Source organism: Pelophylax lessonae, assembly GCF_965119305.1.
Source record: "Pelophylax lessonae genome assembly, chromosome: 1".
Lineage (NCBI taxonomy): Eukaryota > Metazoa > Chordata > Amphibia > Anura > Ranidae > Pelophylax > Pelophylax lessonae.
This window is the reverse complement of record NC_138768.1, coordinates 462,809,723-462,953,901: the sequence shown is the minus strand read 5'-3', so window position 1 is coordinate 462,953,901 and position 144,179 is coordinate 462,809,723. Positions and strand designations below refer to the sequence as shown.

At 44.0% G+C, this 144,179-nt stretch overlaps 2 protein-coding genes across 2 annotated transcripts in view; one reads left to right on the top strand and one right to left on the bottom strand.

The window, feature by feature from the left end:
• CELF5 (CUGBP Elav-like family member 5) overlaps positions 1 to 43,563 on the top strand; it is a 214,126-nt gene extending 170,563 nt beyond the window's left edge. Inside the window, exons 3-13 of the mRNA XM_082244152.1 lie at positions 4,067 to 4,115; positions 6,632 to 6,760; positions 7,176 to 7,255; positions 12,097 to 12,243; positions 20,270 to 20,414; positions 20,960 to 21,106; positions 21,219 to 21,284; positions 36,712 to 36,789; positions 40,937 to 41,080; positions 41,301 to 41,464; positions 41,610 to 43,563. Of these exons, the coding sequence (XP_082100278.1) occupies positions 4,067 to 4,115; positions 6,632 to 6,760; positions 7,176 to 7,255; positions 12,097 to 12,243; positions 20,270 to 20,414; positions 20,960 to 21,106; positions 21,219 to 21,284; positions 36,712 to 36,789; positions 40,937 to 41,080; positions 41,301 to 41,428 (1,113 nt within the window). The 3' untranslated portion in view covers positions 41,429 to 41,464; positions 41,610 to 43,563. The remainder of the gene's footprint in view (positions 1 to 4,066; positions 4,116 to 6,631; positions 6,761 to 7,175; positions 7,256 to 12,096; positions 12,244 to 20,269; positions 20,415 to 20,959; positions 21,107 to 21,218; positions 21,285 to 36,711; positions 36,790 to 40,936; positions 41,081 to 41,300; positions 41,465 to 41,609) is intronic.
• Positions 43,564 to 87,430: 43,867 nt separating this feature from the next.
• HSD11B1L (hydroxysteroid 11-beta dehydrogenase 1 like) lies at positions 87,431 to 141,947 on the bottom strand. Its single transcript, XM_082243915.1, has 7 exons — positions 141,766 to 141,947; positions 133,930 to 134,060; positions 113,048 to 113,159; positions 100,975 to 101,066; positions 100,654 to 100,747; positions 96,687 to 96,852; positions 87,431 to 87,683 (listed from the first exon to the last, which is right to left on the bottom strand). The coding sequence occupies exons 1-7, from the start codon at positions 141,845 to 141,847 to the stop codon at positions 87,479 to 87,481; spliced, it is 882 nt and encodes a 293-aa protein (XP_082100041.1). The 5' UTR covers positions 141,848 to 141,947; the 3' UTR covers positions 87,431 to 87,478.
• Positions 141,948 to 144,179: the final 2,232 nt, after the last annotated feature.

Genomic DNA, 144,179 nt, shown 5'->3' with positions numbered 1-144,179 from the left:
GAGGCAGGGACATTTTAGTTCATGAATTAAACTGAGATGTTCTAGTAAATCACAAAAAGTATCACTACACTTGTACTGTTTCTGTATTTATTCAGATTATAGCCTAAAACATTTTGGATCGAGTAGGCAATGGTTGGTGAAAACCAAGTCAGGTGCTTTTTTTTCCATATTTTCCCCAATGGAGAACCCTTACTTCCTATTCTGTGAACACAACTTGAAAGTTAAAATAAATCTTTCCAGAACATGCAAAACAAAAGCAGTTATCGCAACCAGTGTCCCCATTGGAAGATTTGTATATTCTTGTTCTGGTGGCAGCTCAAATTCTTGATTTCTCCTTCACTTTAAGTCCCAGTGACAGTGGTCTTTAGGACAAATAGAAAGAATTAATCTCCTAAAATGGGGGAAAAGACAACAATAAAAGGATAAAGTTTCTAACCAATTACCGCTCTATCCAAATAAAATAAAATAACAATATTGGCTTTAGATACAATTCAATAAAAAAGTGCATTTATTTTTCAATAGCATTTGTTATTGCTTAACTTTATCATGCGTAGAAACCATGTGTTCACTGAACTTTCTTTCTTTAGCTCTCTAATGAGATCCAAATTGCACATGGTATAGGCTTACACATATTCAAGCTCACTGATCTGAAGCCAATATTGTGATTAGCCCTAGAGATGATGCAGACTAAACACACTAACCAGTCCCAATGGATACTTGGGGCTATTTAATCTATTAAAGGTAACACATTCAATTCAGAGCTTTACCATTACAGAAATCTATGTTTAACTTGCAATTGTGTATATTCCTGTTGCCCGTATTAGGTATGTTATCCATATTTCCTTCAATCCCAAAAATAGCAGCAATCCGCAGCACTGGCATGACATTTCTTAGCTGTAAACCACGTAGAATAGCAATAAACATTCCATCATGAACAAGAAGAATAACATCTAAAGTCATGAACTTAATAAACTTCAATAATTGCTTATTTTCTTAAACACGTAATATGGATGTAATACAATCATTAAGTGATAGCATTTATGAAGTATGATATTTAGAGCTTTCAGTTCGCTTTAAGGTTTCAAACTGGAATGTGTCAAAGGTCACTTTAGGCAGGTGAATTTCTAAGCTGCCATGTAGGTTGTCTGTTTTGCGCAGTCAGCTCATACATATTCCGTATTTGAGAGACAAGCTAGCCTATTTATTGGTGATGTGTTCTGGGTCAGCACCACGGGGCAGCACAGCAATATGATGAATATTACTTATTCTGCATTTCACTCTTTTTTTCCTTAGCTGTTGATTAGCGTTTTGTCAATCAGTCTATTCTAAACAGGGAATATATTCAATGGGCAGGTCACCAAATGCATTAAATATATATCCTGCATATACATATCTCCAGTAACATACTGTAGGACTTGGTAATGCGTGAACTGCCTTATTTATTTATGTAAACCGCTAGTGTACAAAGTACACTGATCCACATCAAGCAATCCGAATTTGCCTTTGTTTTCACTGACCTGTAGGCAGTAAAGTACAGTGTGCATTCCTAAAGCAGAAGGTGTTTAGATGTCTTCATTTCCAACATAATTCCAAGGATTTCTCTCTTGTTTTAGGATAATGGATGGGATCATGCAAAATATTGTATGCCTCTGGCTAATTGCACCCAGAACTGCTCTCTTAAGCCTCGTACACACGATCAGATTATCAAACAATAGGGTAAATTGTGGAGGGGGAGGTTTAGGCCTATAGAGAAAAGGATAATATAGTGGCACCTTCCCCCATGTAGATTACATGTGCAAAAAAGAGGGGGGGTTACAGATCGACCACAAAGATGGTGGAGCTGTACCAAGGGGGATTTGAGTGTGCCTCACAGTATATCTGTATATGCGTGTATTTTACAAGTCACAAAAAATAGATCTATATAAAAATTAACAAATTTTTATTTAAATATCACATTGTACAAATTATGTAAAATCTACATTGTTTGATCAAGACAGATCATAGCACTGAACAACTCATACAATGTTAACAGTGAAGCGTAACCGTTGCTGTAACTACGCGTTTTGCAATAGATGCTTCCTCAGGGTCCAGCAAAAGTGTTTATACATCGATATTGAGTCAGTTACAAAGTTCTAAGGATACATAATATATTGATTAGAATTATAAACGACAATACATCAATATAGAACAGCTGTAAATGTGTAGAGAAAACAAAGTAATATAGATTAAATGAATGAATCTCTGTATTAAAATTATCTTCCATCGACTATGATATATTGATGTATTGTCGTTTATAATTCTAATCAATATATTATGTATCCTTAGATCTTTGTAACTGACTCAATATCAATGTATAAACACTTTTGCTGGACCCTGAGGAAGCATCTATTGCGAAACGCGTAGTTCCAGCAACGGTTACGCTTCACTGTTAACATTGTATGAGTTGTTCAATGCTATGATCTGTCTTGATCAAACAATGTAGATTTTACATAATTTGTACAATGTGATATTTAAATAAAATTTTGTTAATTTTTATATATATATATATTTTTTGTGACTTGTAAAATACACGCATATACAGATATTCTGTGAGGCACACTCAAATCCCCCTTGGTACAGCTCCACCATCTTTGTGGTCGATCTGTAACCCCCCCTCTTTTTTGCACATTATCAAACAATCTGTCGTCCGTTTTTTGTTGCATGCTAGTCTCATATGGAAAGTGAAGAGTATACTTTCATACGAAAATTCCCGTACGGCAGAATTCAACTTCAGAAGTGATGTCATGTGTTGAATTGTTTTGTATGTGTTCTTTCGTCTCTGAGCATGCCTAGTCTTGCGATTACGATTTTTTTCGGACGAAAACTGTACTAATTAAACGAAAATCGGACGTTGTGTTGACGTACGATAAAAATTGTATAGCCTGCACATCCAGATTTTGTCGTCCGAAAATTCGTAATCGGCTGTCGAAAGCACCATACTAACAATCCAAAGATCGGCAGATCGTTCGTCGGACGAAATTTTCCTTCCGATTTTCGTATCGTGTATACAGGCCTTTACAGCACAGATCCAGTCTAAATTTACAGAATCATTAATTTTAGTTTGAACACAACTGTTTTAGACTGTTTGGCCCTTATCAGTGCAAAATACGGAAAACATGACTCAAAGTGGGATTTGCAGATACCCTTCTGGGGCTAGTTATCTTAGGATAAAGTGCCACAAAAAAGCAATTCCTCGATAGTACTAAGCATTAGGGATTACTGCACATTATGTATCACCCCAGAAATCTACAATGCCTTAAAGCGGAACTAAACTTTCTCAATCAACACTGACTGTATTTATTCTTTATGCTGCTGGCATTAGTAAATAGATAGGAAGATTTATTATAATTACTATTCTTTTTTTTTTTTTGCATTTTTTCACTTGCTTCCTGGTTTCTGGCCTAGGCCAAAATGATGTCCTACATCCCAGGAGGGGAGGGTTTCTTTTTTCAGTTAAGTACACCCTCCTGCCTGCATGCCTGAGCTCAGGGCAGATGGATTACAGGAAGTAAATGATACATGAATCATCTCAAGTTGACCACAGCTTTCAATGATGGGGGGGGGGGGGGGGGGATTCAAAGTTATTTCTCAACAAACTAAAGCATGGTGACATGGATGGATGAGTGAGTTTGCTTTGAATATTAAAAATGAAATAAATAGCATTTTCAGTTTGTGGTGCTCAGATGCAGTTTAGTTCCGCTTTAAAGAAACCCAATGCTGTATTTATTTTGGTATATGTATGTTGGACGATGCAATTACTTCTAATCTTTATGACAAACCAAAATCTGAATTTTTTGCCCACGTTTTGCAAATGTTTTAAAATCACTTAAAATGACCAAAATATTGTATATATGTGACATCTTTAGCACTGAATAAATGATTATACCTGTTTGATGTTTTCAGGACAATTATGACCCTTCTTTTTGAGCTAGTGCAATGTGGCACAAGCATAAAAAAAAAAATCTATACGTTTTTCAGTATTAACTAAAGGTCTGGGTCATTTATCCCGCGTGTTCTCTGGTTCCAGATGGCACGGCCCATTCAGGTGAAGCCCGCAGACAGCGAAAGTCGGGGAGGTATGTATCCAATCAGAACTGGGAAAATACTTAGCAGTGTCTTCCAAAGCAATCCTGAATCCCTACGTTCAGAGAACCATCATCATGCGGGCCTGTGTGTTCATGTAAAACATTGATTATTATGCACCCTAGATCACAGAGTGTTCAACATCAATGTGCATTTACACCGTATCATTATACAGCACAGCATGTTCATTACTGCAGAATCATACTGAGAGCCATGGTCATTGTCACTGTGTGGAGACTCATCATCATTTGATAGCTGAAAGCATTGAACATGGTTCATAGACAGATTGGTGGCTCTCAATCAAGACATTTGTAATATCATCCATGAATAAATCCGGCCTCTCCAATGTTTTCTCTTATTTCAGATGGCTGTTTTTTTATAGATTTGGACCTATTAGAGCTAAGACTTGGTTTTGAACCACTATTATCTAAAAATCTGTCTTTATTGTGCACCATCATAATGTACGATGATTTAATTCTATGTATATGTCATTATGTGTATCATTGTAATACAGGGCAGTGCTTTCATTATTATTGTGTTGGTAGTTAGTGCCTGTTGCAATGTGCTTGTTATATATGTTCATCAACATCACTGTGCATACTGAGTAGTCAGTTAAGCTTAAGAATTTTTTTAAACACTGATTTATTCAAGTGAGTTGAGGAGTGATCATGAGTATACATGTGTATGCGAATGTCTGGATTCTCTATATATCATTTTGCAACAGAGAGATGCATTTGCTACTAGACTGCACAGGGTAAATGCTTATTATTATTGCAAGGATACTTATCATCATTATATAGTCATGCGTCCCAACATTCCCCTGCTAAGCCCAACCTCCATGACCTGGTTTTGCTGCCACTGTCTGCAGCAGCTGAGCACTCCTTAAACCCTTGCAATATACATCACCGCCATCCTGGCACTCCGCGTGCCGGCACAGCCTATTGCCATGGCAACCAGATGATGCTTTCAGCTTCAGACACACATCTTCATGGTTGCTGGACGACATGTGAAATTGCCAGTCAGGGGGTGGAGAAAGAAAAAGAGAGGCTCTTGGGGATGAGAAGGGGGGGCCTGGTGTGTGTCTGTGTGGAGGGGGTTTGTGGAGAGAGAGAGAGTGTGCAATAGAGCATGCAAGATGGGAGGTAGAGGGAGTAGGATGCTCTGTGCAGCATGTGTGTGGGGGGAGAAAGAGGGGGTCTGTATCAGCTGTGTGTAGTATGTCAATACAATATTGTGGAATGTTTAGTGGGTCGCTGACATTTGTCTGCCACTCTGCATGAATTTCACATGAGTGCGTGCTATTGTGTTAAGTCCACAGGCATGTGGTAGATGTAATAATGGCATTCTAATTGCATGAAAATGTATACATATGAATCACCCTGAGGAATATGTACACGCTGTTATATGTATAAGAGATTAACATATTGTTCAGTCAATACATTTGTCATTTTTCCGTTTTATGAAAGTCCTTCATCACAGTATTACAATCTGCAGTGGTTGTGCAGCTGCTGTGTGTGCATGTGTAAACCCTGCATGTGTAGTATGTAGTATATTGTGTCATTTACCATTCAGTGTACTGCATATACGTCAATAGCGTCATAAATGGGATTTTACATTGGCAAAAAAAAATAAAAAATTGATTGTCATGATGTGAATTAAGGCGTTTGAATTGGGCTAATATTATGTATCAACGTGTTCTCACTAAAAACTGGGATTACTGTTCTTCATCTACCAAATAGCAGCAGATTTGCCTTAAAAGTTTGGATCTGATTGATGGCTATTGGGGAATAACACCATTTCTAGGTCAGAACATTGGCGATACATAAAACCCACTGTAAATGGGCCTCCAGGCAACAAATTTCACATATACAGGTTGTTTACCACCTTACATTGTGCCATTGTAATCTAACCTGCAAATAATTTCCCATGCTGAGGTTTGAAAAGACAAGCTTGGGCAACTGAGATAAATCTGTGACGTGACCAGCCAAAATTTAAAAGTCCAGTTGTGCAATGACTGCATTTTCCAATGAATGTCTTTGTACCCTTGTTCCTAATGTCTCATCAGTGATCCTGGAATTCATCTTCAGTGGTGAACATCTGGATCGTACTGGAGATTGACAGATGGGTGGTCATCATCACACATCTGGATCTACCATCCCAGTGCAGAACACATCCATTGGTTGAAGGAGTCATTTTTCCAACAATTATCTCATGGTTGTGGGAATCCTATGTGTAAAGCAGGTTAATCTATCAAGGTAATCAACCTGTATATGTGCACCAATACTGTTTGCTAGATAATAAAATCAATGTGAGGTAAGAAAAGTACTGTTAGGTGGATTGAAATGTGCTGCCTGTCTTGAAAATCCCACATGCTAGGCCCCTTGTAGTATATAACACCAATATATTTTTATATCGCCTTCACCAATGGCATTTTCATTCTTGTCCGATACATCTGTAAACCCCAGTATAGAATGTGGCAGCTGGCACTAACTTTAATATTGGGCCGTAGGTGACCGCAAACTGTTTGTGGGGATGCTGAGCAAACAACAATCAGAAGAAGAGGTGACCAGCATGTTTCAAGCATTTGGATCTATTGAGGAATGTTCTGTTCTACGGGGGCCTGATGGAAGCAGCAAAGGTAAGTTCAGAAAGTGGGATTGGATTACACCACCTTTTAAAGACCCATGGCTTATAGGCCTTTGTGACCATAGAATGTCCATTCCTCTGTGCCATGCAAGGTATTTCTGATGCAGTGGCTTCCTTGATACCCCCACCACTATAGGAGAGCACTGCTTTCTCTCTAAATGACTGATTCTGTACACATTAAACAGTCACTGCACCCTTTATAGCAGGTGGGAAATTGAGGAGGCAGCTTTAGGCCAAGGTTTGAGGGAAGGATGTAGGGACACATACAGGGCGTAGCTCCAATTACAGTGTTATGCCAGTATGTCTGTCTGTGGAAAGTAGTTAGTCATATTTTATTCATTAAACTATGGTATTATTAACTTTTGACAGTGGATTCTTAGCAGCATCTGTACTGTTTTGTTTTTTAGGCTGTGCTTTTGTAAAGTTTTCGTCTCACACTGAAGCTCAGGCAGCGATACATGCCCTGCATGGAAGTCAGACAATGCCAGTAAGTTATGCATATCCTGACCACACTAAGCAACAACCTGGTAACGTTTTTTAGAATTTTTTAGGGAAGCTTAACTGGATCATGGTTAATAATTAGCCCACCTGTTTCCTCCATAATGCCACCGTGAAATTTGATAAGACGTGGGATCCATGGATCAGATAAGACGTGGGATCCATGGATCAGATAAGACGTGGGATCCATGGATCAGATATATATCTATTGACTATCAAGTCCTTCTCACCTTTCTCCCGACACCAATAACACTTTCACTCCCCCTTTCTCTTTTTTTTTTTTTTTTTTGTGCGCTATGCTCTCCTTTATCCTGCATGGACGTACAAGCTTCCCCTTTTTTACTTTTATTTCCGCAATGGATACTTATTTACCCAGAAAATTGTATAGAAATATGGACTTTAATGGCACATACGAAAAAGACTCATATAAAATCAGTATACATTTATTTAGAAAAAATATTATTTAAAATTGAGAGACTACACATTGGTGTGAGAAATAGATGTACATGTGCTTTAAGGCCCGTACACACTTACCGATTGTCGGCCGTAAATATTCGTCCAACGTCCGATCGGCTGATTGTCGGCTTGTTAGTATGATGCTTCCGACAAGCGACTGCGACTTTTCGGCCGAACAAAATCTGGTGTGCAGGCTATAAAATTTTTGTTGGCCAACAAAGAACGGCTGATTGTTCCTCAGTCAGTACAGATTTCGGCCGACGAAAGCCAGATGTGCAAGACTGGGCATGCTCAGAGAAGAAAAAACACACGGAAAGTAGACCAGAACATGACATCACTTCTGCAGTTGGTTGTTGTTGGCCGACAAAATTTGTGTGCAGTCTAGAGCACATTTCAACCAACACAACAACACTGGACAAAAGACGGCCGATCGGTTGGCCAACAATCGGTGCGTGTGTACATGGCTTTACATACAGAGAATATAGACCCATGTTTAAGCAATATTCACAGAGCTACAGAATGATACCAGCTACCATTGTTACACCATACAGAGGTAAACAAATCATATCTTCCCTTCGTAGAGCTGTACAGAGTTGCTGTTTCAGTATGAAGAGATATTGTTTAGAGTAATAGGTGTTATTGGCAGTGGACCATATCCGTGGTTGAGCGTCTGTTAATTCGCTATAAGCTCCAGGCTCGGCAAGTTTCGTGCCTACGCGCTTCTTCAGGGGCCTAATAAGGAGCACAACATCCGGATTTGCATTGAGAGTGGGGACACATTCAAGGACACATAATATCCTCTATACAGGTAACCTGAAATTGTAAAGATTCTCCATGCTGCCAGCGTCTTAAGGCTGTGCTTGTACTGGCTCTTTGCATACCCGTTGAGTCGGGGGGGGAAGAAACGACCATATACCTCCCTGTACATCCTCCCTGTACATCGCGAAACTTGTCGAGCCTGGAGCTTATAGCGAATTAACAGATGCTCAACCACGGATATGGTCCACTGCCAATAACACTATTACTTCTCTAAACAATATCTCTTCATACTGAAACAGCAACTCTGTACAGCTCTACGAAGGGAAGATATGATTTGTTTACCTCTGTATGGTGTAACAATGGAAGCTGGTATCATTCTGTAGCTCTGTGAATATTGCTTAAACATGGGTCTATATTCTCCGTATGTGTAGTCTCTCAATTTTAAATAATATTTTTCTAAATAAATTTATACTGATTATATATGAGTCTTTTTCGTATGTGCCATTAAAGTCCATTTTCTACATATCTATAGGACGAGGCACGGTTTATTTCTTGGATGTCCCTGGTTTTCCGCCCCAGTAAAACATCAATTATTTTTTGTCTTTACTTACTTACCCATTTGAAACTACAATAGGAGGCCTAACCTCCACTATTTTCACCAGTATGATGGTTATTGCCTCTTGTGCTTTTCACTTCACCTACAATCTCTACAATAGGGAGATGCATAGCTGGTTCTTTGGTGTCATAACTCTGTTGATTTAACTTGACTATCATTATTTTTGAAATATGTTTTCAACTACATGTTTGAAAACCATCCGTATTGACCTTTGTAACTGAGAGATGGAGAGATTTTGTTTCTGCTTAAATAGTTGACTGCAGAACTACTAATTATTTAAAAAAAAAAAAATATTAAAATCTAAAATACTAGTAAGAGATTAAAGAAAGAAAGATATCTTAGATAACTGTAACCTACCTACATATAGCAGCTTATAAAAATTACAAGGTTAAGAAAGATATATTACCAAATTTACCAACATTTTATTCAAACTCTTGGTTTCTTCTCTAACAAGCACTAGCCAATTGGAAATTAGTTTGCTGTTTCTTGTGGGCAACACAGAAACTCCTCCTCAGTCAGCTGAAAAAACCCACACTGAAAAAAATATGTAGGTTATCACTGCTGACCTTCTTCTGAAAATGATAGCTAACTGGCTGCATCTAACATAGCTTATGAGTGACTGAATCTGCATACTTGTTTCAGGTTGGTGACCTAAAATATGGAATCCATTTGATCAGCATGACAGCATAGTAACTAGAATTGTTGGAAGGAGAAGTCAGCAGTGGCTGCCTTCACTTTGTTTCCATGCAGGTTTCCCTTAAAGCTGAACTCCAGGATTTACAGTGGGGAAAATAATTATTTGATCCCCTGCAGATTTTGTAAGTTTGTCCACTTACAAAGAAATGAAAGGTCTATAATTTTTTTTATCACAGCTGTATTTTAGAAGATAGAGACAGAATGTCAACCAAAAATCTAGGAAAAAAAAAAAAACACACGTGATTCCAATGCTATAAATTGAGCTGCAAATCAGTGAGTAAAATAAGTATTTGATCCCAACCAAAACATGATCTTTAAAGATCTTCTCTAATTCTTTAAGGTTTTTTTGGCTGTTGCTTGGCAGCTCGAAGTTTCAGCTCTCTCCATAAATTTTCTATAGGATTAAGTTCTGGAGACTGGCTAGGCCACTCCATGACCTTAATGTGCTTCTTCTTGAGCCACTCCTTTGTTGCCTTGGGGGTATGTTTTGGGTCATTGTCATGCTGGAAGACCCATCCTCAACATCTTCTGTGTTCTGGCAAGAAGGTTCTAGTCCAAGATTTTACAATACATGGCCCCATCCATTGGTCCCTCAGTCTAGCAAAAGGGGCTATATGTTTAGCAGAGAAACAACCCCAAACATAATGTTTCCACCTCTGTGCTTGACTCTAGGGATGGGGTTCTTAGGGTCATAGGCGAGTTTATGCCAAAGAGATCAATTTTGGCCTCATCTAACCACAGCACTTTTTCCCAGTCCTTCTCTGAATCCTTTAGATGTTCACTGACAAACTTCAGATGGGGCATGTACATGTGCCTTCTTGAGAAGGGGGAACTTGCGGGCGCTACAGAATTTCAATCCATAGTGGAGTATTGTGTTACTAACGGTTGTTTGGTGACTGTGGTCCCAACTGCCTTGAGCTCATTCACAAGCTCCTCCCGTGTAGTTCTGGGCTGATCCCTCACTTTTCTCATGACCATCCTTACCCCATGAGGCAAAATCTTGCATGGAGCTCCAGGCCAAGGGCTATTAATGGTTATTTTTTATTTCTTCCATTTGTGATTAATTGCTCCAACAGTTGTCTCCTACTCGCCAAACCTCTTGCTGATGGTCTTGTAGCCCATTCCAGCCTTGTGCAGGTCTACAATCTTGTCCCTGACATCCTTTGACAGCCTTTTGGTTTTGCCCATGAAGGACAGGTTTGAATGGAAAAAAGAGATTCTGTGGAAAGATGTCTTTTAAACACATAACGAATGGTCATTAGGAGCACCTTCTTAAGTTGACAGGACTAATCTGTGTACCACATGAGCACATACTGTAGCCAGTCTGTGGGAGACAAAATTATTGTTGGTTGGAAAGGAATCCAATACTTATTTTACTCACGGAACTGAAACTCAATTTATAACATTTGTATCATTTGTTTGTTCTGGAATTTTGGTTGATATTCTGTCTCTGTTATTTAAAATACACCTATGATAAAAATGATAGACTCTTAATTTCTTTGTAAGTTGACAAACTTGCAAAATCTTCAGGGGATCAAATAAATATTTTCCCCACTGTATCTGTATTGCCAACTTATATTGGTCCAGATAATATAATTATCCATATCCTATGCCTGGAGGGCCACTTGGGATGCTGAAAACCATTGTAATAGCCCGTACTAAATACAGTGATAGCCACAATATTTTGGATCCTGCTCAAGCAGCTTCCCCTCTGTATACTAAACACAGGGGGGGGCACTCCTATGGCACCACTGCCATTAAAAGAATGTGTTGCATTTTTTCAGCGAACCCATGCAATTGGATGAAGTAGAAAGGATTTTGATCTCGTAATATTCACCTCAATCAATCAGAGAACACATTGAATTAATTGAAGAAAGAACAAGGTATTCTATGAATGGCAGCAGTGCCAAGCAAGTGACCCCTTATGTTAGTGTGCAGAGGGGGAAGCCACTTGAGCAGGACCCAGAAAATCGCAGCTACATACTCTACATACATAAATACAGTACTGTAGTATGTAGTGCAGGTTACTACAATGGTTTTTAGCATTTCAAGAATCCCTCCAGATATGAATTAAAGCTAGTTACAGCATTCCAAGTGTGACCAAAGAAGGTTGGCAAAAAAGACAATTCCTGGAGTTCCAATCTAAAGTAAAATGATTATTGATGCTTGTTTTATATTATCTATTTATGCTGCATGAAACATGTTGTTCATTACCAGTTCATAACTACATGTTTGTAATGTGTCTATTCCTTACTCTAATAACAGTCATACTATTTACACTGTTTTTCACCCTATACTACCAGGGTGCCTCATCCAGCCTTGTGGTTAAATTTGCGGATACAGATAAAGAGAGAACATTACGCCGGATGCAACAAATGGTTGGTCAGCTGGGAATCTTTACTCCATCATTAGCACTCCCCATAAGTCCATACAGTGCATATGCACAAGCGGTAAGTGTTCCTGCTTGTTATGTCAGAATGCACAGGTAGTATGGGTAGTAAACTAGACTGAACAAGTGATTTCTGCTACTGTTAACCCGTGCAATGGGTTTTAAACAAAAATTCCCTTGATGGATCACAAGCATGCAACATTTTATGTGAACAGTTATGTAACTGCATTAGGCAGGTGTTTCTAGTGTGACTCATTTTCAGTATTCTCAGTCTGATGTGTAAGCACGTTTGCATGTAGATCTGAATTAAATCTGTGTAGGCTGCATTTTTACAGCATATATGAACATTAAACAATTCTGTGTCCTCAGGGCAAATATAAGCGTGGCAACAAGCAAACAAAAATTTTAGATTGCAAAATGAATAAAAGTCATTGGATAAAACATGAACATGCAGTGTAGTAATTAAACCAACTGGAAGCTTACCATCCTTATATATATGTTTGACATATGTTAAGGACAGCATGGATGTCCCATAGATAGAGTGCCAAGTGGCATTGATGTCCCATAGATAGAGTGCCAAGTGGTCCTCTGTAGATTAGTAAAAGAAACCTGGGGGTGAATAAATACTGAATATGCTAAACAAAGTGAGAGTGTAGTGAATTGTAGAGGTGTGCAAATCACTAATGGTCCATTTTATGCAAAGGAGAGGTGGTTACAATACATATTAGAATACCTTGAGCTGCACTTTAGGGTTATACTCCTGACAATCAATGAGTGATAGAAGAGGAAGTAGGTTGTAGATGAAGACACGTGGCTGATTTATTTAATAAGGGAGTGCATTGATCATGTGCAGAGTGCAGTATTCTGAAACAACAAATACAAAAGTGAAAATCATGTTGGTTAGTAAGTTTAAGGACCTGGTACTTGTTAAACAAGCCTGTTGGTTTTAATGCAGTGGCACACTTCCCCCCCCCCCAATTTCTGCTTGTTTATCTTTACAAATGTTGAATACGTATGGATCAATTATTAGTAATGGCACACCAGGCAAAATCTGGATTGCTGGACATTTGTTAAACTCATTGGAAAGCCCCCAAACACTGAACATGGCGCCCTATTAAAGTCTACGGGAGCTGAATTATGCTTTCTCTGGCCTCTTGTATGGCTAATTTGTGGGCTTTTGTTAAAAAAAGAGCATGAGTACTGGGCACTGCCATGGGGGACAGAAAAAAATTCTGTTCTGTGGAGACAGGGTCTTTTAATGGTGGCATAAAGGCCACCATTAAAAATACACAGATCCTTTAAATAACATGCGTTCGGAATAACTAAACCAGGGGTAGGCAACGTTTGAGAGGTGGAGATCCACCCAAACAACAAGAAAAAGATCAAAGATCACCAGGGCACAGCACCCTTTTTTTTGTAACTTAACTAGCAAGGCCTACCTAAGTAGTAAGGAAAACTTAGAAAAATATCATTTAAAAAATGTCACTGTAAAAATATAAACTTACCTGACCTTAAAATTTTACAGTGTCAGTCATTAGGACAATGGATGGTGTCAGTAGGGCAGTGAAAGGGCAGTGGACAGTGTTCGTAGGTCAGAGGTTGATAGGGCAGTGAATGGTGTCAGTAGTTTTTTTTAATTTATGTTATTTTTATTTTTTAAGTGTTTTTAATAATTTTTTACAATGTAATTGTTTTAAGCCCTTTTGGGGGGCTTTAGTGAAATATTAGGGGCCTAACAGACCTCTGATGTCTCAATTTTGAGACAGAGAAAGGAGTTTGAGGACACACTCAATCTCCATTTCTGCAGTCTCAGCTGCCCAGAATGAATGAACAGGAAGAGCTCTGCACTGTCTCCCTGTTCACTCACAAACGGAAGCATTATGAACACTGTTTACTATGCTTCCGCTATGAATAAACACAGTGAGTGATTGGTACCAATCACTTTCTGTGCTCATTCATAAAAGTATGGGGGTGGTAAATTACATATTTACTGGCCCCTTTCCCGCTCTTCATCCTAAAGATCCCCTGCAGCAGCTGACAGGAGAGGTGGGGAAGCCGCCAGTGTTGTGAGGAGGGGGGGTCAGCAGCAGAATGAAGGGGAACCAGGGCAGCGCGGCGGCATATACAGGAACTGGTCCCCCTTATTCTCCTCTGGTGGCAGCTGAATGGCAGCGGTATGGAGAAAAAAAAACCCCAGCTTTCAGCTGCCACAGGAGGAAAATACAGGGGATCTATTCCAGTAAATGACGCCCCTGCGTGTCCCTCTCCAGGTGTTGGGGGTCAGCAAGGAAGGGACACGTTCTACCCGTCACCTGCCCGCAGTCAACGGGTAGATCACAATCGATGGGTTGCCAACTCCTGACTTAAACCTTCATGTGAAATAGTGGATCAGTATGATGTACTCCTTTAAAAACTTTTTTCCGATGTAGAGGGAATAAGGGCCTCATCCCAACATCCTGTCTCCCAAAAAGGGTGTGGTTGTTTGAAGGGGGTGGACTTACAATATAGAGGCCCCCTTTATAATAAGGATGGCCCCAGATATTCTTCCCTAGGTGAGTAAGTACAGGGTAGATTTTAGTCCTTCCACCAACACCATTAAAAAGACCTTGAAAAAAAAAAATCATGATGACCTACCCAATGAGGTTGACCCACCAACAAGACGAACCACTGCCCAATGATCAGGGCTTTTTTTCTGCTGGAATGTGCCTGGGCCCCGTTCTGGCCTCTGCCAGAACACTACCCATGTCCTTCACTGTTTAGCCTGCTGTCTGTAACAAAGCAGGGTGACCGCGGAGGGATCAAACAGCTGCAGCCTGTGAGAGCGCAAGGCGGAGTGATCTGCACTCCACTCCGCCTCTTAATGCAGACCAACCAGAAGCTCATTGTGTGGAGTGAGGTGTGGTGTTGCCATGCTGCCCTGAGCTGTCTCTTTGTTGCACTGGGCTGTCTTTTTGATGGAATGGGCTCTCTTTGCTGGACTGGGTAAATGGCCACTGCCCCCACATATAACTGGCCTTGGCAGTGGCATGTAAAACAAAATCAAAGAAAATTCCCCAGCCAGCCTGCTACCAACCGAATTAACCTGTCTAACAGTTTGTGGAAAAAACAAGGGTTTAGTTAGCACACATTTGCAAATACATGCACAAGCTGCAGAGGCCACGACAAGCCCCCTATTATTATCTGCAGTTCTAACTCCATACATTTTTGATAGCCTCCATAGTAGAAGCTTATGCATTATAATGGATAGGCAGAGGGCAGGTGAGCCTGGAAGGAGCCCACCCCTCCTAAAGGCACAGAGGCACACAGGACACCCAGCATATAGCTCAATGGCAGCATATAGCTCAATGGTGCCCAGTGCATCCCCTCACCAATATTCCAACAGTACAAACAAATGGCCACTGCCCCTACCTATAACTGACCTTCGCAGCAAGGAGCACATGGAGGGGCACATGGAGTATGCTGTCTCTTTGTTGGACTGGGCTGTCTCTGTTATGCACTGGGCTGTCTCTTTGCTGGACTGGCTGTCTCTTTTGTTGCACTGGGCTATCTCTTTGCTGGACTAGGCTGTCCTTGCTGGACTAGGCTGTCTTTGCTGGTCTGGGCTGTCTTTGCTGGACTGGGCTATCTCTTTGATGCACTGAGCTGTCTCTTTGCTGGACTGAGCTGTCTCTTCAATGCACCGGGCTGTCTCTTTTCTTGACTGGGCTGTCTCTTTACTGGACTGAACTGACTTTTTGCTGGACTGGGCTGTTTCTTTGATGCACTGGGCTGTCTCTTTTCTGGACAGGGCTGTCTTTGCTGGAAGGGGCTGTTTTTCCTGGATTGAGCTGTCTCTTTGCTGGACTGGCCTGTCTCTTTGCTGGGCTGAACTATCTCTTTGCTGGACTGAGTTGTCTGTTTGTTGGATGGGGATGTCTCTTTGCTGAAAATGGGTCTGTCTCTTTGCTGGATATGGGTCTGTCTCTTTGCTAGATATGGGCTTGTCTCTTTACTGGCTATGAGGGATGTCTCTTCCTGGCTATGAGGGATGTCTCTTTGCTGGATATGGAGATGTCTCTTTGCTGGGTATGGGGATGTCCCTTTGCTGGATACGAGGGATGACTCTTGCTAGCTATGAGGGATGACTCTTGCTAGCTATGAGGGATGTCTCTTGCAGGCTATGAGGGAGGTCTCTTTGCTGGATATGGGGATGTCTCTTGCTGGATATGGGGATGTCTTCTGCTAGATATGGGCCTATCTCTTTGATGGGTGGGAATGTCTCTTTGCTGGATATGGGCCTGTCTCTTTGCTGGATATGGGCCTGTCTCTTTGCTGGATATGGGTCTGTCTCTTTGCTAGATATGGGCTTGTCTCTTTACTGGCTATGAGGGATGTCTCTTCCTGGCTATGAGGGATGTCTCTTTGCTGGATATGGAGATGTCTCTTTGCTGGGTATGGGGATGTCTCTTTGCTGGATACGAGGGATGACTCTTGCTAGCTATGAGGGATGACTCTTGCTAGCTATGAGGGATGTCTCTTGCAGGCTATGAGGGAGGTCTCTTTGCTGGATATGGGGATGTCTCTTGCTGGATATGGGGATGTCTTCTGCTAGATATGGGCCTATCTCTTTGATGGGTGGGAATGTCTCTTTGCTGGATATGGGCCTGTCTCTTTGCTGGATATGGGCCTGTCTCTTTGCTGGATATGGGCTTGTCTCTTTACTGGCTATGAGGGATGTCTCTTCCTGGCTATGAAAGATGTCTCTTTGTTGGATATGGAGATGTCTCTTTGCTGGGTATGGGGATGTCTCTTTGCTGGATACGAGGGATGACTCTTGCTAGCTATGAGGGATGTCTCTTACATGCTATGAGGGATGTCTCTTTGCTGGATATGGGCCTGTCTCTTTGCTGGATATGGGCCTATCTCTTTGCTGGATATGAGGGATGTATTTTGCTGGATATGGGCCTATTTCTTTGCTGGATATGGGGATGTATCTTGCTGCATATGGGCCTATCTCTTTTCTGGATATGGGCATGTCTCTTGCTTTATATGGGGATATCTCATCCTGGATATGGGGATGTCTCTTGCTGGATATGTGCCTGTCTTTACTAGATATGGGCCTGTCTCTTTGCTGGATGGCAATGTGTCTTTGCTGGATATGAGAGATGGGTATGTCTCTTTGCTGGAAATGAGGGCTTTCTCTTGCTGGATATGGGGATGTCTCTTGCTGGATATGGGCTTGTCTCTTTGCTGGATATGGGCTTGTCTCTTTGCTGGATATGAGCCTGTCTCTTTGCTGGATATGGGCATGTCTCTTTGCTGGATATGGGCCTGTCTCTTTGCTGGATATGAGCCCTCCTCTTGCTGGAGATGGGGATGACTCTTTTCTGAATATGGGGATGTCTCTTTGCTGGGTTTGGGATTGTTTCTCTGTGGGATATGGGCCTGTTGAAATCGTCTGGACGTGCCTCTGAGCTTACATTGGTAAGTGCTGGATATTTCTAATGTTTTGTGCATTTTACTACATTACTTTTTATTAACCATATGCATACAAATGACTTGTATAGCCCCCTAAATGATACTTGGTTACCTGTTCTCTAAAGGGGCCGGTGCTAGGATGTGTGTGTCGGTGGGGACAGGCGTGGCCTAGGGGAGGGGGGATGAGTTCCTGCACCTTTTCTCTGAGAAGAAAAGCCCTATCGATGATGTTCATCTACCACTACTCCTGTTGCAAATAACAGATCCCCAGAATAACTGCTGTATGTAAACAAAGCAACTAAAGAAGCTAGGTGTCATCACTGACAAAATATGGCCATGACATCGCCAAACATCCCTGGCCAGTCTGTTTACAAACTCAGTGGTAATACCAGTGCCACAGTACGACAGACTTCTGGCTGATGACTGTTTACATACAGCAGATAGCGGTCCAGGTTGGTGAAATGGCCAGATATGGCAAGTTTGTTTACCAAACTGTGAACATGGTGGATTCGGGTCAAACTTATGTTCAACTCAAACCTGAAGCTCATCTCTAATTTTTAGATATTCACTTGCATGCATAGTATAGACAAGTTTATTGCTAGGTCTGTAGATAAACGTAGGTTTTACAGCATAGGAATTTAGCATTTAGATATTTGATTTTATGTAGCACAAAATCCTGGGGGTTAGAAGAGCTATACATAACTGGCAACCGAACATGAGCTATGAGATTGAGTCATAATTTGTATTCCTAAGTGCAAGTGAAAAAGAAGGACTTACAGATGGAAGATGTACAGCTTTGACCTGGAGATAGGGAGCTGGAAATTAGAAGTGATAAATCTTGCACTGTTGAACGATGGGGCTTGTGATAACGTGAAATGGAATATGGATTGGTGATTGATGGAGCACAACTGGAAAAAATGAAGCAGAGAATGCAGATATATATACAGCTTGGGGAGGTAAAGATAGACAGCTAGGAAAGGGAAGAGACTGAGCTGGGATTGGAAGGAAATGCAGCTGAGAGCTGGAGAGACACATAGTACGTCACAGCTAGAAGAGAGAAATTCTCAGTACTGCTTCCCTGGGGCAGATAACGAACAACTAATAGTGAATGAGTTCATTTTGGCTGAGAATTGTTGGGAAAGATTGCCCCCTTGCGTTTGGACAAGTGTATAACAGATCAGCCTTTTCTGCCATTGATACTTTTGTCCCACCATTTTCCTTATTATGTGCATTTAAGAACAAAACTAACAAACAGCGGCCATCAAAAAATGCACTATCTGGATATGTATAAAAACACGTATATGAGTCCAGGCTCTTACGTGAATTCAATTCCCCCTGATGATGGTATAATTGAGTTTGATTGTATTTTACTGATCTGAAATAGTCTTGCATTGATTAACATTTGCAGACACACAGGTTACTTCCAGCAGCATTCATTTGTATCATCAATTTTTGCTCTGCTTTGCCTAATTGTTTGCTGTTAAAGAATTTTCCAGCGAAGGTCAGTAGGGCTAACAGGTAGTAGCAGCATAGCAAAGGAGTAGATGGACTTGTGTCTTTTTTCAACCAGACTATGTAACTTGAACTATGTAAAAGAGAAGGTCACCGGAGGATTATCATTACACTGGATCTAAAGCCCCGTACACACGATAAGAAATTCGGAAGGGAAATTTCATCCGACGACCGATCTGCCGATTTTCGGATTGTTAGTATGGTGCTTTCGACAGCCGACTCCGACTTTTCGGCTGACAAAATCCGATGTGCAGGCTATAAAATTTTTGTTGTCCGTAATACAACGTCCGATTTTCGTCTCATTAGTACAGATTTCGACGGAAAAAAATCTTAAGTGCAAGACTAGGCATGCTCAAAAACGAAAGAACACATACAAAGCAATCCAACACATGACATCACTTCTGAAGTAGAATTCTGTCGTACGGGAAAATTCATATGAAAAAAACCTCTTCACTTTCCACATCAGACTAGCATGCCACAAAAAAGGGACGACAGATCGTTCGATAATCTGATCATGTGTACGGGGCTTTAGCATTGCCACTAAACACGTGGGCTTTGGTTGATGTTAGGTTACAAATACAATCACAAGTCTTAAAAGAAGCCTTGGTAATCATAAGATTTGAGTGATTTCCTAAAGCTCTCAAAGTGTCCTTCAGCTTCATTCTAACAGTGTTTAATACAGGTCTTCATGGCAGTGCTCACTGTTGCTTAAACAAGCTTTAGGGGATTTCAGGAATCATGCTTACATTTTTTTCTCTACGACTAAAGCCACGCTGCCTTAAAGATCCGTATTGAGCCCTCGCACACTGGAGCAGAAAGTGGATTTAGGGCTTGATGTTTGCTGGTATGGCTACTTTTTAGGCTAGTGTTTATAAGCTAAGATTACATAAAGCCTATTTGTTAAGGGTCGTATCCTCCACAGAGGCAGTCTTTACCATTCTCTACACTAAATTAAGTTTAGTGGAGATTTTAGCAGATTACTAATTAATTATAGCTTGTACTGCTTATAAACATAGAGAAATATAAAGGATAGTTTTGAAAAAATTGCAATTATGAGTTGATCATGCTTGTTCAGTTTGCATAACGTCCAATCGATTCTCATTGCTTGTCTATTATAGCTGATGCAGCAGCAAACAACGGTTCTGTCAACATCACATGGTAGTTATCTGAGCCCTGGCGTGGCGTTTCCCCCATGCCATATTCAACAAATAGGAGCTGTCAACCTGAATGGGCTCCCAGCCACACCCATCACACAAGCATCAGGTAAGGAAAAGGTAAAAAGCACTGCAGTGCTATACACTACGAATATACCATGATGGCATCAATTACTGATATTAATTGTACCAAGAGATAAAATGATAATCTTTACTGTGACTGTTTATTGTTTTAGAATAGCAACATATGTATAAAATGCTTCCTGTTTGATATATGTCTCCAGATTTGTTGCAACTATATAAAAATGTAGATGGTTAATAGAATTTTTTTTCGTAATAATCCAAGTAGCGTCTTGACACTGAAAGCAATTGAGTTGCATAGCAACACTGGGAGGGCGAGATGTTTTGCAATAGTGTACAGAGTTCCTTTGTATAAAGAAGGGTTTCAGTTGCTTAGCAACACTGGAAGCAGCCTTATAATATCAGGAGTTGTGTTGCCTAGTAACATTGAGAAGAGTTAAGTTGCTTAGTGACATTGGGAGGAATACATTGGTTAATGACACTGACGTGTTGCTTAGCAACTGTGTACAGCTGTTATTAAAGCTGTGCTATTATTTTTATATATTTTTTTGACCATTTATATTTTCTCCACAGGACTACATTCTCCGCCAGTCATTGGTACTGCTGCAGTACCTGGCCTGGTTGCACCACTAACCAATGGATTTCCAGGGCTTGTACCATTTCCCAGCAGTCACCCAGCTTTGGACACAATTTACACCAATAGCATTGTGCCATATCCAGGTTAGTTGCACCTTAAAACTTTAAGTACTTTAAGTAAAATAGCAGTAACCCCTTACCACTGTATCACCAACGTATCATGTTTCACTGTTGCTTTTTTGCCTTTCCCTTATAGCCCAAAGTCCAGCACTGACCGTGGAGAGCCTGCACCCTTCCTTCCCTGGGGTACAGCAGTATTCAGGTATCTTACTGTAGGCCAGCCTGAATTTATAGATTTCCTCCCCTAGGCCAAATTATGTGACAATTTCATTTTAAACCACTTCGTACCCTATGGAGTTGATTTACGAAAACTGGAGAGTGCAAAATCTAGAGTTAGAAGCTGATTGGCTACCATAGCTGCACCACATTTTACACTCTCCAGTTTTAGGAAATGAACCTCCGTAAGCCCTCGTTCACATTGGAGCGACTTGCCATACGATTTGACAGGTCGCACCCTATTGTCGGCAATGGCCCTCGTTAAAATTGGTGCTGCGCTGACTATGCGATGCCGCATGGATTTGAAAAAGTAGTTCCTGCACTACTTTTTTGTTGATTACAGGTGCGACTTGCATGTACAGCTGTGGATTAAGTCATACCGATGTCTCCAAAGTCGCACCTGAAGTCGCACTAACATGAGGCTTTGAAATTGTGCGATTTCAGATGAAGTTGCATGATTTCAAAGCCGCATTCAATGTGAAAGAGGGCTTAGCCATCTTGAGAATTAAACAAAAAGGTAAAAACTCTGCTCTGAATATTGTATATGTGTTTTAATGTTGACATATGGCAGCAGAAGAATTCTGCTTTTCAATACTAAGGTCCACACGTTGGTTCTGGCAAAAGTATTTACAACTGGGGCTTAACTTTCTCACAGTAGGAGTGTGTGTGATTCCTGTGACAATCCTGGATTCTTATCTAAAGTACATGTATCTATAGATGATCAGGTATAAAGTGTCTGTGCCAGTCAATGGCCAGTCATGGGATATCTGAAAGTGTATGTAAGGGCACAATAAAAAAAAAAAAAATGTATATAGTACATTTCTGCAATACATGCACATTTTCCATGTTTTATTACTTTAATGACCCTGCAAGTACATAAATACCTGCTGATTTGCCAGAATTGTACTCAGAGCTTAAGTCCTGTCATGTACTCACAACATATAACATATTTGTGGACCAAATGGTGTCAGCGCTGCCCAGTTCTATTTTGCTAAACTACAAAACATTGCCTCTATGCTATTCTCCACAATATTAAAGCTTAAAAAAATTTGAGTCATAATCATGATAACACAGGAAGTGTAAACAAGACACTAGACACCATAGGGGTGTGCAGCACATTGCATTAGGGTGTACACCCCAAAGCTCAAACACATGTGTGTCTATGTGTATGTATATATACAGTATATATATATATATATATATTTGTATATACTGTATGTATACTGTGAGGGATTAGCTCAGTAGCGGTGTGTGCAGGACCCCCCTGGAAGGGTCACAGCACGATGAAATAGGCACAACCAGACAGCAGGATCTTTGTGAAAACAAAACTGTGGTTTATTTACAAGTCTGGGATTACAAAGTGCAGATATCAAAACTGCAAAATAAAACAGAAAAGAAAATAAACCCTTGCCACCTTGGGCATCTAACTACAAAACGCCGGAATCTATCTACTTGCTCCAAAGCCCAAAGAAGCCTACCGCTGCCCAGACACCTTACTGTCACACAGAATGAACAGAGTCCCAAGCAGCCTGGGAGTTTCATAGAGCCCAGAGTACTGAACCTGTTACACCTGAGCTCCTTAACCCCTCATTGAGCCAAAACAGGCTCACTATACAGCACATAGTTTTTCCTGGCTTCCTGTTACATACCCCCCCAGGGTTGGGACACAGGTTGCCAGGCATGTGTGCACTCGGAACAAAGCATCTGCATTCCCGATTCTAACATCGGGGTAGTGTTTCACTGCAAAACTGAATTCTTGAAGGGCTAGGAACCACTTATTCACTCTCCTATTGGTCTCTTTGTTCTGCGCCATTCACTTTAAAGGAGCATGATCTGTTACCAGTTCAAATTGTCTACCCAATAGAAAATACTGGAGAGAATCTAAAGCCCAACATTCGCTAAACATTCTTTCTCAATGGTGGCTTAATTTTCTTCATCATGGGGCTTCAATCCACAGCGGAGGTAAATGACGGGTGTTCTTCCCCCTTGAAAACCTGAGACAAGACAGCTCCTAAACCAACATCTGATACATTAGTCTGGACCACGAAGTCCCTTGAAAAGTCAGACGAGTACACACTGGCTGACTACATAAGACCTGTTTTAGGGCCTCAAAAGCTGCTTCTGCTTCAGGGGTCTATTTGATAGAGACAGACTCCTTCTCTTTAGTCAAATTGGTTAGGGGACCAGCCTGTGAGCCAAAATGGGGGATAAAGCAGCAATAATAGCCAGCGATTCCTAAAAATGCTCAAACCTGCTTCTTGTTGGTGGGGCATAGCCAAATCTAAATAGCCTCAACTTTATTTACTTGGGGCTTTATTAGACCTCTCCCAATCGTATATCCCAGATACTTGGCCTTCTCTAGCCCAATGGTACATTTTTTTGAATTGGCTGTAAACCCAGCTTTCTAGATGGAATATAAAACATACTGAACCTTTGGTAAGTGTGAGTCCCAATCCTCACTATGGATGACGATGTCATCTAGGTATGCAGTAGCCGTTGAAATGTGGCCAAAGCATTCTGCAACCCAAAAGACATCCTTTGATACTGGAAAGATCCCTCTGGAGTTATAAATGCCATTCTTTCCTTGGCTAATTCTGAGAAAGGAATTTGCCACATTTGGTCAGGTCCAACGTCGTCATATACCAGGCTGTCCTTAGGCGATCAATCAGTTTGTCTATGTGTGGCATGTCATGCTGAATCCCAGACACCCAACCTGGCAATTCTGAAAATGTCTCTTTATTGTGGAGCACAAACTCTCTAGCTTCCTGTTGCTGAGTTTTGGACAGAGTCTACGCTATCCTGACTTCAGGGATTACCAGGTTAGGCGGAGGAAAGTTCGGTAGTCTTAGGGACCAAGGATTTCCTATCCTTTCATGGTTTTAGTAAATTCACATAATGTACCTGCTCAGGTTTCCATCTTCCTGGTTGGCTAATTTTACAATTCGCAGGGAGAAATATCAACAACCTGAGATATGCAGATGATACCATACTAATGGCAGAAAGTGAAGAAGAACTAAAGAGTCTTCTAATGAAGGTGAAAGAGGAGAGTGCAAAGACTGGCCTGAAATTGAACATTGAGAAAACCAAGACCATGGCAACTGGCCCCATCACTCCTTGGCAAATAGAAGAAGAAATGAAAACAGTGACAGATTTTATCTTCCTAGGCTCCAAGATCACGGCAGACGGTGACTGTAGCCATGAAATTAAGAGTCGCTTAATTCTTGGGAGGAAAGCAATGGCAAACCTAGAGACATCACCCTACCAACAAAGTGCCGTATAGTCACAGCTATGGTATATCCAGTAGTAACCTATGGCTGTGAAAGTTGGACTATAAGGAAGGCTGAACGCCGAAGAATTGTGGCTTTTCAAGTATGGTGTTACAGAAGACTCTTGAAGATCCCTTGGACAGTAAGAAAGTCAAACCAGTCAATCCTGAAGGAAATTAACCCTGAATATTCACTGGAAGGACAGATCATGAAGCTGAAACTTGAATACTTTGGTCACCTAATGTGAAGAGAGGACTCATTGGAAAAGACCATGATGCTGGGAAACATGGAAGGGGAAGAGGAAATACAGAAAACAAGATGGATAGATAGCATCATTGAAACATTGAAAATGAAGTTAAGCAAGCTCCGTTAGGCAGTGGAGGACAGAAAAGCCTGGCGCGCTATGGTTCATGAGGTCACTAAGAGTTGGACACAACTAAATGACTGAACAACAAACAGATTTTAAAATGTATTAAAACATGGACGGTGTCAATAGGGCAATGGACAGTGTCAGTAGATCAGTGGATGGTGTAAGTAGACAAGTGGACGTGTCAGGGCATAGGTTGGTGTCAGTAGGACAGTGGATAGTGTCAGTCAATAGAGCAGCGAACCATGTCAGTAGGGCAGTGGACTTTGTCAGTAGGGCAGTTGACGGTGTCAGTAGAGTAGTGGACAGTATCAGTAGGGCAGAGATTGATGTTGCTAGGGCAGTGGATGGTGTCAGCAGTTTTTTATTTTAATTATTTTTACAGTTTTATTTTTTTGTTATTTTCTTTACAATATTTTTTTTAAATAATATTTTGGGGGGCTTTGGGGACATCAGGGATCTAAACAGTAAGTAAGCAAGAATACTCATAATAGCGATGGGCCAAAAGGAATGCGCAGGAGTTAGCAGAAGCTAGCTTTCAACACTACTAGAAAATGGTGGGGATTTGGGATACCCAGGATGCTGGAAGTGTCATCTGAAGATAACCGCCAACATAGCAGTGTGCATTCTAATGTCGCAACCTATTTTGTTTTACTGTAAGCAAAACTTTGTTAGTTTTGTATAGAGTAGAAAAGGTTTTGAACTTCTGTCAGGTTTTTATTATTATCTGCAGCCTCATTAGGGAGATTTTTATCACACATCCCTTTGTGTTATTGGGAAGGAAGCAGTAAGAATCTTGCCAGTTGGAACACAGAGTTAAAGCACTTTTACTAGTGAACTGGAGAAGTTAGAACCTCTGTCAGGTATTTTATGCTGTCTCTAAACCTATTTTTGAGATTTCTGTTCTTCCTTTTTTGTCACTGGTACAGGAAGTGAAAATCTCCCAAATTGTGTCATAATAATAAAAGCCTCAGAGAAGTTTTAATCCTTCCCTGCTCTATCCAAAAAAAAAAAAAACAGAAAAATTGTGGTTCGGTTTCTAAACACATGTCCTGTCTCCTTTTCTTTGTCCACTTTGTTGTGGCCTTTGCATCACAATCCTTTCCATAGTTGCCAACATTTTGCCTCTGGCCTCCGCTTTAACTAATGCCTCGTACACACGCAACGATTATCGGCCGACTGATCGTCCGTCTTTTGTCCAGAGTTGTGTTTTGTTGGTTGGATTGTGCCTAGACTGCACATGAATTTTCTTGCCCAACAAAAATCTACTTCAAAAGTGATGTCATGTGTTGGTTAGCTTTCTTTGTGTTCTTTCTTCACTGAGCATGCCCAGACTTGCTCATTAGATTTTTCCCTGTCGAAATCTGTACTGACTGCACGAAAATCGGCCGTGTTTTGACGGCAGACAAAAATTTTATAGTCTGCACACCAGATTTTTTTCGGCCGAAAAGTCGGAGTCGGTTGTCGGAAGCATCATACTAACAAGCCGAAAATCGGCAGATCGGTCGTTGGACGAAAATTCCCTGCCAATTTTCGACGCGTGTGTACGAGGCTTTAGGCCTCTGGCCACCCTGCTCACTCGGGTCCCTCCCTCTCCTCCTCCGGTTGGGTTCTCAGTGTCCGTCCCTGCTCTTCTTGCTCCTGGTCGAGTCCCTGCAGCAGCTGCTAACACTGACAGTCTGAGCTGCTCAAGGGGGGGCTGGGGTGATCACCCTCAGCTATCCATGCCCCCTCTCAGCACTGACCGATCTGGACATTTGGACAGGCAGCACCTGACTTCCTGGAAGCAGGGAAAAGGTCGGGAGGGGGCCGTGTTTACAACATTGCCGAATAATCCATGACAGAGGTCAATTTTTGAGATTCTGCCCGAGACATTCGCAGAGCAGGACATGGGTCGAATTTTTGGGACTGTCCTGGGCGAATCGGGACTGTTGGCAATGGCAACTATGTTTTTCTAGTTTTCTGAAAATGGCTGCAATCATTCCTCTAATATAATAGTAGCTGTAAGCCATGCATCATGGATGAAGTGCATTCAGGAAAGTCTTCTTTATTTCAAAGATGACATAAGTGCTGAAATATACAATACTGTGAAAAAGTATTTGTCCCCTTCCTGATTTCTTTTTTTGCATATTTATGATTCTGCTCATCAAACAAATTTTAATATAAGGGTGCTTTTACACGGAGCGGACCATTTTTTGATCCGCTCCGGCCCTTTTTTTTTTCACGGACACGGATGACACTTGTGCCGTCCGGTCCGTATTTCCGTTCATCATCCCATCCGTTTGCGGATGATAAACTGAGATAATGTAAGTCAATGGGATTGCGGATGTCACCAGATGACACCGCTGACATCCGTTTTTGCGCCCGTTCCGTATTTTTAAACGGAAGAAAAATAGGGTTCTCTTCCGTTCGAAAAAACAGAACTGATTGGAAAGAACGCAAATCGGATGTCAGCGGATGGTCATCGGGGGACGGGGCGGCTAAATTTTTTTTTTTCCTATTTATTTTATTTTTTTTTTTAACTTTATTACAGGTTTTTAAAAAAAATAAAAATCTGATCACTTTTATTGCTGTCACAAGCAATGTAAACATCCCTTGTGACACCAATATGCAGTGACAGGTACTCTTTATGCAGGGATCGAGGGTCTAAAAGACCCTAGACCCCTCCACTACACTTTCATGTATGCAAAATGCCGAAAATGGCATTTTTGCATTCAGCGGTTTTTAAATCTGCCGCCTTTTGCAGCAGAGTAACCCAGAAGTGACGTCATGGGCGCCGCCTCCGGGTTACCTCTTAGGAGACCCGATCAAAGCCATTTCCGGCTTTGATCGGGACTCCATCCAGCCGGGGGATGCGCTGGCTGGGTGCTCGGGTCTCCTGGTGGGGAGGCCCGTTCAAAGTCACGGAAGGCGGCGGGAGGGGGGGGGGACGTCCCCTCCCGCTCACCCGGGTAACGGTCAAGCTGCTCCCGAGCCGCATCGGTCGTTACTGACGGAAAGCCGACCGTCGGCTGTAAACCGCTAGTGGATGTTAGAGACCTTGCACTCCTCCACCTTCTGTTTGAAGATGCCCCACAGATGCTAAATAGGGTTTAGGTCTGCAGATATGCTTGGCCAGTCCATCACCTTTACTCTTAGCTTCTTTAGCAAGGCATTGGTTGTCTTGGAGGTGTGTTTGGGTCGTAATCATGTTGAAATACTGCCCTGCTGACCAGTCTCCAAAGGGAGGGGATCATGCTCTGCTTCAGAATGTCACAGTACATGTTGACATTTATGGTTTCCTCAATGAAATGTAGCTCCCCAGTGCCTGCAGCACTCATGCAGCCCCAGACCATGATACTCCCACCACCATGCTTGACACACTTGTCTTTGTACTCCTCACCTGATTGCTGCCACACACGCTTGACACCATCTGAACCAAATAAGTTTATCTTGGTCTCATCAGACCACAGGACATGGTTTCAGTAATCCATGTCCTTAGTCTGCTTGTCTTCAGCAACTGTTAGCGGGCTGTCTTGTGCATCATTCTTAGAAGAGGCTTCCTTCTGAGACGACAGCCATGCAGACCAGTTTGATGCAATGTGCAGCGTATGGTCTGAGCACTGACAGACTGACCCCCCACCCCTTAAACCTCTGCAGCAATGCTGGCAGCACTTGTATGTCTATTTCCCAAAGACAACCTCTGGTTATGATGCTGAGCACATGCACTCAATACCTTTTGCTCGAGTGGAACCTGTTGTGTTAAACCGCTGTATGGTCTTGGCCACTGTGGTGGCAGCTCCATTTCAGGATCTTGGAATTTTTCTTCTTACAGCCTAAGCCATTTTTATGTAGAGCAACAATTCTTTTTTTCAGATCCTCAGAGAGTTATTTGTCATGAGGTGCCGTGTTGAACTTCCAGTGACCAGTCTGAGAGAGTGAGAGCAATAACACCAAATTTAACACACCTGCTCCCCATTCACACCTGAGACCTTGTAACACTAACAAGTCACATGACAGGGGGGAGGGAAAGTTAGACATTATTGGCTGTGTGTTGTGTTATTTTGAGGGGACAGCAAATTTACACTGTTATACAAGCTGAACATGCACTACTTTACATTGTAGCAAAGTGTAATTTCTTCAGTGTTGTCACATGAAAAGATATAATAAAATATTTACAAAAATGTGAGGGTTGTACTCACTTTTGGGAGATACTGTATATATATATATATATATATATATATATATATATATATATATATATACAGTATCTCCCAAAAGTGAGTACACTCCTCACATTTTTGTAAATATTTTATTAAAACTTTTCATGTAATAATACTGAAGAAATGACACTTTGCTACAATGTAAAGTAGTGCACTGTACAGCTTGCATAACCATGCAAATTTTCTGTCCCCTCAAAATACCTTAACATACAGCCATTATTGTCTAAATCGCTGGCAACAAAAGTGAGTACACTCCTAAGAGAAAATGTCCAAATTGGGCCCAATTAGCCATTTTCCCTCCAGGGTGTCATGTGACTCATTAGTGTTACAAGGTCTCAGGTGTGAATTGGGTGCAGGTGTGTTAAATTTGGTGTTATTGCTCTCACTCTCTCATACTGGTCACTGGAAGTTCAACATGGCACCTCATGACTGGGAACTCTCTGAGGATCTGAAAAGAAGAATTGTTGCTCTACATAAAGATGGCCTAGGCTATAAGAAGATTGCAAAGACCCTGAAACTAAGCTGCAGCACGGTGGCCAAGACCATACGACGGGTTAACAGGACAGGTTCCACTCAGAACAGGCCTTGCCATGGTCGACCAATAGAGTTGAGTGCACATGCTTGTTTTGCTTACGTCTATCTAGTAAGGTTACTTTGCGGTATAATCAAGGAAGCTCAGATCTCTGCAGTATATAAATGTGATTTTACTATACAAAACATGCTGTACATACAAAACTATTACAATATTAGGAACATAATACAAGACTGGCCAATATAACAATGCCTAACAAATGAACAGCCTATGGTCTGTAAACAGCAGAAATACGCTTAAAGTTACTTAACTTATTAGGAACAGTGTGTTCATGATCTCCGATGACAACAAGGACTCAAGTTCTTAAGAAGTCGCTGGAGAATCAGGTGAAAGCATCTTGGTTGCAGGGTCCTGGTGTTCACTGCATCATGGAGTCCTCTCCTCCCATTTGCCTGACAACCTTTTATATATAAGGTTTGTTTACCTTAACTAACAAACAACAGAAAAAAACAGCTTACCTTAATGACAAGCTATTTCCTATTAGAGAGGTGTTCTCAAATTTTACCTCAAGGTGGCACCCTGGTCTTTTTGACTAGGTTACTTGTTTACTGTATCTATAGAGACGAAAGACTGTTTAAACTGTCAACTGGATACAACAATGGTATCTAAGTTCCCATTTTATCCAACAGCATTTGTTTGACAAGTATTAAACACAACCTGATTTTGTGTGTCTGCGAACATGTAATGTTATGTCTGATTAATATAAAAAAATCATATTGTTTATCAAACGCAACACATTCCGCCCTTGATTTTTTTTCTCAGACTCAACACAGAAAATCACTTCATTACTAACAAAACTCATAATTTGCCTTAAATACAACCCCCTCTTATAATTCTGTAACTGAGAAGGTGTTTCAGTCTTTGGCTAAAAGTTCATTAGAAAAGTCCAATCTATCATTCTTTAGAAACAAGACCAGGCTTGTAATACATCAAAGGCCTTGCTCTCCACAGCTCTTGCGGTCTTCCATCATTCTGTCCATCATGTAACCACTTTGTCTGGTCTTCCTATGGATCAAATCAGAGACAGCCTGTGGAGTGGAAAACAAAGCGGATTATCTGTTCCTTCTAATAATACATATACAGTAGACCCCGGCCCTTCAGCTACAATCTCTCCTCTAACTGACTTCCTGCCTGCATCTCTGACCAACACTTTCCACCTGCCTGTATCCACTTCTGACCCTCCCAAAGAACATCAATAGGGAGGAGAGGAAATATACTGATATTTCCTAGAAGATCACTGCTGTTTATTTTGGAAGGTTTGATATTATAGAGCCTCACCTTCCACTTTGCTGAGAAGTATCCACTAACCAATCAGAGTCCCAGCCACTGTCCTGAAGCGCATCTGCCAATGCAAATATAACTTAAAACCTTCCTGCCAGATTCCCTCTCTCATTCCTAGATAGGCTTTAGCTTCAGATACGTCACTCTTGATTTCTATGTCAAGGGAAGCAGTAACTTGTTACCTGTTAAACTCTGTTCTTTCAGGAACCTTGTGTAAATACTGAACTCTGCACTCTAGCTGTGGAATCTGTACCCCAGCCCCAACCATCCTTTCATATGGTGTGCTTTTGGCTAGTGGCCTAGAATTTAACAACATGACTGCCTGTGTGAGGACCCAATCCCACCCCCATAGTGTATGTGTGGGTGTAAGTTTGTGTATCTGGTCCTTCAATAGCCCATTGTATAATTCAATCAAACCAGCTGCCCGTGGATGCATGGGATGTGGCACAACCAGTACACTCCAGAATCTTTGGCCCATTGCTGTACTGTTGGTCCGGTGAAGTGTGAGCCATTATAACTTTGGACGTGTTTGGGACAGCCATAAGCAACAACAATTTTCTGTAGCAGTTGAAGCGTAGTGGCTTGATCTGCATGTTTGCAAGGATGAACAAACAAAAGTCCTGAATAGGTGTCAGCTGCAGTGCAACAATACCTCAGTCCATTTTTTCCCCAGGGCAGGGGACCGATGAAGTCAATCTGCCAAATCTCTACAGGCCTCTCGCCCCTCCTAATCGACCCGGTGGAGTACTTTTGCAATGGTCATTGTCGCAATTCTCCACACACTGTACAGTTCCCTATTACAGTCCTTATCATGTCCATTGATATGGGCAATCCTGTGTGCTGTGCCCATTCATATGTTGCTTTCTGCCCCAAATGTCAAGATTGCTTGTGGGCCCAGTTGGCCAAGTTCATCAAGACAGGATCAATTGGCACAACTGCATTCACTTTGGCAATTTCATCTGCCACTCTGTTATAGTTCTCAAAGTCTGGGACCAGGGGCACATGTGCATCAACATGCCCAAGTTTTATGGTGCGGGAGTGAGCTTCCTTCCAGATGTAGTCCCATACTTCCTTGCCTCCCCACACCACCTTTTTATGAATCAACCATTCATTGGACTTCCACGTGGACATCCAAGTTGTCAGTCCTTTAAAGACCGCCCAGCTGTCAGTGTAGATAGTGACCTGGGAAGAAAGATCCTCCTGAAGAGTCATCACTACAGATTTTAACTCTGCATACTGACTGGACCCTCCAATTCAGGTCTCCTGCAGGACTGTGTCTGTACTTGGGTTGTAGGCTGCTGCTGTTCATTTACGCCCAGACGAGGTGACTATGGCTGAACCATCAGTAAACCATGCTGACTCCTTCGTATTATCTGACAGAGACTCAAAGGGTGGAGCCTCTTGAATGGGGGATGACTGCAGCACAGGAATTTCTTCTTCTGTATGGGTGCTGGTAAAAGTAACAAGCCCAGCCAACTGTTTTGAAATGTTTCTGACATCTCCAGCAGCAATACCCCCTCTTTCTTGAAGGTACCACTTCCATTTCATCAGTGTTTGGTTCTGGGCTACAGCTGCCCTACTGGTCAGTCTATTATCTCTCACCCATCCTGCTATTGGCAATGCAGTATGGATGGTGACTGTGTCCTTTCCTGTAATGGTCTCTACGTGTTGAAGTGCTGTGTAGGCCCCAAACAGGTACTTCTCTAGGGGCGTGTATCTCTTCTGTGCCCCTGTCAGTTGTTTGGACCAAAATCCAATGGGTATTGCTCTCAGTCCCTTCTTTTCATTTGGCTGCCACAGACTCCAAGATATTGTACCATCCTGCTCAACTACATCCAGCTGAAATGGTACTCCTTGTCTCACGGGTCCCAATCCTTGATGCTGCAAAATGGCTTCTTTAGCAGCCAGTAATGCGGTCCGCTGCTCTGAACCCCATGTGAACTCAGTCTTTCTCCTTGTGACATTGTATATAGGCCTCAGAATCAGCCCAAGATGTGGGGTGAACGATCTTCAGAATCCCACAACTCCAATGAACATCTGCTCCTCCTTTTTGGTAGTAGGTGGCAACAATGCCTGGATAGTCTGCACAACTGTCTCTAGAATTTTCCTCTGTGGCCCAGTCCACATGATTCCCAGGAATTTCACCTCTGTGGCAGGTCCTTGGACTTTGCCTCTGTTGATAGCCCTCCCTCTGTTCTCTAAGTGCTGTAACAGCAGGTGCAGTGCTTCAGTTACATCTTCCTTTGTTCCAGAGATCATGATGTCATCAATGTAGTGAAACACAGCGACTTTCAGATTCAGGGTGCTTAAATCTCGGGCAATCAGTCCATGACAAATCGTTGGAGAATTAAGGTAGCCTTGAGGAAGGACAGTGAAAGTGTACTGGCGGCCATCCCACACAAAGGAAAACTAGTCCTGACACTCTGGGTCTATCAAAATCGAGAAGAAAGCATTAGCCAGGTCTATCATAGCATGATATTCTCCTGCCTCTTTAGCAATTTTCTCAATAACTGAGATCATATCAGGTACAGCTAACTTTAATGGAGGTGCCACTTTGTTTAGACCTCTGTAATACACAGTGATTCTATATGTCCCATAAGTTTCTTTACTGGGAACACCGGAGATGAGAATGGACTTACAGCAGGTCTAAGGATCCCTACTCTTAACAGTTCTTGAATAGTCTGGTTAGGCAGTGAAGGCTGTGGTCAGAGGGAACCATGAATGCCAACATGTACTGTGACATACTGAAGCAGAGCATGATCCTCTCTCTTCGGAGACTGGGCCGCAGAGCAGTATTCTAACATGATAAAGACCCCAAACACACCTCCAAGATGACCACTGCCTTGCTAAAGAAGCTGAGGGTAAAGGTGATGGGCTGGCCAAGCATGTCTCCAGACCTAAACCCTATTGAGCATCCTCAAACGGAAGGTGGAGGAGTGCAAGGTCTCCAACATCCACCAGCTCCGTGATGTCGTCATGGAGGAGTGGAAGAGGACTCCAGTGGTGACCTGTGAAGCTCTGGTGAACTTCATGCCCAAAAGGGTTAAGGCAATGCTGGAAAATAATGGTGGCCACACAAAATATTGACACTTTGGGCTCAATTTGGACATTTTCACTTAGGGGTGCACTCAATTTTGTTGCCAGCAGTTTAGACATTAATGGGTGTGCTGAGTTATTTTGAGGGGACAGCAAATTTACACTGTTATACAAGCTGTACACTCACTGCTTTACATTGTAGCAAAGTGTCATATATACAGTATATATACATATGACATATGTAGGTTTGTTTGACATATGTAGAGATTTTATATCTGTGGTTTTAAAAAGGTTTTAGGAATCTTCAAAACATATTCTTACGAATAATCTTAAATATTATTACAAAAGTCAGCTATTTTAAAGAGCACCTGTACTATGCAAAGTGGTCCCCAAAAAGACAGGCAGAGAGCAAATGAAAAGTTACCAATATTACTTGTGGTTTCCTGGAGTTGATATGTTACCTAATGCTGACTTGTCTTGTTCTGCACAGTGTTTCTGTGTAGAGGTGGCCTTGTAGAGACTTGTAGAGGTTTTTCCTTTCTAATGTAATAACTGCTCCTGATGACTGGTGTTCTGCTGACTAATAGCGAATATTCAAGATGCAGCAGAAGAGGTGCAGAACATTCAGATCCACATAATTGATGAAGCAGAAACAAAGAGATTCTTCGAAACAGGTCATCGAATACAGCTCTCTCTCCCCAGCAGGGAGAACAGTGAGCAGCACAGTAGTGACATTACTAAAACTCCTGAGACTAGCTGTCAAAGGCAACAATGCCTTAGATCTCACACTGCAGACATACAGCTATGAGCTTGAATGTAAAAGAATGCACTGCTAATTTTCAGGAGGAGCGAGAGACAAAATTTACAGTTTTCAGGGTACTGCCTAGGAGCAATTAACATTTTTAGATGTTCTCTATTAAATAGCAAATTCTCACCTTTTGAATTTCACTTTAATTGTGCCCTGATCTTCACATACTGTACATCTGTTTCCTGAAAAACGGTTAAAGTAGACCTTGCAGTAAAATGTGAGGTTTGCTTACTCTAGGGTGACCAGACGTCCCCGGTTTCCAGGGAAAGTCCCCGGATTGAGGACACTGTCCCCGGTCCAAGTCTGTCCTCAGTTTTGTCCTCAAATTCAGGGCCGGATTAATGTAGACAGGGCCTCCCATGCTGGCTGAGAAACAGCCTGGTGGCTCAGATGCAGACGTCCCCTGCTGGACGAGCTCACTACCGCGCCTGCTGCTGTTCAGTGGAGGAGAGGCAGAGCCAAAAATTGACTGTGTGGAGGGCTGAGACCGGGAGGTGAGTAGATGGGGGGGAGGGGGGGAGGGTCTGTTTGTACACAGCTGAGGGCAGTGGGGGAGCAGGGGTCAGAGCCGATGCCGCTGCATGGAGAGATGGAGAATTTAGCTGTTATGGGGGAAGGGTTAAGAGGTGGCTGCAGAGATAATCTGCGAGAGAAGGGTGCAGAGGTGAGCTATGGATGTGGGAGCAGAAGTGTCCTCTGTGCAAAGCAAACCTCTGAACCCTGTACTCTATGCTTTGCATCCTCCAGTATATTATGTAGTCCTGTGCCCAGCGCTCTGTGTATTATGCAGTCCTGTACCCAGCGCTCTGTATATTATGTAGTCCCATGCCCAGCGCTCTGTGTATATGCAGTCCTGTACCCAGTGCTCTGTATATTATGTAGTCCCAAGCCCAGCACTCTGTGTATATGCAGTCCTGTACCCAGCGCTCTGTGTATTTTAGTAGTCCTATGCCCATCACTCTGTGTATTATGCAGTCCTGTGCCCAGTGCTCTGTGTATTATGCAGTCCTGTGGCCATCACTCTGTGTATTATGCAGTCCTGTGCCCAGCGCTCTGTGTATTTTAGTAGTCCTATGCCCAGCACTTTGTGTATTATGCAGTCCTGTGCCCAGCGCTCTGTGTATTATGCAGTCCTGTGCCCAGCGCTCTGTGTATTTTAGTAGTCCTATGCCCAGCACTCTGTGTATTATGCAGTCCTGTACCCAGCGCTCTGTGTAGTATGCAGTCCTGTGCCCAGCGCTCTGTGTATTATGCAGTCCTGTGCCATTTGCCAATAAAAAAATAAAAACATTTAAAAAATGTCCCGGAATTTCATTTTAAAAATCTGGTCACCTTAGCTTACACTGCCCTGGCCCCTCCCCCTTCACAAATCACTTACTCTAGTAGAAGGCAGAGATAAGATAACTAATCTTGATTCTTTACACGTACATTTCACAACTAATAGTGAGTGATTTGTAAATGGGAAAGGGGTTCAAACGATTTGAGAAGACCTTTCATTTTACTGCCAGGTCCACTTTAGGTGGGCCTACCATGGGAGATGGCTAATATTTGTTATGTGATCTAGCCTACTTCAGGATTAAAACATCATTTTACTTCAGATCGTCTCCTAAAGAGTAGGATTATAGATCAGGGATTTGCTGGTCTCCTGACACCAGAATTAATAGGATCAGTGGATTTCCCCTTCCCCTGCTCTCTCCGCAGGTGGCTTTCTGCTTCCCCTTGTTCTCCTTTGATACGTAATTGTGGATTTCTACATGCAAAAGCTATGTTTTGCACTGCTGCTTTGATAAAAATGTAACTGTATGCAATTTTTTTTCCTAATCTTTAAATTAATAATTTTATTTTATTTTCCACACCACAGCTATTTACCCCACTGCAGCTCTTACACCTGTCACACACAGCACCCCGCAGCCTCCTCCTATTCTGCAGCAACGTGAAGGTAAGAGTGCTGATGGAGAACTTCAATCCTCGGAATTCAGGTTTAAAGTAAACCCTTCACAAACCTAGCCACTTTAGGCAGAACTCTAGGCAGATAAAAATGAGAAATGATCTTCAAATCCTCTCTACAGCAAAGATCAGACCGCGAGAAGGAGAAGAAGCACAAGTAGACAATCAGTGCTCATGTGCTAAAAAAGGATGACAGGAGGAGAAATCAGAATGACAGAGGGATGAGTCCATCATTCTGCTGCTTCTCTTTTCATTGTTCAGCCACAGACGTATAGGAATAATAAAACTGTGGAAGAGAAAGATCAGATCCCCTTATCTGCCAGGCAGGGTTGTACTGTGTGCTGTGAACTGTATGATTCTCAGGACTGGATGTAAAGAAATACAAGATTACTTTGGAGCGAATATCGATCCTGTGTATGTATTTGATCTATGTATTATTTGTCTGGAGTTTAGCTTTAATGTGAACATATGGAAAAAAAATATATATCATTGGAGACTACTTAATACTGCACTTATTGATCAGTAGATTAGCTAAAGTTAGATGCAATTCTTAACTTTTTGCTTAATAAGCAAACTTTGCCCTGCCCCCACCCCTACATGCTGCCATTTTTGTCTGTGTTGTGGTCCATGATATCAGGCTCTGGAGGCAGGGGGGAAAGGAACAAGACTGATTTTTACTAGAAAAGTAAAGATTTGCATGAAACTTCAGCTGTCTATACCTTTAGATCTGTTGATCATTTTGGTAAGTAATTTTTACTGAAAATAACCTCAAGGACCCTTTCACACATATGGTCCGTTCAGTTCCTCAGTTCAGTCAAGTCAGAATGTATCAGTTTTACATCCGTTTTTTTGATCCGTTTTTGATCCGTTTTTTTTTACATCCACTACCAATGCAAAAACGATTGAAAAAAGGACTGTTTGTCCATTTACATCCGTTTTTCGTCCGATCCGTTTTTTTGACGGATGAAAAATAGGGCATTCATCTGTTCCAAAAAACAGACATTGACGGAAGTGGATGAAGACAGATGTTAATGGATGATCATCCGTTGTCATCCGTTTTTACATAGAGATACACTGATGTCCGTTTTTCTTCCGTCAACGGATGGATGAAAAACGGACAAACGGACAGCATGTGTAAAAGGGGCCTAATTTTGCTGTGTTATTCCATCTTGTGATTAGTTTGAATTTCCAAAGTTTGCAGCTGGTTGACTTTACTTCATGTTCTGATCATGTAATGCTTCCTTTGTGACAAGTATAATACATAAAATGCCCCTATCCCTGGAAGCAATAACTACTTTAACCACTTCAATACCGGACACTTTTCCCCCTTACTGCCCAGGCCAATTTTCCCCTTTTAGCGCTGTTGCATTTTGAATTACAATTGCGCGGTCATGCAACACTGTACTTACACCAAATTTATGTAAATTTCCCCCCACAAATAGAGCTTTCTTTTGGTGGTATTTGATCACCTCTGAGTTTTTTCCTTTTTGCTAAACAAATAAAAAAAGACCGAAAAATTTGAAAAAAAAAAAAAGTTTTTTTGTTTATGTTATACAATTTTGTAAATAAATAATTTTTTTCCTGCACTGATGAGCACTGATGAGACTGCACTGACAGGCACTAATGAGGAGGCACTGATGGGGTGGCACTGATGGGGTGGCACTGATAGGCGGCACTGATAGGTGGCACTGATAGGCGGCACTGATACGTGGCACTGATAGGTAGCACAGATATGCAGCATTGGTGGGCACTGATAGGCGGCACTGCTGGGCACTGATAGGCGGCATTGATGGGCACTGATAGGTGGCACTGAAGGGCACTGATAGGTGGCACTGATGGGCACTAATGGGCACTGATAGGCGGCACTGGTGGGCACTGATAGGCGGTACTGATCGGCACTGACGGGTGGCACTGCTGGGCACTAATGGGCACTGATAGGCGGCACTGGTGGGCAATACTGGGCACTGGTGGGCGACACTGAAAGATGGCAATGATGGGCACTGGTGGGCAGCACTGATGGGGAGGGCAATGGGGGGCTCCCTGAGCCCTGATTGCCATCCCTGGTGGCCATAGTGGGCATCCCTGGGGTCATAGGTGGGCATCCCTGGGGTCATGGGTGGGCATCCCTGGTGGTTCTAGTGGCACCCCCCCCCCCAAGGGTCTGCACTGGTAATCAATGATCTGATTACCAGTGCCGACCCCCCCCCCCCCCCCCTGTCAGGGGAGCCGCCGATCGGTGCTCCTCCACTCGTGCCTGTCAGGCACGAACTAAGGAAAGCAGATTAATGGGTCTTCCTGTTTACTATGTGACCAGCCGTGACCCGGGGGCGCGCAGAGCTGTATTATCCTGCCGCCATCATATGACATCCGGTCAAGATAATACAACCACAATCCCGCCGTCAATCTGCTATAGTGCGGGCGGGATGTGGTTAAAGAGTGCAAGATATGGAGCATTTCAATAAAAATGGTGTTAGTCTGGACTCAGCAGAGTATTTGTTTGTTTAGCTGTGTTCTCTGTGCCTACATACTGTATTTCATGTCTAAATGTGTCCATGTATTGCACAGACTTGTACTCCATAGAATATTGCAATGTAGTATTTACATTTAGCTGGTTGTTTTCTTTAGGATCCCACAATATAATGTGCCCCCTTTATGTTAGGAATGTTTTTGCGGCTGGTTATGTTGATAGACAGGGCTTTTTTTTCTCAGAAAAAAAGGTGCAGGAACTCACCCGACTACCCTAGGTCACACCTGTTTCCACCCCCTACCTACCCAAAAACTCCCTCCCTTGGACAACCCCTTGTGCCCACTCCTAAACACCTCCTAGCACCGCCCTTTTTTGAAACAGGGAAGCAAGTATCATTTGGGGGGATATACAAGGTCATTTGTTTGGAATTTGTTAATAAAAAGCAATTCACACATAATGTACAAAACATTAGCAATATACAGTGCTTACCAAAGTAAGCTCTGATGCACTTCCAGGAATCACCATATCCAACAAGAGACAGTCCCCAATGTCCAGCAAGAGACAGTCCCCAATGTACAACGGCTTATGCGGTTGTCATCTTACTCTGCGTCAGCAGAAGAATTAGGCAAGTTAAAAAAAAAAGTTCTGCTCCCTGGCAAAGGTGCCAGAACGTTGTTCCGGCGAGTTCCGGCAGAAGAAAAGCCCTGTTGATAGAGATAATCAACTCTTACGGGTCTCTTCAGACTGTATTGTGTTACTTTTGTATGCTGCATTGAGCTGATTAAACAAAAAACATGTGTGCTGCATTGCACAGTACTGTCAGTCTAACACTGAAAACCTGCTTACAGGAAGAGAATACAGAGATGACCTCCTAAGTATGCTGTTGGTCCTTCAGTGTACAACCTTTAGGGCAAAGGCTTAGAGGTGACACCACTGTGTTGTCTAAAGCTTAACTGAAGCTAGGGTCAAATCCCCTCTCAAATTTTGCTTCTGTCTCTTTGCTTGTTTGGACATGAAAGGTAGGGACAAGTTTCCTAAAAAAGACACAACCATCTACACAAACAACTTGATTAAGGCTGGGATCACATATATATGCAGCTGCAGTTTGCAGTACAGAGTCTGGTGCCTTTCTGTGATTTTTTTTCCCGGATTTCGCACCTGAACTGGACCCAAAAATGCAAAGGACCCTTTTCAAAACCAGACCGTGGCTGCCCACACATGTGTGAACTGGCTCCTATTAAAGTCTGTCACATTCACATGTTATGCAAATTGGATGGAGTTAAAAACACATCCAATTTGCATATATAAAATCCTTATCTGACCCTACAAATGCTCTTCTGGCTACATGGGCACGAATTCCCCCCTTCCCAAGTCACACACTCCAAAAGCTTGTGGAAAGCCTTCCCAGATGACTGAAGGCTGTATAGCCAAAAAGGAAGGATGGAATTACCTCCATAATAATGTCCATGGTTTTAAATGGTATTTTCAACAAGCTTTTTTAGGTGTTATGAAATACCTATAATAAGGTTATTTAGCTCACGCGGTATATTTTGGAGGTTCACTTGAAGCAACAGAAGTTAAAGCATTAGTTAATAAATACACTTTCTTGTACATTTGCTGTATGCTCTGTATCTGTCTTTGTAACATATATATATCTGTGATCATTTCACAGGACCCGAGGGCTGTAACCTATTCATCTATCACCTGCCCCAAGAGTTTGGGGATAATGAGCTTACACAAATGTTTCTGCCCTTTGGAAACATCATTTCATCCAAAGTGTTCATGGATCGGGCGACCAATCAGAGCAAATGTTTTGGTGAGTTCTAATCATAGAATCAGCCAGAGTATAAAGCTAGATTGTTATTATTTAAGAGGCACTTTATAACTGTACTATTTTTTTGTGCATCTTTGCATTAGCCGGAGATAGTAATTTGTCATCATGAAATATAAAGCCAAGCGATTGTAAAAAAGAAAGCCAAATACTTAGTTTTTTTTTTTTTTTTACTTTTAAATCTTGTTATTTCCTCATTCACCAGGATTTGTCAGCTTTGATAATCCATCCAGCGCTCAAACCGCAATCCAAGCCATGAATGGATTTCAAATAGGAATGAAGAGGCTTAAGGTCCAGCTAAAAAGACCCAAGGACACAAGCCAACCATACTGACCACCCACAGGCTGATAGGCCCTCCTGATCATACAGGTATAGTCGCCTTTATACTACTTCCATTGTTAACAGATGATTGTACCAGGGAGTAATATTGGCTTCTTTCTCTCCCTTTGTGCTGTCTTATTTTTGCATTTTGGGGCTAAAATCTTTGACACTAATTTTGTCTTTCATGCCACAGGTACACAATGGACCTTTGACTCCTGAATCCTTCCCTATAGGATTATGGGAAAAAGAAGACTTTTTCCTACTAAACACTCCCTCCCACCCTTGAGCCTCATGACCTTTGTCCCTCACCCACACTCAAGGACCAAAAAATAAAAAGGTGACTATGGGGAGAAGCAGCAAGAACCAAGCTACCTAAACACAAGGTTGTGTCTTGTGAGTGTTCTATGTCTGTCTGCTGAACGCCCAAGAAAGACCACCCCTGATGGAACAAACTTACACCTGATGACCTCCTTTAAATGACCAAATACAAGAGGGGGTATAGGGTGATGCCCTTCAGGTGGCAAACCCCCCACCATAAGAGTGTCTACTGATTTGCAGTGCAAAGAACTGTTTACGTATTTATATGAACATATTTATTTATTGGGGAGGCCCAATGCAACATACCACACCCCTTTCACTGCCAGAGGGCCAAGCAATGTGGGATGGTGTTAAAACATTGTTTATTTTGTTCTAGATTTTTTTTCTTGGTTATTTGCGGAGGACAGGGTGTTCTGGGTGGGCAGGAGTGGAGCTCAACAGAGTTCAAAGGTCATGTTTACAAAGCAGCCCCCCACACTCACAGGGAAGTTTCCATTTGTCTGCTGCTCATACGCCTGGCCCCCCAGAAAAAGGGCTGGACTTTTGCAACTGCTCCAAAACCCTGCTCTGCATCTTTCAGGACTGGGGAGGACTTAACCACTCAATGTTGTTCTGCGAAGAAACTGCAGAAGAGAAGCTGAATCTGATATCCATGCTTCATGCTTACGGCAGAGTTTACCTGCTACCTACCCAACTTCCCTTTGTGTTAACAAGGCGCTAAATAGTCTCGAAAATGAAAATGCTTGAATGCTTAGAGTATCGTAGCATCTTTCATACTAGAAAGTCAGGATGTGCGAAGTGTTTCGCCAACATCTAATTCCCCAAACTACCACGGCTGCTTTTCTGTTTAGAGAATATTTTTATGACTGCTTATCAGAGGGTTTAGGCTTTGTCAGAATCACAAAAGATTTGTTTTAGTTAATACAGTTTTAAGGGCCAATTGAGGCAGACGTTATATGCTGACATCTAGTCTGTCAGAGTAGAGAACATACGTTTGATCTTACTCTAAGCTGATTCAGCAAACTTCAGCTTGGTGTGAATTTTGGATTTAAAAAAAAAAACATGGTGTACACCTGTTCAGATGCATAAAAATCCATAAAATATAATTGTATGCCAATTTGTATTCTTGCCCAGCGCATGGCTGCCAGCATTTTAAATGATTCCTGGGACATCTTGCCATGGAACAAGTGGCTAATTGCATTAATGGAATGATCTACATGGGCCTTGCTAGATTGTACTCTTTATCATAATACTATGGTTAGGTAAGCCGTATGATTTCAGTGTAGTAAATAGTAACTTAAAAAAAAGCAAAAACAATAAAATCATGAGATTTATAACTTTTAGAAGGATGTTAAAGTCTTAAGCACTCCGTAGTGTTCAATACATATCATGAAAACGTGTCCCTGAAAATGAGCATCAGTTAGTGACCATTATTATGCATCTATATCCAACATTCTACATTATAGGTCCATTTATTAGTAAATAAATCTGTTGCACTTGTATACTGATAAGAAAGGATTTACAATTTATTTAGAATAGTCTTAAGCACATTGTATATGAATATGAAAGGATTAGCATTTAAACTGTACCTGTATGTACCACAGACAGCTATTTTATGGGCTTAAATTAGCCTTCTGCAGAATGATGACACCACCCTGTGAAATCATTGGCTGTTCTCCAAAAATACTGATTCAGTCAATAAAATGGCGGCCTGTGCTACATTGTTGACAATTACATTTGTTTTTGGCCAGTGTGGCCTAAAGCACATGGGCATGTAAACATTAAGCATTAATAATGTCTTACTGAGGAAATCCAAGTGGGGTTTCTGAGAAAATCCAAGTGGGGTTTTTAGGATTATGTAGAAGTTAGGTTTAATTGAGCTGGGTTATTGTAGTGTAGCATCCACAAAGGATGAGGTACAGTGGTCAATGGTAAATTAGAAAAGATCATTTTAACGCAATGGAAACCAGCAAAGTTTTGCTAATTTCTTCAGCTTACTCAGTGCAGTAATGAGGTAACAGCCTACCCCAAGAAAAAGGGGTCGTTGCATCTGTGGTCACTTGTAAATACCATTTTTATACTTCAAACATTCCTTATCTCAGATGTGAAAAGAAGAGGCCCCGATTAAGCACAAGAAGGAAGGGGGGCTTCTGGGCTTGTTTTACCTCTCCCGGTTCTTCAGTCTATAATTACCACAAATCAGTTTACCCTCTTCTCTAAATAGATGGCAGCATCACAAAGTGCAGGTTTCCTTTAGGATGTCACTGTTACCCTTCTGTAGATGAAAAACATCTTCCCCCTACCCATATTCGCTGTTGCAGGGTCTCTGAAAGGCACTATGTGTATATATATATAGACATAAGATTATATTTGTGCTGCAGAGGATAACACAGATTACTACTTGTAAAACCTATTTTCCACTGTCAGACGGGCCACAATTGTGTTGTTATAGTTATTGTATTACAGGCCTCCTACTAAATTGAATGCCAGTTTGAGTTCAAACCAGATTGCGGTGTTATGTGAGTGAGCCCTTTCTGATGTAGGAAGGCTTGAGACATTTACCACCGTAAATTCTGTAGGGTCTAGGACTGAATACTATAAATTAGAATTTTTTTTGTTCCATGAATATAGATGATGAGGCTTGTGGCTTAACTCTGATCTTGACTTACAAAATACAAGTAAATATATTACATGAGCTATAAAGGATTTTTCATAAGAAAGACAAAGCACAGTTTAAACTTCGTTAAGGCCAGATGAGGAAAAGGGTTAAAGCAGCTAATTGTTTAGCACTGAAATTTCTCACATTAACCTCCACAGCTCGCATTGCCATTGGTTTATTCATCTTGTACAGAGAGTCTCCAAGATTGCCACCAACGTGAGCAGGAAATCTTCAGGGCTGTCAGAGATTAATTATCATATCGTATTCAGTGCTAATTTGGCACCAGAGGATTGGGCAGCACATGGACTTGTGCCTCATGTGCTCATTTGAACAAGTGCTTTCTCTGCATCACAGCCTCTTCATACTTCACCTGGGCCGCACATTCCCTGGGTGTGTATAAGATTATATCTGTGACAGAAAAATCCAGGTGTTCAGAACAGCTGCCATTTACGAAAGAATTAAAAGCTAATTCTTAAGGCTGAGTGTCTTCCTGTCTTTTTTTAAATGTCATCGTTTTATGGTCCAGCATTGCAGAATATAGTGTGTCTGTGTGTATGATTGTAAGTGTGTATACAGTATGTACAGTACTGTGCAAAAGTTTTAGACAGGTGTGAAAAAATGTTGTAAATTAAACATGCTTTCAGAAATAGAAGTGTTAATAGTTTATTTTTATCAATAACAAAACGCAAAGTTAGCAAACAGAAGAACAATCTAAAGTAATATTTGGTGTGACAAACCTTTGGCTTCAAACCAGCATCAATTCTTCTTGGTACACACAGTGCTTGTGCACACAGTTTTTGAAGGAACTCGGCAGGTAGGTTGTCCCAAACATCTTGGAGAACTAACCACAGATCTTCTGTGGATGTAGGCTGCCTCATATCCTTCTGTCTCTTCATGTAATCCCAGACAGACTTAATGATGTTGAGAACTTCTTGCTCTTCTTTACACTGAAGATAGCTCCTAATGACACTGGCTGTATGTTTGGGGTTGTTGTCCTGCTGCAGAATAATTTTGGGGCCAATCACACGCTTCCCTAATGGTATGGCATAATGGATAAGTATCTGCCTGTATTTCTCAGCATTGAGGACACAACGATCGGGCAATTGAGGACCAAAGACGCAGTGGTCGGCCAAGGAAGCTTAATGCAGCACATCAGACACATCATGCTTAACCACTTGCCGACCGGTCACGTTGACCGTACTACGGCAAAGTGGCTCGATATCGACCTACGTCGCTGGACTCCTCCCCTTGTGGGCAGCGCGCGCACGCCGCCGGAGGCTCGCTCCCGCTGTATTCAGTCACAGCGGGAGTCGGGCCAGGGGAGGAGCGGCGGTGATCACCGTTGCTTTTCCCCGATCGTCGGGGATCGACTGTGGAGATCCGCCCGCTTGTGTAAACAAAGCGGGCGGATCTCCTAAGTGACAAACAGTGACAGATTGCAGGATTCAGCATAGCTGAACCTGCGATCTGTGCCTGTGTCACTCAGTCCCCTCCCCCCACACACGTCAGTAAGCACCAGGCATACATCAACCCCTCCCTCTCCAATAAAGTTAACCCCTTCCCTGCCAGTGTCATTTATACAGTAACAGTGCATGTTTATAGCACTGATTACTGTAGTAATGTCACTGGTACCCCCAAAAGTGTCAAAAATGTCAGTCAAGGGTCCGATCTGTCCGCCGCAATGTCGCAGTCCCGCAAAAAAAAAAAACGTAGATCGCCGCCATTACTAGTTAGAAAAAAAAAACCAATAAAAATGACATAAATTCCCCGTAGTTAGTAGCTGCGATAACTTTTGCGCAAATCAATCAAAACACGCTTATTGCGATTTTTTTTACCAAAAATATGTAGCAGGAAACAAATTGGCCTAAAATGTTAAAATATTTAGTTTTTTTTACATTTTTGGGGGGGGGGGGGGGATTTCATATAAAAAATGTGAAAAATATTGTTATTTTTTCAAAATTGTCGCTCTTTTTTTTTTATAGCGCAAAAAGTAAAAATTGCACAGGTGATCAGATACCACCAAAAGAAAGCTCTATTTGTGGGGAAAAAAAGGACATACATTTAATTTGGGTACAGCATTGCACAACCGCGCAATTGTCCGTTAAAGTAACGCAGTGCCGAATCACAAAATATGGCCTGGTCAGGAATGGGGTAAAATCTTCCGGTCTTAAAGCGGTTAAAAATACGCTCCTTGAGAATTTTTTTGTCAAAGACATGCAGCTACGTAAATACGTTTTGGCCTAAATATATGACAAAAATTGAATATATTGGATATTTTTTAACTGTCAAAGTAGAAAAATATTGTTATTTTTTCAAAATTGTCTCTTTTTTTAATTAATATCGCAAAAAAAATTAAAATCGCACAGGTGATAAAATACCACCAAAAGAAAGCTCTGTTTGTGGGAAAAAAGGACCTAAATTTTGTTTGGGTACGGCGTTGCATGACCTCGCAATTGTCAGTTAAAGACGCACAGTGCCAAATCGCACAAAGTGGCCTGGACGTAGGACAACAAAATCCTCCGGTGGTAAAGTGATTAATTCCCTTCAACATTGGAAGATGCCCAGCAGTGCTATCGCACAGAACTGGTTTAAACCAGTAGAACCCAGATACACCCATCTACTATCAGAGGTCATCGGGTGACTCCCATTTACAGGCAGATGTAAAAGCTCTCAATGCAGGTGAAAGTTTTCAGTGCCTCGTCTCCCAGCTAGTACAGGAGCATGAATGGTACGCCCCTGTATATATTCTAATAAAATAATCTGTTTCTATAAACATTATGCAATTAACATTGGCCTTCTGTCCTTAATATTATCCACTTCTTTCTCATGCATCTAGTTTAGTTGAGCCATCACAGGGTCCTAGGTTAAACACAACCTGTCCCCCCAAATAATGCTGCTACCAATCATACACCATCCCCACCTTTAGTGTAAAGCTGGCATGGCCAGTGAGCTAAACAAAAAAAATTAAACCGATTCCCCCATCCACACATTAGAGGAGGATGGGGCAACCCTCTGTGCTGTGCTATTGTATTCTGTCAATATACTCAGATTAGCTCTGGAGCCATTGGCTGCAGCTGCTGATTGAGCAGCTTTTTCCAAAGGGTCTGGTCAACAGAAGTTGGTCAACAGATCTGAACCAGCCAAATTTTGATCCATGTATGGCCACCTTTAACCATTTGGTGCAATAATGTTTTCTCAGTTTCCATCCTTCACCGCACACATAATACAATTAAAGTATATGTAAGCCCTCACCGTTTTAAACAACCCATTCAGTTCAAAATAGAAATTAAAGTAAAAACATTTGTGTAGATAAATAAAATTTGTTCCCTTAAATGATCACATGCCCTCTGTTCTCAGCTGCATAAGGAACCCAGAGAGCTGAGGAGGAGAAACAGCAGTACACTGGACTTCTAAGTAAATAGCTGTGCGGGGGAGGGTGGGGAACGTGTCAGGACAAGTCTTATTATTGTTGGAGAGCAGGCTGAGTTTCCAGCACAGCTAGAAAACTGGTCACACTGTGCTTTCATGCCTAGTGTGGTAAGCTTTTAATAGGGAAGCAGATGGATCATCGGGAACACCAAGTATTGTGCCCAAAAGAAGCAATACAAAGAAACAATACTCAAAGGAGAAGCATACGCTCCCTTACAACAGACATTCCACTGACTGTCTGTGGGCCTGGCAGGCAGGTTGCACACCTCCTCCTGGACACCAGAAACCTGCAGCCTTGCTTTTCCTAAATAATTTATGCAGACTTTTTGTTAGCACAAGCAACAGAAAATACTCCCAAAAACAGGTCTGCTTCAATTGAACTTTATGACAAATCCTGGACAAGCCCCTAGTTGTTTTGCTTTATATTTTTTCACTTTGTAGTAAAACAAGGAAGCATAAACCTTGACAGTACGATAATGTTTTTTACCAAACAAAAATGCTGTAAATTCAAACTACCTACAATTGAAGGAAAACAATACAAGACATACAGAATATTAAAGAAATGCATACAATATACATACACACACTTCCTAATATCCCTAGCAAATGAACATTGACAGTGTCTCCATGAACCAGTCAAAGAAGTTAATTAGCATTTGAATACAGGAAGCCCAGCAGCCCAGCTTCTGCTTGATGGTAGCTAAACTCTATGACATATATTTATGCTATAAAAAAAATCACTAAAATAGCCATACCACACATACACCATACATTAGTCTTTATTAGTCCTCTTCCATTATTCCTACATTTTCTGTTTCAAATGCTGCCTAATGCATTTACATACCTCCTTATAGACCCAGTCTGTCCAGATAGTATGATCACCTGCTGACTTCTATATCATCTACAGGTAGCTTAACTCTTGAATAAGACACAGAAGTTGAATCCTACACAATTTTACTTCAGATACCTGCAGTACAGGGAATGCTTTTCTAGTCCTTTGAAGTATATGAAAACCCTGTTAACATTGGCTGAGTAAACATCAAATGTAAACTTCAGAGTCTGTGCATATCTACATCTAACTGCAAAGAGTTCTTATTTGTGGTAGAAATAGTGGTTTGCCAATTTAGGCAATTCTCACGGTGCATTAACTTTGCTCAAGTCCCCTTCATTTTGTAAGCTCTCACACATAGACTTACCTCTGATTTACAGTATGCACAGCTACTTTGTATTGCAGACTCCCACCCATACAAGATGTCATTATGCCTGGATGCACATCTTGTTTGGATTTTTGCTGTAGATAACTACCATACACTTCATAAAGAAAAGGTGATTTAAGTGGGATGAAAGAAGGAAAGTAAATTGCGCTTGAATTTAACACATAATATGAGTATATTTAGGAAATGATTTGGTTCAAAATCTTCTGACCCTTCAATGCACACTCTACAGCCACCTGCCTATGTCTAGAAAAGTCCACAAATTTAAGGTTTTAATGCCAGTGCAGCATTAAACATCAAAAGCAAACATTTATTCTAATTGCAGTTTACCAATTTTTAGATGTGATTGCTGCATTCGTTTTCTTTTTTAGGCTTTTTTTCCTTTATTTTAACTTGGTGATCCTAGCAGCAAGTCTGGTATTGTTCAACAGAACAAACTGTCCTGCAGATGTAGAGGGTTGGGATGAACCATTTACCACTGACAGGAGCTATAACAATGGTAAAAACATTATCCCAAAAAGAAAAATACTGTTTGCTATAATTGCTTAACCACTTCCCGCTCACCCACAGTAGTTTTACTGTGGGCGGGTGGCAGCTACAGATCAGGTGACTTACCTGAACGTTGCCTGACACATACTCACTGCCTCTCCTGCGTTACCTGCCTGCGGATCACATGATCCCAGTGTAAACACAATTGTTATAAATGGGTTTCATTCATACCAGCTGTGAATAATATTGTGATGCTGTAATTGGCCCATAGCTATCACATGGTACCAGGGCCAATCACAGCACCCTGCACTATATGATTAGCTGTAACCAATCACAGATCAAAACATTGGTGTTACAGAAATAATTGCAATCAATGTGTAAAAAAAATATCCCTGATTACTCCCTTTCCCCAAGAGTAGGTACAGTATGGTGACGCTGAACTATTCTGATGAAAGTATGTAAAGAAATAGTAAAAAAAAAAAAATGTTAAACAATGTTTGAAAAATGTAATAAATTATTATTTTTTTATTTATATGTCACCAGTATGCTTGATCACCGCCACACCAGTCAAATGCAGGGCAGGGGCAAAAATGTTTGACACCCTAGGCGCAACCTCATTTTGCCACCCTCTGGCTCCGTCCCGGACTCCCCCCTCCCCCCCTGCCCTGCCCATGTATACGGTTGAGGTGGCTGTGGAGATTTTTGCAGGGCCTCTCCATCTTTTTAAGCCATGGTCCGCAGGCCCAAACCCATGCCTCTGGACTCGGCCTGAACACAAATAGAGGCAATACAGCACCCCTTTACAATCCAATGCCTGCTTTACATCACAGACCTCTTTGCATCCCCTTTACATCAATGCCCTCTTTCCCCTTCACATCACAGACCTTTACATCAGTGTCCTCAGCCCCCTTCCTTGCATCCAAGTCCCCTTCACATCCTCCCTTTTACGCCAGTTGCCCTTACAACCCCCCTTGTACCCCAGTCTCTTTTACAGCACCCCCTTACTTGCACCACAGAACCCTGCAAAGCCCCATTCCTTGTATCCCAGTCCTGTTTACAGCCCCCCTTGAATCCCCAGTCCCCTTCACAGCCCTCCTCCTTGCATTCCAGCCCCTCCTTCCATGTATCTCAGTCCCCTCCACAGCCCCCCTCCTAGTATCCCAGTCCCCTCCACAGTCCCCCTTCTTATATCCCAGTCCCCTCCACAGCCCCTCTCCTTGTATCCCAGTCCCCTGCACAGCCCTCCTTCTTGTATCCCAGTCCCCTCCACAGCCCCTCTCCTTGTATCCCAGTCCCCTCCACAGTCCCCCTTCTTGTATCACAGTCCCTTCCACAACCCCTCTCCTTGTATCCCAGTCCCCTCCACAGTCCTACTTCTTGTATCCCAGTCCTCCCCACAGTCCCTTTCCTTGTATCCGAGTCCCCTCCACAGTCCCCCTCCTTATTTTCCAGTCCCCACCACAGCTCCCCTCCTTGTATTCCAGTCCCCTCCACAGCTCCCCTCCTTGTATTCCAGTCCCCGCCACAGCCTCCCTCCTTGTATTCATGTCCCCTCCACAGCCCCGCTCCTTGTTTTTCAGTACCCTCCACAGTCCCCCTTCTTGTATCCCAGTCCCCTCCACAGTCCCTCTCCTTGTATCTCAGTTCCCTCCACAGTCCCCCTCCTTGTTTTCCAGTCCCCTCCACAGCCCTCCTCCTTGTATTCTAGTCCCCTCCACAGTCCCCCTTCTTGTATCCCAGTCCCCTCCACAGCCCCTCTCCTTGTATCCCAGTCCCCTCCACAGTCCCCCTTCTTGTATCCCAGTCCCCTCCACAGCTCTCTCTTTGTATCCCAGTCCCCTCCACAGCCCCCCTCCTTGTATTCCAGTCCCCTCCACAACCCTCCTCCTTGTATCCCAGTCCCCTCCACAGCTCTCCGCGGCCCCTCTTCTTTTATCACAGTCCCCTCCACAGCCCCTCACCTTGTTTTCCAGTCCCCTCCACAGCCCTCGCTCCTTTTCACAGTCCCCTTTACAGCCGCCTTCCTTACCTTCAGCGCCCTTTATGTGAATGCACCCTCCCTTACCTTACACAGCAGGTATCAGATAGAGGATGCAGCAAGTCCGAGCAGAGGGCAGGAGCTGTCCAACTTTCCATTTAACAGGCAGATGATTGGTTGCTAGGACCGCTCCACTTGTCACCTGCACAAACTCCCCCCCAAATCACCCCCTGCAGCCAGCACTGGAACTAGCAGTGCAGGGAGCTCAGTCTACACTGCAGAGCCCCACGTACCTGAGCAGTGCTTGGGCGCAGTGGTGTACCAATGGGGGGGCGGGGGTGCGGACCGCCCCGGGTGCAACGCACGGGGGGAGGGGGGTGTCAGGCTGCTCAGGGATGCCCGCCGCCGGTGCCGTCGGGCCGGCACGCATCTCCCTGTGTGAGGCAGCTGCAATAGCAGCTCCTTCAGTCAGCGGCGCGCTGCTCACAGGAGGCAGGAAGAAAGAAGGTAAGTGCTGTGTGCTCACTGTGCTGGATAGGAGAAGCGGCCGGGACAGCTGCATAAAGAGGAACTGATCTTTTCATATATCTCCTGCGCCCGTTCAATGACTGATCCTCCTCCTCTCCCTCCTGCAGGCATTCAACAGACGCAGGAGATATATGGAAAGATCAATTCCTCTTTATGCAGCTGTCCCACCGCCCCTAACATACAAATTCCTTTGCTGGCCCCCCAGTGCTATCCAGCACCCCCCACCCCACCCCAGTGCTCTTCAACCCCCCCCTCCAGCCCCCCCCAGTGCTCTTTAGCCCCCCCTCCTCCCAGTTCTCTTCAGCTCCCACTGTGCTTTGCAGCTCCCCCCAATGCTCCCTGGCTCCCCCAGTGCTTTCCACCCCCCTGTGCACCCTGCCCCCCCTCAGTGATCTCCAGTTCCCCCAGTGCTCTCTACCCCCCTGTGCACCCTGGCTCCCCCCCTCCTCAGTGATCTCCAGTTCCGCCAGTGCTCTCCACCCCCCTGTGCACCCTGCCCCCCCCTCAGTGATCTCCAGTTCCCCCAGTGCTGTCTACCCCCCTGTGCACCCTGGCTCCCCCCCCCCCTCAGTGATCTCCAGTTCCCCCCAGTGCTCTCCACCCTCCAGTCCCCCCCCCAGTGCTCTCCACCCCCCTGTGCACCCTGCCCTCCCTTTAGTGATCTCCAGTTCCCCCCAGTGCTCTCCACCCCCCTGTGCACCCTGGCTCCCCCCTCAATGATTTCCAGTTCCCCCCCAGTGCTCTCCACCCTCCTGTGCACCCTGGCTCCCCCCCACCAGTGATCTCCAGTTCCCCCCAGTGCTCTCCACCCCCCTGTGCATCCTGCCCCCCCTCAGTGATCTCCAGTCTCCCCCCAGTGCTCTCCACCCCCCTGTGCACCCTGGCTCCCCCCCTCAGTGATCTCCAGTTTTCCCCAGTGCTCTCCACCCCCCCGTGTACCCTGCCCCCCTCAGTGATCTCCAGTTTCCCCCCCAGTGCTCTCCACCCCCTGTGCATCCTGGCTCCCCCCTCAGTGATCTACAGTCCCCCCCAGTGCTCTCCACCCCCCTGTGCACCATGGCTCCCCCCTCAGTGCTCTCCAGTCCCCCCCCAGTGCTCTCCACCCCCCTGTGCACCCTGCCCCCTCCCTAAGTGATCTCCAGTCCCCCCCTCCCAGTGCTCCCCCCCCCTGTGCACCCTGGCTCCCCCCCTCAGTGATCTCCAGTTCCCCCCAGTGCTCCCCAGTCCCCCCCGTGCTCTCCAGCATCCCCCCTCCACCCCACCCCTCACACTTTCCAACCCCCCTGCAATGCTTTCCACCCCCCCCCCATTAATTCTCTCCAGTGCTCTCTGCTTCCTCTGTGCTCTCCGGCCCCCCTAGTGCTCTTCTATCTTCTATCATGTCTGCAGTCTCTGACCATCTCTTGTATCATGTCTGCAGTCTCTGACCATCTCTTGTATCATGTCTGCAGTCTCTGACCATCTCTTGTATCATGTCTGTAGTCTCTAACCATCTCTTGTATCACATCCTCAGTCTCTGACGATCCTGGTATCATGTCTGCAGTCTGACCATCTCTTGTATCATGTCTGCACGGAGGGGGGGGGGGCAGACTGCAAGGGGCACTGTGATGTGGGCTGTGAAATATGTGCAATAAATACTCTTGAAAACATTACAAATTTATGTGGGCGTTTTTACATTTTAAAGGGGGTTGCCAGATATAGGATCCGCCCCGGGTGCCAAATGCTGTAGGTACGCCACTGCTTGGGCGCAGTAATTTTAAAAGCAGCAGCACCTTCACCTCTGCTCGTGGGTGGAGGTAGGGGCGGGGGAGGGAGTTTTCTGTGTCATCTTAGGCAGTCCGTCTGGCCGCACAGATGAAGTGCTCTCACTCCTCACACTGCATGCAGCCAGCAGGAAGCTGGTGCGGTGCTCCTGACTGATGTGCTCTCTAGGCCGGCACTTACCTTGCCTATATGTAGCACCGGCCCTGGTCATATGATGATGCTGTACTGCATTAGTGACAGTGTACAGTAAAGAAAAAAGAAAAAAAAATAGGACAGGTCAGTGCAGTATGAAAACTCCTCCTACAAGCTTTAAGCAGACAGTGATACAAGTCACAAGACTGCTCTAACTGCTGATCAGAAAAGGTATTTATCAATTTATATTTACTAAAATAATTGCATTTCCATGTACTGTAGGAGACCAGATATAATGAATACAGGGTAATGAGTTTAGTAACACTTATTGGGATTTTTTTTCCCCAAAAACATCTAGTAGAATACATTTTGCCCTAAATTAATGAAGAAATTTAAATTTTCTTGGATATGTTTTATAACAGAAGTAGAAAATATGTTTTTTTTTTTTTTTTTTTTAAACCATTCAATACCAGGCAGATTTCCTGCCCAGGCCAATTTTCAGCTTTCTGCTCTGTCACACTTTGAATGACAATAGCTCAGTTATGCAACATTGTACCCATAACAAGTTTTTATCATTTTTTCCACACAAGTAGATCTTTTTATTCAATGGTGTTTCATCGCCACTGTTTTTTTTTTAAGTTTTTTGCTAAATACACAAAGAAAGACCGAAAATGAAAAAAAAAAAAAATATTTTTTTTCTTCATTTCTGTCATAAAATTTTGCAAATAAATAACCTTTTGTAGCACCCTCCTTGGTAGGTGCTAGGAGAGAGAGTATCGTTTTGGATCTTTTCTGCTTACCAAAGAGATCGCCAGGTAAATCTATATTGTTCTCTGCCTACCAGAGAGAAGGATCTGCTAATGAGGTCTGCTCATGGTGCTCAGGTGCAGCTCAGTTTGTCTGAAGTGTTTCACACTGGTCCAATAGGGAGGCATATTGGACAGTGGAAGGAAACCTGACAAATGAGTGCACAGGCATTTAGTAGAGCCCTGGTGATTGGCAGAGGAAAGTGCCTCTGAGAATCAGCTAGTCTGTGGATGTAGACGGAGTCTCCGTCCATGGGCTACCAATCCGACCGGAGAAAGAGAACTGAGACGTCACTTCCGCTGTCGGGTGTAGCTGGGGAGAAGACATGTGTGTGGAGGAGCAAGATGGCCGATGCCAGGCAAAAACCTGGGGTTTTCTGAGGCCTATGCCACTAGGGTCACAGACCTATCCCCACTTCGTACCTATGCCTGGCCTCGGGCTCAGAACGACGCCTACTCTAAGCTGATTAAGACAGTGGAGACCCCTTACACCCCAACTATGAGAGGAGACAGGCAGATACATGTCAGGTTCTCACGTTTTCAACGCCTTGTCTATAGGAAGGTGGCTATGGAGTACGGATATGATTATCCATATGCTTCCTGGAATATACAGTAGTGGAAAAAATCAAGAGTAAGAGGGGGGCTTGGTGTGAAGAGGCTGTTTGGGACTTCCTATATGTCTCCAAGCCGCATCTGAACTGATCCAGGCCTCAGTTGTGGGACACCTTCCTGTCTATCAAGGCAAACTGGAATCTGGGGTGGTCCATATACATGGACCAAGTGGAGGTCAACTGCCCAGATAGAAAAGGCCAAGCCTGGGTCATCAGTATCCTGAGTGCTGAAGGCAAGATCGTCCGCATATCTCATCCTGACCACTACTACTGAGGTGTGCCGAAATCTTGATTCAGCTAAGAGAATCTGAACTAACAAGGGGCTAGTGAGCCCAAAGAATTCTGTTTTTGCTGCTGAGAAAGTTTTAAATTACAAAGGGGCTAGTGTGCCCGAAGAGTTCTTTTGTTACAACGTTGCTGTTAGGGCTAGGAGCCCTTTTTCCAAATCCCCTTCCCTTCTATCCTTGCAAAAATGGATGGGGATCTGCGAAACTGCCATGGTTTCCTCACCTGGGAGAGAGAACTTCTGCCACAGAGGACTTCTCCTGTTAAAGCCAGGGGGTGCTACCTGGAGGGTGTAAAATTCTATTTCACAGAGACACCTTGCTAAAGTACACTTTGTGAAGATCTTTATGGCCATGGGCCATTACTGCTGCTGACTGAAGTACTGAGAAAAGAACACTTTGCGAAGATACTTTATTTCAAGGACACTTTGCCAAGATCCTTTTGGGTCAGGGGGCCAGAATGATGTTGAAAGAAGTTTTGTGCGAGTTACTGCCTTGTGAGAGAAGGGTAGTGGCTCACTGTCTATTCAGAGAAAGGATTCCAGAGTGAAGGATCCCTTGAAGAGTTCTTACAAACACTCACAGTGGGCAAGCTTTATTAGTTAGTAGCCGGGTAGGCTTCTTTAAAGAGAAGGGTTTTCAGGGATCGTCTAAAGATGGATAGATTTGGGGACAGTCGGACAGATTGGGGTAGAGAGTTCCAAAGAATGGGAGAAGCTCCTGAGAAATCCTGGAGGCGAGCATGGGAAGAGGTGACAAGGGAGCTAGAGAGCAGGAGGTCTTGGGAGGACCGAAGAGAGCGGCTTGGTTGATATTTTGAGATCAGGTTAGTGATGTAGCTGGGGGCAGAGTTGTGGATGCCTTTGTAAACTATTGTTAGCACTTTGAATTTTATTAGTTGGGTGAGTGGAAGCCAGTGAAGGGATTGGCAGAGAGGGGTGGAGGACACTGAACGGTTGGTAAGGTGGATAAGTCTTGCAGCAGCATTCATTATGGATTGAAGGGGGGATAATCCATGTAAGGGTAATCCAATGAGGAGGGAGTTGCAATAGTTGAGGCGAGAGATAACCAGGGCATGAATTAAAAGCTTGGTGGTGTCATTGGTTAAAAAGGGCCGTATTCTAGCGATGTTGCGGAGGTTAAGGCAGCATGATTGTTTTGTTGTCTATTTTATGTATATATGTACAATTGTTATTTGTAGCATAGTTAGTCAGGATGTTTAACCTCTTCCTGTCAGACAGATTTTGTTGGGGGGGGGGGGGTGCATTAATATAATGCACTTGGTGAAACTGTGTAAATTTGTAAATTGTGTACAGCAGATGTCTATATTTTTTCACATAACGTATTGTACCTACTAGTCACATATGGGGTATGCCCCATGGCCCTGCACATATGTTATTTCCCTTTTCCCCCTTGCCAAGTTTGTGGGATACTCCATGTACATTTTTGTACAGGTATTTTTGTAGGGGCGGATGCCAAGAGCCAGTGAGGACATGGCTCAGTTTGGCAGGGGTGGATGTAGTACCCCCCTACCCTGAGTAGGTGCTAGAAGAGAGAGTATAGTTTTGGATATTTTCTGCTTACCAGAGAGATTGCCAGGTAAATCTATTTTGTTCTCTGCCTACCAGAGAGCAAGATCTGCTTGTGAGGTCTGCTCATGGTGCTCAGGTGCAGCTCAGTTTGTCTGATGTGTCTCACTGGTCCAATAGGGAGGCATTTTGGACAGTGGGAGGAAACCTGACAAATGAGTGCACAGATTTTTAGTACAGCCCTGGTGATTGGCAGAGGAAAGTGCATGCTGGGATACTGTATAAATGCCAAGGGCACATGTGCCCGGAGTCTTTCAGCTGGAGAGCGGGGTCCTGAAGGGAGGGTGCGGCTGCCCCTCCTTTGTAGAGGATGCCATGTGGCCTCAGGTGGTCAACCTTGGGGCCTAAGAGTCAGGGAGGAGCTGAACCCGCACCTCCTGCAGAGCTGACTAGAAGGGAGGCACTGGAAAGGATCTGATTCTGCATACAGTAAGTACAGATCTGTGTCAAGGGGCCTGTCCAGAGAGGCCATCCCTTCAGGTAGAAGAGTCAGTGGATGGGAGTTAGTTAAGGGGATGCTAGAGAGTGTCCTAAAGATGTAGTTGCATCAAATCTGCTGTTGAAGAGAGCAAGAAGACTTAACCCTTCCATACAAGTGGCAGTATGGTAAAAGCAGTGTAACTGCTTCCACAAGTAACCTGGTGAGGCCAAGTGAGAGTTGTCCTTATCAACTGTAAATAGTTCAACTTGGAGTATTCCACTATTCCCTTCTCCCATCCAAGTTCCACAATAAATATAAAACTGAAACCCCTGGTCTGTTTATTGAGTAATGAGCAACTGGGAGTAGGGATAGATGAGTGAACGGTCCCTAAGTGACTGTCTGCAGGTAATCAGAGGAGGCCAAAGAAGTCATCACACAGCAACACTTTCTTCGTACATATAGGTCAAAATGTATTCTACTATATTTCCTCGGTAAAAATATCCCAAAGCAGTGTATATTATTTAGTCTGTAGGAAAATTATAAGTCCACAAACTATGGTATAAATATCTGAAATTGTTGATCAGTCCTGATGTATCGACAGCCTATATCATTTCTTGAGGCCCGAAAACCCCAGAACAATACAAATATCCCCCAAATTAAGAAAAAACAGGTGGCGCTTTTAGGAATAAGAGCACTTCTTTATTTCAAATCCATAAAAACAACAATAGGACACACATGGTACACACTTGTCAACACAGGAGTGTGAAACGCATCTGCTGACCAGTATGTTCCGTGTGTGTCATATTGTTTTTTTATGGATTTGACATAAAGAAGTGCTTTTATTCCTGGAAGTGCTGCCAGCCTTTTCGTCCTTCTACATGCTCCTTTGACCTCGGACTAGGCAGGCATCGGGGCTTACACAAGAGCCAGGGATCTCTACAGGCTGCGCTTCACAGCTTTGCATCCCCCAAATTACCCCTTTTTGGAAAGTAGACAGTCCAAAGTATTTAGTAAGAGGCATGGCGAGTTTTTTGAAAATAAAGAAATGAAAAAAAATGTTCACAATTTTTTTTTTTTTACATACTGTGTGACAAGTGCAGTACCACGTTATCATAAACACACTGTGACTGGAGCAATATAGTGTTACCATAGTAACACTGTACTACTCTAGGGAAGCGATCAGGATTTTTTTTTTTTTTACACATTAGGATCGCTTATGCCAATAAATTTCATTGGTATAAGCAACCATTTTTACTAAATGAAACTGATTCATTCAGTGTCTTTTGTTGTGATCATCTGTGATTTGCCAAAGCTAATCACATGGTACATATGGGCTGTGATTTGTCCTGTCTGTACCATGTGATCACTATGACCATTTACAGCTAGCAACACAATTATATACAGTGGATGGAATGTAATGAAGCCATCCATTGTTTACAACTCTCATGCGATCTGCTGTGATTGTTAACAGCAATCACATGACACTGGCAGTGGGCCAGTATAGGGCTGTGTCTGCTGGACACAGCATATGACTGATTCACCAGCAGACACAGCCGGTGACAGATTGAGTCACTGCAGGGCGCCTTCTGAGAGGATGTTATATAACGTCCACTCCAAAGGAGGAAACTCCTGCCCGCCTAAAACAGATTTATGGTGTTGAATTTTGTTTTTTTGGGGGGGTTTTTTGTGTTTATAGCATAAAACACCACCAAAAGAAGGCTATGTTTGTGTGTAAAAATGATATGATGTAAATTCCAATTGCCAGTTAAAGTAGCACAGTGCTGAATGAATGGTCTGGTCATAAAGGGGGTAAAACTTTCCAGAGGTGAAATGATAAAAAAGTGTTATCTAGAGTTGGCCTCAATTTGTTGTGCATTTAAATCTGCTAGTACATCTAACATTCCCCCAGATTAACCACTTAAGCCCCGGAAGATTTTACCCCCTTCCTGACCAGGGCCTATTTTGCGATTAGGCACTGCGTGATTTTAATGGACAATTGCGTGGTCGTGCGATGCTGTACCCAAATGAAATTTACTTCCTTTTTTTCCCCACAAACAGAGCTTTCTTTTGGTGGTATTTGATCACCTGTGCGATTTTTTGATCATGCGCTATAAACAAGAAAATAGCAACAATTTTGCAAAAATAACAATATTTTTCACATTTTTTTATATGAAATTCCCCCAAAAAATGTAAAAATCTAAATTTTTTAACATTTTAGGCCAATTTGTTTTCTGCTACATATGTTTGGTTAAAAAAACCCGCAAAAAGCGTATTTTGATTGGTTTGCGCAAAAGTTATTGCGTTTACTAACGAAGGGAAAGATTTTTGTCATTTTTATTGTTTTTTTTTTTAACTAGTAATGGCGGCGATCTGCGATTTTTTTTGTGGGACCGCAACATTGCGGCGGACAGATCGGACCCTGACTGACATTTTTGATACTTTTGGGGGTAATAGTGACATTACTAAAGTAATCAGTGCTATACATATGCACTGTTACTGTAAAAATGACACTGGGAGGGAAGGGGTTAACTTTTTTGGAGAGGGAGGGGTTAAGTGTGTCCCTAGGGGTGTGCTTCTAACTGTGATTGGATGTGGCTGTGTGTGTAACAGCAGAGATCAACGGTCCTACATAGCAGGACCGTATGATCTGTGCTTTTACACAGGGGAGAGTGACAGGCGGTTGTGTTTACATTAGCCGCCTGCCTTTCTCCCTCTCCACCCGACGATCGTGAGTGACCGGCGGACATCAGGTCCACCGGTCACACGCGCGGGCTGCTTAGGGAACGAGCGGGGGTGGGAGCGCGCCTCCGGCGGCATGCGCTCGCCCCCTATTGGCTCACAGGCTAGTGACGTACCGGTACGTCACTTTGCCTGGGAGGGGCTGACCGCTGCCGTATATAGTCGGGCGGCGGTCGGCAAGTGGTTAACAATACTGCTGTCCAAAGTTGCCCCTGTACTCCTTCACCCAGAGTGATAGTCAGGAAGTGAATTCTATCCTCTGTAATATTTGCATAATATGTCAACACTATATAAATATAAATGGAAGATATATACTGATAGAGAACCATGGCTTCTGTGAACCCATCACACTTCTGCCCCACCGGCCACTTTTTTGGGCAAAATTATTGTGCATGACACAATAATGAGCCTGGATAAAAGAAGCCATGTGCGTGTCTTTATACAACATGGCTATACTGGGATTCTTGTGCTGCTGGGCCATGAAGAGGCTGCATTCTCTACTATCAATGTTATTTTTATAAAGAAGCAAAGAAGAAACTTGTATTAAGGCCAACCACAGAAATTGAAAGTAAAGGAGTTTTGATTGTAAGAACATAAAGGAGCTCATGTCTCAATCCCCAGATACTCTTAGATGCCAAGAAATGATTGTTTCAAATAGCTGAACATCAGTCTTCACTTGAAACCATGTAACATAATTTTGTTTTGAATGGAATTTGCATTTATATGTCATTGTCAAACAAAGAATTTGTGTATTTAACCCCCTTTTAGGCTTGGTTCACACTACTGTGATGCAATTTTTAAGTGATTGTTCAGCGTGATTTTGTAATGCAACTTTGCTTACTATTTGAATGGGGTTTGCCTATTCCAGTGATGGCGAACCTTGGCACCAGGGCCGCTCGCTGATAGGAGGGGACAGCCAGCCCTCTTGTAGGAGGCCCGAGCACACAGAGGGGCCCACACAGAGAGGGGGATTAGTGATGGACAACAAATACAGAAATCTTCCTCCAGCACCTGAATCTGATCTGTCCCTCTCCCTGCTATCAGCTTTTATCTGTTGAGAAAGAGACAGTCGTCCCTCACTAATCCCCCTCCCTTGTGTGCCCCCCTCCCAGCACTTATCTCTGCTCAGGAGTTTATTTGTAAATTGTAACTTTGTTTCTCTCTCTCTCTGTCTCTCTGATCACTGAGCTCCAACTGCCCAGCCTGTATATTTTTCTCATCTCATCTTCTTTATTTAACATAGTTTTCTTTTTTAGATTTAGCAGGAATTATGCGAGCTATGTTATATTTGTGTCTGATAATAGTGTTTTTGTTGTCATTTTAGCTAAATATATCTTTAATATTTTCTTGGGGGGGCCCTGCCAGGTAGTCTGTACGGGGCCCTGCGATTTCTAACAGCAGCCCTGCTTGGCACCCCAGATGTTTTGGAACTACATTTTCCATGATTCTCAACAACACTGAGAGTGCACGAGCATCATGGGAAATTTAGTTCCAAAACCTCTGGAGTGCCAAGATTCGCCATCACTGGCCTATTCTATGGGCCAATTCTCATTGAAAATTGCACCAAAAATAGCACAAGAACGTTTTCCAAAATTGCACCAGGATTCAAGATCTGACATTACACTAGGGTGAACCAGACCTAATCAATTTACAGAAGACTAAAAGATAAAAACTGCACAGGTATGATTGTGGCAGGTGCAGCACTATGAAGTGCCTTATGCGCTGTGGCATTAGAAGAATTGGATTTCTTTGACTTCAGTCTAACCAGACTGTGTGTTACTTTATATATTCCTCTTATACTGTTCTATGGAAAGCAGTAGGTTTAAAGAGCACACCAAGCGCTTAAGATATCTTCTTTATTAACTTCAACTTTTCTTCATAGATAACAGTGACACTTTTGCAGCAGACAGTCCATGTACAACATGTGCTGAATAAAGTATAACAAATGGTGGTTCAACTGTTCGATAGTTTGATAGTTTGCATATTTGTGTTCGATAGTTTGATTTAAGTTTGTTTGTTTGATATAATGCTTGCATATTAGTTTGTGTTCGGTGGAACTACAAGTGAACACATAACTAGTTCAGTATACAGTTCTAATCACATTACTAACAATAGGAACATGTATAACTGTTAATTACCTATTTTTGGCCACTTGCTTCCATAAAACTGCTCTGTGGATCTGTGTGTCTATTCAGTTCTCTTGCTCTGTAGTGGAATGAGAATGCTGGCTGAAAGCATGAGACTTTAGACAAAAAATGAGTGTAAGGCTGGCTGTAATTGGCCAAGACTGTTGCTGAGTGAGAGATTGGCTGTGATTGGCCACAAACTCCTTATGGGTAATAAAGTTTAACTCTGTGCTTTCTGGTTTCAATTTTGCTGTGTCTGAGCTTACCTTACAGGCCTATAAATGAATCTTACAGGCATATTTTTCCTTTGCTTCTGTGAACACAACATACAACTGTTATGTGACATCCAAACATGAAATCACAGTAAATAACTGCTTTTGTCTCTCACATATAAACATATGCACTGTATTGAGGTTATTAGCAGGTCTAGCTGTATATGCATGTAAGTCATATTAGCAACCTAGGACAGGTTATAGCTATGATTCCATAGGTCTGATGGCACAGGAGCTGTGTGGTGCATCACAGCTATAAGAGGAGGCCAACAAAGATAATTGCAGTAAGAAGGACTTGGATTGACAGACTCTTAAACAACACATAGTTTGGCCACCTGGTATTGTCAGCAGGCAAGAGGCTCATTGTTTAACGGAGGTAGCATCTTCTTTCAGGTCATGGGATCAATAAGATCCAAAATATCACTGTTCAAGTTAACCACTTGATCAGCGAAAGGTTTTACCCCCTTTATGATCAGGGCATTTTTCACTATTCAGCATTGTGCTACTTTAACTGACAAAATGCAACACTGTACACAAATTAATTTTTTATAATTTTTTTCACACAAATGAAGCTTTCTTTTGGTGGTATTTTCACCACTGGCTTTTGTATTTTTTATTATATAACGAAAAAAGGCCAAAGATTTTGAGACATAAAAACCTTAATTTTTTACTTTCTTTTATAAAACATATCCAATAAGAAAACCCAAAAATCGAATTTCTTCATATATTTAGACCAAATAAGTATTTGTTAAAAAAAAAAAAATCTCAATAAGTATACATTAGTTGGTTTATGTCAAGGTTATAGCATCTACAAACTATGGTATAGGTATACATTTGAAAATCGATCAATTCTGATGTCCTGACAGCCTCTCATTTCTTGAGATCCTAAAATGCTAGGACAGTACATATACACTCAAATTACCCCTTTTTGAAAAGTAGACAGTCTGAGGTATTTAAAATGCCGAACTTTGAGAAGTTGTAATTTTTGTCACAATTTTTTGGAAAAATTAATAAATGAAATAACTGTATGACTAATAACTGTACGCTTTGAATAGCAGGCAGTGATCAGGGTTACTGACTTGTGATTGTATGTCAAAAATAAGGTTTTATTAAATTGTTTAACCACTTAAGCCCCGGAGGATTTGGCTGCTCAAAGACGAGGCCCTTTTTTGCGATTTGGCACTGCTTGAATTCACCTGTGCGGTTTTTACTTTTTGCGCTATAAACAAAAAAAGAGCGACGATTTTGAAAAAATAACAATATTTCTCAAATTTTTTTATATGAAATTCTCAAAAAAAAATTAAAAATATAAATTTTTTAACATTTTAGGCCAATTTGTTTTCTGCTACATATTTTTGGTAAAAAAAAAAATCACAATAAGCGTATTTTGATTGGTTTGCGCAAAAGTTATTGCGTTTACTAACTACGGGAAAGATTTATGTCATTTTTATTAGTACTAGTAATCACGACGATCTGCGATTTTTTTTTGTGGGACTGCGACATTGCTGCGGACAGATCGGACCCGCGACTGATATTTTTGACACTTTTGGGAGTACCAGTGACATTACTACAGTAATCAGTGCTATAAATATGCACTGTTACTGTAAAAATGACACTGGCAGGGAAGGGGTTAACTTTATTGGTAATCAGTGGGTTAAATGTATCCCTAGGGGCATGATTCTAACAGTAGGGGGGCGTGGCTTGTGATGTAACCACAGAGACATATGATCCTACATAGCAGGATCGTATAGTCTCTGTGCTTATATCAGGGAGAATGACAGACGGCTGTGTTTACATCAGCCGGCTGCCTTTTTCCCTCTCCTGCGGAAGATCGGAGCAACCGGTCACACGCGTGGGGATCCCTGTGAACGAGCGAGAGCAGGAGCGCGCCTCCAGCGGCACGCGCTCGCCCCCTACAGGCTCCTGGGTGAGCGACGTAGCCCTACGCCGGTTTGCCCAGGGGCGGCTGACTGCCGCAGTAAATAGTCGGCGGTGGTCGGCAAGTGGCGGTCGGCAAGTGGTTAAACATTTTATTCTTTTTTTTTTTTTTACTATTTTTTTTCTGGCGTTTTTCAGGCAGTGTTTGCAGGTTTTTGAAGGAAGGCATTGACATCTAACAAAAACACTTGTAATCTGCCAAAAAAGAAGCTCATGTACTTTTTTGAGCTTCAGACGTTTTGCTTCAGGCGACAAAAAGCTCAGATGTGAACAGGGGCCATTGAAATGAATGGGATTTTGCTTGTTGGGCGTTTTGAGATTTCAGAGATTAGCGTTTTACGAGCTGAAAAACGCTCAGGTGTGGACAGAGCCTAAGTGCATTGCCACTCAGTATCTTGAAGGGGACTCTTTATAAATGTTTTACCCCTAGAGTCACATAATATTTTAAGTAAATATTATGTAAAAAAGTGTGAATCATGAGTGATAGTTGGATGAAAAAATAAACAGATATAGAACTACCCACTTAGGAGCCATTGGTTAAGATGTGTCCTATGGGCGTGGTCGAGCAGCCGATGTGAGAGGAAGCTGATCTCACTGCCGCCGATAATCTGCTTTTATCCTGAGATACCAGGCTTCTCCCAAGCATCTCTCCATGCCTCCAGCTGCTCCTATTTATCTTCCTCCTAATTCACCCTGCAGCAGTGAGCGAGCACTGGAGCCATGACAAGGAGTAATAAAGAGGAAACCGATGGGCCGAATCGGAGCAGCTAAGATGCTCAACAGAGGAACAGAAGCAGGGATGCAGCTGCCAGACTGGAGAGCTTCGCTCATGTGCCTGCTGAGGAGAATCAATGTTCTCCTGCATCTACCTCAGCCACTTCTCAGCTCACTGTTGAGCAGCTGCTGTCTGGTGAGTCTGCCTCAGATTCACACAATACAGCCCATGGGGCTCCCAGTCCCAGTCTACTGTAATGGAGGGTGATTGGGCTGCACACACACCAGCTTTATTCATGGATTCTACACCTGACCCCACACGTAGGGATGTTTTCTTTGCTGCGCAAAACTGTAACTTTTCACTGATGACCTTCAATACTAAGTTTCAGTATCTGATGGAAGATATGTCACTGATTCGCCATGGTATACAAAAAGTGCGCAAATGCACATCAGCGTTAGTAGGTAGCGTGAGCTCCATTGAGGATGAGCTGGGCCAGGCTAAGAGAGATATGACTGCTACCAATCTAGTTGTTCAACGCCATGCTAACCCTACAGATGATATGGAAAACAAATTGTGGAGGAACAATGTCAGAATTTTAGGTCTGCCTGAAAAAATTGATGGGGGCAATCCGACAGCATATATTGAGCAATGGTTGCTACTTTACTTTTGATCGAAAATAACTTTACACAGTTTTTTGCAGTGAAGAGGGTGCACCGGATTCCAGCCGCCCACCCCCTCCTGGGAATCATTTGCTTCCCTTTATCTCAAAGCTCCTTCATTACCAAGATTGTGATAGCATTCTTACCATGGCTTGCACCAAAGGGCCCCTTACCAGGGCTCGCACCAAAGGGCCCATCAAGCTAAATGGATCCAAAATATCCTTTTTTACACATTTTTCTGTGAAAGTGCAGAAATTAGGAGACCAAGTTCCACATGCAATGTTGTACCCAGCTAAACTGCATGTAGTGGCAAACCAGGGGACACCAATTTTTTGATACCCTTAGGAGTGCTGTTCAATGGCTGGATCGCAATGAGCACCACCTCCTAAGATCATATACCCCTCCCTGATGGGTAAGAAGTTTGCTGAAAAATTAGCAAAAGGCTGTAAATAGACTAAAACTGTTTGTTTCTACTATACATTCTGCTGGATACAGTTAATCCAGGGTGATCAATCACAGAGAGTCTTAGTGACTCTTCCCCTCCCTTTCCCCCAGAGGCTTCTGCGGGAATTGGTCAGATTTTTATTTTGTTCTTTTGTTTTTTTCTCTTTTGCTGTTTTCAAGTTTCTAGGACCTGTTTTTCTTCGTAGATGGCCACTGTGGTGACCTGCGGGATGTGCTGTGCTAATGTAGGTTTCTTCACACACCACTGCTTTGTAACTCACTTGTGCCATTTATGTGTTGCTTCGACAGTACTCAACAATATGCATTTTATGTTTTATATTCTAGTACTTGTTCTCTGCAACATGATAGGTAGCCAGTATCCTACCTGGTCCTTATGTTATTTTCTATGACTTATGGCTCTGGGTCTAATATTTACCTCTTTGAATATCTGAGGATTAAAGGACTCCATTAAAGGGCAATCCTTAACTCATTGGCTCATTATGGAACTATAATCACTTGTCTACAGGAAACACAACTGAAGAAGGACTCTACCAACCTTTTGCAAACTCATACTTTCCTAATGCAATACCATTCTGTTTATTCCACATATGCCAGAGGCGTTCGCATTTTAATCCTTCTAAGGTGAACTTTTCCTGTCAACGGGCTGTTATTGACTCACAGGGGAGATATATTTTTCTGCTGTGCTCTCTTGGTACCTTCTATTGTTTATTAGGGACCTTTGGAGAATAAGTAATCCCTCTACTACACAGTATTCCTGTTGCTCTAGTTCTTATCAATCCCTATCAAGGATAGAAATAGAATTGGGCACAGATACTGTCATACCATATATTGCAGATGTAACTTATCAGGCTAGAGTGTTGTCAGACTATTCTCCCCTGGTCACTTGCATTCAGTTCTCACAGCCCTTTAAACGCCCCACCTGGAGAGTCAATCCTTTTTGCTTATGTGACGGGGTGATACCATTAAGGGGTTTCTTGCAGAATCTTTCCATAACAATAAAACATCTGCTTCTCTTATTGTATGGGATGCTATGAAGGCATACTTGAAAGGGTTGTTAATTAAAGGGATTAGTGTTTATAAGAAATCTAGCAGGGGGTGGGAGAGCTTCCTGGCCAATGAAGTTCGTATAACTGAAGAGCAATATTTCTCTGCTCCCTCCCAGCAGTCCCTCCGCTCTTGGAAAGACGCCCATCTGCTTTAAAAACAAAAGTTGTGTGAAAAGGCAGACAGTAGGCAATTTTTGAACCAATGCCAGTATTTTGCAGATGGGGAAAATACAGGGTATCTGCTAGCTGTTATTGCCAGCTCTCAAAACCAACCTAATTACATTGCTTCTATTACTAATGTTTCCGGTATGCTTACTCGCAATCCTATGGAAATATCCAGCTTTTTCCAATGTTTTTATGATAATTTATACAGCAGTAAAGTACACTATCCTCGACAAAAATTGTCCCCTTCGGTTGCCAGTCTTAATGGTGGTGGACAAGAATCTTTTGAACTCCCCCATTACTCTTAAAGAACTGAGTAAAGTGGCAGGTGAGGTACTAATAAAGCCTCAGGATTAGAGGGTCTTCCATCTGAAATCTATAAAACATATGCGGACATTCTGTTACCAGAATTACTAGTGGTTCTGAATTTGGCTTAAGAGCTCAGTCAGCTTCCAAAATCTCTGAACATGGCAGGTATCATTGTCCTTCCGAAACCAGGAAAGGATAGCTTACACCTGGAATCATATCGTCCTATCTCACTTTTAAATTCTGATGTCATGTTGCTAGCCAAAGTTCTGGCTAAAACTTGGTAAAAATGAGTCCATCCTGATCAGTCAGGTTTTTTTTTTACCAACCAGATCGACAGCAATTAACATACCATCTGACAATATGAGTGATAGGGCCATACTGTCATTAGACGCAGCCAAAGCATTTGACAGTGTGGAATGGCCTTATCTTTGGGAGGTACTGAACCGATTTGGCCTGGGTGATCATCTGTCCCATTCTTTCTCCATTGGGGAATGCGTCAGGGATTCGCATTGGCGATTGAGCCGCTTGCTACAGCTATTCTTCAATCGGAGTCCGATGTTGGCTTTCGAAAGGGAGATAGGAAAGACAAATTAGCGCTTTACGCTGATGAAGCAATGTTTTTTATGGTTGATACAGATTCATCTCTCTCCACTCTTATGTCCACTATCAACACATTTGGGTCCTTTTCTGGATTTGTAATCAACTGTGATAAGTCAGTTCTTCTTCTACTGGATTGCCAGCTTGTTTAACTTCCCCATTGTGCTAGTCAGATTAAAATTGTGTCATCCTTCAAATATTTAGGAGTCTGGGTTTACCCCAAGGTGGAGGATTATCTACGATTTAACTTACATCTTCTATTGGATAAATTCAAATTAATTAGTAAGGCATGGATCAAGCTCCCTTTGTCTGTAGTAGGTTGGAAGAACCTTATTAAAATGATTTGAGTGACTTCCGGTTCCGGTGCCACATGAAGCAGGAGTGAGAGACGGCGGCTACGGCATATTCGGCATATAAAGCCTCTTCTACACCTCTCCGGACTCTTCGGATCCCGGTCACACTTACCCCTCGAGGTACCGCTGCTCCTAGCCATCCTGATGGATCGATTTGTGGTCCACAACGGGACCGGATCCAGCATGTTGCCCCGCCAGGACTCACAGCAGCAGAGAGCGCCCTCCCCCACAGGCATCATGGCCGCTGCTGAGCCCATGGATGGCGCGGCTTCTCCCCTCATGTCGGCTGCACATCTCGCTACACCGGAAGATGCACAGTGCCATAAAATGGCTCAGGCTGTTGCTGCACTCCTCTCTCCCACCATTACAGAGGCTGTGGAGAAGGCGGTTGCGGCGGGGGTAGCTCAACTCAGAAAAGACCTTGCCGACCAGGCCAAACGCCTATCTGAGGTGGAGCACAGAATCTCTTACATTGAAGATGAACTCCAATCATCCTTCACTAAAGATGCCAAGTTTGCTCAGACCCAGCACTACATCCTTGACAAGCTGGATGACCTTGAAAATAGGTCACGAAGAAATAACCTGCGGATTATCGGGCTGCCTGAATCCTTTAATACCAGCATGCTCACGGAGGTATGTACCACGCAGATCCCACGGACCCTTGGCATTACCACCGCTTGCACGATCAAACAGGCTCACCGTCTGGGAGCCCCCTCCAATGATCGCAAGACACCTCATCCTGTCATTGTACGTTACCTTAATTATTCTGACAGACTGGCTATCCTCAAGTCCTTCAAGAATGCCAAATCGCTTGTCCTGGATGGCCACAAGCTTTTATTGTTTGCTGACTACTCGCAAGAAGTTGCCCGCCGGCGTAAAGCTTTCCAACCTTCTAGTAATGCCTTGTTCCATAAAGGTATTAAGTTTACACTGGCATACCCTGCAGATCTGCGTTTCACAGACCAGTATGGAGAAGCCCTGTCTTTCTCCCATCCTGATGAGGCAGCTGAATATATCAAATCTCGCCTGCATCTCATTATGGATTCCCCTGCTGCACCCTCCCTTTCCCCCTCGACCAGAGATCTCATGAGCCCCAGGAAAGATTCGCCCAAGAGAGCCCGTGTATCATATAACTGCCGCCAGGACAGACCTCGCTAAAGGCCTCTAATAACATCTTCCCTCAGGCTAAGTTTGCTATCAGAGGCACTGTGACACCCTACTCAGGTTATTTTATTGCTTGCCATCTAGGGTGAATAGCATATGTTTCATGCTTTTCACTTCTTAGATGCCTGTTCCATTTTTCTATGACATGTTTTCTTGTTTTTTGCTCTTGTCATGATGCTGCTTATAAACCTTTGCCTCCCCACAGCCTTATCGGAGCACTGACCCTCTCGCTATAGGTGATCGGCTAGTGTAATAAATGTCCTCCGAGATTCTTCCCTCCTGTGAGCGACTATATCACCCTCCCGATAGCGAGCGGACTCAGCCTCAACGCCAGTAACGCTTTTGGTAACGTGAGTTTTATGTGGAAAAAAGTGAAGTCCACACTTCCTATACTATGTGTTCTGTTGTTATACCATCATCCTCAATGTTTTTTGCTTACTATGGTTTATGACCTTCTTGGTCGGGTTAGCGCCATATCCATACCCATCTCCACTTGCTCCTGGCATATCCCCCCTGTCCATCTTCGCACCGATAGCTTCAGCCAACGATCTACCCACCTCCTACTCATTACTCTTCTAGTCTTTACTGCAAGATCCCCCCCCCCTTTCGATCCTCCTCGATCTCCAGATAGTCTCTTGGAATGTCAAGGGACTTCGCTCACCTAATATGACTTTCCCCCCCCCTCTCCCTCCTGGTATACACCCGTGACTTTTTAGTCCTTCTATATAGATTCCGCTTACAAGTGCCTTACTACCACCTCACCCCCCACCCCCCCCATCTGGCTGACAAGTTTTCCTTGACCTCACATGATATGCCTTGAAGGTAATTTGTCTTGGTCTGACTGCTAACCCGGTCTTCCTTACCCCACCCCCCCCCCACATACCCCGTCTCCCCCCTCTCCTTGTCCCTCCTTCCTCTCATTCCTCAGTTACCCCTCCCGCGCCTCCCCTACCTCCCTTTCTCCTCTCCTCCTCTTCCCCGCTCCCCCTCCCTCACACACCCTGAACTGGATCCTGGCCCCCTAGGTGCTGCCACCCTGATACAACGTTCCGGCACCTTGGGCCCTTCTCCACAGTTGTATGATTTTCTTGTCATTGTTATGTAACATTGGTTTTTGTGGTATATTTGAATGCCTTAATGTTTTAAAAATCAATAAATATTTCTTTAAAAAAAAAAATGATTTGAGCTCCGCAATTGCTCTATGTCATGCATAACTTGCCTATATGGATTACTGTGAAATGTTTTAAATAGATTGATTCCCTTTTTAGAGTCTTAATCTGGAAAGGTAAAAGCCCTAGAATCGGCCTACCAATCTTGCAATTGCCCAAAGTTTAGGGGGCCTTTCTGTTCCCTCTGCGAAACTATATTTTCTAGTGGCTGATAGAGAATCCATTCAAGCCATTTTGATGTCTAAATCATGTAAGTACCCTTTAATTGCTTAACTAGAGACAGGGGGATTTTTGGAAGATTCCCTTTATCCCTCATTAATTCTCATGTCCAAGATATAGAATGAGATGAGGCAGGTTATGAAATATGATAGGATTATTCAGTACTCGCTTTGGGAGAACTGCAGAAGCTACAGGGATTTGGTGGATGATATTCCAGAGGGGCCAAGTTCCTTTACCAATTATATATCAATGGGCAACTGAAATTATTTCAAGATTTACAACAGGAATTTGATATACCTTCTTGTAGATTTTTTCAGTTCCTTCAGCTCCATCATGGCCTCTCAGCACAAGCTAAGCGGAGTCATTTTAGCCTAGCAAAGTGCAAGGTATAGCAAAATCGACCTGATGGAAGTCAACAGGAGCTGATGTGGCCATGATTTAACCCTGCAGAGGAATACCATGATATTCATATGAGGAGCTAACCAATACTGATATGCTGAGCATGTCATGCCAACCATGGAATAGAAGGCATGGGAATCTGGTGAGTTCTTTTCCATTGGGAGAGGGATCACTTGTGCACAGAAGGTGTTTTTTTCTGGAAGATCAGGAAAGAGTGGAAACACCAACAATCACGGAAAATAGCTTTTGGTGGACTTTTGTTCTTTTAAGCATGAATAGCACTGGGTGGACTTTATTTTGAACACTCGTTTTTTTTGTTTTTTTTCTTGGAGTCATCTTATTGAATTTATCTTATATTATTTTATGATAATAAGAATATTGATCACAGTGCTGCTGGTAGAGTGGAGTATTTGCACTTTGACAATTTTTGTTTATTGATATAATTTCAAAGTGGCAGCAGTGATAATAACTATTCTTGTACACAAGAATTCATAGGGAAGCACATATGTATGACTAATTTCTCTATAGCGCAGAGATCAATTTTATATTATCAATAATGAATAGTTCCCTTGGTAACATACAGCTGCCAGGTAGGACAGGCTGGGCTAAGGATATTGATTTACTGGATGGAGAAATGTGGCAGGCTATTTTGGAATAGGTCCTTCTGGTATCTATATCACCAACCCAACGTCTATCTCAACTTTTTGTAATAAATAGAGCATATAGAACTCAAACTATGTCAAGATAGGTTCTGTTCTTAGCCTCAACCCCATAACAACTTCAGCCCCTCTGACACACTAGGTTGAGTGTACAAAGCATGCAGTGCCACAGAAAATCAAATAAAGTAATATATGGTAACCATTAATACTACCTTATTCAAGAAAACAGGCAGTGAACCAATTAGCAAAGGCAAAATTACTATATTGTCACCAAATATGGTGGGTAAAGAGACAAGCAAGAAAAGGGATTAACAAATGCAATAACACGTTGTCAGGGCTGGGCTCGCAGCTGCTCTCTTCTCTGTACTCAGGCTGCTCAGCCGTCAGGTAATTGTCAGCACTTATTGTTTCCTCAGTGGCTCACCTGGTTATCATTATCTGCTCGTCAGTCCCGCCTACAGCCAGCCCCTTCTGGCTATTTAAAGTGGAGTTCCACCCTTAAAAGTCACTTTGCCCCATTTGCTTGATCTGTGTCACCTAAAAAATAAATGGATAATCATGATTTTTTTTTCTTTACTTACCTTGTTTTAGAAGAAAATATACTCACCTTACTTCCTCTTCCTCTCTCTTCGGCCGTGGCCCGCGCCGTCACTTCCTGCTTGCATTGATTCCTGGGGGCTGAGCGTCATCGCTCCCAGGAATCAATGCACCTGCACCGGCCCCGCTCGTCAGTTCCGGTGCAGGCACGTCATTCACTGCTAAACAGCTTCTGGGCATGCCCAGAAGCTGTGCAGGAATGACGTGCCTGCACCAGACATAACGAGCGGGGCCGGTGGAGGGCATTCTGGGACGAAGAAACAAAGGGGCTTTCATGATAAGTATTATGGGATAGGCAGTCCTTTGCGATGTCCTTCTGCTGGTTATTGTTGAGGCCCTTTAAAAACAGTCCTAGTTAACCTGTATGCAGCAAAGATAAAATATAGGTACGGTATAGTCTTGGCACAGAGCAAGGATGGATGTGGCTCAGATGTGGTAAAGGTTCAGGATAATGCAGTAAAGAGTTAGTATAGGTGCAGTATAGAGGCAGTATGGATGCTGTATAGATGCTAAATAGGTAAGGCACAGGTGTGGTAGACTTAATATCCTATCTCCAGTAACTCAGATCCTCCTAGCAGTGTTAATGGTGGATGCTGCTGTGGACACTTGCTGTGGAAGGTAGGGTTGTCACCTGTCCTGGTTTTGAATCATATACCTCAGGCGGCCTGAAACCCAGACACATTATTCAGAACATACTGCACTGGGACTATCGGCAGGGGCACCACTAACTCAGGCACCAGTGACACTCTCTCTCTGGGGGTCTGGACTTCCACTTGTGGCTTGTGAAATTATCATAGAGACCTGTGATCCACAGGCACTCTGATCATTTCAGCGAGAAGAACGGTCAGCTGTGTTTACAACAGCTGACCTTTCTTCTCTCTCAGCGGGAAGCGATCGCGGGTGTCAGGTGGCAATCGGAGACGTCTGCCTCATGCATCGGAGTCCCCACTGCCAAATGGGGGTGGGAGCGTGCCGCTCGCCCCCTAGCTGCCGGCGTGCGACCGACGTAGACCGATGTCGGTTCGAGCAGGAGGGCCGCACTGCCGCAGTAAAAAGGTGGTTAATGGTTAATATCAGTATGGGGTTTTTGATTTAGCTGTCCCCCTGTTGGCCAGAGGAAAATGGTGCAGCATAACATTAGTATCTGAGTAGAAAGTAAACTTAAACCTATTGTAAAGAGCAAAATGCCTCCTGCGCTGTTTCTGTAGTCCAGCACCTGGCTTCATAGACATCTAAGAGCTTTCTATCAAAACTGCAATGTTTCTTCCCCAAGAAATTGCAAACTGTTTAATACTCTCATAAGCCCACTTCTACCATGAAGTAACCTGGAAACAATGCTCCAGTTATAAATATGCCCTTTTATCACCCCAATGCAGTAATGTACTTCAGATGCTTTTTTTTGTCGAGTCTCTGATAAAGTAACAGATTTGATTTCATGGCACTCATCTCATCTCTTCTCTCTCCAATCCTGTACATTCAGCTTGGCCCATAGCAAGCACCATATTATACATCTATAACCTAAATCGACTGTATCGTGACTATAAATGCTTTGCTTGGGGCAGTTCATGTACTTGAGAGTGTAGTAATACTATTTAATTACACTGAAATAAACAAGAACCATGTAACCGCAATTAACATGCAGCAGAAAAAGGGAGTGGTTTTATGAAAGAGGCCATAATTAGCTGGTGGCAAGCCTGATGCTTGAGTCCTGTGTAGATAATTATTTGCTGCCAGTGAACTCAGAACAGAAATACAAGGCCAGTCTACCCCTTCAACCACAAGTGCATCAATTCTTCTGCATGGCTGCCATTGACATCACTTGCTTTCATATTAGTACAAAAAGGGCAGTAAACAATATATTGAATGCTTTCCAAGTATTTTTCTAAGTTACATGTTTTGGAATACTTCAAATAAGCCAAGTGATCCGTAAAACGGGTTTGTGGACTAAATGACCTTTATCCTACACAATAAAAGCTCAAACTGACAACGGCTACCCTCACTGTTGGGTATTTCATTCAAACTACATTATTAACTGTGACTTTTTCTGTACATGGCATGACACAACTCTATTTATAATTGTCATAAAATAATTGTACAGTTTCTTTTTCCGTTTAAAAGCCAGTGCATGGGCTACCCTAAAGCAGAACTAAACCTTCCTATTCTTTACAACCAATCTTAGTCTCTGTGTGATTTGCAGTTGCCATGGTGCTGCACATGCAATCTGTTATGACACCTGCCATTCCATGGCTTGACAGTTCAGTATAGAGCACAAACAAATGTGACAATTATCATTCATGGTATCCCTTGAAAGAAAAGGCTTGGAGGTGGATGGAACAGTATACGTAAGGCCAGGCATGACTAGGTTAGCAGTAGGCTGGAGTACTTTAGGAGTTAAATAAACAAAATTTTGTAGGGGACTCAAGGTCAGTTTTGATTGGAGAGGGGTAGGGTGGGGCAGGATGCAGCCCTTGGGGGAGAAAGGGTGGTGCTGGGGGGTCCTGGGAGTCATTCAGAGCAGGACGGTGGAGAAATAACTTTTGGGACAAATAACTTTTGCCCTGAACTGCTGGTGTACATTATGGAGGCCCTGGACGGTATAATTGGCAACTCTGGCTGCAGCTGTGGCCAATGGCCCTCAGTGGCTCCAGGCACAGCTGGCAGGTGTGCTACAGGGGTCCGGGCAGGCACCCGCATCGCCTGCCCGTTCCAGACCGCATGCTAGGAGGTCACGGCCTCCTGAGCGCTTGAGCCCTGATGTGACCCCTAGGGTCAGCCGCCGTTCTGGGAGCCCCGTCAGGGACCCTTCAGCTCCGGCGCCAAGAGGAAGCCTTCCTCGTGTGCTGCGGGGGCTGGGAGGAATCCCCATCTGAGGCGGGACCAGGGCCGGTGCTCTTCTGTCTGCACCTGCTCCTGTGGGAAGAGGAAGAGAAGAGGTATTATCGGTTGATCCCGTGGACCTTTGCGAACTGGTTACAGGTGTTCAGTATTTTGGCCAGTGTGATAGGGGAAAAGTCGCCGGAGCACTGCTCGGCGCTTTTTTGCTACCTTGACTCCATAGGGGAGGCGCATCGGGTCTATAGGGGCCTGGCGTGATTGTGTTATGATGAACAATTTCGTCAATGCAAGGCGGTGAGGCCGGCTTTGCGCTGGGATCACAAGGACATCAGCTTGTGGATGCAGCTGATGTCCCAGGCAAAGGGAGGGTCGCCCTTTCAGGGTGGGGTCGGGGGAGGGACCTCCTTGATTTCTCCGGCCGCCAAACGCAAGGGATGTTGCTGGCAGTACAGTGAAAGCACAGGCAAGTTTGGGAGTTCCTGTCACTTTCGACACAAATGTTTCAGTTGCGGAGGGGGCCATCTGTCCTCCAAGTGTTTCAAGCAAGGACGCGGCAAGACTTCCGACGCTGGAAAAAGGGATGACGCCAGTGAAGGTGGCAAAGCTGGCGCAGTTCTTAAGTAGGTATCCTGACAGAAGCGCGGCCCGGTTGTTGCTAGATGGTTTTACTGAAGGTTTCCACATCCCTTGTTCCTTGCCGGTGGTCCCCCCAGTTTGCAATAATTTGCGGTCTGCTAAGAGGCATTCTGAGGTTGTGTCTGCGAAACTGTTGAAGGAGGTTGAGTTGGGTAGGATGGCGGGCCCGTTTCCCTCCCCCCCCCCCCTGCCCGATTTGGTGGTGTCTCCCTTGGGTGTGGTTCCTAACAAGGAGCCCAATAAATTTCGCCTGATTCATCACCTTTCTCATCCTCCGGGGGGTTCGGTCAATGACGCCATTGACCCTGCTTTGTGTGCTGTCTCTTATGCGTCTTTTGATCAGGCAGTGACCTGGGTTTGCCATTTTGGCAGGGGGGCGCTTATGGCTAAGACGGACATTGAGGCCGCCTTTAGACTGTTGCCGGTGCACCCGGGGTGTTTGCGTTTCTTGGGGTGTGTTGGCAGGGGGGTATTTTTGTGGATCGTTGTTTGCCCATGGAATGCACCATTTCCTGTCCTCTGTTTGAAACCTTTAGTTCATTCTTGGACTGGGTGGTGAGGGATGTTTCTGGGTTGTCTTCCAGTGTCTATTATTTGGATGACTTCCTGGTTGTCGGTCCTCCTGACGATTTGACTTGTCTGACACTGTTAACTACAATTCAGCACGTTTCATTATTTTGGGGTGCCGTTGGTGCAGGTCAAGACCGAGGGGCCTTATACGGAGCTGCGTTTTTTGGGCATCATCATTGATACGGTGGCCATGGAATGCCGTTTGCCAGACGACAAGTTGTCGGATTTGTGGGGGGCTGTTGCCGGGGCTTTGGGTTGCAAGAAACTGCAGCTGCGGGTTTTACAGCCATTGCTGGGCAAATTGAATTTTGCCTATCGCATTATGCCCATGGGTCGGGTTTTCTGTTGAAGGTTGGCTGTGGCGATGGCGGACGGGCAATTTTTGGTCAAGGATCATCGGGATGATTTGAGGGTGTGGGAGCGGTTCTTGCAGGAGCTTAACTGACGTTCTATGTGGTTGGAGCCACCGGTGTCCAACCGTGATCTGGAGCGGTTTACAGATGCAGCTGGGTCGGCGGGCTTTGCTGCCTATTTTAGGGGTCGTTGGAGTGCAGGGGATTCGGCAAAACTCTTGGAGGAACTCTGGTTTTATTCGGAATCTGGCATTGTTGGAATTGTTCCCCATTGTTTTGCCAGTTGAGCTGTGGGGTTGGGAGTTCCGGAATAGGAGGGTCAGATTTAACTGTGACAGTTTGGGGATGGTTCAGTTTATCAATAACATTACCGCCTCTTCACCTTCGGTTGTTCGATTGCTGAGACATTTGGTGTTGAGGTGTTTACAGTTAAATTCTTGTTTCTATGCTGTTCATGTTCCGGGGGTTAACAACAAAGTGGCTGACGCTCTTTCTCGCTTTCAGTGGGACAGGTTTTGTCGGTTGACACCGGAGGCGGCGCAGCACAGCATCCCCTGCCCCGAGAATTTGTGGAGCATCGCTTTGCCTTAGTGGCTGGTTTGATCCGAAATTCCATCGGTTCCTTTACCTGGACAGCGTACGAGAAGGTTTGGCTGGACTGGCATCAGTTGGTGAGTGAGGTCGGGGGCTGTTTGGGTGGGGACGATCGGCTACATCTGTTGCTGTACTTCATAGGCCTCAAATTTGAGGAGGGGGTTTCTGTTTCCGCGTTGAACCGACAGATGTCGGGCTTGGCCTTCTTATTTCAGCTGTCGGGTGTCCCTGATGTGACTAAACATTTCTTGGTGAAACGGGCTCTGCGGGGTTATATAGCAAAGGTGGACGGGTGCCAGATTCCTGGCGTCTGGTCTTGTTTGCTTTGCTGGAGCGCATTGTGGATCTTTTGCCAAGCATTTGCTTATCTGATTTCGAAGTAGTGCTTTTTAGGGCGGCATTTGTCCTGGCTTTCTTTGGCGCCTTCCGCATCGGGGAACTGGTAAGTACGTCCAGGCGAGGTGAGCGGGGTTTGGCGTTTGGGGATGTGAGGGTCCAGAACGATCAAGTTCATGTTTGGATTAGGAAGTCTAAGACCGACCAGTTGGGGTGCGGTGCCCGTGTTGTCCTGGGTGTGGTGCCCCAGGCGTCGACTTGCCCGGTGGCTTCGGTGCCTGCATGGTTGACTGTACGGCCACCCCGGGCTGGACCTTTTTTAATCCATGCTGATGGCTTGGCTTTGTCTAGGTATCAGTTTACGGCAATTTTTCTCTTTGGCCGGTCTGGGGGAACAGGACTACTCGCCTCATTCCTTTCGGATGGGTTCAGCTACAGAGGCGGCAAGGTGGGGCCTGGGTGAGCGGGCTTTGCAGAGGATTGGGAGTCTCAACGTTTTTCGTCTTTATGTTGTCCTCATTTGTTATAAGGGGTGAGCCTGGCCGTCTTCTGTTGGTGAGGCGTGTTCAGGGCTGGGTGGGGTTTGTTGCTGTCGTTTTGTGTTCATTCCATGTCTGTGGGTGTTTCACATTGGGGCGAACATGTTTTGGTTGTATGTTTGTTTATTGTCGTTTCAGGCTCACATGGCTGCGTGGTCTGGATCCTTGGCCATTCATATGTCGCTCGGGGCGCTAGGAGGGCAGCGGTGAGGGCCTGGCGGCATGCAGTTGGGCCTGCCGCGTCAGGAGGCCAGGGTGCACTGGCTAGGTGTCCGTGGGATGCTCTGGTCTGTGGTACTTCCTGAGGTTCACCGGTATGTCAGGCTTGACAGGCCCCCTGACGTTCTGCTGTTATACGCTGGGGGGAATGATTTGGGGCCTCGTTCGGCGAGGGAATTGGTTAGGGACATTAAATTTGACTTTTTGCGACTTCAGTCATTTTTCCCTGCTATGGTGATAGTGTGGTCGGACATTGTGTCCAGGTCTAGCTGGCGTCTGGCCCGGTCTGTGTTTAGGCTTAATAAGGCCAGGATCAAGGTTAACAGGGCAATGGCAAAGTTTGTTGTGCGAAACGGGACTGGTGGTTCGTCATTTGGAGCTAGGGCAGGACCCGGAATTGTATATTAATGGGGACAGGGTGCATTTGAACCCTGTGGGTTTGGATTTATGAACTCTAGGCCTGCAGGAGGGCATTCTGCGAGCCTTGAGGGTTTGGAGGGCCACCCAAGCATAAGGTGTCATGCTTGTGTGTTTCTGGCAGGGGTCTTAGGGTCTTGGAACGGTTTTAAAAGGTGTAAATGGAAGGGAGGGGCCCATCTCAGGTATGGGTGTTTCTACCATGGTAACACTTTAAGATGGTAATGGATAAGAGTCATTTGGCTGTATCGTGGGTATCTTAATAGTAATAGTCCTCGAGCCTGTGCAGTTGCGGCTGAGGGCCTCAGAGTCTATTTTGATGGAAGGTACAGCCAGTTGGTCAACAACTTGCCTTCCAAGACCCTAGACGTTGATGAGGTTAGTTGACAAGGTTAGTCACAGTACTGGATTTGGGTCATTACTGTTCAGTTAAAATTAAACAATTTATTATGTAACAAAAATTTATTTGGTTTAATAAATGGCTGCTATGGCCTTTCTAACGCAAGAAGTTGTGGTGTCATTTGTATTACTGGGTAAACGGGGATTGGGTTGGCAGGTACAGCAGCCGCAATATCGGCTATACCTCAGTCAAAAAAAAAGGCCTGGAGGTGGATGGAATAGTAAATCTAAGGCCGGGCATGACTAGGTTAGTAGTAGGTTGGAGTACTTTAGGGGTTAAATAAACAACATTTTGTAAGGGACTCAAGGTCAGTTTTGATTGGAGAGGTGGGGCAGGGTGAAGCCCATGGGGGAGAAAGGGTGGTGCTGGGGGGTCCTGGGAGTCATTCAGAGCAGGACGGCGGAGAAATACGTTTTACCTCCCTCCCACCCTCCCTAGTTTTTTGCGGCTGTTGGGGTCCGGGGTTTTTTTTATGTGGTGTTCTTGGCCGTCTTGGGGAAGTGGGGCCTAGGTTGGGCTTTGGACGGGTCTAGCCTGGGTAACACGTGGGGCCTGGGATGGTGGGCTGGTGTGTTTTTGTCATAGCAGGAGGCAGGGGGTCTTAGGGTCTTGGAAGGCTGTAACGGTTATAAAAGAAGGGTGGGGCCCATCTCAGGTATGGGTGTACCTACCTTGGTAACACTTTAAGATGGTAATGGCTAAGAGTCATTTGGCTGTATCGAGGGTATCTTAATAGTAATAGTCCTCGAGCCGGTGCAGTTGCGGCTGAGGGCCTCTGAGTCTATTTTGATACAGCCAGTTGGTCAATAACTTGCCTTCCAAGACCCTAGACGTTGATGAGGTTAGTTGACAAGGTTAGTCACGGTACTGAATTTGGGTCATTACTGTTCAGTTAAAATTAAACAATTTATTATGTAACAAAAAGTGTATTTGGTTTAATAAATGGCTGCTATGGCCTTTCTAACCCAAGAAGTTGTGGTGTCGTTTGTATTACTGGGTAAACGGGGGTTGGGTTGGCAGGTACAGCAGCCGCAATATCGGCTATACCTCAGTCAAGTAACTGCTTTGGTAAACAGTTAAATCAATGGCACAGTTCCACTTTGAAGCTGGCTACACATTTTCCAATTTTCTTGTACAATTTTCCTTTAGATTTACCAAAACCATTTAATATGGGTTCAGACCTAAACACCTTCAATTTGTTAGCACTCAGGCCAGCCCTTGCACTAGATAGTTAAAGGTAAATCTAAAGAATATTTAACAAGAATATGGTATAACGTGTAGCCACCTTAAGAGATAGGTGCAATTATGCAATGCAGTGGTTTTTATTATTTTGTTTTAGATTTTTGTATACCAGAAGTTGGAAATTTAGGTTATAAAATGGTACTCCCGTGAAAGATGTTTTCTAACTTTTGCTGTGCAAAGACATTACCTCTTATGATGATTATCCTAGGTCAGAATTACTGCTAATTAGCACCTTTACGACCGCCCGCCGCAGATGTACTGCGGCAGGCAGCCGCTCCTGGGCAAAACACCTCGTCAGCGGGGTAGCCGATGCCTGTGTCAGGTGGCTCCGATTGCCGCCTGACACTCTCGATCGTTCCTCGCTGAGAGAGAAGGACGGTCAGCTGTTGTAAACACAGCCAACCGTCCTTCTCCCTGGGATGATCATAGAGATCATGTGATCCTGTTATATAGGATCACATGTCTCTATGGTCATTTCAGAAGCCACACTCCCCCACAGTTAGAATTACTCCGCTAGGCTCACCTTTAACCCCTTGATCACCCACAGGGTTAACCCCTTCCCTGCCAATGTCATTATTACAGTAACAGTGCATATTTTTAGCACCGATTACTGAAGTAATGTCAGTGGTACCCCCAAAAGTGTCAAAAATGTAAGTTAGGGGTCCGATCTGAATGCCGCAATGTCGCAGTCCCGCTAAAAATCGCAGATCGCTGCCATTACTAGTACAAAAAAAAAAACAATAAAAATGACATAAATCTTTCCCGTAGTTAGTAGACGCGATAACTTTTGCGCAAACTAATCAAAATACGCTTATTGCAATTTCTTTTACGAAAAATATGTAGCAGAAGACAAATTGGCCTAAAATGTTAAAACATTTAGATTTTTACATTTTTTTGGGGGGGGGGGGGGGGATGTCATATAGCAGAATGTGAAAAAACAGAAATTTTGTAAAATCTTACCTGTAAAATTCCTTTCTCAGAGTCCTCCGACAGTCGCCGCCACCTCTAAGTCATCGCTATTGGGTATTGACTTCCGCTCCGCAGGAGTAGCTAGGCATAAGACTTAGTCAAAAGACAAAAGACATTTGCATATACACACCCATGGGGGCTGTCCCACTGGTCAATACCCCCCTGCAGTGACCACTCCCAACTCAGTTTTGTAGCATAGCAGTAAGTGTACAAGAAAAAAAAAACAAAAGAGGGGCGGGGCGGCGATTGTCGGAGGACTCAGAGAAAGGAATTTTTACAGGTAAGATTTTACAAAAATTCAGTTTTCTCTTACGTCCTCCGACAGTCGCCGCCACCTCTAAGTCATCACTATTGGGATGTCCCAAAGCAGTGTAGACATGAGGGGTGGGAGACGCAACCGTAGAAAAGGCAACGCAGTACCCACATCAGAGAAAGGAATCTCACACGCACAGTAAGAGAACCTTCTGGGCAACAGAAAAGGCTCAACAGGAGCAACAGCCCAGGAAAGCAAATAACCCAGGGGATAAACAACCCCAACAGTCAGGGACCCACAACAAAACAAGGGTCCCTCATGACACTGCCGCACTGAGAACTTTGCGGCCAAAGGAGGCATCAGCTGATGACAGAACATCTACCTTATAAAATTTGGAAAAGGTGTGCACTGATGACCAAGTCGCAGCCTTGCACACCTGGGCCAGGAGGCATGGTGCCAGTAGGCCCAGGACGCACTCAAAGATCTGGTAGAGTGCGCCTTCACAGGGAAGGGTGGGACCCGTTCCTTCAGAGAATAGGCCTGTTCAATGGTCTGTCTGATCCACTTGGGAATGGTTGCTGCAGACGCAGCCATGCCCTTCCGAGGTCCCTCAGGAAGGACAAAGAGGAAATCGGTCTTCCGAAAAGACTCAGTGGACGACAGGTAAACCCTGATCGCCCTGACAACATTCAAGGAATGCAATGCAATCTCCTTGGGATGCTTAGGCTTCGTACAAAGCGAAGGCAGGACAATGTCCTCATTAAGGTGAAACTCAGAGTAAAAAAAAAACAGAAAGGCTGAGACCGGAGCCCCAGCACAGGGAAAGCCTAACTACTCCTGACGCTAGGCAGAAAGAAACTGAGTTGGGAGTGGTCACTGCAGAGGGGTATTGAGCAGTGGGACAGCCCCCATGGGTGTGTATGTGCAAATGTCTTTTGTCTTTTCCCTAAGTCTTTTGCCTAGCTACTCCTGAGGAGCGGAAGTCAATACCCAATAATGATGACTTAGAGGTGGCGGCGACTGTCGGAGGACATAAGAGAAATATTGTTTTTTTATTTTCAAAATTGTCGCTATTTTTTGTTTATAGCACAAAAAATAAAAATCGCAAAGGTGATCAAATATCACCACAGAAAGCTCTATTTGTGAGGAAAAAAAGGACGTAAATTTTGTTTAGGTACAGTGTCACACGACCACGCAATTGTATGTTAAATTAACGCAGTGCCGAATCGCAAAATAGGGCCTGGTCAGGAAGGGGGCAAATCCTTCTGGTCTTAAAGTGGTTAAAGTAAAAAAATCCTAGTTTCATTCAGGGCAGGAAGTACAGCCAGTGCTTTACTTCCAGCAATGCAGGTATGAGAGCTATGCAAGCTGCAGCTCTCATACAGTGAATGGAAACTGTTGGCTACCCTCCCTTTATCCACCCCCTGCCCATGGCAGCACACTGGCTTAGTGATTAGCATGTATACCCAGCAGCACTATGGTCTAGATTTTAATCTCAACTAGGACACTATACGCATGGAGTTTGTATGTTCTCCCCGTGCTTAGGTGGGCACCCCGGTTTCCCTCCCACATTGTTAAAACATGTTGGTAGGTTAATTGGCTCCTGTCTAAATTGGCCCTAGAATGTGTATGTATGCATATGAGATGGGGACCTTAGCTTGTTAGCAACTCGAGGGCAGGGACTGATGTAAAGCACTGGGTAAACTGTCGCTGCTATATACAAATAAGTATATACAGTATATATATATACATATATATATATATATATATATATATATATATATATATATATACTGTATATATATATGTAGCACTGCCCCCCTTGAGGGCTGCTGGTTGATGGGTGTTCCTCAGCACTCCTGTGACCCTGTGTACCGTCCAACCCACCTGACACTCTAGGATCCGACATTGTTTGTATACCTTTAAGAACACACTAACACAAGATAAATGAGGTTTGGCTGTTTACTTAAAGGATAAACAGGTATAACTCTATCAGTCAGCCAAATCCCACCTAAACCAGCAGGGTTCAGCAAGACTGATATAAAGAAATAACAAATAAAGAATTACAATATCAATGAACAGTGGTAGAACAATACTTTAAGATATAAAACAGTTACTGATGACCTTTATAATAATACTAGGATTGTTCGCTCAAAGGAAAACTTAGAGCTATTTTAGTGCTATTAATGTTCTAACTAGCAATGCTGTAAACAAATCAAGTGTGTCCCCTTTAAGATGTAGCAGGTGTCGACACCCCTCCCCTAGCATGGCCTTGCTAAATCTTCACCGGCAGTTGGAGCTCTTATCACTGTCCAAAGTGATCATTTGTAATCTCAATGGAGGTGATGTGTGCAATAGTGTCTGCGGTCAGTGTGTTGATGGGAAAGATTATACTTGCGGTCAGGATTCCACACAGGCACCCTCTCTCTCTCAAATGTACATTCGTGAGGGTCCTATAAGACAGGCGATGCACTCTCCCTCGCTCCCGCGTCTGGGAGTGAGCAATACTCCGCTTCCTCAGGCTGTCCGTCTGGCCTCCACTTGCTTCCTCTTCAGCTATACTGTGATAGCGTCCACAGTATAGCTATCAGCATCCGCTCCACTGATGGTGAGCTCTGCACGCGAGTTAAGCCTCGTGTACTAGGCCTCAGCCACCACCAGTCCTGTACTCACACAACAGACTGATCCACACTCACTGGGTCCCGGAAGCAAGAGAGCGTTCACATTGTGGAGCAGATAGATTTATAGTCTCCCCCATGGTCCTTCACTTCCCCGTTGCTCCCTGGGAGAACAGTTCCCTCAGCAATCCAGATAACGGTCTGCTCTCAATTCAGAACTACATCTCCCACAATCCAGTTCTTCCACTTCCTGTGAGAGGCAGATCTCCACTGAAAGCAGTCTTAAAGGGGCACACAGACAACTCCAACAGTAACAATAAGCATATAAATATATATATATATATTGTAGTAGTCTGATACCGGCTACATATAGTTAAGAGAGAACTGTGGGTTTCCCCCCCCAAAAATAATATTATACTCACCTAGGTGGATGCAGCATTGATCCAATACTGCATTTGTCCCCTGCCGCCTTTACACTGAGAACTGAGTGATCAGACATCATTGATCACTCAGTTCTCCCCTTCCATTCTCACTGGAGCGCTGAGCTGTGCAGGGGGAGGGAGCGGCTGTCTCAGCCTCTTAGAGGCTAGCTTAGAGGCTGAGTCAGCTGCTGGTCCAGGTTGCTGGGTGGATGCTGAACCGGCTGAGTGAAATCAGACATGAAAACAGGTCACAGGAATGCAGAATGAACTGCACTCCTGTGATCCATACGAGAGGTAGGACCAAAAAAGCTTTGGCCATACTTCTCCTTTAAGTATAGTGGTGGCTGTACTTTCTGGAAAGAACGAAACTAGGATTTTTACCTTATGCAGCAACGATCTTGATCTAGGATAATCATCACCAGAGGTAGCTTCTTTGTACGCAGCAAAAGTGAGAAGAATTTTTTTTTTTCGAGGAGTTAGACTCAATTCACACCTATGTGTTTTTTATTGCTTTTTGCATAAAGGCACAGTCCATTTAACATGGTTTCTTATTGAACTTGTTCACATCTATGCTTTTTTTAGCCACTGCACTTTTGGAAAGGGCCAGGGACTTTTTAGAAAGCAAAATAGTGAGTTTGGTTTAATAGGCTTCAATAGGGAAGCTGCAGAAAAGCATGTAGTGTGTTTTTGTCACGAGTTGCACTTTGCGTTTTTTTTAATCCACCTAACAACAAATTGGCCAAAAAAAAGCATAAAAAATGCAAAATGCATCAAAAAACACATGAAAAATGTGTGCAAAAATGCAAAATGCACTGCAAAAAGAACTGCAGAAATGGATCAAAAGCATATTGCACAAGTTTGAACCGAGCCTTATGCTTTATATGCTTTATGTGATGGGCTTTGCTTTAAAGTGTAACTCCACCTAAAACTTTCTTTCTTAATTTTAGATTTATCGGAGAAGGGCTAGGACATTTTATCAGATTTAATTGTTAACTGGAGGAGATATCCCCTAACTTTTTTTTCTAAACACTTTTTTTAAAATTTATTATTTTTTTTTTTTTGAGGGGCATGAGTATAACCCGTTTTTTTTTTTTTTTTTTTGCCATCTCAGTTTGACTTCCCCATACTTTCTGTCCCATAGCCACAACAGGAAGTAAATAGGAATGTCTCCAAAGCTCTTTACTTACACTCACTGTGATAATGGTAAATAGAACAGGACCTTAATAGGGGCACAGACAGCAAAAAAAGCCTGACAGATATTCCAACCCCCTCCCCTCTCTATCAAAATGAACAAAAAAAGATTACCACTTAGTTACACTTTATTTATATTACATATAACAATTTTTTTTCAACATATAATACAGAAGCTGAAAGAGGTCAGGTGGTTTCAGTACTGCACTGGGCATGGACAGTCTGGGCCTGCTCTATATCCAAGTACACAACACACTAGGCACTGTGTACTCTGTAGGTTTTTTAAAAAATGACACACTTTCTTCATGCAATGGATTATGGAAAAGAGTTTCTTAAAGGATAAGTTCACCTTTTCTAACATGCTACGTTACACTTGTATTCAGGTGATTGTAGATGCAATGCTTTGTAGGCTCCCAATAAAAAAAAAATGAAATGCACATTTTTTACATGCAAAAAGATGTGCGCACTGCATTTATTTATTTATTTATTTGAAGAGGTGAGCTCCTCCTTTGAATGTAGAAAATAATCTGCATGAGGATTTTAAATAAAGACTGGAAAGCAGTTTGGTAATTTGAAAACAAATTTTACATTAAAGCACTACAGACATAATGCAAGACTTCCATAGAATAAAAACATGTTTCTAGTTCTTTTGTTAGGCTCATTTCGGTACATTTTGCTCATCAGACACTTGTTGGTATGACTTCTGTATCATCCAGTCTCTGCCCTGTGGAAACCAGTCTCTGATAAAGCAGATGGGTCTTACATACCAAGGATAATACATTTCCCACACACGGCTGGCCCCAGCGGACACCACTGCTAAGGCAGCATCTTGGGCAGGGTAAGCAGGCATTGCGATCTTATCTCTACAAGAGATGAAATAAAACAGGAATGAAATGGAGCACCCAATTCAAATGGTATACCTTTTTGTACTGAACGGCTTTAGATAATCTAGGGGAAGGTTGGGCAACTGCGAACTCCAGCTGTTGTGGAACTACAAGTCCCATGAAGCATTGCAAGACTGATAATTACAAGCATGACTCCCAGAGGCAGGGGCATGATGGGATTTGTACTTTCGCAACAGCTGGAGGGCTGCAGTTGACCACCCCTACTTTAAAGTACATTCACACTGTTTTAAAAAAAAATAGTGCAGCTATACTGTTTTGATGCATGTAAGAACTTTAAAAAAACATATTCAGTGGTTTCTCCTTTCTATGGTTTATATAATGCAGTCCAGTAGGGCAAAGGATGATTCTGCCAATGTACATGTGAATGGACGAATTAAATCTCCAAAATTGATTAGGATTGATGACAGTACTATCATTGTCCATAGTTAGAGACAAGTACAACTGCAGAGGCGGAGTCAGGATAGTAACTTCCTACTGCAAATGCATTAGTACGCTGGAACTTGGAAAGAAAAGTTGTAGCTAACAAGACAGCAATGTTAAAAATGGATCTGTGTGTTTGGGTACTTTTGAAATGAGGACACAGTGACACTCTCTGGGATGATGCCTTAGAGCTAACCTCGTCAGTTTTCATCAAGCTTCAGCTCATTGCAGGCAGGCAAGCACATCTGTGGCAGAAAATTAAACGCCTGATTGCCACGGTGGTCCTAAAACCACAATTAAAACTATTTTCTCCAACTCATGTAAAGAACACTTCCACTGTATCACAAAATATAAGCAAATTGTTAAGGAAGATAAAGAGACTAAAGAGACTGTGGAATGTAGACAATAAACCCACTGTAGAGAAGACTGACAAGTACGTGTATGCCTATTCTCTTATCCCAACCACCCACCCTAAAGACTCCATAAAAGTAATAGTAGATTAATTAGTTTGACAGTAGCTTGCCAGTTTGCAAATTTGTATTGCTGTCTGTTTTACCACTAGGGTAGGGGCTGACTGGTAACTTTCACCCCAGGGGGCAAGTACAAACCAGAGGCCCATGGTGCAGCAACTCGGCCTCCCTTTTGACCCCCATTCCAGGCTGAAGCTCTGCTCCAGGTACTCTACTCACTGCTGAATCTGGGTTACCGACCTGGCCAGCAGGGGGTGGTGGGGGGGAGCTCGAACAGCTCAATTGGGGCTGGCCGGAGGGGGGGGGGGCGGGGGGAGAGTCTCCAGTGGGGCATGGAACCAGCCTCAGCTCAGACACAGTTCACACCATCCATGCTTGGGGGGAGGCTTGCACTCTGTCTTTGTCTTCAACCTGCCCCCAGTAGGTCAGCGGCAGGGACTTTTTACTTCTCTTCACCAGGAATCCTTTAGGCATGTCTGTGGCAGAAGCGGTGCAGCCTATTTTCAGGGCAATAAGAGTGGCCCAGAGGGCAATTTCCCCCCTGCCCCCTGGCTCAGTCCTCCTCTGCACTAGGGAGACCAACTATGTGTCTATTGTCACTGAGCCAGGTGCCAGTCCAGGCATCTGGGTGGATGATCCAGCCAGTGGTTGCGATTTTTCCCATCTGGACTGGCTCTGTGACGTCAGCCAACAGCGGGCTGAAAAAGGGTCACAGGAGTGCAGAACGAGCTGCACTCCTGTGATCTATAGGAAAAGTACAGTCAAACGAGCTTTGGCTGTGCTTCTTCTTTAAGGCTAGGGAGCTGCTCAGCCTAGGCATCATAACCGTGTTGTAGTTTCCTATGTTCCCTGTCACTGACTGGACAAGGGTAAAGCAACACTCTTGTTATTTTCTTCTTTTTTTGAATATACTAAATCCTGTGTAGTGCCCTGTCCCAGGCTGGTTAAATTAATATATGGCTTTGCTGTATCCAGCTGAGCTGCTATTTATTTTCAGGTCTTTTCACTCTTTTCCTAAACCTGATGGTTGATTGTGTCTATAAAAAAAACAAAGAGATTTCCAGTCACAACTTACCAACCAGCCAGCGACCAACCGAATTGACCTGTCTAACAGTATGCGTTAAAAACAGGGGTTTGGTTGCACACATTTGCAAATACATGCGTAAGCTGCAGGCCCCGACAAGGCACCCTGTGATCTGCAGTCCCTAACTCTACAATTTAAAGAGTCTGCGTCCGCCCTTCCAGTGCTCCTTACCACTAAGACCAGTTATAGGTGGAGGCGGTGACCACTTTGTGCATGGTTGATTGTGTCTGCCTGCTTCTGGAAAAATGTTTCAGAAACAGTTTGGGAGGTTCAGTCACTGGATTATGAAAAGCTATCTGAATCTGAATTCTCCCAAATAATCATCTATCAGTCTCTCTCTTTCCCTGGGATTTCCCCTGGGAGGGGGCATGTGTGTGTTCCAGAGAAGCTGATGCTACTGGACCTCAGCAAGTGCCATGTTAAACTTGCTGAATGAAATTGGCCTGTGGAAGCTGATTGGAGAGCTGGGGGCCTTTCGCCTAAAGCTCCAGTTGTAGAACTACTTCTTAAGGGCAATACACGAGAAGTTGCTGCAACGGACTATGGCTGTTCTGTCACAGTCCGCTGCTGAGATTTACTGACTGTCCCCTCTTTTCAGTATCATTTTGAGGCTGCTACTATAAGGCTTAATACTGCTAGAATAAGATTGTTCAGGAAGCTGTCCTCCAGGATTTTTGTAATTACCTTTGTGTATCCTGTACCCTCTACCCTCCTCCCTGCATTTTGTTTAAGACCAGCAACAAATCTTAAAAATAATCCAAGACTGAGCCTGAATGTGTCAGTGCACTTCTGAGGCTGAAACCAGAGCAGGCAGGCACTGAACAGGTAATGGGGAACCAGTTTATTTCCAGTTCATGCTGCTGTTGCCCTTAGCAACCCATAGAAGACTGTATGTTTCATATCATTTGTGCTTTATGGAATGCCTGGTGGAGAGATCAGGAACAGTTGCTGCAGTGTACATTTTTTCTTTTTTGCTATTGAGAGACTGTATTTTTGAAGGGGGGGGGGATGACAATTGCCAGGAAATGTGCATTTTTGGTTGGCAAGCAAAAGATTATTTGGCACAATAGGAGGAGTCCAGTGTCTGGCAGAAGAAATGGGCACCAGAGCAGCAGACAGAACAGAAGAAGGACCTTGTTACAACCCACTGGTCAAATGGGTGTAGTCTGGAGGAACATGGCACATTACTGTTTTTTTCGTGGTTGGATCTGGGATAGTTGACTTTAGGGAAGTTTTTACCAGTTGGCTGATTTACAAAGAGAGTACCTGATAGACACTCGTGTGTAGCTGGCACACAGTGGGTGCTTGACCATTCAGGGATGGAACATTTGAGTATTGTCTGCTGAAAATACCAGATGCTGGTACACTGATAATGGCTTGGAGGCACTGCAAGCATTGTGGAAAAGTACTGCTGGTTCTGCTGCCAACCAATCTGTCCCAAAGTATTTTCAGGGTGGACTGGAACACGAGCTACTACACAGAAGATGCAGATTTTTCCAAACTGGCTGCAGAGAGACATGATGCTCTGTATGCCTTCACCACTCCTGACAAGTTGGAAAGTGCCAAAATGTCTTCAGGGCCAGGACTGAAGACCAAGGGCTATTCTTTCAGCCAGGGAAGGAGAACTGTCATCGGAGAGTCCATACTGCATCAGCACTGGGAGGTGAGACCTCTGGGAAGTTAGTGATGGGGGTACTGACCTAGAGTCCCCAGGTTTGGGATAGAGGGTGTCATCACTGGAGCTGAGCAGCTGGAAGGGAATATATGAGGAGTGGAATGGCTAAGAGGTGTCTTGGTTTTAGCGATCCTTAACCACTTAAGCCCCGGAAGAATTCACCCCCTTCCTGACCAGGGGGTATTTTGCGATTCGGCACTGCGTGACTTTAACGGACAATTGCACGGACGTGCGACGCTGTACCTAAACGAATTTGACGTCATTTTTTTCCCACAAATAGAGCTTTCTTTTGGTGGTATTTGAGCACCTGTGCGATCTTTTGATCATGTGCTATAATCAAAAAAAGAGCGACAATTTTGCAAAAATAGCAATATTTTTCAAATTTTTTTATATGAAATTCCCCCCAAAAAAATGTAAAAATCAAAATTTTTTTAAATTTTTGGCCAATTTGTTTTCTGCTACCTATGTTTGGTAAAAAAAAAATCACAATAAGCGTATTTTGATTGGTTTGCGCAAAAGTTATTGCGTTTACTAACTAAGGGAAAGATTTTTGTCATTCTTGTTGCTTTTTAAAGAGTAATGGAGGCGATCTGCGATTTTTTTTGCGGTACTGCGACATTGCGGCAGACAGATTGGACCCTTGACTGACATTTTTGACACTTTTGGGGGTACCAGTGACATTACTACAGTAATCAGTGCTATACATATGCACTGTTACTGTAAAAATGACACTGGCAGGGAACTTTATTAGAGATGCAGTGACTATGTGTGTCCCTAGGGGCGTGCTTCTAACTGTGCAGGGATGTGGCTGTGTGCGTAACAGCACAGATCAACGGTCCTACATAGCAGGACCGTTAGATCAGTGCTTTTACACAGGGAAGAATGACAGACGGCTTTGTTTACATTAGCCGCCTGCCTTTCTCCCTTCACAGCGGACGATCGTGAGTGACCGGCGGACATCGGGTCCGCCGGTCACACGCATGGAGGTGTCCGTGAACGAGCCGAGACGGGAGCGCGCCTCCGGCGGCGCGCGCTCGCCCGCTATTGGCTCCCAGGTTAGTGACGTATATATAAGTCACTTTGCCTGGCCGGGGCAGGGGCAGTATATAGTCTTGCTGTGGTCGGCAACCGGTCAAGGGAGATTGTTGAGAGGGGTTTAGCCAGAAAGTGTCCCAGAGTAAACAGAGCAGTAGATATGTGCAGAATGGAAAAATTTGTTTAGTTTTGGATAGATTCGTTATGTTACTAATTTCATTTTCCGAATTAGTTTAGTTTTGTTTAATTTCATTTAGTTTATACATTTTCTAACAAATTTCATCAAAACAATTCAAATTCAGATCGGCCAAAAAATGATTGACTGACTCAAATTCTGTGTGAAGACTAGCTGGTTGTTAAGGGAAGCCAGCCGCCGTGTCCTTAACCACCGATGACTAATCAGATGTCAGCGGGCTTCCCCGCTGAGAGATGAACTAAGCACAAAAGAATGCTAGCAATAGAAAATTCTGAAAAAAAAACATTGTGGGATCCCCCAAAAATCCATACTAGACCCTTCAGGTCTGGTATGGATTTTGAAGGATATCCCACGCCAAAAAAAGGGCGTGGGGTCCCCATCCAAAATCCATACCAGACCCTTATCCGTACATGCAGCCTGGCAGGCCAGAAAGGGAGGGGGGAGCGCCCCCCTCCTGAAATCATACTAGGCCACATTCCCTCAACGTGGTTGCTTTGGGGCAGAGGGGGGTCTGCCTCCCCACCTTCAAAGCACCTTGTCCTCATGTTGATAAGGACAAGGGCCTCTTCCCCACAACCCTAGGCAGTGGTTGTGGGGGGTCTGCAGGCAGGGGCCCCCATATCCTGCCCCCCATGTGAATGAATATTGGGTACTACCTACCCATTCACCAAAAAAGTGTAAAAAGTGAATAAAGACACTTTTTTGACAATACCTTTATTAAGAAAAAATGGTGTAGATCCATCATCAATCACGATGCCCGCCGCAAAGTTGGACCCAAAAATAAGAGAAAAAAAAACCCTCCAGAGAACGTTCCTGCTGACTGCCTGGTCCGCTGTCTGACATTTCTTAAAACCAATTGCCGACCATCTAACTGTAAATGTACGTCATAACCCCGGTATCTTTTTTTTTTGTTTGTTTGGCGGCTTTCAGATAAAAGTGATCATGGAACCGCGTCCTGGTTGTTTTCGATCCAGGCTGGGCAGGAAGTAAAGTGAGGGCAAGATGGCCCTCATTTAGCTCTTTGCCCTTGGAGGACCGCAGCGATCTCTGTCACTTCTGGTTCTCGGCCTTCAGCTTTTTTTTTTTTTTTTAAATCAAAATTACATTTTCTTTTCTTTTTGCTTTTAAAGGTAAATGGGAGATCTGTGGTCTTTTTGACCTCAGGTCTCTAAATAAAGAGGACCTGTCATGCTTATTTCTATTACAAGGGATGTTTACATTCCTTGTATTAGGAATAAAAGTGATAAAAAAATATAATAAAAGAACAGTGTAAAAATAAAAAATAAAATAAAAAAAAAATAAAAAAATTTAAAGTGCCCCATACCTTTGTGCTCGTGCGCACAAGCGAACACATATGTAAACGGTGTTCGCAGCACACATGTGAGATATTGCTGCGATCATTAGAGTAAACGCAATAATTCTAGCACTAGACCTTCTCTTTAATGCCAAACAGGTAACCTGTAAAATTTTTTAAATGTCCCCTATTGAGATTTTTAAGTACCGTAGTTTGTCCCTATTCCACGAGCATGCCCAATTTTAAAGTATGACATGTTAGGTATCTATTTACTCGGTGTAATGTCATCTTTCAGATTATACAAAAATTGGGCTAACTTTACTGTTTTTTTTTTTTATAATTTATTAAAGTGCATTTTTTTCCCCAAAAAAATTGCGTTTGTAAGACCGCTGCACAAATACAGTATGACTTAAAATATTGCAACGATAGCCATTTTATTCTCTAGGGTCTCTGCTAAAAATGGGAGTTCTAAGTGATTTTCTAGCAACAAATACAAATTCTTACTTGTAAATACCAAATTTTAGAAAAAGGCTTGGTTGCAAAGTGGTTAAATAGAGGCGGAGTCACCCGATGACATCAGTGGGTGACCCCACCCTCTTGTGATGTCACCGACCAGGGCATGCTGGGTCAATGACATCACAGGGGGAGGGTCACCCACTGATGTTATCAGGTGACTCCAGCTATTTGGAAATCTCAAACAACAGAGCAGGCATTCAGCGGGAACATTTGATGAGGCCAGAGGTGTTTTTTGTTTTCATTTTTTGGATCCGGTGGTGTGGCAGTCATCGTGATTGATGATGGATCTACACCGGGGGGGGGGGGGCTTTTTAAAAAAAAAAAAAAAAAAAAGGAACTGTCAAAAACTTGTGTTGTGCCTTTATTCACTTTTTACACTTTTTTGCTGAATGGGCGGGGGTACTATGTATACGATACTCATTCACATGAGGGGGTTTGGAACATGGGGGCCCCCTTGTTAAGGGCAGATTCCAGATTCTGATAAGCCCTCTGCTTGCAGACCCCCACAACCACTGTCCAGGGTTGTGGGGAAGAGGCCCCTGTTCCAATCAACATGGGGACAAGGTGCTTTGTGCCCCAAAGCAACCCCCCCATGTTGAGGGCTATTGACCTGGTATGGTTAAGGTGGGGGGGGGGGCTTGCGCGTCCCCTCCCTCTCCTAACCTGTCGGCTGCAGGCATGGAGAAGGGTCTATTATTGATTTTGGGGGGTCCCCATGCCCTTTTTGTTTTTTAATTTTGGTGTGGCCTGGTATGGATTGGGGGGGACCCCACGCTGTTTTTTCTCTGAATTTTCTATTGCCCACATTCTTTTGTATTCATTTCAGCTCTCAGTGGGGAAGCCCATCAGTTGTTAGGCAGCCAGCTTCCAGGCCCACTCATAACCAGCTATTCTTCACACCGAATTTGAATCAGTCAATCATTTTTCGACTGATCCGAATTCCAAACATTTCAAAAACTTGGAATTCGTTAGAAAACAAATAAACTAAACTAAATTAAACAAACTTCAACAAAATGTTTTACCATTTCTATTAGAGATTCGAAAACATCCAAATCTCCAAATAACCAAAAATTTGTCCGAATTTACATTTGGACCAAAACAAATTGCACATGTCTACAGAATGAGGCTGCCAACCAACTGTTAGAAAGTGTGAGAAGGCTGCGCTTGGATGAGGTCTACAGGAAGCTCCAGTTAGATCTCTCCCCACTGCACACCTTTGCTCAAGCTGTAGCGCAGATTTAGGCACATAAAGATCTACTTAGGAAAGTGGAGGAGCTGCCTCGCTTGTCCATAATTCACCAGATCGTCAGGAAATGGTTTGCCTGGGAATATGCAAATTAGTATATATATATGCCCAGACAGCTGATGGAGTGCCAACTGGTCTGGTATGATGAAGGTGTGTGGGAGCACCTTAATGTGCCCAAGCCACATCGGAATAAAGAGTCTCCTGTCTTCTTGCAAAGATTTCTAAGATGCAGGGACAGTTGGAGCTTGAGGAGATTTATTTTCAAAGACAAAGTGGTGATAATGAATGCTGGGTGCAGAGACCAGGAGTGGGCTCTTTGGGGGAGATTTACTAAAACTAGAGCACTCAGAAACTGGTGCAGCTGTGCATGGTAGCCATTCAGTTTCTAACTTCAGTTTGTTCAATTAACCTTTGACAATAAAACCTGGAAGCTGAGTGGTTTCTATACAGAGCTGCACAATATTTTGCACCATGCAGTTTTAGTAAATAACCCGCTTAATGTCTTTGATGTGGAAGGGAAGATGATTCAGGTCCCTGACCCCCACTTTTACAGAGGATTTTTTTTTTTTTGCACTGCTGCTAGACTTCATCACAGACTGATGCCTGTTGTTTCTGCTGAACTGTTGCCTAAGGAAGGTGGCAACCTGTGTTGTGTTGTCTTTATCTGGACACTGCAGAGGGGACCCTCTGCTTTTTGCAACAGCCAGCTGAACTTCATTAAGCAACTGTTGCAGTTTGAGGAAGATTTAGGAAAACTGGTGCACACAGAATCAGGTATAACTGTGCATAGTAACCAATAAGCTTAAAGGTTAAATGAACAAACTGAAGCTAGAAGCTGACTGATTACTATGCACAGTTGCACGAAATTCTGTGTGCACCGGTTTTAGCAAATCCCCCCCCCCCCCCCATTGTTTTCCCTTGGTTTCTGTGTTCCAGGTTGTATTTTTTTCTCTTCTAGTCCTTCATGGTATTAATATACTTTATTTATGTAAGCAAAATTTCAACAAAACAACATTTTTACTCACTTGACTTTCTCCATAGCTGACTGGGTATCAATAAGGCCAAGGATGCACAACGTGATGGAGACAGGTACATTTTTCATGGCTAGTTCATGTCGCAGAGACCAAAAGAAACCATCCAATGCAAACTTTGTCGCACCATATGAAGTGGTAAAGGGGGTTGCAACTTTACCTAGATGATCAAAGTAACATATCAGAATAGACTCTCATGTAATGTAACTCATGAAACACCCTCAAAAATAATTTATGTACTAATACTTTTTAGCAAAATTAAAGCTGATACCCAGGTTAACAAATCCTGTCTAAAGAGAAGAGCCATTTGTATTCTTACTTGAATCATGGTGTATGGCGAGGGCCATGTTTACTCACAAACAAATGCACAGGTGTTCCCTGCATCCACGTGCAGGCAGTCCAATTCATGTCATTTGGAATGCACAGACACAGTCGGTGCTCCCAATTTGATATCCGGCCCCGAACGCATACTGTATACATTTCTGTACCTTGGCTTATTGCCATGACACCTTCTTTCTCCTTTTGTAGGAAAACGTTCCAGGTTGCACATCCCCATCATGATTCTCAGATTGCTGTAGCCCTTTTCCATCTCATATTCTGGGCTACAACAAAATGAACACAACCCTCCTTTTTTTGAGGTCACTAAATAGCTTATCATTTTAGTTGTCCTCAAAGAAGAAGGTTCAGATGCCATTTTGTTGCAGTCCAAGTCCTGGAAAAAAGCCAGGACATAGGTATATAAATATTGGGAGTATTTCGGCCAGGCTTCATGGGTGAGGGAAAAGGCCTACAGGTTTATATTTTCATTAAACAATACTTTTTTTTTTACAAATGATGCAGAGTATTTTAAACTACTGGTCTTTGTCCAAACTGGTCCTTGTCTGCATGGACCAGTTCATGTAAAAGATAACTTAGCCTTTAAACTAACATTTTTCCCCGCATTTAGGTCTTTATTCTTCTTAAAATGCTTACACCCCCAAAAATCTGCTACAGTATATTTTAGCCACAGTAAAACCACGTCTTCTTGCAAGTTATAGAATTCAAGCCAGTGACAAATCTAGTAGAAATTCAAACTTGTATAGTTCTGTCGTGTGCCCAGACCTTATAGGCATTTTTTTTTTACAAATTTGCAGGGCTCTTTTTCCATCTGGAACTTGGTGGATTTCAGTTCTACCACCTCTGGCTCAGGCCTTCTGCTCCCTGTTCACCGTCTGTGTTTACAAGTGAAAGCTTGTCTCCCAACAGCTCCCACAGATCTGATCTCCTGTGCGGCTCCCACTGAATGCAGGATGGGGACAAGGGAGATGCAAGTGCCTGGAGAGCAGTGTGGATGCTGACACCCCCACTAGATGATCTTCCAGCAAGTGAGAGATGCAGAGTCACCTACAGTGTGCGTGGAGGTACTAGAGCCGGCTTGGTGCTTCAGCTTAGTACAGCACCATAAGTAAGACATGTGGAAAATGGTGGAGCTTTTAAGGGGGGGGGGGCAGTGGAGGGGGGTTGCATGCAGAGGTCAGTCCTGAAAAGGGGTGAAAGTGAGATGTGGATAGGGATAAAGAGGTAAGCAGCTGTGGAAGAAGGCTGAACTCTGTACTCTGTATGCAGCGCATCCCTAAACTGTGCAATATGTACGTAGCACCAGTGGCGGCTGGTTCTCAAATTTTTTGGGGGGCGCAAACAGGAAAATGTATTAGGCATTGCTTTGCGGCAAAAAAACGCTGTTAAAAATTGCGTGACTTTGAGGTCGCAAAAGTGTGAAAGGGGCCTTCAGTAATTAAGGTATAGTGTGCCCCCTTTCAATGCAGAGAGACCAGCGTGCCCCCTTTCAATGCAGGGAGACCAGCGTGCCCCCTTTTAATGCACAGTGACCCCCCCTTTCAATGCACAGTGACCAGCGTGCCCCCTTTCAATGCACAGTGACCAGCGTGCCCCCTTTCAATGCAGTGACCAGCGTACATGCCCCCTTTCAATGCAGTGACCAGCGTACATGCCCCCTTTCAATGCAGTGACCAGCGTACATGCACCCTTTCAATGCAGTGACCAGCGTACATGCCCCCTTTCAATGCAGTGACCAGCGTACATGCCTCCTTTCAATGTAGTGACCAGCATGCATGCCCCCTTCAATGCAGTGACCAGCGTACATGCCCCCTTCAATGCAGTGACCAACATACATGCCCCCTTTCAATGCAGTGACCAGCGTACATGCCCCTTTCAATGCAATGACCAGCGTACATGCCCCTTTCAATGTAGTGACCAGCGTACATGCCCCCTTCAATGCAGTGACCAGCGTACATGCCCCCTTCAATGCAGTGACCAGCGTACATGCCCCCTTTCAATGTAGTGACCAGCGTACATGCCCCCTTTCAATGTAGTGACCAGCGTACATGCCCCCTTTCAATGCAGTGACCAGCATACATGCCCCCTTCAATGCAGTGACCAGCGTACATGCCCCCTTCAATGCAGTGGCCAGCGTACACGCCCCCTTTCAATGTAGTGACCAGCGTACATGCCCCTTTCAATGTAGTGACCAGCGTACATGCCCCCTTTCAATGTAGTGACCAGCGTACATGCCCCTTTTCAATGCAGTGACCAGCGTACATGCCCCCTTTCAATGTAGTGATCAGCATACATTTCCCTTTCAATGCAGTGACCAGCATACATGCCCCCTTTCAATGTAGTGACCAGCGTACATGCCCCCTTTCAATGTAGTGATCAGCATACATGCAGAGACCAGCGTGCGTGCGTGCATGCCCCCTTCAATGCAGTGTGCCCCCCCCCCAGACCAGTGCACTTACCTGGAGCCCTGGAGCACTGTCGCAGCGGCGCCTTCTCCTCAGTGTCCCAGGGGCCGGCTTCTCTTCAATCCCCCGGCGGCGTGTCTCCTCAAGTCCTCCCGCTCCCACCTCCTCCTCGGCCAATGGCATGGGGTTTGCCTTTCGGCCAATCAGTAAGCGCGTATCGGACGCGCTCCCTGATTGGCCAGAGGAGGATCCATGTGACAATAGCGAATTTTCATTCGCTATTGTCACACAATGGGTGGGCTCGGGACGCACTGCTCTGCGCCCCGTGTCCACCCTTTGCATCGCCCTATTAGAGCCTCTGGCTCTAATCAGGTGATGCAAAAAAAAAAGTCCCATTGAACTCCATGCGTCCGGCGCCCCTGCGTGCAGATTAGGGGGCCGGATGCATGGATAGGGGGGGCGGCGCCCCTGCGCCCCCAACGTACCGGCCGCCACTGCGTAGCCCACCCCTGAACTCTGCACTCTGCGTGTAACCCCCCTCTTCCCCTGATCTGGTAAGAGTTTCATCTTCACTATTTTACGAGGTGAAAGATTTGGTTGTGGGAAAATTTCTTGCTCCACTACACCAGCCCTTGCAAGTTATAAAGTGTATGCTATCTTGTTAGCTGGTGAGGGTACCATCACCATTCCCACTTTTCACGTGGTGTTGTGGAGGACACAAGTCTGTGGACTATTATTGCACTTTCTCATTTGCACTTTATCATCAAGAAGTTTCATGTACACATGTTTATGGACTCTTGGGACTTGAATATTACATGCGTGTTTTCACATACACAGTGCACCTTTGTTGTGAATTTTATGTACCTACTTTATATTTTATTCTTTTATTTTATTTTTAAAAATGTGTAACCTTTGATGGTTTTTTGGAGTATCACTTTTCAATTCTGATCAAATTTTTGATGATTTTGATTATATATACTATCAAGCGCACTCATACACCTTTTTCAATACACTCACTCCACTCAGGTTGTAGTTTCGGTTGCTGCTGATAGGACACTCACTAGTTTGCGCACCTTCATTTTTTCTAATCACTAATAAAGTCTGCAAAGTTCTAATTTTTTTTTGATTACGATAAATTAACAAAGACAAAAAAAAGAAAATACTGTACATAGTGTGCATCTACTGTAATTGATTTTTCAATACCAATACCCAAAAATTACCTGTAAGAGAAGATAGAACAACAATGGAGCCTTTTGATTCTGTCAAGTGAGGGAGAGCCATGGTGGCAAGATGGACATAGCTGAGGAAATTCACCTGTAAGCATAGTGAAAGTTATAAGCTGCAAATGAGGTGACTGTCAATAAGTGCTTTCACTATGTAAGTGGTATATGAGATTATTATTATTATTATATAGCGCCAACAGTGTGTGCAGCGCTTTAGAATAAATATATATGAGATTGCCTGTAAATTAGTTTGAAATAGCAAAACAAAGCTTCAATATGAGAGAAGAGACTATTCTGAGCAGAAATATCTAAACAAACCTCCATCAGCCACCTGGTATGCTGGACATCTCCATCCCACAATTGAAATGGGCTTGAACCAATGTGGTTTAACACCAGATAATCCAAACGACCTGCAAAAAATAAAGACAGTGATCTGTTAATAGACTTCTTTTTTCCAGAAAATGTAAGAAGCGATTCATAAAACATTAAGACTGCGTTCAAACTTTCGCATGGCTTACCACACAGCACAACATAGTGATTCTAAAGTTAAAATGTCCTTTACTCTAAAGTTAAAAAGAAAAAATATTGCACTAGTGTAATTTATATAATAAAGCAAATTAATAAGCAGCAACTATTTAGTGACATACCCCGGTAGACGTCAATGTATGACGAAACGCGTAGGGTAAACGGCATAATGACGTCACTGCGTGTGTAATCCCTGAAGGATGGGTGTTTGTAATGCTGGCCGGCTTGATTTTAATGCATACCTCATTTTTTACTATGTAAGTGCATTACTTTTGATATAATAAATTGTTTGAATGATTCACACTATGTGAAGCCTTTTTATATTTTTGGTTGTACTGTGTTGGTACCGCTGGGCTATCGTTGTATCGGTGTGAGGAGTCATAAGAGGACTCTTGACCTTTCAAAGGCCCTGGCTGGGTATTAGGCCACAGGCGTTATTGACCTCCGTCAGTGGGGTTAATGTGAGCTGGTAAGAGACCATTTCAGCTTTTGGTGGTGTTGGTGGCGATGGCAGTGATAATATTGTCTTTCTATGGTGACAGAGAGCGGTCTTTATCACATTGAGGACAGCTTCTATCTTCACTTATAGAGTATTTGATTTATATGGACACATCAATTTTAGCGCAAGTTATATCTTTTTGTTATCTTTTTAAGTTTTTACTTTAAAGTGTTTGTAAAACTCAGACATGAAACATGAACAAAGCATATCCTTCTACACTGTGTACTTGTCAGAGAAACCTTCAGCTGCAGACTGGTCATCACATGACAAGCACCACATGACTTCCACATGACTTCCTGGCTGCCTATAAAAGCTGAGCAAGTGCTCAGAGGAATTGCTGGTTTGTCTTTCAGCTTCCTGTACCTGAGTTCCTGTTTCCTGTGTGATCATTTACCTGCTGTGACCCGGATTGACCCTGACCTACTCTGCTCTTCTCCTGGACCCGACCTTGTCTTGCTTTACGGACTTTGCTTTTGCTTACCTGTGTTTGACCCTCTGCCTGCGACCCGGATTTACCTTCAGTCTCCTGTGCCTTGACCTTCTGCTTGTGACCTAGTCTTGTCTCCTATCTCCAGTGCCTTGACCCTCAGCCTGTGACCTGGATTGTCTGCTTACCTGTGTTTGACCCTCAGCCTGCTCCGGAATTCTGCTGGATCCTGATCAGTCTCTGCCTCAGTTCTACAGGACCTCCACACAAGCTCTACCTGCCTGCTGGTAGCTTGTGCCTCTTTGTGCCATCCACCCTCTGTATCACCTCCAGAGGGGCGGAGTGCGCTTAGTCGCAACAGCGAACCGCTCTCGGCATCTCGGCCTCGGTGAGTACCTCTATTCTGATAGTACTTGTCTCTGTCCAAAGCTCAGATTTTTTCTGTTATCTGCATGAGTCACTTTTGACAGCATTTCCTGACACCAAGAGATAATTGTTGACAGGGGAGGAGAGCTCTAGCACACAGCCTGTGTTTGACAGCCACAGCTTGCATGTTCTCCATGTAATGTGAAGAGGGGGTTGTGTCTGAGCTCTGAGTTCAGACCCCCACCCACTGCTTTTCACAGCTGAGAGGTGCTGTGTAAAATGTGCGTTTTGGAAGCCTGTAGAGAAGACATGGCTGCAGATAAACACTTAAGTGGGAGAATTTGTTTATCATCTGTGTATTACCTGAGGATAGTCACGTCACTGAGTATATGTATTTTACCTTATTGAAGGAATTCCTTATAGTGTCTGAAAATACCCATTACCTTTTCTACTCCCCCATCCCTACACACTTAGCTGACTACTCTTACTGATCCAGCTCTGTCCGGGCTACAGCACCACTCCTTTCACTTTCTGGTCTAACAGTAGACACTGAGAGCATGGGGGAGCCTTAGGCTCCTGCTGCTGTCAATCAAACTCCTGTGAGGAGAGAGCAGGGGCATGGCATATTAGCACTGTGTGTGTCTATGGATACCCACAGCCCGACTCCTAAGCGTGTGTGCACAGGCACCGACTTAGCACGTGGCTTGCTAAGGAGGCAGCTTAGAAGGTGGCTTGCTAAGGCGGCACCTGGATGAGGGAGTAGTGGACAGCGCTTGCAGGAGACTGCCAAAGAGGTGGTAAGGAACCGCTCTGTGAAGTATCATTGAACAGAGCAGGTAAGCATAACATGTTTTTTATTTTAACACAAAAAAAAATATCCTCTAAAATCACTTTAATGTATAGGTGTATGCCCATTGGAATGTGCTGCCATTCATTTTGAATGGTGCCTAATGCATGTACAGGTGCATCTCATAAAATTATATTAGTTTATTTCAGTAATTCAATTCAAAAAGTGAAACTCACATAATTTATGTAGATGTGTAACACACAGAGTAATATATTTCAAGCATTTCTTTCTTTTAAGTTTAATGATTATTGCTTACAGCTAGTGAAAATCCACAATTCAGTGTCACAGAAAATTGGAATATTACATAAGACCAATAAAAAAAAGGGTATTTAATACAGGAATGTTGGCTTACTGAAAAGTATGTCCATGTACAGTATAGTATGCACTCAATACTTGGTTGTGGCTCCTTGTGCATGAATTACTGCATCAATGTGGCGTGACATGGAGGCGATCAGCCTATGGCATGGCTGAGGTGTTATGGAAGCCCAGGTTGCTTTGATAGCGGCCTTCAGCTCGTCTGCATTGTTGGGTCTGGTGTCTCATCTTCCTCTTGACAATACCCCACAGATTCTCTATGGGGTTTAGGTCAGGCGAGTTTGCTGGCCAATCAAACACGGTGATACCATGGTCATTAACCACTTTTGGATCGGATGGATTTACCCCCTTAATAACCAGGCCATTTTTTGCGATTCGGCACTGTTACTTTAACCTTCTTAGCGGTATTCCCGAGCCTGGCTCGGGGTTAAATTTCAGAGCCAAAAGCGGTAATACTCGGGGTACCGACAGAAGCATCGCTGGATCTTGAAAGCGGGGTTACTTACCTTGTCACCGGGTTCCAGCGATGTATCCCGGCGGTGTCTGGCGGCGGATCTTCCTCCCGATGCTCTCCGTGCCCCGGCTTCCGTCTCCTGCGACGTGACGTTAGCAGGGGGGTGGAACCAGCGGCAAATTCAAATATAAAACACACCAAACACACTGATACAATGCAAAATAATTGCCCCCCAGTGCCCTTTCCTGCAGTTTTACTGTACTTTTTATGTGTATATATATATATATATATATACATACATACATACATACTTTAACTTATTTATAGTTTTTTATGATATTATAATTTATGATTTTGTGTTTCAAACTTTATCATACCCGAGATGTTATAAAGAAGAACGCACAGTAAAAAAATCATATGTAAATAGTTGGTTTGGGCTGCTCATTCTTAAGAATTACAAGCAAAATAATGGTACCGCTTTCAGCACCTAAAATCCGAAAGAATCATACCGCCAGGGAGGATAACTGACAATTGCAAAGTCGTGCGATGCTGTACTCAAATAAAATTGATGTCCTTTTTTCCCACAAATAGAGCTTTCTTTTGGCGGTATTTGATCACCTCTGCGATTTTTATTTTTTGTAAAAAATTTGTATAAATTTGATATTATAAATCTAAAGATCTGTTAAAAATCTATTTTTTGAAAACAAAGACCCTGGAGAATGGCATGAGTAAGAATGGTGGTAGTTCCAAATTTCCATGCCACACGATATTTGTGCAACATTTTTTTTTTACCCCCACCAAACATGGAAGACATTCTTTGAATTTTGGTCTGTTCCCTTCAAATGCCTTCAAACATTTAAATAGGATATTGAAATGCTTGGAAAATACACACAAAAGTACAGCTAAACTATTAAAACTGCATCAATATTCTTATACTTGAGTGACTGAGCCCTAAAGGTACTGTAGTCTGTCACTTCACATTTTGTGAATAGATGAAAACTTCAGTTGGTAACAGTAATGATAAAAATGTAAGCTTTATTTGTAGAGAATATTTAGTCTTTTCAATATATTTTCAAATATACATGTAAATAATAATATTTTATATTAATGTTTTAAAAACCTTGTTCATTTGTATAGGTTGTATTATGTAAGTATGTGGGACTGCAATAGCCGCTCATTTGACACTCAGGCTCTGCTTTTGATAGTGCATCTGTTCTGCTATACTCCTTCTCGTCAACATGCAAGTCTAAGGCCTCATGCACAAATGGGGGTTTAGCCCTGATGCATGCCGCTACTGCGTTAAGGTGTGGGTGGTAGCTTGAAAAGGCTGGATGGGACACTTATAGGCAGAGGTAAATTCACTGCTCTTTTAAGATAATTCTTCTTAAAGCGGAGCTAAACCCTCCTATGGTTTTCAGCCAAGGAAACTGCCATCTTGGCCTCTGATTGATCTTAAACTGCCATGATGCTGCACATGGGATCAGTTATGACAGTGTTTCTCAACCTTTTTTCAGTCAAAGTTCCCTTTGAAATTATAGACAATCTAAAGCAGGCATGTCCAACCCGTAGCCTGCATGCGGCCCAGAACCGCGGGCAATGCGGCCCGACGGCCGCGGAACTCCAGACCAGGGGCGGATCGGGGGTGGAGCAACGGGGCAATTTCTCCCCCTGAGAAGATTTTGGTGACTCTCCCTCCTGCTTTGGGATGGGGAGGTCGGTTCCCGACCCGCCATCCCCGAGCATCACACCACTGTAAATAACGGAGCCAACACTAGAGGAAGCAGAGCCAATGCTTCCTGTATAGCGGCCGGGTCCTGTCACAGGAGGAGTAATACCAAATGCACTCTGCCCCCGTCTGTGACAGGAGCCGGCCAGCGCTATACAGGAAGCATCGGCTCTGCTTCCTACAGCGCGGCTCCTGTGACTGTCATGCTGATCCTCAGGAATGGTGGGTCGGGAACCCACCAACAGTACCCGCCAGCACCAGCCAGTAATAACGACCATCAGTACCTGCCAGCACCAGCCAGCAATACCCACCAACAGTACCAGCCAGCACCAGCCAGCAATACCCACCAACAGTACCCGCTAGCACCAGCCAGCAATACCCACCAACAGTACCTGCCAGCACCAGCCAGCAATACCTGCCAACAGTAGTACCTGCCAGCACCAGCCAGCAATACCCACCAACAGTACCAGCCAGCACCAGCCAGCAATACCAAACAACAGTACCTGCCAGCACCAGCCAGCAATACCTGCCAACAGTAGTACCCACCAGCACCAGCCAGCAATACCCGCCAGCACCAGCCAGCAATACCCACCATCAGTACCTGCCAGCACCAGCCAGCAATACCTGCCAACAGTAGTACCTGCCAGCACCAGCCAGCAGTACCCACCAGCAGTACCCACCAGCACCAGCCAGCAATACCCGCCAACAGTACCCGCCAGCACCAGCCAGCAATACCCACCAACAGTACCCGCCAGCACCAGCCAGCAATACCCACCAACAGCACCCACCAGCACCAGCCAGCAATACCTGCCAACAGTACCTGACAGCACCAAACAGCAATACCCGCCAACAGTACCCGCTAGTACCAGCCAGCAGTACCCACTAGTTCCAGCCAGCAGTACCCGCCAGTACCAGCCAGCAGTACCCACCAGTAGTACCCACCAGTACCAGCTAGCAGTATCCGCCAGTAGTACCCACCAGCACCAGACAGCAGTAACCACCAGCATTACCCGCCAGCAGTAACTGCCAGCATTACCCACCAGCTGTAACCGCCAGCAGTACCAGCCAGCAGTAACCGCCAGCAGTAACCGCCAGCAGTAACCGCACCAGCAGTACCCGCCAGCAGTAACCGCCAGCAGTCTGCAAAATAAGTAGAAAAGGTATGTGCGTTAGCGTGTGTAAATGGTTGCAAGATGTTTTTTAATAACTAGTTGTGTTTTGTCATAATATGTCATGTCCTTGTTCATACATGTATGAATAAGGACATGACATTTTCTGGCTGCCTAAGTCATATGTGCTAGGGGTGCAACTAGCCCCCAGCACATAACCGTAAATATCCCAGCATATGCAGTGTTTCTGACTCCTACCACCATGACCACTTCAAATCACTGAAGTGATCATGGTGGTTAGAGTGTTCCTTTAATATCTCTCAGATTCACCAGCCCAGAGGTGGAGAATCGCCAAGAGAAGACAGAATCGGGGGAGAACTGAGGGGGAAGAATGAAGATTATTGACTTCCTTCTTCCTCGTTTAGACCCCCCAACATAGTAAGCACATCCCCCTGCCATATTTATGTATATATATATATATATATATATATATATATATATGTATATATACACACACATACATGTATAAATATATTTAATGTGTGTGTGTGTATATATATATATATATATATATATATATACAGTGCATTGCAAAAGTATTCGGCCCCCCCTTGAACTTTTCGACCTTTTGCCACATTTCAGGCTTCAAACATAAAGATATAAAACTGTAATTTTTTGTGAATAATCAACAACAAGTGGGACACAATCATGAAGTGGAACGAAATTTATTAGATATTTCAAACTTTGTTAACAAATAAAAAACTGAAAAATTGGTCGTGCAAAATTATTCAGCCCCTTTACTTTCAGTGCAGCAAACTCTCTCCAGCAGTTCAGTGAGGATCTCTGAATGATCCAATGTTGACCTAAATGACTAATGATGATAAATAGAAGGAAGAGTGGCAAGAAGAAAGCCATTTCTTAAAGATATCCATAAAAAGTGTCGTTTAAAGTTTGCCACAAGCCACCTGGGAGACACACCAAACATGTGGAAGAAGGTGCTCTGGTCAGATGAAACCAAAATCAAACTTTTTGGCAACAATGCAAAACGTTATGTTTGGCGTAAAAGCAACACAGCTCATCACCCTGAACACACCATCCCCACTGTCAAACGTGGTGGTGGCAGCATCATGGTTTGGGCCTGCTTTTCTTCAGCAGGGACAGGGAAGATGGTTAAAATTGATGGGAAGATGGATGGAGCCAAATACAGGACCATTCTGGAAGAAAACCTGATGGAGTCTGCAAAAGACCTGACGGGGATTTTTCTTCCAACAAGACAATGATCCAAAACATAAAGCAAAATCTACAATGGAATGGTTCATAAATAAACATATCCAGGTGTTAGAATGGCCAAGTCAAAGTCCAGACCTGAATCCAATCGAGAATCTGTGGAAAGAACTGAAAACTGCTGTTCACAAACGCTCTCCATCCAACCTCACTGAGCTTGAGCTGTTTTGCTAGGAGGAATGGGCAAAAATGTCAGTCTCTCGATGTGCAAAACTGATAGAGACATACCCCAAGCGACTTACAGCTGTAATCGCAGCAAAAGGTGGCGCTACAAAGTATTAATTTAAGAGGGCTGAATAATTTTGCACACCCAATTTTTCAGTTTTTTATTTGTTAAAAAAGTTTGAAATATCCAATAAATTTTGTTCCACTTCATGATTGTGTCCCACTTGTTGTTGATTCTTCGCAAAAAATTACAGTTTTATATCTTTATGTTTGAAGCCTGAAATGTGGCAAAAGGTTGAAAAGTTCAAGGGGGCCGAATACTTTCACAATGCACTGTATATATATATATATATATATATATAATGTATGTGTGTGTGTGTGTGTATACAGTATATATATATATATATATATATATATATATATATATATATATATATATTTATGTAGGGGGACTAATTATTTATTAATATTAGGTGGGGTTTGAATGCACATGTACTCAGCAGTGATTATCTATCACTGTTTAATAAACGGGCACCAGTGATCCTCTCGCACTGTAATCTTGCTTTGTCTCACGCGATTACAGGCGGCCCATTCACTTGTACACAGATCTCGACCATTTTCAGAGGAAAAACTTCTCCTCTGTTCTCCCTGTGAGAACTGAAGTTCTCAGCTTCCTAAACAGGGTGCCAGAGGAGATAATTTTCCTCTGTGAACTGAGAAAAAAATTCTCAGTTTCATAAACGTACACCCCAGTGTGAATGAGGGCTAAATACTTCTCTCCTTAAGGCCCGTACACACGATAAGAAAATCTGATGGGAAATTTCGTCCGACGACCGATCTGCGGATTTTCGGATTGTTAGTATGGTGCTTTCGACAGCCGACTCTGACTTTTCGGCTGACAAAATCCTGATGTGTAGGCTATAAAATTTTTGTTGTCCGTAATACAATGTTCGATTTTCGTCTCATTAGTACAGATTTCGATGGAAAAAAATCTTAAGAGCAAGACTAGGCATGCTCAGAGAGAAAGAACACATACAAAGCAATCCAACACATGACATCACTTCTGAAGTAGAATTCTGTCATACGGGAAAATTCGTATGAAAAAAACCTCTTCACTTTCCACATCAGACTAGCGTGCCACAAAAAACGGACAACAGATCTTTCGATAATCTGATCATGTGTACGGGGCTTTAGCCTCTGTTTAATCTGTAACTGGTGCTGCTTATGTGATCAGTTTTGACACCAGCCATAATGGCTTGTTTGGTTGAGAGCAAAAGCATTTGTGACAGTTATCATTCAAGGCATGCCTTGAATGTGACTGTTTTGGGAAACAGTTAACTTGATGGATTTAGTTCCAATTTAAGGGTCCGTACACACTCAGTTTAAAAAATGCCGCTTGGCCTTTTGAGTTTGGCCTTTTTTCTCCTGCCTGTAGATGAGGCTCAATGTTATCCTATGTGTCGATGCACATTAGCTTAAGGCATTTAGAGGCATATTTCCAGAAGAGAGTTTAGAGGCAGAAAAAAAAAAAAACCCCATCACAAGTGTGTTTTTGTGAGGAGCTTTCGGGAAGAAAAAAAATCCACTAAACTCCCATAAACGCGCATAAGCACATTTTGTGTCTTCAAGTGTACATTAAAAAATGAGCAGGAGAGAAGGTTTTGGTAGAAACCCTTTTAAAAGCAAATGCCCATAAACTCTCCTAAACTCTTATACAATACGAGCTACTATGATCATTTTTTATGACACTTTATCCTGCCAGGCATGTTTTTCTGCTTCTAGTGTGCATGGACACTAAAGCTGCATATATCTGTTCAGCAAGACAAGCACACATAATATCTACTATAAGTTATCTCGCTGATATGGAATGTTCCTTTTGAAAATCTCTGACAATCTTAATGAGTCTATTCATACATCAGTCCACCCTGATTACTGGGGACAAACAGCCAATGGATAATTTCTGTAGGTAATAACATAAGACAGACACACCAGATAAAGCACAGTTATCAGTGACAAGGTTCAGTTTGCTCAAGGGTTGAAATAGGGGTGTTCCTTTTAGATCAATGAGGGATAATTTAAAATGAAACTATGAAGCAGTTGCCAAATTAAGTTTGAAAAATAATTTTGAAGGCGGAATTGTTATTTTCTATGCTCAGAGAAATATGGGATGGCATTGCTGAATTCCTCTTGAAAAAGCTTGTTGCTTTGCTATTATACCATTCCAATGGGTTTCCCATAACAAACATACAGCAAATAAAGTGAGAACTTCTTAGCTCCATATTTTTTTTTTTTAAACAGCACCAGAGATGGCACTTACCATGAATGAAGAGCATTCTGTCTGCTGGTGGCTGCTGTGTAAGGCTGGGTTCACACTATTGCGAATTGGATGCGGATTTCCCTGCATCCAATTCGCATGTCGGGAGCTTGTGACCGGCTGTCAATGGAGCTCCGGGAGGGCATTGCACAGGAGTCCTGTGCGTTTCTGGTCTGTTTCAGGTCTGCCAAAAATTCGGACTGAAATCGGACCTGTAAAGGTGAACAGGGATGCACCGGACCCCTGCTGTGAGGTGTGAGGAGGTAAGGAGGTGTAAACCCAGCCTTAGGTTGCAATCTGAAATCCCCTGGACCCCAGATTCCCCCACAACGATGACCTTTTAGGTGCTGTGGGGATTAATATGACCAGCAGCTACACCTGTGACAGACACTCATCAAGTACCAACAATGCCCACCCATTTTAACTCTATGCTCCATTCAAAGAAGCTGTACTATTTGCAGAGCTTTTTTCCTCAGAGAATTGATGCAGGAACTCCCCCTTTTCTAATCACCACTTTTCTAAACCCCTACACACCTCCATGCACCATTCTTCGGTTCAACCCCCTACCCAGCTCCCAGTACCACCCCTTTTAGAGAATACAGAACCACGAATAATTAAGTAATTTGTATGGAATTTGGTAATAATAACAAAAACGCAGTAAAATAGATCCCCTGCAGCCAGTAACAATAGGGCCCTTTGCCAGCAATAATAGACCCCCCCTAACAACAATGGACCACCCGCAACAAGATTTCCCCCCCTAGCAACAATAGACTCCAGCAAGCAAACAATCAAGATCTCTCCACAGCCAGCAACAATAGACCCCTCCCTCAAAAGTAGATCTCTCCAAGCAACAACTGACCCCACAGCAATATAAGACCCACCCCCAGCAACAGTAGCCCCCCCCCCCACCAGCAACAATAGATCTCCCCAGCAATATTAGACCCCCCTGCAAAAATGGATCCCCTCCAGCAGACAGCATCAATAGACCCTGCAGCATACTCCAGCACCCATCGCCATTACATACAATCAGTGATGGAGGTGCCGGAATTGCCTTCCCCCGCGTTCCCGCTGAAAAAAAAGCCCTGACTATCTGTCCTCACAATGAAAAGCGTTCAATAAATAGAGGAGGCACAACTTATAATCATCTGCCAGTCCACCATTCATAGAGCACCTTTTATTTTGGGAATCAATAGTATGGCTTCTGTGAATGGAGCATGGGAATGGAAAGGGCTGGCATAATCATCACTTGGCGGGTGTCTGTTACAGATGCAGCCACTCATATTAAGCCCTGAAGCACCGGAAGATCACTGCTGCAGGAGCAGAAGACTAAAGCCCCGTACGCACGATAAGAAATTCGGAAGGGAAATTTCCGATGACCGATCTGCCGATTTTCGGATTGTTAGTATGGTGCTTTCGACAGCCGACTCCGACTTTTCGGCTGACAAAATCCTGATGTGCAGGCTATGAAATTTTTGTCCTCCGTCAACACACTTCCAATTTTCGTCTCATTAGTACAGATTTCGACAGGGAAAAATCTTATGAGCAAGACTAGGCATGCTCAGAGATGAAAGAACACATAGAAAGCAATCCAACACATGACATCACTTCTGAAGTAGAATTCTGTCATACGGGAAAATTTGTGTGCAGTCTAGAGCACATTCCAACCAACGGACACCACTCTGGACAAAAGACAGACGACCGGTCGGCGGAAATTCGTAGCGTGTGTACGGGGCTTTAGAATTTCAACCAAACACAGCAGCCACCAGCACAAAGGACACATGGGACACTATTAATTCAGTCCTTTGCCTTAAAAATAAAAATCACTATTCAGCTTTGAACTAAAGCACTTTATCTATCTACATTGTTCTGCACTGAACTGTACTGCAGTCATATTTTATTTGAGGATGAGCTTAAAATGTGGACACATAAAATGTTAGGTTCAATTAAAAATTTGCTGAAGGTCTACAAGACATACAACCTGTGGGTCTATGGTGTGAACAGGTACATCTATTTAAATAGAACATGCAGATCTCTATTGCAGGCAATAGAAATAATATTGAAAAATGGACAGAAAAGGCTGGAAGGGATACATTTAGCAAAGTGTTGTAAATACACAATTTTCATCCATTTACTTGAAAGCGTTGTATTTAACTATGGCTGAAACATCACAGCATTAGCACAACTGTCAGAACAGTATGAGAGAATGCTTGTAATAGTAGCAAACTTTACCGTGAGATGCAGTCATCTGAGGCTCTTATTGGGATGCCTACTTTCACTTGAAGCCTTCCATCATAGGAGAAAGAGATTAATGTTCAAAACTTTTATAGCATGTGAGTTGCTATATCAATCATTTCTCTCACCCAGGGCAGTTATAGCTTGTTCCATCACTTTTTCACGAGCTTCTGATGATGCCATGTCAGCAAGGGCCAGCGACACACTCTTTGCTCCAAGCTCCAGGCACTTGGTTTTTACCTGTATTTAAGAGAAGGTTGAGTTTATTACCACATCCATAGTGTTCCATTTAAAGGCTAGGAAGGCTAACTCTGCACCTTGTGCAACAAATGTCCTGTATTCGATAACTTAAAGTGATTGTAAAGTCTTGTTTTTTTTTTTTTTTTAACAAAAAACATGTTATATTTACCTGCTCTGTTGCAGCAGATTTGCACAGAGCAGCCTGGATTCTCCTCTTCTCAGGTCCCTCTTTGCAGCTCCTAGCCCCTCCCTACTATCGAGTGCCCCCACAGAAAGCAGCTTGCTATGGGGGCCCCCGAGCTAAGCTGCAGCTCTATCTGTCAATTCAGACATGGAGCTGCCGTTTGGCCCCGCCCCCTCTCTTTCCCGATTGCCATGACTGACTTTGATTGGAGCCAAATGTGCCAATACTGTGTCTCAGCCAACCAGGAGGGAGAGTCCCAGATGGCCAAGGGACTCTTGGATATCGCTGGACAGAGTTCGGGTTCAGGTGAGTAATAGGGGGTGCTGGGGAGGCTGCTACACACAGAAGAATTGTTATCCTAATGCATAGAATGCATTAAGATAAAACACCTTCTGATTTTATAACTCCTTTAATTGTTTACTAAGTCACAGCTTCCTTTTATCTCTAATTTTGTTGGACAGCCCTTATTGCTGGGCTACTAAACAGGTGCAATGTAAAAGAACAGAAATTATTTTGTAGAAAAATTGGCATGGTTAGATAGCTAAGGCCAGGATATGGCAATGAGTGATGAGTGAAGGGGACAAAAGACTAGCCATCTTTATTATATGTAATATTCCTTCAGCTGATCATTCTCCACTGACTTACCATGCCTTGTTCTGTACTGTGTAAACGCAGCTATCTTGGTGGAGGCAGGGTTTTGCTTCCTCATGTCAGTGTCTCCAGCAATGAGAACAGTATGAAGCACAGTAGAGACATCAAATCATCTCATATTCTCATGAAACGATCAGTCAGAGGCAGCAGTGCCTGAGATCTCACACTAAAGATATATAACAGTGTCTGCATAATCGTACTCAAAAGCATAGAAAAACAAAGGCAGTAAAAACGGTATATTGAATCTATATGGAGCACTTCAGGAACGCCATGCGATTCAAGGAGTGGAAGGTTGCGGAAGTGACTTAATGACGCACTACGCGTTTCATCGATATGACATCATCAGGAGCGGAAAGATTATATATACTGTTTTTACTGCCTTTGTACATCTATGCTTGTGAGTACGATTAATTTAAATAAATATAACTGATATAAACGTTACTGCACTATGAAGAGTATTTTATTCTCACATATCTTGGATATATGAGATCCATACTTGCCATCTGCCGGCATAGAGGTCTATAACTGGTTAAATACATGAGACAATCCCCAAAATCAGTGATGCCTGTTACCCTTGTTGTGGTTCTCCTATCTGGGGAGTGCGGTCCTGGGAGTGAGGGGAGCACGAGTGTCTTTCACGCCCACCAGTCACCCTTGAAGATCACCATTTATCAATATACACTTTTACCTATTTTTTCTTATATGGACTGTTTTGGACTTGGTTTGCACTGAAGTCACTTTTTTTTTTTTTTCACTTGTCATTTTAATTGCTTGCAGCTGCTATATTTATGGTCTTTTTGCAAATTTACACTAGCTAGCACTTCATTGTGATACATTGCACTTTGGCACATTATATATACAATTTTTAGGTACGCTATATACAGTATTGTTATTATTTTTTTATTAATCATGATCACATTTGACACTTTATAATCATTGTAGTAGCTATACAGTTATTGTTTTTTAGTTAGTACTTTACTAAGATTAATTGCACTTTGGGATTTGTCAATTGTATATTTTTATTGTTGATTTAATCAACTACTCAATTTTACCAGTCTCACTATACTCCCTTCAATATTAGGCAGAGCCATATACCTCCCTATTTCAAAGTCATTGAGCACCAATGCTCTGGCATTCATCCTTACACTGACACCAACAAAAGGACATGTAATGTATCTCTGTTCTGTTATTGACACCAGTGATGGTATATTCTTACTCTCGCTGGCAACAAACATGGGGTAGTCTTCATCCCACTGACACCAGGAAATTCTTCATCCAACTAACATTGATGTCAGACATTTTTTCTTTTATAGACACTAACATCAGGACATTCCTTCTCCCATCGACACCAAGGCCAGGACATTCCTAAACTCATGGACACCAGGGCCAGGGCATTCCTTCTCCCATGGACACCAAGGCCACGGCATTTATCCTCTCATGCAGACCAAGGCCAGGGCTTAATTCCTTCTTTTTATCTAATAATAGTTGATATCTGGGTCAATCTCTTGATTACAGGAGGCATTGTACTGCTGTTTTGAGTGGGCCGCTATACTGCTGGCATGTTTTACCCCAGCCCCTAAAAAAATACTCAAGCTTTGCCCACAACTCTCTTGCACAATAAAGACCATGGGTGATGCAAAAATATATTCATTATGATTTGACCACATATCTTTAAACCATGCCGATTAACCATTATTAAAGTATTAAATTACTCTGTTTATACTTTCCTATGCAAACCTTCTTCGCACCATAGTGTTTCTCTTTTCCAAATTCTAAAGTTGGGAAGTATGTTCTGTGCACTGTAAATGTGTATGCTTGAACAAACAGATTTGATCTGCAGGGAATGCTACAGCATTTTGGGCCAGACTTGGTTGCCATGGTGATGTAACTGCCAGCTGTTTCATGAAAAGGCAGCCTGAAGTGACTGCACCAAACTACCTCCATGTTTATTAGGAGCATATGTTGGCCATGTAGGCAGTGTTTTCAGATTACTAAATCCACCTTTTGCAAAAAAAATAATAAATGCACCCAAGTTTGCAACTGCAATGCACAGGCTCCTGCAGACTCTCTCTGTAGTCGCTGGTCTATATTGAGATATGTCAATTGAGGTGTCTGTCAACAGTTGATATAGCCTGCTGCTTTACAAATTACTAAAAATACCTATATAATATTTCCTCCCTAATCCCTTTCCCAAGACCTGGAATGATCATCCTTATTGTGATTGCAATACTAAATTTAAGATTTGGGCATGCCAGCCCTCTCTAATGAAGACAAAACCATCATAGAACAACCCATTTCCCTCTGCCATCCCCTCCATAAAACTTAACAAAGCCCCTGGCCCTAATGGCTTCACGGGGCATTACTACAAAACCCTTTAGTCTTTAACTGGCCCAGAATTTGTCAGGTCATATAAAGTCTTGAAAATTGAGTTTCCACGGGGCACCTTACATGCCCAAATCATGGTCATCCCCAAAGCAGGGAAAGACCTTCTTGTTCCTGCCAGTGACCAATCTCCCTACTCCATACAATACCGAAGAATTTATCTAAATCCTCTACCACAAACTCCTACCTCATCACTCTACACTTATCAACCTCAATAAAGTAGTTTAGGCCCACCCCGGGGAAACACTCTTGCACAATAACTATAGAGCTACCTCCTGTCAAATTCCTAATTTGCAAATATGTTCCAATCCTGAAAAAGTGTTCAATAGAGTGAATTTGAAATTTATGGAAGCCATGGTCCGACACATAGGCCTAGGCTTTCTTTCACAATATTTTTTATTGAATAAATACAATCTCACAAAAGGGGTGAACAGACGCCAAGGCCAGTGGAGGACAGTAATTTGGAGGAGGATTCCATACATACCACAGACAAGTAGGCCTCTTATATGGTGTAGCTAGTAGCTTCAAACAGGGATGAAAGGTAAACAGGTGAGGATGCCTCGGTACCTTTACGGTTTATGGTGTAATAACAAATCGTATAGCTCTCAATGATCAAAACCTAGAAGGTATGCTAGGCAAACAATATTCCAGAGATCCCTATGTAGCTAATATCATACAATACCTGAGATGGACCTATGTTCGTATATGGAATAAAGTTCGGTAATCCTCTCAAAGACCAAAAAAATTAAAGAATATATCTATATAAAAATAATTTCGAGAAAATTTGGAAAAAAAAAAAAAAATAATAATTTCGAGAAAAAAGAGGAGAAAAAAAATGAACCCCAAAAACATTCCCAGAAAACAGTAACAAATTCCACACATGAGCCTCTGGCTATAAATAACCAAAAGTAAGAAGTAAAAAAGAAAGAAACAGAAAAAAGGAAAGAACAGAAAAGAAGAGTAAGACTAGAAGACCAAGAAGAAGAGAGTCATGAAAAAGAAAAGAAGCCCCACCCCAGGGAATCCAAGGCCGCCACTAGTGGGTTTGAAACAATATAAGTCCAAAAAGCGGGAAGGCGGGCTTGTCGCTGGAAACTGGTCCAACCAAGGTTACCAAATCTTATGAAATGTGTCCCTAGTGTCCGCGAGTATCACCATAAGCTTCTTGTTCATCAACGTCCTATGCACCCATCGCTTCACCTCCTCAAAAGAGAGGAGAGGTTTTTTTCCACGCCTTTGCAATGGTTTGTTTAGTAGCCATAAAAATGTGTGTTTCCAAGATACATTAACGTTTTTTTTAACTCCAACATGGGCTTATGAAGTAAAGCTTCCCAAGGGTCCTTGCGTATTTTAGAATGAAAAAGCGTATTGACCAAAGTGTACACCCAGATCCGCAGCCTTTTAACTTTGTGGCATGTCCACCATATATGCTTCATATCGCCCTGATCAGAACAACCCCAAAAACACAATACTGGGTACGTAAGGAGGTATTTTGCAATTCTCACTGGGGTGTACTACCATCTGGACATATCTTTGAATGAATTCTCTAGTGCTATAACGTTACGAGAGGACCAAAAAAGGGCCTCCCACATCTTGGACCAGTCCTCAGGGGATTGAAGGGCTCCTAAATCTGTGTCCCATCATGCACAGTAAGAGGGGGCTTGAGTGTTAGAGGCTCCAGGAAGAGAAGAATAAAGCAATGAGACTAAGCCCTGAGTAGTCAGTTGAGAATGGCATCTGGTTTCAAACGAGTCGAAGGTTGGGAACTGTCATAATTTCAAACCAGGGAGTCTAGGAAGTGGCGAATTTGGATATAACAGTATCTCTCTCGGGCAGGGTTTTTTAAGTCTTCTGAAGCTGCTGAAATGTGTATACACCTCTGATTGTAAGAAAACAACGTATCATTAACACGCCCCTAGAGCGCCACCAAGCTTTCACATGCTTAACTGGACAAAGGCTATTTATATGCAATTGACAGCTGCAGTCAGAGCCAATGAGCGTCTTTCTAAATATTTTCACTTACGAAATGGAACACACCAGGGTCTCCTCTCTCTCCTCTAATATTTATTCTCACCTTGGAACCTGTGGTACGATATATCCGTGGGGACTTATCAATCCCCATATGTGGCCATTGCCAATTTGGTAATGATATCACCAGTGACCCCGGCCCCTTTGTTAACATTTAGCTTACGCCCAGGGAATCTACCGCTGGACAGCTAAATATGGCCAGGAATAGAGCCCTGTGCAAAAACCTGACATATTCAATACAGCTTCCTAGCACAGGCATCTAAAACTGGCAGTAATTATTTAAAATGGCTGTAAAGTCAGAAGGTGTTTTATCTTAATGCATTCTATGCATTAAGATAAAAAACCTTCTGTGTGCAGCAACCCCCTCAGCCCCCCTAAAACTTACCTAAGCCCCCTCTCTATCCAGCGATGTCCACAAGTGCCTCAGCCATCCGGGACTCTATCTCCTGATTGGTTGAGACACAGCAGCAGCACCATTGGCTCCCGCTGGTGTCTATCAAATTCAGTTAGCCAATCAGGAGAGACAGTGGGTGGGTCGGAATGGCAGCTCCATGTCTAAATGGATACACGGAGCTGCTGCTTGACTCCGGTGCCCCCATAGCAAGCTGCTTTCTGTGGAGGCACTCAACAGGAGGGAGGGACCAGGAGCTCCAGCCAGGAACCCGAGAAGAGGAGGATCCGCGCTGCCCTGTGCAAAATCACTGCACAGAGGAGGTAAGTATAACATGTTTGCTATTTTAATAGAAAAAAAAAATTAGTCTTTGCAATCACTTTAGGATTCTGACACAGCCATAGCAATGCTTGCCTGAATTAGGCGCAGGTAACTTTAAAGGGAATAACCAACAAAAAAAATTGTCAAAATTGTTTTAAATGTTTTATTGAATTCTCCAGTATATTTCTGGCACCTCAAAAGTTATTTTTCTTTACTTGCAGCATGTTTAAAGGAATAAAACTTGGAGAAATGTGCATGTGGCAGAGATGCTCAAAAATACTGTATGTTTTTTTGCCCGCTGGCTGAACAAAACAAACAAATAAAAAACTATGTATGGCCTGCCTTAAAGTGGTTGTAAACCTCATTCATGAAATTTAAACTAGGCACATATACAGTATTTACTTATATCTCTTTAAAGCTCTAATGCTGGCCATACACCTGCCAAAAAATCATTCTAAAATCTGTAATTTGGTCCGATCATCCGTTTTTCGTCCAGTTAATGGGCACATATGGAAAATCGTTTTCAACTTTTCAGAGCCGAAAAATCAAAGGAACAGTTTTGAAAGTCTGCCGGCCGAACGATAAACGAACGATAAATTGAAAGGTTAATGTGTTTCTCGGCCGACCAGTTTGCACTAGGTATATGTGACAAACTGAATTAATTTATGTCCATTAAACGATTTATCTTTCGAAATGTCAGTCACTACATGGTGACACGATCGTCTGCTCTCACGGCTGAGTTTTCATTTTTCGAAAATGAGTTTGTCCGATATTTCGGCTAGTGTATGGCCAGCATAAGTGTCGTTTGTCTCTGGTGCTTCGTTCCACTGTTATCAGCAGGGTCACTTATGACAAGTTATGTGACACAGAAGTTCTGCAACTGCGATACAGCTCTGCATATACCTTCGTTCCTCTGCCTATGTGTAGGGGGTGTGTGTCCCTTTCCTCCAATCAGCTCTCACACAGTGTGAGCCCAGACTCCCAATCAAATGAGGAAGAAAGATTTCTAACACGATCTGCACTTTTCAAAGTGTAGAAAAGGGAAAGACAGCATATACAGTATCTCACAAAAGTGAGTACACCCTTCACATTTTTGTAAATATTTTATTATATCTTTTCATGTGACAACACTGAAGAAATGACACTTTGCTACAATGTAATGTAGTGAGTGTACAGCTTGTATAACAGTGTAAATTTGCTGCCCCCTCAAAATAACTCAACACACAGCCATTATTGTCTAAACCACTGGAAACAAAAGGGAGTACACCCCTAAGTGAAAATGTCCAAATTGTGCCCAAAGTATCAATATTTTGTGTGGCCACCATTATTTTCCAGTACTGCTTTAAACCTCTTGGGCATGGAGTTCACCAGAACAGGTTGCCACTGGAGTCCTCACGGAGGAGGTGGATGTTAGAGACCTTGCCCTCCTCCACCTTCCGTTTGAGGATGGTGGAGGAGGGAAAGAAAAAATAAAAAGATAAAAAGCAGGTTCAGGAACTATTAATAAAACAATTAACGTCCCAGTCTACATTGAAACCATGTGGAGTATAACTCTTAAGGAGATAAATCCACTTAGTTTCCATTTTGGATAATTCTCCTACTTTGAGACTTCCTCTCTAATGGGAAGTGTAATGGTCAATTCCCATAAAGAAGGTCCCTGCTGGTTCTTTACTGTGTACAAGGTCAGTGTCGTGAGACGCTGTGATTTTTGTATCCCTTAAGGATATTGGCAATATTTTCGTTGAGTCTAACACTTAGTGCCCGAGTGGTAAGACTCACGTATTGTAACCCAATTCATGGAGGTCCAATCAGTAAAATTTGCTTCCAGACGAGGCCTGACTCACATTTTTGTGTAATGATCCAGATCCTTCACATCACACCCCTCTCCTCCTTTATCACAATCCAGTTCTTACATCAGTGTCCTCAGATCACAAATCACAGTTCTCCATTTCACATTACTGTTTCCCCTTCACAGTAGTGTTCTCAGCCCCTCTTCACATCAGCCCCACTCCCTTCACAGTAGTGTTCTGAACCCCCTTTACATCACACACTACCTTTACTGTATTTAGGGCAGTGTCCACAACCTTCCTTTTAAATCAACCCCCACCTTCAGTAGTTTCTTCTGCCCCCCCTTCACATCAAACCCTCAACAGTACTGTCCCCTGCCACCTTCACATCACCTCCTGCACAGTAGTGTCCTCTGTCTCTTTCACATGTATCCCCCAACAACACTGCTCCCCTTCACATTACCCCCCCCCCACAGCACTGTTCCCCTTTACATCATCCCCCCCACAGCACTGCCTCACTTTCACATCACCTCCTTCCTCCCCCAAAGTAGTCTCCTGTGCCTCGTTCATATCACTCCTGCCCCCCATCCTTCACAGCCATGTCTCCTGCCCCCTTCACCAATTCTTCCTCACACAGATCAGAGAGCAGGAGGCAGAACAATTCTGGACTGAGGATGGGAAGCACAGTGGCACTGGAGAGTGGGAGTGGTAGCTGCGGGGGGGGGTAACGTTTAATATTAAAAAGATTGTGATTGGTTTCTAGGAACACGCTGCTTCCTAGCAACCAATCACTTGTTGGTTAACTTAAAAACTTAAGTCAGCCAGCTACCACCCTCCTTCCAGTGCCGTTGTGCCCCCCACCTTCAGTCCAAAATTGTCCTGCCTCCCACTCTCTCCTCTGCTGTGATAATGATAGTGGCAGATGCTGGAGGAAAGAAGTGGCTCCTAAATGGCATGACCACGGCAGTCTGGATGGGATGGTGGATGGGTCCAGATCTAGACTGTGGTCTGCCATTTAGTAATGCCTGTTTTAGTTCCTTTTCTATGAAGAAACTATATATCCCACAATCCCTGGGTCTTTCTCTCTAGTGTTCTGCAGGTAAAAACTAGTAGTTAGATCTGAAACAGGCACAAGCAGGCTCAGCAATGAAGGGAAGATGGGTGTTTTCATCACATTTGCACACCCATATTTGTGATGCAACACACAGAAAAGGCAAGGCATGGATTGGGTGAGCCCCAACTAGAATAATGTCAGACTTTACTGGCATGACAAGGAGCACAAAAAAATTAAAAAATATTAATTGCATTATATATTATATACAAACATCTATAAAGTATGTATCCCAATAAATCGATAAAAACAATCATGTATCTGGTGTGCGCTGTGGCAACTACCTATGTAATTGCACAGAGTATACAATATGATACACTATAAGGCGTAATTGCCTAATATTTAGAGCACATTCATGCATTTATGTCAACACATTTCTCATTTAGGCTTCTTCCGACTCATGAAGATAATTGCAGTGGTAACTCAATGCCTAAGCACAGCCGACACAGTGAGTTCCCAGCATAGCTAAAGAACTGATCACTCTGTGTTCTGCTTGGTGTGGTCAGTTTTTGATAGGAAAGCAGAGGGACTGGCAGGAACATCAGGTGTTTCAAACAAAGGAAGCAATACAAAGAGAAAAGAATACTTTTTCATACAAGTACATAGTACATCGAACACATATCAGGAATATGAAATGTATTTATATATTCTTTAATTTCTTAGTCAATTATGTAAAGTCCCGTAAATCCACAAGTCCATCTCACATTACCCTTTCCAGACAATGCTGCTGTACTAGGGTGTCTATGCTTCTGCATAGATAGAGGAGGCACCAGGTGAAAATAAAGGGAAAAAGCCTGAAAACATAAAACTAAAATAAGCCACCACATTAAAGGATTGCTTTCAGCATATTAAAATGTGTTGTTTTGGGTTTAGATACACTTTAAGAGTCAAACATACCTTTTGGAAAAAAAACTCATGACCTTGTCAGAAATTCAGAGCTGCTATGTGTTCTCTCCACAATTGAGCCTTACTAGTTGCTATCTTGGACTACATAACAATTAGCCTTTTTTATTATGGAGATCTAAGAGTCGGAGTAGTTGAGTAGTTACGTTTTTAGCAAAGACAAAATGGGCAGGGCTGAAACTAATTTGTCCACAATAATGATGTGTGTTGTCAGTGCACAACAGGATCCAGGAGCTGAGTGCATTTCTGACAGATCAACTGCTATTTTTCCCTACTTGCATGACCTTTAAAGGAATAAAAACAGGGGAAAAGTGCATGCATTGCAGAGATGTACTGGAAAAAGTTTTTTTTTTAATTTTGCCTTGACATACATATGAAGCTCTTGCATTTAACAGGGGTTATCCCTTGAAGGCACAGAGGTTACTCCTAAGTTGAGGCTCCATGTACAGCTTGTACAAAGGATCCAAGCAGGCTCCAAACAGATAGGGGTTCATTTTTAAGGCTAACTCTCATACTACAGCACTGTTGTTACTTTAGAAACGGTGTTCAGGTTGACTTTAAAGGAGAAGTATAGCCAAAGCTTTTTTGGGGCATACTTCTCTTATGGATCACAGGAGTCAAGTTCATTCTGCACTCCTATGATCTATTTTCTTTACAGTCAGGATCCACCCAGAAGCCTGTTCTCCTGTTCCACTGAGAGCCTTAGCCAGCCCCTCCATCCCTTCCACAGCCCAGTGCTCCAGTGAGCACTGGAGGGGAGAGCAGAGATCTAGTGACTGACAGTCACAGCCCTCTGCTCAAAGCAGAGGAGCAGAACTGCATGATCAGCAGTACTGGATCACTCGGTTCTCACTGCAGAGACGGCGGGGGGACAGATGCAGCATCGGATCGACCAGTATCGAGGTCAGTATAAATGTTTGTTTTTACAATCCCGAACCTCTCTTGTAAATCAACCTTTTTAATATACAAGGAAACCAATCATTTTATAAAATACATATTCTTACTTTCTTTCATCTTCCTTTTCTTTCCCTGTGCATTCAGAGCTGTCATCACCTGTTCAGTTCAGTGCAAATATTGCCTTGTTTACATTTAGCCTGTCTGCAGTCTGCTTGTACTGACAGGGTGCTATAGAGAGAGTCACATGTCTTCATACCAAGGCTGAGAAGAAGAAAAGCATTAGGAATCCCTCTACATATGTACTCACATGGGACAAGGAATGGTCAGGCCTTCACTACACACAGGGCTGTCTTTATAAACAAATAAGACATTTGAAGCCATTGAGTTTTAATAAACCTTGGAAATAAATTTACCATTTCTTATTACCAAGATAACATATACAGTACTGAGCACAAAGCTGGCAATACATTATACAATTTTCCTATTGAATTTCCTTTAGATTTACCTTTACCTGTGTAGTGCAAGGGCCTGCCTAATTGCATTCAAATGGAAAGTGTTGTTTAGGTTTGACCTAATATTGTATGGGTTTTCGTAATCTAAAGGAAAATTGTACAAGAAAGTTGTGAAATGTATGGCCAGCCTAAGTCTCTCTCTGTTCCAATAAAAGCATACGTTGGCAGGTACATTTTATTTGATGCCATCCCCCTGGTGATGTTCTGGGTGGAGTTTGCGTCCTTTAATACCAACTGTGGGTGGTACCTGGCAGTTCAGGTATGGGAACAGGTCACCCCTGACCAACACTATTGAGGTCTCTGGCCAATGCATGAGTGGGAGAGAGCCTTCTGCAGGGTAGGACTGCCAGGAGTATTAGATATGGACACCCAAGGGAGAAGGTGAAAGAACTTTGCCGCCCCTGACCTTCACTTAGCAGGTCTTTGACTTAGTTTAGGATGGCCCCGGGCCTGGGACTAAGGAACACCTTGGATGTGAAACCACCCTTGAGGGACTGCCTGGAAACAATTGGGAAGGTGGCTGGATGTCATGATACTGGGTAGTAGTACTGAGTGTTCTGCACTAAGAATGTGTACTATAAAGAAGGTGTATTGCTGTGTGTGCTTAAGTTGATGCAGTAAAGGTTTAGAAAGCATCTGGCCTGGACATTCCTGATCCCGGGTAATAGACTTCAGACCGGATATATGCGGGAAGGCAAGCCTCCCAGAAGAGTGGGGAACACAAAATGGAGTTGTATTATTAAAAGGCAGGTACATGACTATCCCATCGAGAGAAAAAGCAGGGTCAGGACCTGAGCCATCTTGGCGTGAACCGCGGTCCAATCCAGGCCCCTAAACCCAAAAACAAATATGTATATTTTGTAGCTAACCAGCCTTTAGATGTGGTGGCTGCAATACTTTTCAGGTTCAGCGGATACAGAAAATATTAGTTGATCTGGCCAAAACAGAGACAGGGGAAGATTTCAGCTAAAAGAAGAGGAATCAGCACAATGGACACATTCTACTGTCTGTAAGTATGTCCTTTATGCTGAATTTTGTTTCTTATTTTGGCTGCACTTAGATTTCAATGACAGGTGTTAAACACATGTCTTTTGCTCTTTTTCTGGTCTCTGATTACTGGAAAGAAAGAAGTTCACCTACTTACACTCTGTAAGCTATAAATATTTAGCAAAGGTCATTACTCAACATTGATTAAGTCCACGTAAATCTATGGTACTGTGAAAGTAACAAGTTTTCTAAGAAAATTTATTTTAGAAAATACTTGACAGATTTCCAAATTATGTGTGTGTTATAAGCATCTATAGTGAAATAAATTATTAGGAGAAACATTTAAAATTATTATCTACTTTACTTGATTAGGGTATAACCAATGCCCACTCTTGGTCTTAAACTTGTACCCACACCCCTTCTCTTAATTCTAAACAAAATACTACTGACAACCGACTTGGAGAAAATTGTGGCCTGGTAGGCCATTTTATTAACAAAAACCAAAATACCAAAATAAACATTTTAAACATGAACCATAAATACTCCAGTATCATATCAAGAAAAGGGGTTGTTGGTCTTGGGAGGCACCAAAAATTCCAATTCAAAAACGGTATCAGTATCCAAAAATCCAACGGTCCCCAGCCGCGCAACACCAGCACGGGAACAAACACACTTCACCCCTGATACCACTTTGTTACCACTTCCCGGTTAATCCCCTACTAACCGGGATCCACTAGAGGACTCCATACCTTGGATGGGTCACCCTATGCACTGACCAAAATCTGTTAACGCCTCCAAAGACCCTCAACCGCCAGCACAAAAACACTCTACAACCCTCATGCCAACTTGCATCTTCCAGCTCCACGTTTCACATCCCGAAACTCAAGGGCGGGAGGGCGGGGATTCTTCTTCCTTCGCACGATCCCACGCGGCACTGCTGCAGATTCCAAGCCCCCCCAGTGTAACCATGCCCTTGACCCCACCCCACCTTTGAACTGACCAATGACCACCCTTGACCACCGGCCACAGCCCACCATTTTAACCCCTCCATTGCCGTGTCCCCTGTCCACCCCATCATGAGGCCCTACGCCTATTTTTTTTTTTTTTGCTCTTGATTAGGGTATAACTGATGCCCACTCTTGGTCTTAAACTTGTATCCACACCCCTTCTCTAAATTCTAAACAAAATACTACTGACAACCGACTTGGAGAAAATTGTGGCCTGGTAGGCCATTTTATTAACAAAAACCAAAATAAACATTTTAAACATGAACCATAAATACTCCAGTATCATATCAAGAAAAGCACTGACCAAAATCTGTTAACGCCTCCAAAGACCCCCAACCGCCACAGCACGCAGGTGTGAAACCTTACACCTGTGGGCCCCGCCACACTCGCAGAGCCCGTTGAACACCGTCCTGGATGCCGAGGGCCCACAAGTCGGTGCCCACAGCATTCAGGTGCACCCCATCGATCCGCAGATAACGCCACGTGTCAACCTCCAGCTCCCGGTGTCTAACCACCAAACCCCCATTACGGCAAACAAAATGGCCAACAGCCTTGTTCACTTTAATACGGGCCTTGTTCAGCCTCGCAGCCGACCTCGCAAAACGCCACGAGGTCCAGCCAACGATTTTCGACCAAACAATGATCATATCAGGGAAGGAGGTGCGCAGCCGCAGAAAATCAAACTTGATATCGCGGTCGCATGGAACGGACACCCAAATCATTACCCCCAGCGTGCAGCACCAAGACGCCCGGCGCCCTGTCCAGCCGAGCAAAACGGTGCACTTCCGGCAGGACCTTGCACCAGAGCAATCCCGGTACACCTATCCAACGAACAATGGCCTCCGCCCTGGAAAATCCCAACTGGCGCCCATTGGGTCGAACCTCCGCCCGCCTAGCCCCCCAGAACACATAGGAATGCCCCAGGATCCATATAAGGCAAGCAGGTCCCTCTGTAAGGAAAACAGCAAGAAAACATGACAAACAAAGCAACACCACACAGCACAAGGTCAACCACTCACAACAAATGAGGACGAACGTACAGCCTAAAACGGTTAGACTCCCACCTACCAATCCGTTTCAGAACTGAGTCATCCACTCCCCACCTGGCGGCCTCAGTAGCCGCCCCGATGCGGAAGGAGTGCGACGAATAGTCGCCAGGACTGTAACCCAAAGCAGACAAACACCCCCGGAGCACCGCCCGGAACTGAAACCTGGACAAGGACGTGCCGTCCAAATGCACCAGGAAGGAACCCCCAAACGGGGGGCGTGCCCCCAGAAACTCCCGCACCACAGACACGGGGCAGAGGGCAGAACCCTCCACCCGATACAGGCGAACATACTTACCCTTGCCCAACTGGTCAGTCTTGGATTTCCTCAGAAAAATCGCCACCGAAGAGCCAGAGCAACTCACCTCACCTGCCAAAAGGCCACCAGGAACCCTCCGGTTGCAACTTACCAGTTCGCCAATACGGAACGCCCCAAAAAAAGGCCAAAACAAAAGCCGTTTTGAACAGCAAAGCCTCATACGTGGAAGAGCACACGCAGCCCACTTGCCGCACCAACTCACCCAGCATGGCAAACGAGATCGGGCGACGGCCATCCGGCCGACGCGAACCCCTCCGATAACCTTATAAGGCCTGGCGAATCACGAAATCCTTAGTAAAGTCGGGGAGACCCCCCACCTTGAACATAAAAGCTAAGCCCGCCAGCTTGCGGCCAATGGCCGAGGGCGACACCCCTTGCTCAAAATTCAGACACAAGAAATACAGTACCAGGGGCGGATAGACCATACTCACTGCACCTGCTCCAACCCGCTCCAGAAGGTCCGCCCACTCCCGCCATACCTTTGAATAGGCCATCCACGTAGCATCACTCAGCGACCTTTTGAGCAGCCTCGAGGCGATCCCAACGCAATGCGCCACAGTCCCGGCGGGCAAGGCTCCCCCCGCTTCTCCGCCTCTGGCGCCAGCTCCCGGAACCGGTCCAGCTGAAACCGAGACAAAGCGTCAGCCACCGAGTTGTCCACACCGGGCAAGTGAACAGCATACAAAAAAATATTCAACTGCAGACAACGTAAAACCAAGTGACGTAACAACCCGATTACCGGCGGAGACAAACCGGAGAGCCGATTGATAACCTGCACCACACCCATGTTGTCACAGTGCAGCCGTACCTTCTTGTCCCTGAACTCCGCCCTCCACAGTTCCACCGCGACCACCACAGGAAAAAGTTCTAACAGAACCAAATTCCGCAAGAACCCCGCCGCATGCCAAGCCTCCGGCCAACGCTCCGCACACCACCGACCCCCGAGGAAGGCGCCAAAACCCGTTGAGCCAGCCGCATCCGTGTACAACTCCAGATCGCAGCTGCTGACCGGGCCCCCTTGCCAGAGCGACCGACCGTTAAAGGACGACAGAAACACATGCCAGACCCGCAAATCCTCTGCGTGATCCGCAGTCAACGTAACACAATGATGCGGTGACCGGACACCGGCCGTAGCGGCCGACAAACGCCGGCTGAAAACCCGACCCATGGGCAGGATACGGCACGCAAATGCAAACTTGCCCAACAAAGACTGCAACCGCCGAAGCTGCACTTTTCGCCTACCGACCAGCCAGCAGATTTCCGCCTGAATGTCCAGCAGCTTGTCCTCCGACAAGCGACATTCCATGGCCACCGAATCAATAATGATCCCCAAAAAACTAAGCATTGTCTTCGGACCCTCAGTCTTGTCCGCCGCCAATGGAATGCCAAAGCGTTCCGCCACATGCTGGATGGTGGCCAGCAGAGTGCCGCACAGAGTGGACGAAGGAGGGCCCACACACAGGAAATCATCCAAGTAGTGGATGACCGAATTCACCCCGGCCACTTCCCGCACGACCCATTCCACAAAGGAGCTGAACTGCTCAAAGAACGCACACGAGATGGAACAACCCATGGGCAAACACAGATCCACATAGAAGGAACCCAGCCACTGGCAGCCCAACAGCCGAAAACTCTGCGGATGGACGGGAAGCAACCGAAAAGCCGCCTCAATGTCCGTCTTCGCCAGCAGCGCACCCCGCCCGTACTGACGCACCCAAAATATGGCCACATCAAAGGAAGTATAGGACACCGCACAGGCCTCAGGATCAATGCCGTCATTGACCGACCCCCCTTTGGGAAAGGACAAGTGATGAATCAGCCGAAACTTGCCCGATTCCTTCTTGGGCACCAATCCCAAAGGGGAGACCACCAGGTCGGCCAAAGGAGGCTGGGCAAAAGGCCCCGCCATGCGGCCCATGGCAACCTCCTTAGCCAACTTGTCTGACACCACCCCCGGATTCACCTGCGTCGACCGCAAGTTGTCCGCCACAGGGGAAACAGTCATAACACAAGGAATGACAAACCCCACCGAAAACCCAGTCTCCAGCAAACGAGCAGCCGCCCGATCCGGATACCTACTTAGAAAAGGACGCATCCTTTCCACCATCACCGGCGTCTTCCCTCTTCTGCTGAGCATCCCTGGAACGTGACTTACCCTGTTTAAAACAATGGGAGAGGGGGTGCGCGCCACCGCAGCCGGAGCACTCATGCTTGAAACGGCACGCGGACCCGAACTTGCACGCCCCTTCGTTAAACTGCCAGCAGAAACCCCTACGTTTTGCGGCCGGCTGTCCAGGGGAGTTCTGACCTCCGGCCGTCCCTGGAAAAGGGGACCGCGAGGCCCTCGCTGACGTCATAAGGCGCATCCACAGGCTAATGTCCTTATGATCCCAGCGCAACGCAGGGCGAACCGCCTTGCGTTGGCGGAATTGCTCGTCATACCGAAGCCAAGCAACCCCACCATACACCCTGTACGCCTCCCCTATCGCATCCAGGTAGCAAAACAAGGCGGAGCAATGCTCCGGATGTTTTTCCCCCACCACGCTCGCAAAGATGGCGAAGGCCTGTAGCCAATTACCAAAAGTGTATGTCTTTTTGTGTATGTCTCTACCAGCTTTGCACATCGCCTCCCTCGCTGAGCCGTCCGGGCCGAACGATCCACACCGGCCGGGGCGGCCGAAGATCCGGACACCAGTAGACGAGCAGGCGGGATCGGCAAGGATGGGCGAGCGGGACCCCGCCTGGACTAGCTCCAACGCTGCAGGGGATTCCTCCCAGAGGCCTCGCCGGCCCCAGCAGGAGAACGCTGGACCGGCGAGCCTGGAGGGTCCACTCGTGGGCTCCCAAATTGGCGCACAGCTCGGGGGGACACAGGAGGGCTGTAACGCTCCGGCGGCCGTAACCGCCGAGCGCGGGAGTGCCCGTCCCCACCGCAGCAGGCCCCCCCTCGAGCATAGAGGAGACCTGCGCCCGCAACCAGTCCGGCCCCCTTGAGGCGGCAGCCTCCCTGAGCCGGCCAAATAAGGCATCAAAGTCCTCCATAAAGAAAAAACAGCAGCACAGCAGGGAGGATTCTTCTTCCTTCACACGATCCCACGCGGCACTACTGCAGATTCCAAGCCCCCCCCCCCCCCCAGTGTTACCATGCCCTTGACCCCACCCCACCTTTGAACTGACCAATGACCACCCTTGACCACCGGCCACAGCCCACCATTTTAACCCCTCCATTGCCGTGTCCCCTGTCCACCCCATCATGAGGCCCTACGCCTATTTTTTTTTTTTTGCTCCGGGCCTGTCTTAACATTAAAATGGTTGTAAAGTCACTACTGACAAATCCTGTAATCCCCTCTCTTAAAAGATGATATACAGTGTCTTGAAAAAGTATGCATACCCCTTAAAATGTTACACATTTTGTCATGTTACAACCAAAAATGTACAGGTATTTTATTGGGATTTTATGTGATAAACCAACACAAAGTGGCACATATTTGTGAAATGGAAGGAAAATGATAAATGATTTTCAAAATGTTTTACAAATAAATATCTGAAAAGTGTGGCATGCATTTGTATTCAGCCCCCCCTGAGTCAATACTTTGTAGAACCACCTTTCGATGCAATTACAGCTGCAAGTCTTTTTGTGTATGTCTCTACCAGCTTTGCACATCTAGAAAGTGACATTTTTTCCCCCATTTTTCTTTGCAAAATAGCTCAAGCTCTGTCAGATTGGATGGAGAACGTCTGTGAACAGCAATTTTCAAGTATTGCCACAGATTCTCAATTGGATTTAGGTCTGGACAGGGCCGTTCTAACACATGAATATGCTTTGATCTAAACCATTCCATTGTAGCTCTGGCTGTATGTTTAGGGTCGTTGTCCTGCTGGAAGGTGAACCTCGGCCCCAGTCTCAAGTCTTTTGCAGACTTCAACAGGTTTTCTGCTAATATTGCCCTGTATTTGGCTCCATCCATCTTCCCATCAACTCTGACCAGCTTCCCTGTCCCTGCTGAAGAAAATCATCCCAACAACATGATGCTGCCACCACCACCATGTGTCACGGTTCTCACCATGTATTACAGGCAGCCAGGTGTGGTCGCCGTTAAGTACCTGACATGGGATTTGAACCTGTGTACTTTGACATTCTGTCCTGTTAACCTGCCTCTGAGCCACAGTTCAGCTCATATGTATCCAGTCTTGTTAACCTGGTATTGCCTGCAGCACTAGGGGGCTGGACTTCACCTGAGTGTGCTCTTGTCTCTCATTGTCCACCTGAAGCTAATTGCTCAATTAAGCAAGCTATAAAACACTGCCTCTCACTGAGAGCATTGTCAGTTCATTGCTGATCCTTCCTTGTTCCTGTGTTGCTGATCAATGTTCCAGACCTTGTTCCTGTTGACAGACATTGTTCCTGTGTTCCTGTTTCCCAAGCGTGTGTTCCAGACTGACTCCGGCTTCCATCCTTACCTTGTTGTTCCTGTGATCCTTATCCGGACTCGTGTCATCCAGTGACTTCTGTTATTCCTGGACTTCCCTTCCCATTGTATTCCTGCCGGTCCTGCCTATTGGAGCACCGTCCCTGCCAAGCCCCCGTGCACAAATTCACAGCCCAGGTGGCTTTCTTACCTGGTCACCTTGGACTGTGTATACCTGCAAGGGTGAGCGTACATCTCTGCGTTACAGACTCCGACAAAGTTAAGCCGTGTGACACCATGTTTCACGGTGGCTATGGTGTATTCAGGGTGATGTGCAGTGTTAGTTTTCCATCACACACAGCATTTTGCTTTAAGGTCAAAAACTTTCTTTCAACAATGGCTTTCTTCTTGACACTCTTCCATAAAGGCCAGATTTGTGGACTAATAGTTGTCCTGTGGACAAATTCTCCCACCTGTGCTGTGGATGACAGCAGCTCCTCCAGAATTACCATGGGCCTCTTGGCTGCTTCTCTGATTAATGCTCTCCTTGCCCTGCCTGTCAATTTAGGTGGACGGCCATGTCTTGGTAGGTTTGCATTTGTGCCATACTCTTTCCATTTTCTGATGATGGATTGAACAGTGCTCTGTGAGATATTCAAAGCTTGGGATATTTTTTTATAACCTAACCCTGACCTGTCTGGTGTGTTCCTTGGCCTTCATGATGCTGTTTGTTCACTAAGGTTCTCTAACAAACCTCTGAGGGCTTCACAAAACAGATGTATTTATACTGAGATTAAATTACACACAAGTGGACTATTTTAAAATGAGGTGACTTCTGAAGGCAATTGGTACCACTAGATTTTAGTTTGGGGCATCAGAGTAAAGGGAGCTGAATACAAATCCACGCCACACTTTTCAGATATTTATTTGTAAAAAATTCGGAAAACCATTTATCATTTTCCTTCCACTTCACAATGTGCCACTTTGTGTTGGTCTATCACATAAAATCCCAATAAAATACATTTATGTTTTTGTTTGTAACATGACAAAATGTGGAAAATTTCAAGGGGTATAAATATTTTTTCAAGGCACTTTAATGTGCAGTAACTGTGTTTTTTTTAAATGATTGCGCAATATACCTTATTTTCAGCGCCGCTGGGTGCTCATGTGACCTGCCTGCTCTCTCCTTCCCCACTCCGAGCACTACAGCAGGAGGGGCTGAGATTCCTGACATCAGCCGGGAGGAGTGGAGGAGAGCGGTGGGGTGGGAGGACACGTGAGCACTCAGCAGTGCTGTAAATTATTTTGAGCAATATTTAAAAAAAAAAGTTACTTCACATTATATCATCCTGTAAGAGAGGAGATTGCAGAATATGTCAGTAGTAATGTTACAGACTCTCGAGCTGATAGGGAGGGAGGGGAAGAGAGGAGAGCAGCGGGCTGACTGAGGCAGTACCCCGACCACGCTAATCATGGATCAGCAACCATGATTACCGTGTTCAGCACACTAAGGGGGACACAAGAACAGGCAGGATCAACCAGGTTTTTTTAGAATATAGAGAGGGGCAAATGACACAGCACAAGCACTATGCTGTGTATCATGCTTTAAAGGCTCAGGATAATTTTATTTATTTTTTTAGGGTTACAACCACTCAAATTTTTAGCCATGATGCATATCTCTGTTTGAGTCCTTATCTCAGCATTAATGAAAATGTGTTTCGAGATCAACTTAATCCTGACCCAACTCTCCAGCCTCATCAATCGATTTTTTTGGAGTTAATAAGTTGCACCCCCCCCCCCTCCCCCAGGCAGTTAATGATTTTTCCATCACTCACCTTAAGCAGAGCATCTTCCCTTCTTGCTGTTAGTACGAGATGTGCACCTGCCCTGGCGTAGTGGTATGCTATTTCTTCGCCAATGCCAGTGCTTGCACCAGTAACTAGGACCCTAGCATTGGCAAGACTTTCTGAAAAATATGGAGTAGAAAATTTAAGCAAAGCACATAGTTTTCAATGAATCTTCTTTTTATACAAAAAAAATAAAACATTTTTAAGTGCATATACCCTTTCACATATTTATTAGAGATCAAAATAAGGTCCCAAAACAGGTCATAAAATGTGGCTTTTTATGATCCGCTATTGCCACAATGCAGTAGTTGTATTCAAAATTACATAATCCTGATCTTGCTATTAATTTTATTTCTGAATTCATCCATGCAACACCTGTTTTTTACAAGAATAAGGAAAATAAAGAAATAATGACAATACATCTGGCATGGAGTGTTTCCTTTGAGCTAAAATGTGCGTATACTGTAGGTACAAAAGTCTATTAAAACGTTAAGGGCTCGTTCACATGCACAGTGCCCTCTGAAGAATCTGCATTGCCTTGCTCTTCAGAGAGCAATTGAAAAGTGGTATGTTGTCTTCTCACTGCCTGCTTTACCCTGTAAATGCCGCACTTCCACATCGCAATTGCCTGCATTGCACATGGTTTGGGCGCAGCTCGATTAACTTGCATTGGCCACGTAGACTGGCGGTAACACCCGCTGAATGCAATATGCTGTTTTTGTCGCGACCATGCAATGTGCCGTGCTTTGAGTGGCTGCATGCTCAGGTGGGCAGTTGGAAGGTAGTAAAACCTTGGCTCAACTGTTTTTCTGCCCACTAGCCAAACGTTGCGTGCATGAAATAGAATGAACTTCAAAACACAAAAACTATTCAAAATCACAAGTGAAACACAGACACTGATGCACATGTACAGGTTTAAGGCTACATTTATAGCTATGCGTCACATTTTCAAGCGTTTTTTCAAGCACTTTTTTGGGAGAAGAATTGCACGTTGTTTTGTCAGGTATTTTTCAACTACAAGGTGTGTAGTCCTGTTAAAAAAGGGGCTGAGAGCTGCTGTTTGAGAATAAAACATGCGACAAAATGCTTGAAAAAAAACGCTTGAAAAGAGCTCATGTCGCACTTTTCAGGCGTTTACATTGAAGTCTGTGAGGACAAAAATGCTCAATTCTGCCTGAAAAGTAGCTGGTGTACTTTTTTTGAGTGACAGTTGCAGCGTCCCACTCAGGACACGTGGGGACTGGGGACTGCAAATGTATTACTTCTTTGTCATTGCTGTATTGCATGTCATTTTGCATTGCTACACCTGTTGCATCCCTGTTCATAGGCTGGACAAGTGTGCTTAATACTTACCACCACTAGATGGGGATAGCACCACTCTGGGATATCTAACCCAGCTCAGGTCCTATCTCTGGGGAGTGGTTGTGTTCAGTAGTCTGTGTGCAGAGTAATCACAAGGTGGAGGAGTGAAGTTCAGTCCAAAGAAGGGACAAATTGAAAGTGCTCAAACCAAAGGGTAATAGCCACCAACCGGCAGCAAAGACCTTTGAGAATATAGGTGAAGGATTTCTTAGCCACCGGCAACATCACCGAATGTCACTGGATTCAAAAGGGATCAGAAACCGAGTCACTTACCAGTAAGCATTATACTAAACCACAGCCTGAGTCCAGGATTACCAAAGCCTATTAACAGTGGATCAGCAGAATTCCTCTATTTACCCAGAGACTGTATTCTATCTGGGTGTTTATACTGCAACCAAAACCAGTCGCAGTAAAAGTTGTGAGTTGTATCCTACCACTGTCTACCTCATTCTTCAATATTGCTACTACAACTGGTTGTACCACCATTAACGGTACTGGCGTCAAGACAAATACCATCAATGGACCTAGCTGCCACAAGCCCCCTAAACACCACTGTCATCAAGGGCACCTCAACCACCATCTTGGCTAGTGTTTCCCTATCCCAGAGCGTGCCCCGGAGGATTTCATGCTGTCTTCCTCTTCACTGTGCGACCGGCCCAGGGAGGCTTTCTGCTAACCGTGAGTAAACCGATGAACTGCATTATTGCTGTCTCTCATCGGCCCACCGTACACCTCACGTGTCGCCCCTGCAGTTTTGGCACGTCGTACAGTCATTTTGCTACAAGCCACAGATGTTAACAAGGGCTATTGAAAACAATAGGTTTTTGCTTGTTGAGCCTTTTTGAGCTTCAAGCTACAAACTACAAAACGCTCAAGTGTGAACGGGGCCTAAAATATATGTTCAACTTCTAAACTAATGTAGCACTGTCCCCGTAGGGCTTGCTGTGTGTTGACCTCTTAGGCCTCCCTCTGATTACCTGCAGACAGTTGCTGGGGGTTTTCACATATCCCTCCTTACTCCCGTTTTGCTCGTTACTCAATAAACAGTCTAGGGTGTTTGATTTTTATATTTATTGTGGAACTTGGATGGGAGAAGTGAATAGTGGGATACTCCAACTGAACTATTTACAGTAGATAAGAACAACTCCCACTTGGCCTCACCAGATTACTTGTGGAAACAGACACACTGACTGCTTTTACCATACTGCCACTTGTATGAAAGAATTAAGTTTTCTTGCTCTTTCTAGCAGCAGACTTGATGCAACCATATCTCCAGGACACTCTCTAGCATACCCTTGACTGACACCAATCCACTGACTCTTCTACTTGAAGGGGTGGCCCTCACAGAACAGGACCCATGACACAGATCTGTACACACTTTAGGCAGATTCAGATCCTATCCAGTGTCTCCCTTCCAGTCAGCTCTACAGGACATCTGGGCCCAGCTTCTATCTTACTTTCAGTCCCTTAGGTTGACTACCCAAGGCCGCTTGGCAGATTCTATAGAGGAGAGAAAGCTGCCCCCTCCCTCCAGGGCCCCACTCTCCAGTCAAAGACCCTGAGCACACGTGCCCTTAGCATTTATACAGACACCAGCATGCACTGAGGCACTTTCCTCTGCCAATCACCAGGGCTGTAACAATGCCTGTGCCCTCACTTGTCCGGTTTCCTCCCACTGTCCAATATGCCTACCTATTGGACCAGTATGAAACATTCAGACAAGCTGAGCTGCACCTGAGCACCATGAGCAGACCCTACCAATGGATTCTGCTCCCTGGTAGGCAGAGAGCACTATAAACTTACCTGGCTAACTTCCTGTTAAGCTGAAAGACCCAAAAACTATACTTTCTTCTAGCACCTACCTAGGAGGGTGCTACATCCACCACATCCCCCCCCCCCCCCCCTGCCAAACCGAGCCATGTCCTCATTGGCTCTGGGCATCCTCCCCTACAAAAATATCTGTACAAAAATCTACAGTATCCCACAAACTTAGAAAAGGGAAAAAAAAGGAAATAACATATGTACAAGGCCATGGGGCATACCCCATATTTGTCCGGTAAGCACAATAATTTACGTGGAAAAATAAAGACATCTGCTGTACAAGAAATTTACAAGTTTTAAAGGGAGCATACGCCAAGTGCACTATATTAGTGCACCCCCCGCCAAACAAAAACTGCTTGACAGGGAAATAGTTAAACACACTGACTAACTATACTACAAATAACATTTGTACACATATAAAGAAATTGGCTATGGACAACTTCCACAGAGGCATGGAGACTCCTTGAGAACCTGCAAAGAAAACACAAGCATGTAGAAAATTTATATTCCATCTACTTACAGTGAGGCTGTCCTCCCCGCAGAGGCGACCTTCTCACCTGGAAAATCTCTATCACTAGCATTCATGTAGAGACAGCAAATGCATCCAGCCCCCTAAGGACAACTCTTGACTCGTGGTCCTGTTGTGTTCATGTAATAGACAAACAGAACAACCTACCATTCTGACTGACTAAGCATATTCTATACTTGTTCCATTCGGGAATCACATGACTAGCAATAGGCAAAGTCCCTATCAATTACCAGGGTACTGATTCTTTCCTATTCTAGCCAGACCCACAAGATAGGATGAAGAGGTGCAAAGTCCATCTGACTGGTGCTTGCAATGTCATTCCCTCTGCAACACCGAGGCAACACATCTTCTCCTGGTGGCATGCTGTCATTGCTGGAGCCTTAGCAATAGCTGGCCTACTTGTGAGTGTCTGTAAGAACTCTTAAAGGAGCCCTTTCTCTCTTGCACCCCTTTCTCTGAAGAGACAATGAGGCACTACCCCTTTTTTCCTGAAAAGGTAGGAGCTCGCACAAATTTTCCTTCAACATAACACAGACCCATTGGCCCAAAGGAATCTTCTCAAAGTGTCCCTTATGACGTATCTTCGCAAAGTGTCCTTAAATAAATATTGCCTTATTATTGTCTTAAGTGTCTCTGTGAACTAGGGGTTTACCCCCTCCAGGTAGCAACCCCTGGCTTTAATAGGAGAAGTCCTCTGTGGCAGAAGTTCTTTTCTCCCAGGTGATGAAACAATGGCAGTTTCAATGATCCCCTCCTTCATTTGCCAGGATAGAATGGAAGAACGATTTGGGAAAAGGGCTTTTAGCCCCAATAGCAACATTTCAACAGTGGTAATGCTTCGGACTCAACGGCCCCTTTGTAATATGCAGTGCTTTAAACAGACCAAGAACTCGGTGTACCTCAGTAGTAATGGTCAGTATGAGGTATACAAACCATCTTGCCTTCAGGACTCAAAATGCTGATGGCCCAAGCTTGGCCTTTCTTGTCTGGAAAGTTGACTTCCACTTGATCAATATATATCGACCTACCCAGATTCCAATTTTCTTTGGTGGATAGGAAGGTTTCCCACAGCTGAGGCCTGGATGGGTTCCGACGCTGTTTAGGGACAAAGACAAAGTCCCAGACAGCTTCTTCACACCAAGCCTCCCTCTTGCTTTCAATTTCCTCCATTATCTCCGGTGGAGCATATAGATAATCATATCCGTATTCCATGGCCACCTTCCTCTGAATAAGCCTTTGGAAACGAGAGAATCTGGGAAGTTTCTGCCTGTCTCCTCTCCCAGGTGGGGCATACGGGGTCTCTACTTTAGAGATCAGTCTGGAATAAGTGTCATTCTATGCTCGGGCCCAAGCATAGGTGCAAGGTGGTGATAAGTCTGGGACCCTTGTGGCATAGGCCTCATAGAACCCGAGATTCCTCGCACATCTCATGCGAACGACCGCTGCCTCTGTTTCTTCACTAATTGAACTTGAACTTGAAGGACTTCTTCCCTCAGTTCCCTAGTCCTACTCAGTCTCCACATCTGATCCCCATTCACCGATTCCCTCTTCCAGGGATCCAAAAGGTACTCAAAACTGGGTGACCCCACATCAATGATCCCTGCCTCCTCCTCCCTGGAGAACCTCAACTTCTGGATCCATTGAATCCCCTCTGTCTCTTTAAGAGCTGGACCTCCTGTTGCTGTGACCACAACCAATGCACACTGTGGCCGCTGCACTGGCCTCACAGATTGTTTGTGTGCATTGCACCTCTGAAATGTAGGTCTCTCTGGTTTGGCAGATGGTTGTGCAGGTCTACACCACTGGTCCCGGCCTCAGCAGTGTTCTCCGCACTCCCCGTCCTCTTCCAAAGGGAATAGCCACTGCTGGTGTTAGCAGTTTGGAGGTCGTCCCTACCTCCCAGTTCATATATAGCCTTCTAGGCTGGCAATCTCTCTGCTCCAACTTCAGCAACATGTCACGGCGGTGCCCACACTGGCCCCACACTCACAGCCGCATGGATACATTCAAGCATCTGCCACATACCAGTCCAAGATGCTCCGTGTCCCCTCCACTGCACAATGCCAGGCTTCCTTTGGGCATCAATTGGACTCCTGTGTCCAACAGGGTCAGATTCTGAGTCTCAGTCCACTCTGCAAGCTCTCTGCCAACACACCATCTTGCTCCTCTACACGTGTGTTCTCCTCAGCTACACCTGACGGTGGAAGTGATGTCTCAGCTCCCTTACTCCCCTTGGATTGGCGGCCCACGTCCCCAGACTCGCTGGTTCTCAAGCGGTGGCTGCTCCTGCTAGGCAGATCTCTTTGGCTCGCTCTCTCCTGCGTGGTACAGTAACCCCTTCACTGCTGCCATAACACTGCTCAGCCTGCAGGACTGACACTGCAATGCAGATTGCATTCCCTGCCACAGAAACACATACATCTGCCTCTTCTGTCTTTATTTAAGCTCCGGTTACACCTTCTAGTTCACAGGTCAACCGAACTCCCCCACTGCTGTTGGAAATTGTCCTGCTGTGTCTGACTGCATGGCAGGCATTTTCTTCTACAGCACATGTACTGACACAACCCCTGATCACTGCATCCCAGATTACTGCTTTCTTGACCATAACACGAAAGCACACTTGCACTGATCATTGTGAAGCAGACATTACTTTCTTTGCTGACACTCCAGCACTTTATATAAGAAGACATGGCATTTTTTTGGGTATCTATCCTGTCGTTGCTGGTAGCAACCACTGCCGTAACTCAGAGCAAAATCCCAGATGGCGCTCCCAAATGTAGCACTGTCCCCATAGGGCTTGCTGAGTGTTGACTTCTTGGGCCTCCTTCTGATTACCTGCAGTTGCTGGGGGTTTTCACATATCCCTCCATACTCCCCTTTTGCTCGTTACTCAATAAACAGTCCAGGGTATTTGGTTTTTGAATTTGTTGTGGATCTTGGAGAAGGTAATAGTGGGATAATCCACCTGAACTATTCATAGTAGATAAGTACAACTCTCACTTGGCCTTACCATATTATTTGTGGAAGCAGACACACTGCTTTTACCATACTGCCACTTGTATGGAACAATTAAGTATTCTTGCGCTCTCTAGCAGCAGACTTGATGCAACTACTTTATCTTCAGGACACTCTCTAGCATCCCCTTAACTGACACCTATCCACTGACTCTTCTACTTGAAGGGGTGGCCCTCACAAAACAGGCTTTCAGGCCCTCAGGTCGACTACCCAAGGCCGCATGGCAGCTTCTACAGAGGAGGGACAGCCGCCCCCTCCCTCCGGGACCCTGCTCTCCAGTCAAAGACCCCGAACACATGTACCCTTAGCATTTATACAGTCACCCAGCAGGCACTTTCCTCTGCCAATCACCAGCACTGTAACAATGCCTGTGCCCTCACAAGCTGAGCTGCACCTGAGCATCATGAGCAGACCCTACCAATGGATCCTGCTCCCTGGTAGGCAGAGATCACTATAAATTTACCTGGCAATCTTCCTGGTAAGCAGAAAGACCCAAAAAATATACTCTCTTCTAGCACCTACCTAGGAGGGTGCTACACTAAGAAAAGAGAATAGCAGCATATTTGAGAAATCAGTAAATTAGAGTAACATTGTACTAGCTGTAGTATTATAATATTATTATCATTTTCTAGGTATTTGGGAGTAAATCTTCAGGGCAGTGTTGCCCAGTGCAGGCACAATACCAAGGTAAATTGCCTCCAGATCTATCAGTTTAATTCACAACAATGCGCTGAAACAAATTAGGAAGTGCTGTGCTTTTTTTCTAGCACAGCAAGTTGGATTACAAGTCACCGCAACACACTGTAGTGCATAAAGACAAATTACATCTAAATTTGTAACATTTCAGTTGAAAAAAAAAGGATATAGTGTCATGTGTCATACAACACATCAGCACCGCTTCCTCACAGCACCCAGTCTTCAAAGGGTATCACATTGTCATATAAACACAGTAATGGCTCCCGCTAGCCTGCAATCACATATACTTATAAAATCACACATAACTATGAGTCACACATTAAACAAACTACTTCAGATTCCTGCCCCTGATAAATCAAATCAAGTATATGGTCATTTATTTATCCCATACATTTCCTTACCAGGGTCAAAAGTGTCTCTGTACAGATAGCCAACTAAAGCCACAAGGGCAACAAAGCACCATCCTTTCATAATGTAGCCCATATTGGAAAGCGGAAGATTCACAGCCAGCTCAGTTGTAATCTGTAACACATGAATTGTGTGTGTGAAAGCTTTTTCTTCTGGTTTGGAATGCAGCCTAACAAGATCTAGAGGTGTCACATGGTCAAAGTTCTTGCTTCATAAAATGTATTGCATTGTATTAGTGCTCCCATGTCCTCGTTCCTCGAGTTGCATAAGACAGTATAATAACAAGCACACAGAGGCAGAGGCACTCTTGCCTTTTACATCCTTTGCTTTGATTATATTGGTATAAAAAAAAAGGAACAGAGATACTGGAATAATAGAAATAAAAAGCCTTTATTATCATTGTACAAAAAAGATATAACAAAATGTGAACATGACTCCTAAAAACAATGCATTACACACATAAACACAATATAACAGCCCACGACTTTAAAGCACACAAACATAAATTAAATCAATAACTAATATTATTGTAGCGCTAACCCCCCCCCCCCCCCGCAGGAGCTGCGTGGTATGATGGGTCCTCTGTTCTCTGCCTTGACCCCTGAAGCTGCTCACCCCCCACCGACACACTGGATAATAGGTTACTCACACCTTTGTGACTTAAGCATAGATATTCTACCCAGAGGTGTAACTAGAACCTTCAGGGCCCAGTGCAAGAAACCATAAAAGGGCCCCCCGGACCCCTGGCCAGGGCCTTTCCCTTCAAGCCTGGGGCTCTTCCCACTGATCCTGGGGCCCGTTACTCTAGTTGCGGGGCCCTTTATTATGGTCCCGCAGCGGGATCCTTTCATAAGTTCTGCAGTGAGCCCCCTTCCTGCCATCTTGGGGCCTCCCCCACAGTGGTTGAATGCAAGGGCCCGGTTGCAAGTGTGACCTTTGAGATCCTGGAAGTTCACCTATTGGTGTCAGTAGTTTTTATTTTTTTGGTATTTTAATTGTGTTATTTTTTATCATTTTATTTTTTTACAATGTCACTGACTATGACTCTGTCCATTCAGAAAAGGAAGTAGCTGGTAAATTACATATTTACTGACCCCTTTCTGGTTCTCTATTGTAATACATTCCCTGCAGCAGCCGGCAGGAGAGTGGAGGCAGCACAGTGGGGGGGGGGGGGGGCAGGGGAGCACATGGGCCCTAAGACAGCAGAACACAAGTAAACTGGATAGGGGGAGTAGCGGGGGCAGCATATAGAGGAACCAATCTCCTCCATTTTTTCTCCTGCAGCTACAGGAGGAAAAAGGAGGACAGTGATTTCTCTACATGCTGCCCCTTCCGCCCCTCCTATCCAGGTGTACAGGGGAGCCGCACAGGCCCCCTGGAGCTTGGGGCCCGGTTGCAATTGCAACCACTATAGTTCTCTACTGCTCCATGATAGTACACAGAAAATAGACCACAAGCAATTTGAATAACAAAAGTATTATTGAAGGGTTAGCAAATGCAATGCATAGAACAAATAAACAGTACAACAGATGTTTGGTGTTTTATATGTTGGTAATAGCCTGCAGCTATTAACTTACACCACAATAAGACTAAGCCCTATTACACTAGCCCCTCACAGTATCAGTAGGAATAGCATCAATCAAGGAAGCTAGGAAGCATAATGGCGTCAAGGAAACCATACTGTAATTTTTAGTAATACAGTAGCTATTCAAACAATGTTCCTGGGTGCACTCTACAGCCATAATAGCAGGTGGGTATATTCACTATTAGCAAAGAGGTATCCCTAGGAAAGTCTAAAGTACCTGGTGCCTGATTGTCAAGTTTGTTCGGCTTTCAATGGGGCCCTTCTGTAGCTGCTGCACATAAAGCGGTCTCTTTAAGGCCGTGCACAAAGGATGATGAGTGAGCAGTTAAGTAAAGGACAATCTCAGTTGGTAATAACTATGGGCAGCAAGTGGTTCATCTTGGTAGTTCAGCTCACTACTCCCAGTATACAAAGGATCAGGTCCAGTATGTTTGACCATCAGTGGTCCCAGAGGTCTCAGTCCTCACGATCAAGTCCTCTCTGTCGTAGCACACAGCAACAGGTCTCTCCAGCTTGGGTTCCAAGGCACAAGTTCTTCTGTGTAGGCAAGCACAGCACAGGTCCACTTACACTGATTTCCCCACACTGTCTGCCTGGTGTCCAGTGCACACTCTGGCTACAGGCCTGCACCATCTCTCCTCCGCGCTGGTCTCTTCAGCTCTGCTAGTTTGCCCAGGGAAAACGCTGTATCCCTCCTCCCCTGTAAGCAGGAAATTGTTAGTGTTAAAATTCCAAAGCCGATCCAATGCATTGTACTGTACTCCTCATGGACTACATTTTCCAGTGTACACTTTTCAGCCACATCATCTAGAAACAAGGGGG

Excerpts from the sequence above, each read along its gene's own strand:
- HSD11B1L (XM_082243915.1), bottom strand. The coding sequence starts at position 141,847 with ATGGGCTACATTATGAAAGGATGGTGCTTTGTTGCCCTTGTGGCTTTA. Across the intron at positions 134,061-141,765 it reads CAGAGACACTTTTGACCCTG|AAAGTCTTGCCAATGCTAGG; the intron begins GTAAGGAAATGT and ends CATATTTTTCAG. Across the intron at positions 101,067-113,047 it reads ACAAGCTATAACTGCCCTGG|GTCGTTTGGATTATCTGGTG; the intron begins GTGAGAGAAATG and ends TATTTTTTGCAG.